Below are 144,179 nucleotides of genomic sequence, written 5' to 3'. Positions count from 1 at the left end.
AATGAGAGGGGAGGCTCTGAAACAAAGAGAAAGATCACGTTACGCAAGTGCACTGTGTAAAATGACGCAAAAGCCAGCGAGTCTAGAATCAATTTAATAAGTGATATGCAACAGGTACACACTTCTTGTGCCTTGAATATAGGGTAAGATGCATGAAGACTAATCAGCTGAATCCTGGTAAGTTGTATCCCACATAATTATCTTGACAACTTGAAGTGCAGATGTGTTGGTTGAAATAACGAGCATCTGTTGTCTGCAACAAACCTGAGCAATTACTCTTCAATGTAAAAATGTGTTTAAAGCAAATTCAGAGCAGTGCAGCAGTTGTAAATTGATTTCTGTTTCTTTTGGTTGCAGTGCTTTCCTGAAGGAGCTGTTACTGTCTGGCTGCACTCATCTGCCAGGAGCAGCACCTCATGCACTCCAAAGACCAGAGGACAAACATGGGCACTAGAGAAGTCCTCCTAAAGCAGGACTGGCAAGCAGGAGAAAATTAAATACAGTTCTTAACCTGCAGTCACAGACAAATGCAGACACAAAAATAAAAATTATGTAAGGCAAAGTATGGTTGGCCTTGCTGCGGGTTTGTTGTTCATCTGCCATAACTGCACAGCGGAACAATTTTTTTAAGGTAGAAAAGAGATGTTGGACAAAGGGACCTGGCTCCTGCAGGTGACAGATGGGGTTTCCTTTCCTTACAGGTGAAGTTAACCAAGTGCTCTGCTGTGTTTCATCCAGTTTGCTCCAGAAGTCTCAAGACATCTTCTAGAGAACCTGCTGCAAAGAGTCCAGACAAAATAAGCAGCATGTGTTATGCAGGACTGCAAATACCAGTCATTCCAAGGAGGGCTGCCCTGGGCACTCAAGGAGCAAACCTGTTGTGAAATGGGATCAGCATCTGAGACCAAGACATGCTGGGCAGTGAAGTTACCATCACAGCTGAACCCTTGTCCCCACAGCAGCACAGGTTGTCCCAGTGTGATTTCCCCTCTGAACCAGAGGAGTTTTTCCCAGTTTGCAAGTAGCAGCAGGTACCTGGACCACAGGCACGGTAGTGCTACTGCACCTTGCCATGCTGTGGGCTGCTTCCCTGCTGAGACTTCCCTGGTGGGACTAAGGCATTCTCCCAAATGACCTCAGTGCTGAAAAGCAATACAGCCTGGCCCAAGTACTTACCTGCAAGGTTTAAAGAGTGCTTTCAACTCTGTCTGGTAAAGCATTATTGCCCAAATGAGCTTTTGAATCAGGAGAGAAAGACGAGCTGCCCCTTTGTCAAGCAGCTGCTGCCAGTGCATGAGGTGCAGGGAAGAACTCCCATGTCCTGCAAAACGAAGTGACAACCTGAAATGTTTGAAGAGAAAAAAGCTGGGAGTTACAGTGAGCTACAGCCTTCTGGAGGTCATGAACTCCAACTCTCAGGAGGTGAGAGATGACTGGAAAGCTGCCATGAGAAACCTGCCTCCCCGGGGATGACCACTGAAATAACCTTTTGTTAAGTTATACGTATAGTTTACACATTCCTGCTTTCAGATGCAAAGTGTCTGCTCCTCAAACATGAGCATCTATAACCTTCCAGGTCCACACACATCTAGGAGGAAAGCTTGATGGTGAAGAAGCTAGATCTGTGGCTGAAGAGGGAGCAAGGTACAGGGGAATAATAAGGTCAAAATAAAGAAATGAGCTTTTCAAATTGTACCTGTGTCCTGCAGGGTTTTGCACTGCCTCAGGAGGGGGAAAGGAGCAGGTTCCCACTTTGCCTCACCTCTTAGGATTCATCAGCAAACTAATCTACAGCAATCTCTGTTCAATTCTGCCACTTTTTGGCCCTAATTCATCCTTTTTATAGCAAAATTTGGCTTTGGTAATTCCTCACAATTCCCAAAACAGTGCAGACAGTCGCTTGGAGGCTTCTAGGGTATAAGGACAGCTGGATACATGGTTTAGAAGTGAAATAGTGATGGACAGTTTCTGGGAGATTGTGAAGAAGAAGTAACAGTCTTCGGGCTGACCACCAAGTGAGTGCAGCCCCATGCTGGCAGTCCATGACTCACTCCCTCAGAGCCTCGAGGGCACAAGTTCTTGGTCAGAGGAGCAAGGGGAAGTCACATCTCTTGCAGCTTTGAGCTGAAAGTGAAGCAGGTTTCCAGGCTTTCTCCTCCATGCTTCCCAGTTAAGGCTAAAGTTGCCCATTTGACACACCTTGGTCTCTGTTCCCTTGAAGCAACCTGTTTTGCCAGACAGTGGCTGGATGCTCAGGCAAAGCTGGCCCTGCTCTGCAAGCTTGATCTCACGTTGAGGTACACCAGCAATTGTTGGAGTGTCTGCTGGCTTCTTACAGATAGATAACTGTTCACATGGCACTGCCTCATCTGTTCTGTTTTCAAACCGTTTCAAGCAATATAAACAGGTACCTAAAACAAATTTCCAAATGTTATTTGAGAAGCTGAGCAGGGGTCTCAGAATGGCAGAGGAGCAGCTCCTGAGCTGGCAATGGGGTGGCCCACAACAAGGCCAAGTGCAAGGTTGAGGCAACCACCGGTATTAATACAGGCTGGGGGATGAACCGATTGAGACCAGCCCTGCAGAGAAGGACTTATGGGTAATGGTGGACAGAAGATTGATCATGAGCCAGCAGCATACACTTGTAGCCCAGAAGGCCAATCATATCTTGGGCTGTATCAAAAGGAGCATGACGTGCAGGTGGAGGGTGGTGATTCTTCTCCTCTACTCCACTTTGGCAAGACCCCACCTGGAGTCCTGCATCCAGCTCTGGAGCTCTCAGTACAGGAAAGACATGGACCTGTTGGAGAGAGTTCAGAGGTGGCCACAAAAATGATCAGAGGGCTGGAACAGCTCTGCTCTGAGGACAGACTGAGAGAGTTGGGGTTGTTCAGGCTGGAGAAAGAAGAGGAAGGGGAAGGGGAAGGGGAAGGGGAAGGGGAAGGGGAAGGGGAAGGGGAAGGGGAAGGGGAAGGGGAAGGCTCCAGAGAGACCTTATTCTGACCTTTCAGTACTTAAAAGGGGCCTATAAGAAAGATGGGAACAGATACTTTAGCAGGTCCTGTTGTGACAGGACAAGGGGTAATGGTTTTAAACTAAAGGAGGGGAGATTCAGGCCAAACATGAGGAAGAAATTTTTTACAATGAGGGTGGTGAAACACTGGCCCAAGTTGCCCAGAGAGGTGGTAGATGCCGCATCCCTGGAGACATTCCAGGCCAGGCTGGACGGGGCTCTGAGCAACCTGATCTAGTTGAAGATGTCCCTGCTCATTGCAGGGGGTTGGACTAGATGACCCTTGAAGGTCCCTTCCAACCCAAACTATTCTATGATCCTGTGGGCTATGGGGAGTTTATTTAGAGAACATAAACAGCAGATATGGATATTTTACTGGTGTGTATCCATACATCATAATTTGTATTATGCAGGTTTCCTAAACAAAACAGTCCTTGGGAGGGAAAGAAGAAATTATTTTCTATACCAAATGCAAGTTTTTCACTTATTTTTGCAAATGGAAAGTAAATACCTTACTACACATCATTTGTTATAAATACATACAGAAATTGAGTTATTTTCTACATCTTCAAAATACCTTTCATTATCATAAAATCCTGCCACCTCATAGCAATTAATCTATTAATTTATAAACAGCCAAAGGGAATGGATTTAGATAATTCCTTGATATATAATTCATGAGCTCCGTGTTGCAGATGCCTTTGAGTCAAATAGTTGAATCGAGCTTCCCCAACCTGACTGAAGAGGTTTTTAGTGAAATGTCATAAAAGCATGTGATGAGTTATTGCCTGTCAACCTTTTGTATTGGCTGGTCCCCTGGCTGGACACCACCACATTGCTTCCAGCTGCTGTAAGTCCTCCTTATTTCCAGCTTTTAACGCAGTACAGTTTCTGCAGGTGCTGATTTTCAATAGCTTGAAGTTAATTACCTTGCCCCAGCTGTGAAGTTTACAAGACCACAAAAAATGTTCTCTCCTTTCTATTTTTTAAGAAAGGGCTGGGGATTTGTAACATTCATTGAATTTGTTGCCCAGCCTCATGCCTAAAGTTTCTTCCAAATTTTCTTTTCAAGACATCCTAAAGGCCCTGACATTTTCTTGCACTCTTAAAAGTATGAAACCTGTCAAGTTTTTATTCTCAAAAGAAGAGAGACAGGAAAGTACAGAGAAAAATCTTTTTCTTCCTACCCTTTCCTCCCATTCCCCCAGGTTCTACCCATCTGCCCCATAGTTTGAAAAACAGATCTAGCTGCAGTGGCAATGGCAGCAGGTAGGAGTAGAGAAGGTGTTTGAGGAGTCTTTGATGTCTCCTGATTCTCATGCCCTTCAATGTGCAGTAGAAGTGAGTGTGCACCCTTTGGTCTCTCCAGTGCAACCAAGGAATGGCTGAGCATTTGCAGGTCTAGCTTATGTCGCTGGCCCCAAGGCTGCAAGACAGGGTAGGGATGCTCTGAGTTACCATATTGTTGGGCTTCATGTGGGCAGAGGAGTTTGGGGGCTTCTCTTGCGGTGGTGATTCTCACCATGAGCCAAAATTTCTCTATCCTTCCTATTTCTGTGAACAGGAAGAGAGAACTAACCCAACTGAGACGTTTCCAACATCACTGGCCAAGACCTTAAAGGGAAGTATTTTTCCACGGAAAAATCCTGACGGCAGTTTCTAATATGTAGCATGCCACAGAATAAAAGGTACACTCCTGGATGGTCTAAAAGGGGCAATAAGGTGAAATTTCCATGTGTAGTGCAAGACATCTCTTGTGGAAATCAAGGCCATGACTGTGGATTGAAGTTGTACTGAAAAGATCTTTAGCTAGTGCATTAGAAACATTTTCCTAACATAATCAACCCCCTTTTCAGTCCTCTGCCAGTTTCTCTCCTACGGAGCCTGAAATTTAGCTCCTACAAAGCAACACAGAGACTCTCCCACACAGCTGCAAACTTTTTTTTTATTTATACTTAGGCTCTATTGTCAGTTGTCATACAGACAAATAGGCACATTTTCTTTTTCCAGGCCAAGGGCACACTACTGGATGTGACACAGGCCAGGTGCGGCCTTTTCACAGAGACACAGATCCAAATTGAATCAAATAGGGTGAGGGAAAAATCACATAAGACACTCCACAACACGCAGGACTTGGTCACTTTTCTTGGATGGAGCAAAGAGGACACCAAGGGGAAGAGAAGTATGTACCTTACCCTTATTAGCTCTGTTTGGCCTGACTAGTGCCATTTAAAGCAATTGCTCTGTATTAGCCCAGAGAAAGTCCATTAAGGTCATCAGGAACTGGTGTTTTCATGGTGTTGTGGATCAGATTCACATTCATTAAGTTTCAGCGGTCACTGCTTACCCTGTCATCCCCAAGCAGTGTTTGCTCTCATCTTTCCCTTAGTCATTGCAAACAAAAGTCAGTAGAAAGGCCCCTGTGGTTACCCATCTTTAAGATGATGTTACATTTCTCTCAGTTCCATTAACAAAATAAAACATCTGGCAGTTTTTTGAACTAATATCACTGTGAATAATGTGAATACATTTTGTCAGCATAATAGGAACAAATTCTGACAATAATTTGGCTTTGATTTGAGGGAGGGATGATGATTGTATCAGTAAAAGTAAATATTTTAATTTTCACGCATACTAAGATTTATCCTGAAGAGTTAAAATGTACTCCGACATAGACACACACACCTGCACACAAAACTTGGCCAACTTAATTTAAGTCGTATTAAAGCATTTTGCCCTTGAGTCTACAAACAGTTCATCCCTGAGGATAATGGTAAGTATTGTGTAGTATACAGAATTAAATGTAAAAATACCTGTATTGACATTACACAAGAACAGGCATAACACTGTAAACAGCTGAGCAAGAAATTAACTCCCCTTGTAGGAGTAGACAAGGGTGTGATTTTCTCTCAGTGCCATATCTGCCTCTTTTTAGGATCCTACACATTTAATTCACTTGGAGCTGTTTCATTCCAGCAGTGGGTGTCACACAACTTGCCACACAGCTGTTGTCAATTAATAATAATGGGATATTATGATAAAACAAATAGCCTATTAGTTCACATCCTGGTTTATTTTCATGCCTCACTCTTGAGAAAACCAACAGGCAGCTGCTCTGTGACTTTAAACTGGTCCCTATTTATTTCCTATGGGATATGCAAGGACACTGAAATGTATTATGCATGCACACCAACACAAAGGAGCCTCGTTCTTCCTTCGAGCATGTGAAAATAATACTTTGGATCTGATGGTTATATAAATAGTAGAAATTATGCAGAAAACAGCCCATGTTCCTTTGGTAATGGCACCTCATTAATTTCGCTGAAACCTCCCTACATTGTAGCAATGAATTCTGCTGTCAGGTTTTGTGTTGGGTTTTTTCTTTGTTTGTTTTTCCTTTTCATGAGAAAATTGTGCCATAGAAGAGCAAGAAGGGAAAGTTTCTGCTGGGCTACAGTGGACAAATTGCCCATCAGATAAAACATCAGTGAGAGAGAAGAAGAGCTGCAATGGATAGTATATACCAAAATTGTGCTTATTAACAGTTGTAGAGAAATAATTACCTTGACGAAAAAAAAATCCAAGAAGTAGTTCCAGAAGTGTTGGAACTCAGTTTACAATGGATTTGTGTCTTGTGGGTAGTTGAAGTGCATGGGGGCTGCAGCATGAACTCACCAAATCAGTAGACATGAAAGAACTCTCTGAGGAAAAAGAAAGAATACAAATTTTGATAAAAGCTGCAATTAGACATGAGTGGGTTTTTATTAGTAGCAGATTCCATATAATCTTGTTAGGAGACAGCCGTTGATAGAGGAGAGGACTCTTCACTCATTGCTGACCATGTGCATTGTGTAGCTGAAAGTCATCCATGAAGCGCACATCACCGAAGGCCTTGAAGACAGTCAGAGCATCGCTTTGGTCTCCACATGAATCATCTGGCAACTAGTATGATTTGAGCAGGAATGTGTTTCCTTCAGTAGGGAAATTATTGGAAACGCAGTGTATTTGAGGCCTTCAGCACTCTGTCAAATCTGGTAGAAACTGAACTGCAAGTTTGAAAGCTACTGAGAAGGGATCTGTGCAGCAATGGAGAATGAGCTTAGTTTTTTTGGAAACCAGGCTAATAAAGAGATACACTTTCATTATTGTCACCTTTCTGGTTCCCAGGGCTAGCTAATAATAGTGTCAGCAAGCTGATGGCCTCTGCCTAAAAGTCTACATGTATTCCTCTCTCTCTGTCTTTGGAGGTCCAGGCCTTTAATACATGTATTTCTTTTCAGCGGACAAACACTACAGAAGTAGCCTTGTACTCTCTAAAATTAAGTACCACGTAACTTTTCACATGGGAAACTGCTCAAACTCTATGAGTATAAGGGGTTGACCAACATCAGGACAAGACATTGTTGGCAGGTACATTGTTAGAGACTGATGTTATTGTGTGTTGACACAGATAATGAAAATGTAGCTTTGTATATGTGGCCAGTGCTAATGTTGCAGCCTGGGAACAGGAGGTCACAGAAGACTCCTTTCTCCTCATGCACGGAGATGGAGCAAGCACCTACTGCTCCAGTGATGCTGAACTCAAACAGCCTTAGCACTCTTCAAAACATAATTCATTCAAAACGTAACTATTTCCATCTTTATTCCCACTTTCAAAAGACTATGAAGAGGCTTCTTCAAAGACTGAGAAGAGACTCTGAGCTATTTTGATTCTTTTTACAAAATATTAGGTAGATAACTAACTGCTAATAAATACTCCAGAAATCCCAAAGATGTGTGAAATTTTGCCCCTTATTGCCCTTTGTGAAGTTCTAAAAAGGTTTTCCTTCTGTTTGCATTTGGAAGGAGGGGAATCGTTATTGTAGAGCCTCCTATATAAACCAGCATTGATTAGTAACTAGAGTGTTTCTAATGCATTTTATTGTGTTCTCTGTACTACTGGATGTAGTAATAGAAGAGCTAATCAGGTTAACTCACCATCATTGCCCTGCTGCGCCTACTGAAGCTTACAGATCTTACTGCCATTTCTCAAGTTTGCAACTTCAGTTAGTTATTGGTGTGTTTCTGACTATTTTTCACAATCCATTGTTAATTTTACCTCATCTAACCTTGTAAATACTGGTGAGGAAACTTTCCAAAGAATTCCAAGTTCCTCTAACTTCTAGCTATGTCCCAGATTTTATCCTATCTGGTTCTCACAACTGAAATTATTGATGAATACTTTAGTATTCATGTATGCCGTTCTTTTCTGTCTTTTGTGGTCTGCAAGCTGCAGCTACACAATAACACCATTTTCTTTCATTCTAGTTTATTCATTTTTTTCATAAAATGTATGTATGTGATATGTTTTCCCAAACACTTCTCAACAAATACAACTGTGCTAAAGAATATTGATACAGGAAATATTTAGTAAAAGTGTAAAAACAGGTATTAAAATATAATCTGAAAAAAAAAAATGAAAACAAAATTTGTGTAGATGATGCAATTGGAATGAGTATGTATGTGGCGTTTCTAAAAATGCCAGTGAGAAGGTTGGAGAAGACTAGGCAAATCCCTGCTAGAAGTGTACTGTTTATTATAGCCAACACACCTGCACAACCAAGTCATCACTTTCAAACTCAGTTAGTCTGACATTTAGAAATACTGAGTATATACAGACTGCTGACTAGAGGCAGGAGTTCTAAGTGACTGTAAAAAATAGTGTTCTCTAAATCCCCAAGTGGGAAAAACATCAATCAATGCCTTTCTTACTAGCTGTTTTAAACTATTCTCCTGTTCATTGTATTGGGTTTACATAGCAAGGTTTTGGTACCAGGCAGGCTGCAGAGGTCGCTCTTTTGAAAAGACACCAAAAGCTGCCCCCATGATGGATAGAGCCAGTTCCATATGGCTCCAAAACTGACCCGACACAAGCCAAAGCTGAGACAATCAGTGATTCTGGTGATGCCTTTGTGATAACATATTTAAGAAAGGATAAAAAAACTCTGTGCAGCAACCTGGGGAGAGGGGTGAGAATATGTGAGAGAAACAGCTATGCAGACACAGAGGTCAGTGCAGAAAGAGGGCAGGAGGTGCTCCAGGTGATGGAGCAGAGATTCCCCTGCAGCCTGTGGTGCAGACCATGATGAGGCCGTCTGTTCCCCTGTAGCCCACGAAGGTCCATAGTGGAGCAAATCTCTACTTGCAGCCCATGGAGGACCCCACACGGAAAGAGGTGGATATGCCCTAAAGGAAGCTGCAGCCTGAGTGCTTGAGAGCTGAGAGCTTGCACTAGAGAAGGCTCCTGGCATGAGCTCTAGCCTGTGGAGAGGAGCCCATGCAGGAGCAGGTTTTATGACAGGACCTTTGAGCCTATGGTGGTCACAGGTGACCCATGCTGGAGCAGTCCATTCCTAAAGGACTGCACCACATGGAAAGGACTCATGGCGGAGAAGCTGGTGAAGGACTTTATCCCATGGGAAGGACCCCACGCTGAAGCCAAGGAAGAGCATCAGTTCATCACAGGTTGCCTCTGCCGCAAACCTCATTCCCAGTCTCCCTGCACCATGCAGGAGGCAGAAGAATGAGGAGTAAAGTTGAGTCAAAGAGGAAGGTGGTGGGAGGGGAAAAGGTGGGTTTAGTTTTATTTTATTTCTCACTATCCTAGTCTGTTACAATTATTTGGCAATAAATTGGATTACTTTCCCCAAGTTGAGTCTGGTTTTGCTCATTACATCAATTGGTAAGTGATCACACACATTCACTTATACAACATTTACTCCTTTTCAGAAGTCCTTCTGTGTTTATTTACTCTGTTAGTCTCCCTATCTTATACACTTTATTTTCTCTGTCTTCTCTTGCAGTTTCCTATGCAAATACATAATCACTCATGTTTTAACTGAGCTCTAGTTACTAAAATAGCTTCATTTTTATTTGCAAGTTGTGTTACTTCATAATTTTATTTCATTTTGCTTGACCTTTCAGTGTCCATATTCAGTCTCTAACAGTGCAACACATTATTCATTCAATTCCTGAGGTACGCATAGTACTTTTGACAAATGTAACAATAGTCTGTCCTCTAACAAGCTTACAGCTGAAATAATAGATGGCAGTAGAAGCCTGAGGTCAGGGTAATCAGGGAATGATACGATTTACACATTATACACTTGAGAATGAATTGACCACAGGATATAGATAGATCATCACATCCTTGATGGCATGTAACCATGCAATCAGGGTCTGATAAAGGCCTCAAGACATCAAAGCAATGAGGCTTTAGAACAATCTTCTTGTTAGAGATGTGGAGACAAAAAAATAAGTCATCCTTAAGCTGGAGCCTGGTGTGTTTCTGAAAAGGACTGCATGATGTTGTTGCCTGCAGCAGGAAAGTGGATTTTTTAAATTTTTTTTTTACTTCTTTCACAATGTTTTTGTATTTGGTTGTTGTGAACAAGGGAGGGAAAGCGTCTTGTTAGAGTGTAGGTGTGCAGAAGGTGAATGTGAAAGCTGTATGCATGAAGGTCATCAGTCAAAGGAACAGCAACTTGTGAATGGATGAAGAAGTGTAAGCATAAGATCTACTGAGAAAGCAGGCTCTGACTAAATGGTTTTCCAGTGGCTTTCCCATCTACTCCTCTGGTAGCTCCTGTCCATGCTCAAGAGGTGAAAGTATTTGGTTTATCATAGAATCATAGAATAGTTTGGGTTGGAAGGAACCTTCAAGGGTCATCTAGTTCAACACCCTGCAATGAGCAGTGACATCTTCAACTAGATCAGGTTGCTCAGAGCCTCATCCAGCCTGGCCTGGAATGTCTCCAGGGATGGGGCATCTACCACCTCTCTGGGCAACTTGGGCCAGTGTCTCACCACCCTCATTGTAAAAAAACTTCTTCCTCATGTTTGGCCTGAATCTCCCCTCCTTTAGTTTAAAACCATTGCCTCTTGTCCTATTGCAACAGGTCCTGCTCAAAAGCCTGTCCCCATCTTTCTTATAGGTCCCTTTTAAATACTGAAAAGCCATAATAAGATCTTCCTGGACCCTTCTTTTCTCCAGGCTGAGCAACCCCAACTCTCTCAGCCTGTCCTCGTAGGAGAGGTGTTCCATCCTCTCTCTCTTATTTCACAAGAGACAGTCATTGTGCGTTAGGTAGTTTTGCTGCTCAGGAGCTGATTGCGGACTGCTGCCAATGTGTCCTGCAGAGATGTCAGCATGTGGCATCAATCTTGCTAACTTGCCAAACTGCATTAAAGTAAACCATAAACTACTTTCCAAAGAAGTAGTTGTTCCAGCTTTGAGTAAGCTAATAAAGGCAGGAAGGAAAAGAAAGGTGGTCTGCTGGGTGAGGAAGAGAAGGCGAGGCGTGGCCAGAAAATGATCTCACAATTGCCTGTGATCTGTTTTTCAAAAATAGTTGCTACTCCATCTGTGGTATATTGCATAATAGATGGCACTGCTGGTAGAGTGGCTACACATTTTAAGAAAAAATTAAAAGATTTATTTGATTATGTGGGGATAAAGCATTTGCATAGGCAAAGCATCATTAAATACCAAGTCCTCTACAGCCCTCAGAAGATTGTTGCAATGCTAAGGTACTGTCTTTTTCCCTTATGTACTGATTGTTTTTGCCTACGCGCGCACGCACGCGCGCACACACACACACACACACACACACACACACATACACACACACACATACACACATCAACCCAAATCAGTCAGCTTTCTGAACTTGCCATTTTTTTCCTGATTTAAAATGGTATTTTCCTACTGGAGAAAATAGTTTTATACCACTCCTGGTAGTTTCCCAAATACTGGTGTCATTCAGGAAGCAATGACAGGGAATGTTTTGTTCACCCTATGTGTTTCTGTCACCAATCATATCTAGAAATTGAATTCTGTTTGAAATGCAGATTTATCTGCTAATGTACTGTTTGCCTAGAAAAACAGATGTCTGAATGAAAAAGACTACTTTAGGGGGAAGCTGGGGTGTGATTGCAGCCTTTAAATTTTTTATTGGATTTCAAGCAGGAAGAATTTTTCTATGATGCTACATGACAGGGAAATCCAAGAGTTCCTGCACAGCACCTGCTTGGTGGCTTCAGAGCCCGAGGTCCAGCAGCCACACTGGCATGCATTCAGGCTTCTTTCTCCCTGGTTTCTGACATGTCTTGGCTATCTCCACTGAACGTTTCATCTTCTGTCACTCTGCAGAAGCCAAGCAACATTGTTTTCTTGGAATTTTTCAAGCACCTCTAGGCACTGTGGCACATAATTATTTCTACAAAAACCTTCTTCAGCTCCTTTATTCATTGCCTACTTCACCCTTCACCCCAAGCCCCCTTTTGCTGCATGGCTCCTGAAAACTTGACACGGCAAAGGCAAAGGCTGTTTCTGCAATTGCTGTCTACCACCCTACCCATGGAAGCTCATCAGCTAATTCTGTTGTCCAGTGTAGGGCAAGGACGGTCTTTGGCCAGTACCCAGCATGGGTGGATCCTGCTCTGTGCCAGCACTCCTGAGCACAACAGTAACACAAACATATTGACAAAACAGCACTTGAAATAGAAATGGGAGTCTGCCACAAATGCTCTTAAGAGCTCCTTCCCCCTCTCTGTTGTTGTGAGGAGTTTGATCTCTCTCCATGCACCACCTTCACCAGATATCTTTTGCAGCACACCCAAAGGGTCAGAGGGCCTGGGTTATTTCAAAGCAAAGCAGCTGCCTTTAAGAGTGTTCCTCTCTGAATGTGTATCATGAATGCGGACACAAAAGTAACATCTTCCCCTTGATTTTCTGGAAGAGTTTTGTTATTGCATTTCACACTGTTTTGACTTGCTCTCTGCTATTTGTTCTTAAGTCTCCTTCTGGAAATAAAGATGTATTGTCCCCCATAAGAGAGCAGAGTGTTTATTCCTCAGCTCTATAGATCTGCTTCACCTTACTCTGTCTCTTTCGGGATAAGCCACCACTAGCAGGGCTGGGGAAACATAGTACATTGAATTTTCTGAAGTTAGGCAGGAGCAAAAAAATCTTTGGTGCAATGGTTCAAGCATGGGGTGTCACATCATTTGTGCCATGGTCTTGCTGAGGGAAAGGAGAAGAATTCAGCAGTCCTCACTGCTGAGGCCTGCAGAGACAGTTCTCCCTCAAATCTGGAGGTGGCATCCATAAGCTCTTCTCCAGAAGATCACTGACGATTGCAGACCTGGTGATCTATGGCATACGGCTCTTAATTCTTGAGGAAAAATACCCAAAAGCCCTTGCATAGAGATATAACACGCCGAAGTCCCTGAAAGGAGGGAGAATGGGGGTAAAATGCAGGATGATAGATGACTGAATGTGACTGCCATTCTGCCAGCAAGAAGCATGGTAAGTGAAAGATTCTCCAGAACAAGAAGCTACACCATTGCCCTGGCCATCAAATATCACTTTGGTGTCGACCAGATTTTTTGGCAGTCAATTCTGTGGGGAGGTTTTGTCCTGTAAACAGTTTCCTCATTGCCCCATTCTGAAATAAAAGCTGAGAGTCTGAGAGAAGTTTTAGGTAATAAAGTGATAACTTCAAAGGACTCTCCAGAAACCATGATCATAGGCACCATCAAACAAAGTTCTTCTTGCCCAGTCTTTTCTGGAGGTCCAGCTTCCCTCCCACCACTCCAGTGAATTTCATTTCTGTCACCTAAAACAAGCAATGCATTATGTCTTCATGTTCACATACAAATAATGGCCCAGAAGGTGCAGGTACTGTAACAGCTTAGATTTGTTTCCAGCACAGCTGTGTTTCAAAAATAATTGCAGTTTCAAATTAAGCCAAACTTTGGTTTTGTCCTGAGTTGAGACTTCAGACCAACTGAAGTTACGTGTAAGCTATTCACAAGGCTGCCTTTGAACTTTCCTATAAGGAAAATGTCTGTTTGTATATAGACATGTGTCACTGTATCTACCTTGATATTAACTGAAATGAAAGACATTTTATGCTTTCTGAATTTAAAAACAATGGAACAAAGAAAGGGTTTATTGACAGCTGCTGTTGGGCAAGAAAAGACCAAAACACATGCTAAAACTAAGGTTTTCTAGCGCTCTTCCAGAGTGTTCAAATCTCTTTTCCCCTAGTACAAATTTGGAATATTAGGAAAACCTGATTCACCCCATTACTCAAGGCAATTAAAGAAGTACTATCAGGTTTTCACACTTGTAAAATTCCTGGCTTTCAGTTACTGAAGCATCTTAAACCACATGTCATTCACTGTAGTTCTAACAATATCTGTAGTTTCCTTGGGAATACTTCGCTCATAAGAAATTAAAATTCATTATCACTAATGAGATATTCTGATTTCAGATTGTCATTTCCTATTCTAAATATAAAAGTAATTACCAGCACATGCGACCCCCCTAAGGGAACAATTTTATCTTCATTCCTGGAAGTAACATCAATACTTTCGTTGTTTCTTGTAAATGAAAAGCTTTTACCATAATGACCCCCAATAGTCAGGTAGAAGCCATTACATAGATACAAAGGAAAGAAATAATTGCATCAGCAATTTAGCAACATTTTCTACTTACAGGAGCAATAAATAAACACAAAAGAGCAGTTGTTTAAGTATTACATACAGTTATAGAATGCAGCTTTTGGTTTTGTTCCCAAACTCATGGGAAAAAAAATACCTAAAATATGCAGTTGAGTCTCTGAATACTGCAGCAAAACCAGGCAGCAAAGAGAAGTTGATGCTACTCGTAAATCCCAATAAATAAAATGTCCTTTCATTTCATCATGACAATATTTCACTTGTAAACTATACAGCTGTTCACAGGAGGCCTTGTAAAATATTACGAGATTCCTTGTAAAATAATAGCAGATTCATAACTGTGCTGGATTTCAGGAATAATTTTGTCAAGTGCAAACCTGACATCTGTGTCCTGCAGCATCTCTCCATTTTCAACATACCTTTTGCAGTAAGCAAACATTTATGTTAGCATCACCATCCCTATTACCATTTGGTCCTGTCATCCCTGTGTGTTCCACATGGCATTTCCCGTGTTTGATATAGATGTCTAAAAAGGGAGTCACACAAGTAAAAAGACATTTATAGGTTCTTCCTCTACCTAGCACTCATTGTTGAGATTATCTAAATGTGGGAATGGCAGGATATGCAGTTCCAGCTAAAGGGCCTTGGACAGATTATACAGAAGTATGTTTTTATGAGTGTAAGAAGTGATAGCCCAGACCAGTGTAAATGATATCTCGGGTCAGAAAACCACCCCCACAGGTACGATGTGTGAATGTTGGGCCTGAGTGTGTGAATGAGTGGGTCGAAATGCTGCCCACAAGCTATGCAGGGGAACGTGACTGAAAACAGTCACAACATGAGTGTGGTGTGTTTAGAATAACATTTTTTTGAAAAAACTGTCAAACTTCTTGGTCCAGCCCTGTATTTGTAAACATATAAATTGAGAACTGTTAATGAAAGAGAGCTCAGATCTGCCTGTCTGTATGAATTGTTCTTGTCGCCGCATCTAAATAATTGCTATATTCTTATACAACCTTTTTCTACTCTGTATTCTGTTGAATATCCCTGTGCATGTCTGTATACTGTAACACACCTCTATATAGCCTCATTTATGGTTTATGAGTTAGATTTTTAGACTAGCAATATTGAATATATTAAGAACAGCGAATGATTACATAAGGATATAAAGAACATTTCTTCATTACTTACTGTTTGTTACTGAGAAACTGTATTCTGTACACACAGTTCTGACAATTTTAATTGGAAAGTTTTTCAGAATAAAGCACCATACTGGATATCCGATTAGATCAATACTTAGACAGAGATTAATTATGTCCCTTTTTCCATTCCCATTTCACACTCCTATGAAAGACATGAGAACTTGGTGTATTATTACACAAATTTTTTCATAAAGAGACAAGCTCATAGCTTTTTTTTTTTTTTTACTCCTATTGAAAAACAACTACTGGTTAGGAGCATTGGCTTCATTTCCACTTTGAAATTCTTTTTGCCTGTGTTTATTTCCAGTCTTATATGAGTATTTAGGTCAGGTAAATGTAGTAAGCTCCTTTCATTAACTTCCTGAAAATGGGTTTTCCTCTCTTCTGATTCTTTTCTCCCTCTTGCCTCCATTCTTACTCCCCTTCAGAAAGGATGTATCATTTACAGCTGTGTGCAGTGTTTTGGGTGGGAAGATACCAGTGGTTCTCAGCAGGTAAGACATCTCCAGCCTCTACTGGAAGTACTGGACCTGATCCAGCCTAAGGCTCCTTCTTGGCCTTCCTACAGTTGCATCTCAACCTGTTCACCCTGCAGCTGCTCAGCATAACAAGGTCTTTTTCCTTCCTCTTTTGTTTTCAGCTGATGAATTCCAGCTTACAGCAGGAATTTTTGCTACTTAGCAACCTTGTAATTTTCACTTTTGTAATTTCATTATTTCTCTCTTATGTCAAGATTTAAGGTCACCCTGTTGTTCCTGTACTGTTCCTAACTCCCAGCTGTTATCATTAAGAGTTCATCAGCATGTTCCTATTTTTTCTGCAAAGCTCTAAGACATTTCTGGGTCCCATATCCAAACCTCAAGGAATTGAGGTCTTCTCTTTCCTCCTATCGATTAGTTCCACTCCACTGCAAGCCTCTTGCCATCTGCTTACCAGTCATTTCCACAGCTATCCTATACTACCTGACACACAAAAGTCCAGACCGATTAATCATTTCCAGTGAGGAAAAGTGTTTTACTGAAGTCCAGGTAGATTGGAGCTATTTCACTTCCCTGGTGTCAAAAATTAATTGACTAATGAGACATGTGTATTATGTTAGGCAGGAACAATCTACTGTCAGGAGATCATAAATCCATGTCATGTTTTATCCTGTTCTCCATCTAGTTCCTTGCTTTAAATTATTCTTTCAGACTTCTGGGATGAATATTACCCAACTTCCTTGTTTCACTGCATTCAGCATCTTGAATTCAAATTTGATAACGGGAATCAGCATGTTTTACCTTCAAGCTCAGAATTATAGGGTTCAGGTGAAGATAAGCTAACTATTATTTGTAAGCTATGTTTTGATTATATACTATGTCAAATTGAGCATCTATACTGCTGAAAAAAATTTTCTTATTTGTTTAAAACTGCATTAGAAAGTCTAAATGAGTGTCATTTTTCTCCAGTTCTAAGTTCAGTCATAAACTTCCTGATTTCCAAATCACCTTTCTTTTTTTTTGTTATTCTACTTCTTTTATTGCTTATCAGTCTGACAAGTGCCTGTCTCTCTATACAGATTGTAAAGAGGCTCTCAGTTGCACAAACACAGCAAGACTTCATTGGCATTGCAGATATCTGAAGTGAGGAAAAACAAAAACTAGCCTGGGAGTCTTTCCATATACACTGTAACTGATTGAAGATTTATGGACTTGACACATAATATAAGGCTCTGAGACCCACGTCATGAAAATCAAATATAGGATGCTAGTGGTCCCATTGGATTTTGATTTTTTTTTTTAGGTAATTAATGAGGAAGATTGTCACTAATCACATCCAGGAAAATTATGACCCACTGTTATTACCATGGTTCTCCATTCTACACCTGACAAGATAGTTTCCTGATTCGTATTGCAATTGGTAACACGTTTTTGACTTCAAGAAATACTCAAATACTAATGCACTCAAATGCATTCACACAATCAAGCACAGAGACAAACACTGAAAAAAATAAGTCAAAGAGGTGTGTGAAATAATTGTGCAGCAGACACTACAGTAGAACATTTGCTTTAGTAAAACTAGTAGGAAAAGCCTTCTCATGGCTATCCTTACTAGCATCTCTATAATCACCTGAAGTGTTTAGCTTTGCACATATTTCTGGTGTAGAATTAGAGAATTTGACCTAGACACTAGGTTTAAGAGAACCAAGACAGACAAAGGAAGAAGCTGGAGGTTTTCAAGCAGGATGTTACCAGGGTTACAGGAATTTGCTTATGCAATGCTCTCCACCACAATTGAACCATCGCAGGTTGTTTCCTGGGCCCACACACTGCAATAAGTGCATACGCACAGGTTTTGAGAGTGTCATTTCTAGATGACAGGAAACACAAAGTGCTGTTGTTAACATTGGTTTCAGCTCATTTTGTTCCTTATTCCATACTAAATCAAATATTCTAGGTAAAAAAAATTTAAAAAAATAAAAATATTTTTAATAAATAAATAAATAAATAAATAAATAAATAAATAAATAAATAAATAAATAAATAAATAAAATGAGGTGACCTTGGTTTCAGGAAATTAATTGGGTTGTCAAGATGTTTTGGTACTGTTCCCAGAACGGCATTATTTGAGTAGTCTCTTAGTATTCCATAATAGACTTCACGGTAGTGCTGAAGAGTTTCAGAAGAGCAAACCCACATTTTGAGTCTGTATTGACGCATATTTCACCTTATTAGCATCTAACAAAAACATTTGTTATAAACCAGTATGTTGTAAAACCCCCTCAGAGAAAGCCAAATATTAAGACTTGAAATGTGTAAACCAGGAGCTTCCCTGGCCCCTGGCCCTGCCTGGGCAATGCCACAGGTCCCTGTCCTTGTGGTATCCCTCACCAGCTGGGCATCCTGGTCATCATTGTGTTCCCAGTCCTGCCTGGCCCTGCCTCCTGCATGAACCTCAAACCCATATCACATGTCTCTGCTGCTGCCAGCTGGACTCTGGACCTGACTGACTACCACACTTCATCTGGCACTCTTGGTGGATCCTGCCACTTTCACCAAGCTGTCCCTGCTGAAACCCTGTGGGACAGTGCCTCATTGGAGAGGGCAAACTAAACCCCAGCTCCAAAGGCAGCAGAGCTAACAACTCGGTACAAAGAAAGCACAAACCCTGGGGGAACTGTGATGAGAATGAGCCTTCCCCGCACTTTGGTGGTGCTAGACCGTTCTGACTTTCCAGGCTGAGGATCAGTCCAAGCAGGCACAGCCTGGCTGAAGCCTGCCTACACTTCTGCTACAGCTCTTATTTTAGACTATCCTCTGTGCAAGAAGTCTATGGTAGCATATCCAGTAGTTAGCTTTGCATGCCAGTAGAGAATTTTCTTCTACCTAGGAAGGTACCCTTTCCAGATTACAGCCACCATATCATAGCAGCTATCAACCACACTTTCCAAGGCCCCAGGAGAAGACAGCAGTATGTGAAGCTCGATTTCATCTCAGAAACATCCAGGTCTCTGAATGCTGATTGCTACAGATTCTTACCACACCACAGGGTGTTAATCTCAGCTTCCATGAGGGCTCTGTAAAGCGCTCCTTCCTTTCCTTCTCAGATCGTGCCACTTTTTATAGTCCTTGCTTTATTTCTCATGGCTAGTCACTAATTATCCCATTGATTGATCCAGAAGACTGTGAGGACAGGTTGCTTTTGATATCAAACAACTTAAAAAAAATCTTCAGTAAGGAGTGTTGGAGATGTGGTTTGTCTGAGGCCCATGTGGGTAGAGCCAAAAGACCTGTTAGACCAATAAGTTGAGACCAGAATGATCTCATGGGCTACATTTTCATTAATAAAATGCACACCAGTAAAGGGTTAACATTACTTGAGCATGTCTTACTTGGGTTTTTGTGAGAACACTTAGTGCACTTCCCAGCACATCCCAGCTTTGAAGTATTCTGCTGTCACACAGAGTGGGGACAGGAACGGGTTCAGCCTGCTAGTGGGCAGTCTGCCATCATGAGCATATTAGGTGTTACACAAACATAATACCAACAGTCCCCACGTCGTTCAGGCATGTGTGCATAAATAAAATGCAGAGCCTTCAGAACAGAGGCATTACACCCTGCCTTGCATCACAGTGCACAGCACAGCCTGGCTGCCTTTTGCGCAACCTGGCCCCAGAGCATCTTAATTCCTGACTCCACAAGCAACTCCTAGCACTCTGCTGCAGAGGACATAAGATCTGTGCTCTCCCCTCCTGTCCCTAAAGGCTGGTTCCCAGCCCTGCCTTAGAGAGGAGCAGCATTCCCGTGGGGCTTAAAGGAGAGTCTCTGAATCCCTGGAGGAGGAGATGAGGGAAAAGGTTATGCTGGAGTGAAGAGCTGGGGCAAGAAAAGATAACTCAGTTGTATAACCTTGAATAGCAATATTCACTGTGGAGACACATCCCAGGCTTATCACCTCTCCTTTGTTCCTGTTCCAGCCGAGCACTCAATGTACCAATTCTCTCCTAATCAGCATCACCCTTTGTGCACCACACAGAAAGTTTTCCATTTTCTAGATACAGCAAAATAACATCTTGATTGAATTTCCTCCCCAGAGAGAGGCAGAGGGAGAAAGACCTTCTTCCATCTGTGCCCCTACACTAAGAGCCCCTTAGTGCAGCATTACTTACAGTACTCAGAAACAAATTTAGCTCACTGCCTCCAGAACTGAAAAACAGGGCAATCAAGAATAGAATTAAATCTGTGCTGTTGCTGCTTTAAAACACCCTTGACTGATATCTCTTAAACCCAGCATTAGAACGGAGGCATGTCCAGGCAGTGAAGGACTTGAGATGCAGTGTGACAAGGTTACAAAACTTAGACTCCCCCATCTCATTTGTTCTAAAGTTTATCTCCGTAGTCTACAACTCAGTAAGTAACTGTAAACATGCACTGCAGTTAGTTCAGCTTTTTAAAGTGAGAGCCTAGAACTGTGTGAGCCTCAGCACTGGTAGTACCATGGCTAAAATACCCTAATTGGATAGGGGTAGTATATACCTGCAAGAAAATAGATATATCTTTGCAAGCTGTTCCCACTGGGAGTCTTGGAAATCGTGCAACGTGGTTATTTAAACATTTGGCTTAGCTGCTGCAAAGAGGTAGCATTCAGATATAAAAAGACAATATCAGTTTGTGGGAACTTTATTCCACAGCTTAATGGTCCTTGGGGCAGCATAAGTGAAGCTGTGCACAAACAAAAAAAAAAAAAAAAGGCGCGGCAAGTAGGCAGTGATCCTGGCAAATGGTGTAGTCATTTATTCTAATTAACTGAATTAAATTACAGGAGTCAGACAAACTGTCTTTCTACAACCAGCCAACAAAATCAATACCAAGGATTAGTCATAACAAATTTCGTAGTGTTGCCTGTTTTGAAGGTGGCTGGAAATTTCCTATTAGATGATCCACTTTTGAACTAATTATTCCTTGCAAAACTTCATGTCTGGACTGAAATTTTCCATATGCAATATCTAATTTTGACTGATCCTTCTGGAAAATTTTAGCAAGAAGAGTCCAACCATTTCTGAGAATTAAAATAATGAATAGGATATTGCTTGACCTTGTTACTTTCCCAGACTTTTCTGTCCACCTTCTTGACCTTGGCTTTGGAGGAGGAATTCAAAATGCAGTAGAAAGTGGAAGCTGGCGTGTAGAACTGGATTTGTGCCTCCCCATGGGGTCTAGCCAAGCTCAGGTGAGCTGCACAGTCCTCAGACACTCCACAGATGTGCTGAAGAGTTTGATAGCTATGACGGCCATAGGTCCAGCCCTCCGTGAGGCCACTGCGCCCATCTCCCTCACTGACACAACCCAGAGGACTAGTCAACATACAGAGTGGTGGGAAACTCCCCTGAAGAGCTACTCTCAGCTAGTCTAGTTCTACCTGCGACAAGCAAAGAATTTCTACTTAATTCTACCTTTGATGGCACCCAAGCAACCAGGAATCAGTCCCACTTTGAATAAGGAAGGATGCAAATCGAAATAACAGGAAAGGAAAAGACTGGTCAGGTACAGCGGAGTCAGATCTAGGCTTGGAACAGGAAGAAAAGAGTGATGTGGTAAGAGAAGCAAAAGGACCACATTGAGACAAGCATCCAGGTGATGGTCCAGTTTCATACTCTGTGGAGGCCCTGGCACATATCAACATCCTCTTCAAGGTGGTTTCCGTGGGGAGGAAGATCCCTGGATGCAAGCCAGACAGAAACTTTTTGTAGTTCAAGATGTGTGAGGTCTGACTCCGTGTGATGAGAAAAGCCAGGACAAGGGGAGGAAGGAGGACTGAAAGGAAGCAGAGGCCATAACCTCTTCAGAAGGGATAGGCAAGGAAGGAGAGGTGGTGGGGTAACCCTGTATGTTAGGGAATACTTTGATTGTCTAGAGCTTAATGGTGGTGATGATAGGGTAGAGTGTTTATGGGCAAGAATTAGGTGAAAGCCCAACAAGGAAGATATCATGGTAAGAGTCTCTTACAGGCCACCCAACCAGGATGTAGAGGCACACAAAACATTCTATAAGCAGCTGGAAGAAGTCTCCTGATGGCTAGCTCTTGCTCTCGTTGGGGACTTCAACCTATCAGATGTCTTCTTGAAACACAATACAACAGAGAGGAAACAGTCTAGGAGGCTCCTGGAGTGTATGGAAGACAACTTCCTGACACAGCTGGTGAGTGAGCCAACTAGGGAAGGTGCTCTGATGGACCTGGCTTTGGTGAACAGAGGAGGACTTGTGGGGGATCATAGAATCATAGAATGTCCTGAGTTGGAAGGGACTCACAAGGATCACGGAATACAACTCCCTACATAGGACAGCCCCACAGTTCACACTGTGTGTCTGAGGGCATTGTCCAGTCTCATCTTGAACACTGCCAGGCTTGGGGCCATGACACCTCCCTGGGGAGCCTGTTCCAGTGCTCCACCACCCTCTGGGGGAAGAACCTTTTCCTAATGCTAAGCCTAAGCCTCCCCTGGCACATCTTCCTGCCGTTCCCTCGTGTTCTGTCGTTGGTCACTAAAGAGAAGAGTCTGGTGCCTGTCCCTCCTTCTCCCCTCGTGAGGAAGCGGTAGACTGCAATGAGGTCTCCTCTTAGTTTCCTCTTCTCCAAGCTCAACAAACCAAGTGACTTTAGCTGCTCCTCATGAGACTTCCTCTTCAAACCCTTTATGAACTTCATAACCCACTTCTGGACACTCTTTTTTATCCTGTGGTGCCGAGAACTGCACACAGTGCTCCAGGTGAGGCTGCACCAGTGCAGAGGAGAGTGGGACAATCACCTCCTTGTGAAGGTGGAGGCCATCTTGGGCATAGCAATCACAAAATGATAGAGCTTTAAATTCTTGGAGAAGTAAGGAGGGGGATCAGCAGAACTGCTACTTTGGACTTCCGAAGGGCAGACTTTGGCCTGTTTAGGAGACTGGTTGACAGAGTCCCTTGGGAGGCAGCTCTGAAGGGCATCGGAGTCCAGCAAGGCTGGACGTTCTTCAAGAAGGAAATCTTAGAGGTGCAGGAACAGACTTGTCCCCATATGCTGAAGGATGAGATGACGGGGAAGAACATCGGCCTGGATGAACAGAGAGGTTTGCCTGGAACTCAGGAAAAAAAGGAGAACTTCTAATCTTTGGAATAAGAGGCAGGCAACTCAGGAGGATTACGAGCATGTTGTGAGGTTATGCAGGGAGAAAATCAGAAGGACCAAGGTCCAACTAGAACTTAATCCAGCTACTGTAGTAAAAGACAATAAAAAGTGTTTCTATAAATACATTAACAACAAAAGGAGGCCTAAGGAGACTCTCCATCCCTTATTGGATGCAGAAGAAAATATAGTGACAAAGGCTGAGGAAAAGGCTCAGGTGTTACATGCCTTTTTTGCCTCAGTCTTTAATAGTAAGACCAGTTGTTCTTTGAGTATCCAGCCCCCTGAGCCAGAAGACAGGAATAGGAAGTAGAATGAAGCTCAAACAATCCAAGGGGAAATGGTCAGTGACCTGCTACACCACTTACACCCACAAGTCTATAGGGCTGGATGGGATCCATCCAAGGATACTGAGAGAGCTGGCAGAAGTGATCACTAAGCTACTTTTGATTATTTATCAGCAGTCCTGGCTTACCAGGGAGATCCCAGTTGACTGGAAGTTGGAAAACGTGATGCCTATCCACAAGAAGGGCCAGAATGAGGATCCATGGAACTACAGGACTGTCAGTCTGACCTCGGTGCCGGGCAAGGTTATGGAACAGATCATCTTGAGTGCCATCACGTGGCGCTTACAGGACAACCAGGTGATCAGGCCCAGTCAGAATGGGTTTATGAAAGGCAGGTCCTGCTTTACTGTCCTGATCTCCTTCTACAACAGGCAACCGGCTTAGTGGGTGTGAGAAAGGCTGTGGATGTTGCCTACCTAGAATTTAGTAAAGCCTTTGACGCTGTACCCCACAGCATTCTCCTGGAGAAACTGGTTGCTCACAGCTTTGAAGGGCATACTCTTTGCTAGGTAAAAAACTGGCTGGATGGCCGGGCTCAATGAGTTGTGGTGAACAGAGTCAAATCCAGTCAAATCAAGTTGGCAGCCAGCCACAAGGGCTCAGTATTGGGGCCAGTTCTGTTCAACATCTTTATTAATGATCTGGATGAGGGGATAGAGTGCACCTTCAGTAAGTTTGCAGATGACACCAAGTTCAGTGGGAGTGTTGATCTGCTAGAGGGTAGGAAGGCCATACAGGACCTACTGGATCAATGGGCTGAGGCCAATTGTATGAGGTTCAACAAGACCAAATGCCAGGTCCTGCACTTGAGTCACGACAACCTCAGGCAGCATTACAGGCTTGAAGAAGTGTGTCTGGAAAGTTGCCTGGAGGAAAAGGATGTGGAGGTGTTTACTGACAGCCATGTGAACATGAGCCAGCAGTGTGGCCAGGTCATCGAAAAGGCCAACAGCATCCTGGCTGGTGTCAGGAATAGTATGGCCAGCAGGGCTGGGGAAGTGATCGTTCCACTGTATTCAGTGCTGGTGAGGCCCCACCTTGAATCATGGTGTTTGGTTTTGGGCCCCTCACTACATGAAAGACACTGAGGTGCTGGAGAGAGTTCAGAGAAGGGCAACGAAGCTGGTGAGGGATCTGGAGCACAAGTCTGATGAGGAGCAGCTGAGGGAACTGGGGCTGTTCAGCCTGGAGAAAAGGAGGCTGAGGGGAGACCTTATCGGTCTCTGCAACTACCTGAAAGGAGGTTGTAGCATGGAGGAGGCTGGTCTCTTCTCTCCTAAGTAGTAAGTGATAGGACAAGAAGAAATGGCCTCAAGTTGCACAGGGGAGGTTTAGATTGGATTTAGAAAAAATTTCTTCACAGGAAGCGTTGTCAGGCATTAGAACAGGCTGCCCAGTGAAGTAGTTGAGCCACCATCCATGGAGGTGTTTAAAAGATATGTAGGTGTGATGCTTAAAGACATGGCTTAGTAGTGGACTTGGCAGTGCTAGGTTATCAGTTGGACTCAATGATCCTAAAGGTCTTTTCCAACCTAAATGATTCTATGATTCTATATGGCATGTCACCAGGCAAGAGAGAATACTTCTGCGAGTGAGAGAAAAAAGATGAATATTTCTTACAAAATCAAAGCTCTAATGATTAAATATTAAAAATACAGTAAGGCAAAATTAACCCATTAATCTTTGTTAATGTTCTTGATCTTCTAGCAGGTGTGCTGTCTATTCCTGGTCCACAAGACAAAAGTTAACCAAGCATTATCCAGCCACAAAACAGAACCATCAATAACTCTGTCACCAGGATGCCTAAGGGAATTCTCTCCTAACCAGTTTAAGTCCCTATGAGCTTGGGAGTAGCTGTCAAGGAAGACTTTGATGATCTGTTTTAATCATCTTTTCAGGCCACTGAGGAAGTAATAAAACTGAACATTTTATTAACTGATTTTCCGTGGGTTTGGGCTTGGGTTTTTTTTCATTTCTTATCTGAGAAATTCAACCTCCAAAAACTTTCTACTCACTTACGTGGGTTAGGGCTTCAGAGACTAGTCTAACTGTGGTCAGATGTGCTCTGCAGAAATGACTGTCTAGCCATACATTATCTTTTCCCTGCTGGAGTTGAACACTACTCCATTCAAATCAGGAGAACCGATTGTTTGAGTTCTTAATCGGTCCTGTGCCAGCTGTTGGCTTGATTTAATATTCACTGAAAGACAGTTTAACTTACCCTGGCTTACTTTGCCCTGAGGTGAAAGAAGAGACCTCAGGTTTCCTCCACCTGGGGGAGCAATCACCTCTGAAATCATCACAGGTATTCCAGCAAGAATCATCTGCCTCCAACCTAAACTTATGCTGCGCACATGCTTAGCACAAAGTTTATGTCCCAGAGCATCTGTTTGCTGCCACAATTTAGCCCATGTAATGCTGGAAAAAAAAAAAAAGAGAGAGAGAGAGAAAAGTCAGGACAACCCAGATGCTGCTGTATTTTTAGCAGCTGACAAACATTTGGCTTGGAGATGTTGGCATGGGGTGGCATATAAACACCTATAGATGAGTAAAGTAATCTCCACTCTTAATTCATATTAGGGTTTCCTTTAGCATCTATCTGTCATGGGAGAAGGCTAGCCTGTTCCCTGTATCTCTTCTTCGGTGAATCTGAATTTTGAAAATGCATGAAGAAAGACAAAGCCAATTCAAATACGCATTAGGTCATGCTTTTTAAAAAAATGACATAAATTTGCATGGTTTTGACAAAAAAAAAAAAAAAAGAAAGAAAAGGCCAGAAATGGGGAAAGCATCTGTATGTGGTACACAAGTGGGCAAATCTCTCTCCGATTTTCATCACAAAACAATTTGGCTTCAGTATTCTTAACAAGCAGGTGTTGTTGCACAATACTGAATCAGACGTGGAGTTGTAACTGATGAGAAGATAAGCCAGCAGTCCAACCAGGCATTACATTTCTATTATTTTGCTTCATCAGACAGAGCCACCAATGTGACAGGTATCTGTCTATACCACTCATGTGGAGACAGGGAGGGTGGTCATGTAAGTATGACACCATCTGCCTTCAGTTTTCTTATCTTCAGTGGTGGGAAAGGAGCTACGAAGCAACTGAAAACACTCTTAGAATTCCAACTCTTTCTTTATCAAATAAGTTGAAAACCCGAAATCTTGTTTCATTCTATGCTAGCTATCAAGTATCCAGATTTTTTTCAGGGCAGCTTTTGAACTGATGCATATTTTGTGGGAAAACCATGGTACAAGGACCATTCCCCAGCCACCTTTAGAAAGCTGGTTCCAGCCACAGCAAAGGACTAATCTCATTTAAGGCAAGTATAAGGAGAAGGAAACAAGAACAGAAACCAACTTTCTTGTCTTCTTCTCAAGTCACAGCATTTAATGGTGTCAGCAGTGTAGTGCTCAAGTCTGGTTGGGAACTCCCACATAAGTTGTTCCATGGAGAAGAAGAAAACTTAGGAGGTAAAAGCCTGAGTAGGCATCACACCTGGGATCCTCTTCCCTTGGCAGGCATGGATTCAGAGAATGTGTAGGCCTCCCTACGGAAACTACAGCAAGAAGTTTTAAGTATTAATAACTCCTCTTCCCCTGATTTGTTAGATAATTGATGCCAATTTTTATTTGGGACATTGTTATACTACTTTAATAATAGAAAATAATCATTGATAGCAATTACCTATTGCAGAGATGACAGGAAGAAAAGAAATGACAAAATTCTGGCTATGGTGCAGCCTGTTACCTTGATACCTTCTGGCGCTCGAATTCTCCTCAGCCTTCACTTCTTATTTTAGCTGTTGCAACTTATCTCTGTGTGGCCTTCTATGGTTCCTTCTCCCTTGCATCCAAAAGGCATATATTAAAACTCAGAACTGTGGCTTTTTTCCCCATGAACAATTGCCAAAAAAAGGGAAATACAACAAAGAGCCCATTTTTTCATGTTAGTACATAACCTTACCCTCTGGTCTCTTATACTTCTAGCCCCAAACTTCCATTCCTACAAGGATCAAATAGACAATATTCTTGTTTACATACAATGTGTCTTCCTGGTTTCATTCCAACATGCATTTATTGTCATCCTTGTGGAAATGAAACATGCAGCTGTTCATAACAACAAGAACATGTCATTTTAACAGAGAAATAGCTCAGGGGGCTGAAATTTCTCTCTTCGCTCCAGTCCTAGACTCCTCCTTGCATCCTTGGGATGAGAACACAAACAATTTGGCTATTCGAAGGACACTACAACCTTCTCTTTTTGAACCTCAGATTGTTAAACTGCTTCCCATTTGGTGCCTTAAGAAGTCCTTCTTTGCAGCTGTCTTGATGATGACTCTCTCTGTAGGATGGGTTTGCTGGCAACAAGACAAACCTGTGCTCTTCACCATCCCTGGAAGCCAGCAAACAAAATCAGCGCAAGTATTTGGATATTTAGGCAGCACACTCTCTCTAACGCTGAACCCTGTGAATGACTGGGAAGTTAAAATGCCGGAGCTCTCATAGCCTCACACCTACGGCATCATGAACTGTGTCACTTTGATAAGCTACTTTAGTGCTTCTGTGTCTCTCACAGCCGAAGCCAGCCTTGATCTAAAGACTCAGCAACTGCTTTGGTGACACTCGTGCCTAGATTTTCATAGCATGTGAAACTCTTTGAAATATCTGGTTTCATTTACATTGAAGTGGAGATTTGGCCTCATAAGGGGTGTATCACAGTGAGACTAGAGAAAGTCTAATGAAGTCCATGCTGGGATATTTCATTATCTTGCAGGCAATAAGGCCATCAAAACAAAGCCATTCATTATCTTTCCTATTAGGGAAGAAAACAAGTGATCTATATCATTTAGATTATCTCATTGTCCTCCCTAGTAAAAAATGATAGCAGCATAACGAACACTAAAGAAAGCTATATGTATATTATTCACTTATTTGTTTCCACAGTAAGAAAGCAGTGCCTTCAAAGTAAGAATAAGCTTGAGGGTTCAGCTGCATAAAAATTATCTATTTTACAGCTCATTGCACTGTTAAGTAACATTACAGTGTAATTTGGGCTTTGGCATATAGTTTTACATAGGGTAGACTGGCACTTGCAGATTTTTTATAATGTCCTATTCTCCCAAATAAGTTACATATAACCAAATTTAATATTTGGATTTTTAAATCTGCACTAAATGGAAATTACTATGAGCATACATGACAGCAGACAGCTTCTGGACTCCAATTCTGAAAACATAATTGTGATATATTAAACACTTCAGAATTGCTTGTCTCTGTTGTCTATCTTGTTAAAACAAATTATAAGGTCTTTATGGTAAGAGCTCTGTCACATCAAGATGCCATAAGGCTATGATGGTAATAAGAGATTTGGGATGTTAAAAAATACAATAATAATAATTTTTTTTCTGGTTTCGTAAGAAAAAGATACTTCTATAGCTGCACCATTTTCTCCTCATCTCTTCCTCAATCTGTCAGGAGCTTCCCACAACTTCTGTGAAATTTTCAATCAAGTGCAACAAAGAAACAGGGGTGTCAGAAATGTTAAGTTCCTCCAAGCTTTGTGGAAACAGGATAGAAATAACTAGGTAAAAGGGAGTTATTACTGTCAAAAGCACCAGGGAACTGGGCTAGTGCATCAGCTCAGTGCAGGCTGGGCCGACCTGTGCTGCTGCCAAGGCAAGTCATAGCCAGAGATGATCTGGTCTGGAGTCACAGGCAACTGCCGTGGGGCTTAACCCCTCACTTCTGGTGGTAACGAGAATGCTCTGGCATGGGCTTACGCAGGGCACACCTCACTCCAAAATATAATACACATCTTCCACAGCTGTCTAGAAAACTTGTTCTTACTGAAAGAAAAATTATATGTATGTAACTTTTAATCTTGCTTCATTCTTCCATATAAACATCTGATTAGATAACACTGTATTGTGCTAATAAGCCATACTAGCTTATAGGGACTTGCTTTTTCAGGTGACCCTCTAAAACGGCCTGGCTGTGTCCAAGGGAGTGCCTGTAGCCAACCATCAGATCCTGACGTGCAAAATGCATTGGGTCTGAGACAGATAGCTCTCAGCTTTCTAAGCTTAAAATGGAGGATACAGGGGGATCTTTACCATGGCAGAATCCCCAGGGGTTGTATATGGAAGACACTCAGCATAGGCACTGTATCTAATGATGATTACACTAGAAGTAGATCAAGACAACTTCAGAGTAGGTTTATCCAGTATTTGGATTCAACAAGGACAGGATTTTACATCTAGGAAACGCCTTTTCACAGTTTCCATGGCATTTTTATTTCAATTAAGCCAGAATGAGATTCTAGTCTCCTTGGCTGGAGGAAGTAATCTGAAGCCAAAATACATTGCTTAGAGGCAGCAACTGAAATCAGAGGGAAATTCTGACAAATGTGTCATTGTGATATTGCCCATCTCTAGATGACTAAAGAAAACAGCACCTAAAAGAGAAGCAGCATTTATTTTAGTTTCAGACTGGAATCTCCTACAAATAAATGGAAAAGAAAAAAAAAAACCAAACAAAACCACTGGTAGTAAAGATAGTCAGACTGTGCGATAGCAAGAATGTTCCAGGTTCCCCTTAATAAGGAATTTCCCTACAAATAATATTACTAGCATGAATAGTTTTCAAAACGATCACTTGTAGTAAGATTTTTATTTTTAATTTAGTAGAATAAATTAAAACTAGGAAGAAAATAGTGACATTTCATTTCATGAGAGAAGGAGAAAGTCTGGATTATGTTCTGGAATTGGATTCTTAATAAACAAACCCATTATTGAATAGCTATTTATTCGGGCAACTAAAATGGTTATCCTGTGGTAGCGCTTCAGTTCTGTATTATTAAATAGATAGAATAAACAGATAGAAGGTCATTCTCCAAAGCTGAACTTTCATTTTCAGATTCACCATAACGCACAAATCTTTAATTGTAGGTCAGCAGTAGAAGATCCTTTGTGGTAATTTAGCTTTAAAGCAATTAAGTTCTTAATGCCAATAAATTTTCCCTACCGTTTTCAGCTTAGCTGACAGGAGAGGGCCAAATGTTGCCTTTGGGCACATTGATGTAAGTTACACAGACAGATGAATGAACTTCATTTGGTATTCGAAGTTATAAATTCTGATTTGAATCCAGAATAGCTATATCTGGCTCTGAAGCTGTTATCTAAAATGTATCTAAGCTTAGGTCATTAAGTATGAAAATATAACCCTTTATCAATCTTTTTCATCTCACGAAATGCATACAGAGTACTTTTCATCCACAATGCTTTCCAAAGTACATTCATCTAGGTAAACTGAGGCACACACTAACAAACTTATTCACCTAAGGTCGTGCTGTGAGGAATAAAATCCCAACTCTCAGTCCTCACTTGTGCACTCTAGTAAGAAGGCGCTTTCTCCAGATCGTAAACTAGGTATGATATATATGATCATATATCTATCTGACAAACTACAATACAGGACAGAGATACTAAAGCTACATTTAAAAAAGATATCTCAGAAACTGCATAGTCATGGCGATAAGGAGCAGTACATAGAGTGATATTGGGAATGAATTACCAGCTTCACAGATACTTTGGTCAAAAAAGCAACATTGTCTTCGCTGTAGATTGCAGGTTTAAAGTAATAAAACTAAGAAGATATGGGGTCTGTCTGAGAAACACAGAATAAAGCATACTAGACATCCAGTTGCTGATTCATCAAAGAGGACTTCAAACTCTTTTTAGAGGGAATTACAGATAAAAGGCTCTGGGTAAGAGAAATTAGAAACAGCATATAAATAAGTCAGCCGTCAGGCTGAGCTGGTCAAAAATCTTCAATGAGGAGTAAGAGAGCAGAAAAAGAACAGCAAGAATATTTTACCAGAAGTAATGTTTATTTGCCCAAACACAAAGGCTTCTCCCTTTAAAATTCTCCTCAGGACTCTCACACAGTGGTGCTGAGAGCTGAGATATGTGAAGTGCATGACATGAGATAAAAGAAGAAGAAGATGGCATAACAGGCTACGTTACAATGTAATCTTTTGGGAAGTAAAGACCCTCTGAGTCAAATATTTGAAAACTCTATGGGGAAGAAGAGAAAGGAAAATAATGTTTTCTCTAATATTGGGATATTTTAATGTTCACAACAGGTAGCGCAGGAGACTATATAGAGTGTCCTTCTTTGTTGGGTTGTGAGTCAAAAGACAAGGAAGAGCACAGCAAGTCTCAGGATGAAAAAAGCACCATAGTGCTGGACTTCACGTCACTGGTGCAGTTCTGAAAATCCAACCCAGGCAACAGCAAAACCAACTCAGTTTTATTACCAGACAAAAATCCCAGGACTACTTTAACACACTTCTCAATTTAACAAGCAATCGTGTCTTCGTTCCCAGGGAACTCAGAGTTGCATTACCCCAAGGAAAAAGTAGATCATTACATGTATAATGTCATCCCTAATTCACTCATCTATGCCAGCAGCAAACCTCCCAATTCATGCCTCTCACGAGCCCTGATTCTCCTCTACTCACAATACTGTGGTGCTTTCTAACTTCACAGAGTGAGGAGATCTTTGTGTCTTCAATTTAGAAAGAAACAACTGTTGGTCAGACACCTTTCTTAAAGCTTATGGGAACCTGAAAGGAGATGCTCCCAAGAGTGGTATCCTTGTAAGCCTGTATACACAAGTCTGGCAATAATAATGATGTCGCCAGTAAGAGTACGCAGAAACAACTCTAAACTGGAAATCTGCTTTATGCTCAACTATAAACTAGCTCTGACCAATCTTTGTAAAATATGTCACATTATGCTTCCAAGACTGAACACGGGGAAAGTCAATTAGACAGCCACAAGCCTTAGAAGTTAATGTTTTGACTGTTCAAAATTTTGGATGCCTATTCAATTTCTCAAACCTCGAGACAACCAAGGCATATTATTAGGCAGGTATGTTAACAGGAGTTCAAGCTTTTCCAGGTAGTGCTGGCATTGGAACTATGCTGAGAACAGTTTTCTTTTATATTTACAAGCTTCCTTCCATCCCTTTTGGAATAAACTAAATTAAAATCCTGGGTAGGACGGATGAATGAGTAGCACGTCCAGCAGAGGAAAAGACAATGAGCATTCCCCAGTCTGAGGCTGGCAAAAGCAGAAGCAGAACTTGGCACAGTCTCTTATGAACCAGCAAGGATAATAACAAAGCAGAAATGCAGCAAGTTCCAGCCATTAAAGAGACAAAAAGAGGTGCTGTCACTTCTTCCTGCTGAATCTGCACCACCCCAGAGAGTAGGGTTCAAGAGCTATTTGGCAAAAAGGAGAAAGCAAGAGGGGCTCTTTAACCTATGATTTAGCAAATGGGGGTCCTGTGCACTGGCTCCTGTGCCAACTACCGTTTCTGTCTTTTGTTCAGTAACTATTTAAAATACATACACAGTCTAAAGACCTGTGCTCAGGTGCTCCCCCTGCCTCCCTCCCTCCCAAAAAACCTCCTGTTGCTTCACCTACAGAATCACATACTTGCTGTTTCTCCAACACAGGACTCATGCATTTTTTTGCAGGCTGCCCTAGCGTTGTTAGGAACATGGGCACTGAGAACTGGTTCGAACTTTGTTGAGTGGGCAACCCCCAAAGAAGAGGGGGCCTGACTGCCTTGGAAACTCAGGAGGAACTTGGCCACATCTTCTGCTTGCCAGGGGAGCACTCTAGAAAAGGGGTTACTATTTTTCAGGGGAAGGAGGCACGCCACGTGATAACACACAATAGCAGACGCTGATGCCACATCATCCACGGAGCTGGGTGCAGCGAGGGCATTCAGAGAACACTTACCTGAGCACCCACACTGGGGAGACACTGGTAGAGGATCATGGCTAGGCTTAGGCAAGAAGGGATTGCTAAATTCAAGGCCTTGACTAACATAGAGATGGTTTGAGGCCCACAGAAAGAATGAATGTTGCATTCTGGTGAAGCTTAGTCTACCCAGGGTTGAGTCTGCTGACCTAATCCTCCAAAACAAGGGAACCAGTTAAATGTAGCTGATTAGAAATGATGAGCCAATTGTAGTGACTAATCCCCATTTCAGCACCTACACATCAGGTGGAGGATCATCTGACCAAATACAGATATCTGAGCCATTTGGGCCAGGCTCTTCTTTAAGGTTCAGGACAAGAATAAAGCAATATCCGCAGGTGATTCATCTGATCTGCTATGGATGACTGCAAATCACCGGGTTTATTTTCTGTGGATTATAAAAGGTTCTGCAGTGAGTAGCTCACACGTAGGCATCGACATTTAGGTAAACCAATACTGTACAGGTGCTTAGATGAGCATGGTTGATATATTTTAATGCAAAGACTGTGGTGCTGCATTGTGCATTATGTCCCACCTCTCAAGTAGGACGCTTACCAAGCTCAAAGAAGGCCAGACCAGGCCATTCAGGGTGACTCAAGCACTGTGCTATCTGGTTTCTGGTCTCACATGGGAATACAGTCCCAGCAACTCAGAGCAGGAGGTCTGTGTGGAAGTTTGAGGAAGTTTAAAAAATTTAAAAAAAAAAAAATATGGCTGAAAGGAAGGTGAACACAACACTCATATAGAACAGGAGTCTTTTTCAGTGTTGCAGCCACTCTCAATGGTTTGAGAGCCTTCTACTGCCACACACTCATTAGATGAGCATTGGAGGCACCCACAGCAGTGTGCCTCCCCAGGTGTGTTCAGAACTGAATCACGCCAGCATTTGGAGTGGATCCTCAGTTTTATTTCTTCTGAAAGGAACTGAGGTGTTGTGCACAACAACTGCTGTGGAAAAACAGTCACAGATAATAAATGGAGAGGGTTTGCTTCAAAACTGCACTATTTCTCGAAATTTCTAATTTAGATTTAGACAATGAGGAACTTGTTACAAAGGCAGCAAAGGTGATATTCAAACTAAAAGACACCTGAGGTCATAGCTTTATTTCTCAGATTGACTCTGTGAAATCAGGAATTTATTGAAGCTGTTATTGGGTGAGATTATGTTCTGCAGAAGCTCAGAGCAGACTATCCTAACCCTTTAAATATATGGAGTTTTGGATTATGCTTTAATCCAAGACTTGAGTCAGTTCTTAGGTTATCCAAAGTATGCTACTGTTAACTTGACAGCTTCCAACTGTTGAGTTTCTTAAATTATTAATAGAGAGGCCATAGAGGTAGAAGAGATAGACTTGCCTTTCCAGGAGCATTCCTGAAACACAGAATGTTGCCTACACTTCAGGCAAAGCTGGTTTTCTAGGCTCTGCTCCAAATCTGTGAGAGCATGTTACCAGGAGTCCAATAAGGCAACCAATTCCCTCAACTGAACTAAGATGTTACGAGTAGAGAAAATATTTCATATAAAAACAAAGCATCAAAGTGTAAAGATTAAAGTACACAGTTTTTACAAGATGAAAGACAGTTTAGCAGACATTATTCTAGGAGCAAGTCAGCTAGGTCAGACCAGGATTAAGACCCTGCAATCCTTGAGGAATTTTAAAGAGTAATGAACCAAACAGTACTGAAGGTGACTCACTTGTATACAAATAACAAACAACAGATCTGGTCCACTTCTGAAATTGCTATTCAGAATGAACTTCCAAGTAAGGCAACACAGACATTTTCTTTGGATATTTAATAGGTCCTTATGTAAATATTCTAAGTCATTTTAGGGGAATTACCCAAATATGAACCTCCTACATAGTAGAAAACACATAGATTCTTGTCATGTCATTATTTTAGTTGAGTTCTTAATTCATTTCACCCTGATAGGACACGGTGGTTAGCGACTCAAATACAGTTGAATACCTGAAAAATCTAGATGGTGCTGAGAACATGATCTGAGACACTAAGTTCGTCACCATTAAAATATAAAGGCTGCTAATTTGGCAAATGAGTCAAATCTTTGAACAAAGCACTGACCATGTCAACAGTGAGGACAGGAAGAACTGGTAAGAAGAGGAGTTTGGAAGTTACCACAAAGCTAACAGCTACCAATTCCCTGTGCTAGCAGGGAAAAATGAAGCTCTGTGGGATGAAATGCTGAGGCACAGAAATATGTCACAACTCTCACGCAGATGCCCAAGTGAGGGAGCTTCCTCCTGCTTGTGCACAAGGATGAGGTATTACTCCCAGGTACAGAAAGGATTATAGTCTGTTTGCTTCCCTGTCATGTTGCAGTGAGTGAGTTTCCCCAGGATGCTGGAGGAGGCCACAAGGTCTCCTGAGGGTAATGTTATTCTGATTCCCTCCTTGATCCACCTGGCTTCCTTTCTCAGCAAATTTTAGACACCTCACGTATGCAAACAGCAAAGCTGGGGGAAATGAGCTTCAGCCAGTCCCATGTAGGTTTCCACAGTCCCTGCTCATTTCTGTGCTGGTCTGGCTTCGCTGCCAGCTGCAGCCAAGCTGACTCAGCTGTCCTGTATGCTGTAATTACACTCCTTACTGTCACCAAGACACACACAAAGTTCAGGGAGAACCTTTCATTTGCATTGCTATGGTAACTGTACCATTGCTCCCACAAGGAGGTTAGCTCAGGTTGGTAAGTCATTTGTTGCTCTTACACTTGATCCTCCCTTAACCTCCTTTACACCCTTTTGGGCAGCGGTCATTGACCCTTGTGGTCATTGCCAATCTGCCTTTTCTTTCCTGGAAACTTCCTTTATTTTAGGGCTGCAATCCCCGCTTACATTGGTTCTTGCAGAGAAATCAGCCTCTACTTCCAAGCTGTTGCTCAAAACCTCCAGTGTCTTCCTGGCAAGCTAGAGCTTAGATGCCTGCAGAGGAATTCAGGAGAATGACACCCGATTCCCACAAATCCCAGGTGGCAGGAAGCTTTTGGTATCACACTATAATCACCCTGTTCTAGTGTTCACCCACCTGCACCATAAAAGAAGTTGTCTCTTATCATTAGGTAGAACTTCTCATGTTTCAGTTCCTGCCCATTGCCTCTTCTGTCACTGGGTACCACTGAAAAGAGTATGGCTCAGTCTTCTTTATTTCGCATCTGGTATTTACAAACATTGGTAGGATCCCCCTTCAGTCACCTCTTCTCCAGACTAAACAATGCCAGCTATCTCAGGCTCCATCATATGATGGATGCTCCATGGTCCTTCACTGGATTCACTCCCATACGTTGATGCGAGTTTAGCTGTATGGAAGCAATTTCAGCCACTGCAGTTGGACTGAAAAGAGACTACTGTCCCTGCCCTAATTTACTATTGCGGATACAGCCCTTGAGCCTAAGCAACAGTCAACTGTTTCCATCCAACACAGGATGGAAAATACAGATTTCAGATCTTGCTGTGCTCTAAGCATATACTAAAGAGTTTTAACCTGTGGTACTGACCTAGACAGTTTAGTACATTTGATTACCCGTTACACAGTTCACACGTCCCAAGGAGCAATAACAGATCCAAGTCTATCAAGACATGATAACACAATGCCCTCAGAATAAACATATTGCTCTTTCTACATCACTTTTATTACATGCCCCATTTTGGAATGAAAAGACCAAACCAAACTGCTTTAATTCATCGTTATCCCTTACAAGAATCAAAATTCTATTATTCACACGCAAATAAAAAACATAAAAGCAATCTCGCTGTTAAAACTTGGTGTGTATTTCTGTATTAGCAGGCTGTCCTTCTTGTCCTGCCACAGCACTAATAAAATACTGCTATCTGCTGGACTGCTCTTTAGGTGGAAACATAAACATGTAAATGAATGCATTTCCACTGAAGGTCCTTACTGCAACAGGATGAAAGGTCTGAAATAATACCAAAGCACACTTCACAAACATTCTGCTTCAGAAGGGTAAGAGTCAATCTTCAAGTTTTGCCCTCTGTCCATGCTTAGGAATTATTTCTTCAGACTTTGGACTGTGTGTGCCAGGTGTAGCTATTTTGTATCATCCTCTCTCTTTAGTGAGAGAAGCCTAGCTGTAGGTTGCTTGTGACAATTATGCTTCATTTCACAGACTGGTTGAGGTTGGAAGAGACCTCTGTAGCTCATCTGATCCACTCTGCTCAAGCAGGGACACCTAGAGCTAGCTCTCCACCACCATGTCCAGACAGCTTTTGAACACCTCCAAGGATAGAGACTCCACAACCTTCCTGAGCAACCTGTGCAAGGGCTCAGTCACTGTCACAGTGCAAAAGTGTTTCCTGATGTTCAGAGGGAATCTCCTGTGTTTCCGTTCATGCCCATTGCCTTTGGTCCTGTTACTGGGCACCACTGGGAAGAGCCTGGGCCTGTCCTCTTTGCACCCTCCCTTCAGGTATTTATACACATGGATAAGATCTCCCCTCTCTTCCCTTCCCCCTGAGCCTTCTCTTCTCTAAGCTGAACAGCCTGAGCTCTGGCAGGCAGGTGTTCAGCCATCCCTAGGAAATCAGGGTTTCACCATGTGCAACAGTGACGTCGGAAGACAAATGCCATGACCCTGAACAAGCCCCCCCCCATCCCCCGCCTACTTCTCTGCTTGGCTTATTATTGCTGAGCACAATGCCATATGGTATGGAATATCCCTTAGGTCAGTTCGGGCCAGTTGTCCTGTCTTTGTCCTCTCCCAGCTTCTTGTGCACCCCCAGATCACTCACTGGTGGGTTGGTGTGAGAAGCAGAAAAGGCCTTGATGCTGTGTAAGAACTAAAACATCCCCGTGTTATCAACACTGTTTGCATTATAAATCCAAAACATAGCCCCATACTGGCTGATATGAAGAAAATTACCTCTATCCCAGCCAAAACCAGTACACTCTCAGCCTCCCCTCACAGGAGGGATGCTGCAGTCCTTTACTCATCTTAGTGGCCCTTCACTGGACTCCCTCTAGTGTTTGTCTTGTACTGGGCAGCCCAGAACTGGACCCAGTACTCCAGGTGTGGCCTCACCAGGACTGAACAGAGGGCAAGGACCCCCTCCCTCCACCTGCTGGCAACACTCCTAATGCAGCACAGGATTTGCCTCATTTGCCTTCTTCGATTTTGGAAATGGCACGTTGCTGCTTCTGTCAGCTCAAGTGACTGATGGATCACTCATGACAGTGACGTGCTTACCTCTAGGACACCACTTTGTGTAGCACAGTTGGCAGGAATAGAATTGGTAAGGGTGCTGGGAGGTGAAGGTGCTGTTTCTGGCTTTGCTCCAGGTTGTATGTCTTTTTGTCCCCTCATTTTTTTTTATAAATCACAGCATCTCACAGACAATACAACTGCAATGGGACTAAATGAAAAAGTTCCCTCCTTAACACCACAGTTTACAATTGGTACCGTGATTTTTAACACAGTAGCTAAAAGCTTCTGAATAACACAATTTAATATATTTGAAAATACATTTGCACATGGCATACAATCTTCAGAAATGCTTCGCTTTCACAAACCAGTGGCCAGTGCCTCTCATTGGGGAAGACATACAGTGACACCAATTCTGCCAATACCTGCTGTTTCTCAGGCACACATTTGCAAACCACTTCAGAAAAACACTGCCACAAGAACACATTTCGTATTTCATTACTATTAAAGTTTCATTTGGTGAAGAGATAAATTGACTGTGTAACCTGAGATTTTCTAAAGCAATGCAAAGCTCTCAAACTTACTGTTTTACAAAGCTGTAATAAGGGACATGGTGCTTTTTATTTTTGTACAGATGTCTACCTTTTGATGAATTAAAAAAGTCTCTTTACCCCAAACCAAAACGAAACATGAAACTCAAAATTCAGAAGTTTTCTTTATAGGAAAGGGTGTCCCTGGCATTTGGAGCCCATCAGTTACATTGCTGAGGTCCCGCTTCTATGACAGGTCTAATGATGCCACATTGCTAATGGGATCAAGCCTTAAACATGGTGCATCACCTCTTGCTTTCCCCTTCTGTCTCAGCGATTCCAGCTGCAGTCCTGGTTCTGAAGGGCTGCCCACAATTGTCATGCAGTGATTTGTCACTTGTGATTTCTAGATTAAAATAAGCTGTTCTATCCCATTGGGGAATGAGCGCCATGACCATGGAGTGGTCACTGGATGAGGGAAAACAAGGGTGAACCTTAGTTTACGTCTATACTCATTTATTGAAATTTAGTGTTGCACGGCTGGAGCATAGATAATGCTCCAGGTTTGTGACTGGTTCTTCCAAAACTTTCATACAAGTGCTCAAATTATATTTTAACAAATGAGTGTATTTACTTTCTCTCTTACAAAATACGAATACAAAACTGCCTTCTAATATCACTTCTGTAATTTTGTAGGTCAGAATTATGTTCGGTATTATCAGCCTTTCAGGAGAAATAGAGTAAATAAACTTGAACTTTTGTAAAGTTAAATCACTTACAAGAACAAAGTGAAAAGATGTGTAACCAACATCAATCGTTATAATCACAAAGAGCTGAAATACAGCAACAACTTCTCCTTTGTACATATTGAACAGTAAAAGAGTAAAAAAAAAAAAAACATATATATATATATATATACAACAAGCTTAAAATGGAAACAAACTTGAAAAATTTCTCTACCGCTCATGGATAAGACAACTTTCCCTTAATTTTTTTAGTGCATTCCCTCTCATTCAAAAGAACCAATGCATTGTATCTTCCTGTTCTAAGGCAAACTGAAAACAATCAAATCTTTCTTTAAATCAAGAACAGTCATGAACTAGTGAATTAGTACATATTCACCTGAGATCATTCTGAAACACAGGATAGGATCAATAATGATTAACAGCTAAGGTGCACAACCATTTTGCCATTTTTAAAGAGAAACAGCATTTATACAGAACAGTTTTTGCTACAGGACAGTAAAACTGCCATCTGTAAAGAGAATTTTTGGAAACAGTATAGGAGGAGGAGACTATGAGGACCATAAGCAGCTTGCTCTTCTATTTTCTCGCATTCAGTAGCGTCCTGTTCCCAACTCTCTGGAAGAAAAAAAAAAAAAAAAAATGCAGGTGAAAGGGAAGGGAAATAAGCAGGAAAAAAAAATTAATTATTAAAAATATTCCTTGTATTTCTTCCCTAACTCTGTTTATTTCATGCTTATGTCAGCTTATATCAAATCCATTGACTGACTGCAAAGAAGTCCTGAGGTAAATACTACAAGTAGATTCATTTCATCTAGGTCAAACAGCATAAAGCAAAACCACAAAGCTAAATATAGTCTACATCTGTACCCAACTGTGATTAACGGGTGGAATTAACTCTAAGATAAAGATAAAAATAAACAATCCAATGTTTCTATCCTTCTTTTATATCTGGAATTAGTTACTTAATCTTTTCTAGAGTAATTCTGTTGAACACAATTAGCATCCACTAGTGACATGTTCAAACAAAATCAGCTTCACTACTAATAACGACTTAAAAGCATCACAAAAGTACATTCATCCAAGCATCGAAAAAGTCACAACTGGAACGGTAAACAGGGAATTACCGTTCACAAGTAACATTGAGGAAAGCAAGATCAAAGCTAACGGGGCTGTCCTGTACCTTGTGTCAATCTCAAGAAACAGAGCCATAGTGATGTCTGGAGGTGGAAAAGAGACAGGCAAAAGTAAAAAGGAGCATTTCGCTTATTTTTTGGTCATTCTAGACTTGCATCAGTACTGTAGCTGCATGCACCAAGTCATGAAATCATTTAATATTCTGTTCTCCACTCTCATGACTTGGGGATGCATTATTATCTGTAACATGAGGTACATGAGAGGGGAAAAGAAAAACTGAAAAAGACAGAAGAAACCCGTGGTGCAGCTACAGACCAAACTCCAATTTCTAGCATCTCACAGCAGTATTTTAATCATGAGACCATCAGGCTGAAATGCAGCCTTAACCAACTCTTTGGCACAGCTGCTTAGTGACTACAACATGTGAGGGGAATAAAATGAGAGGGGAAAGTTGTGTCCTGCTTACAGAAGAGCTCAGAAGTACTGAAAAGCAAGAATGTACACTAGCATCAGGGTACCATACCAGCCACAACTCTGATGAATCTGTGTACGGAAAATTAAGGCTAAGATTCAAGGCCAGACCCTTGGGAGGTCAGGCGGCCCACAGGAAATATGATCTCCAAACTTAACGGAAACCTATGGCTACCGTGTTTATAGATGAAAAATAACCACCTCAACGTCACTTTGGCACAGCCTATAGTAAACAAAGCTACGATTTTATAAAAATTGGTTTTATATGTCATTTTGCAGATTAAATCTAAGTATTTATCTCAGTCTTTGTTGTATCAATGCATCAAATTCAATTGCAGGTGAATATCAGGGCAAAAAAAAAGTCACGTCAACATGGTGTACTCAAAGTCATCCAAACTTGCTAACTGAAGTAACAAAAAAAGAAAACTTAACTTTTAAATGTATTTTCATTGTACCTTCAAATACTAACACAATTTGATTTTGTACAGCATCCTACATACAAGCTGTACCCAAAACACTTTGCAGACTTTAATAACTCAATTGCAGAATTAAGCAGCAGAAGAGGAAAATAATTAAGTGCTGCAGGCAAGAAAGAAAACATAAGCTCTCAGACAGGATTTGAAACAAAACGGAGAATCAAGATAACTTTGTCTCCCGTTTTAAGTCTAGAAGAAAGGATGTCATAAAGCACTATCAAAATGATCCAGTTTACCTCAACAGCATCATCCACTTCTGTGACCTCATACAATCATTTCAGCTTGTTTCTGAGCTAGGAAACTCTTTCTCTGGAGAGCTGTCATCACTGAGGTCACTGTAGCTGTCACTGTTAAAAGCAATTACATAGTCAGAAGAATTTAAAACAAAAATTTTATTTCAGACCCTCCAACCCAGGTGACGCACAGGAAAAACACTTTCCTCAAATGCAACCCATTTCCAGAAAACTACTTTAAGCTCACACTCCACTTTGGTTTGGAGTCTGAGAACTGATGAGAAAAAAGATTCTACCATATAAACAGTATGTTCATTTTCTTTTTGCTTAAATCCTGTACATTCATTCTTTAGTTTGCTGGTGCTGTAGGCCTGCAACCATGATTAACAACAAGGAGAATAACAGGTATTCAGAGCAAGACTAAAACTAATTTCTCCTTTAAGATAAAGAAAATTATTGTTTTGACCAAGAAAAAGATAATTTTAACTTTATTTACTCAGAATGCTTTAGTTAATACTTAAATTACAATTCTTTCTCTTCCAGTCAGAACATAAATCATTTTCATTGCACCTGACAGTTTTTCCTGAAGTTTTATGCCCTTCTGCTGGTTCCTGAGAGAAGCAGATTGGTTTTCACAGAACAAACTGCCATGCAAGCGATCATTCTATAAGTGATCAGAACAAGAAGACAGTGAAGGACAGGAATCACCACAGCAACTGAGAGAAGGGAGTGCTCACAAACCACATTCTCAGTCACCTGTGATGTCTATCAGTCTCCAGGTTTATCTTAAGTGCACAAACTGCACTACTTCAGAAGAACCTCCAGCTCAACTCCCACCTACCATGATTCTCTTCTATGGTTTGTTTTCCAGGTACTTGAATTTCCCAAGATCAGAAGCCCAAAAATAGGAGGCCAGGGAACCAACAAGCACATTTGAGCAGCAATCATTCTGCTTAGTTCTGTGAGACTTCAGAGAGTAGGTTATGGTTAACACAGCACAGGTAGGAATCTTATTTGTGTGGATAGACCAGTGTCAGCCTTGGGTACCAGCTCTACCTCAGCCACTGCACACCTGTCTTGTCACATCTCACTCATCACATACACCTTCATCCTCCAGCCAACAGGACCTCAGCCACATCACACTCCCCACCTCTGGGCATGATCTCCTGCTGAGACATCAAGCACATGGCCAGCCCATGGCCCACCTAGACAGAGCCTTATCAGCTGAGCCGCAGTGACCGCCGGCTGTGCAATGTTTGAAGGGGAACGATGCAATCCCACAGCTGGCGATCTTTGATCTCAACTGCAGTGTGGAACAGAGAACAAACTGCATTCAGCTAAACTGGTGCTTGTTACTGAGCATTGCTTGGTAGACTGAATTTCACCTTCACTTCTTTGCAAAAAAAAAAAAAATCAAAGATTACATAAAAACACAGCCATTTTAACAATTTTAACAGAGTGGGAATGGCAGGAAGAGTGGCACCAACAGCCATCTCAATTAATTTCTGCCTCTATCTACCTGTTAGGAAAGCCACCCACAGTTACAGCAAACCACTGTACCAAATTCTGTACAAGACAGCATAGGTATCCCAACTGTTCTATGTTCCGACATTAAGACTTTGCCTACAGCATTCTGCTCTTTCTTCATATGATAGACATGTTGATATGGTTCCTATAAAGAGTGTATCATATCAGGCTAGTGAGAAATTGTCAATTTGATCATTTCACCAGCTGGCAAACAATTACACAGTTCAAGTGAGGAAAGTGTTGTTAACAGTATGATCAAGCATGCCAGATGCACACAGACAAAGACAACATCACCGACATTGTACTTACTTCTTTCTGAAAGTACCCACGGAAACATGGAATAAAAATTCAGTATTATTAAAACAGTTTTGCATTTTCACATCATAGCAAAATAGTAAAAAATGCCCAAGAACAGAGGGTAAACTGTGATTGCAGAGAGCTGCGTAATCTCATGATAGCTCTGGTTTAACTCCAAAGTCTTCAGAGAACATTTTTTTGTTATCTGCAGTCACAGCCCAAAAATATAGGTCAGAGTTCTATATGCAACACAGTATGTGAGACAGACGCTTAAGTCAAAATGCTCTGAGCCTAACAAGGTGAGTGGAGAACTGCCCAGCTTCATCTCTTGCAGACAGTTTGGTGCTGGTCCCCACCCAGCACCCTCATCATCTTTCCTCCCCCACCCAGTTACATGGGGTTTACGGGCATTCGCCCATAGAAGCAGTCGCATGATGCTGGATGTTCCTGCCATGTCACTGACTTACCACTCCAACTGAGGGTCACTTAGCCAGTCTCTGGTCCAGACACTAAAACACTTATAAGGCCGATGACCATTTTGTTCCTGCTCCCACACTGTCCAATTTAGTACAAGGTTTGACTCCACATTTCAGAGAAGGGCTCTTGTCATCATATTCTTGACTTTTGCAGTAGCACATCATGGTCTCCCTTACCTCACATATGTTCTGTTTGGTGTAAGTCAGTGTTACATCTAACAGGCAGGTCACAGTGGTAAGAAAGGTAGAGGAAAATACCCAGGTAAGGATCAGCCCTTGGGCTTCAGAATCAGGTAACTATCAGTCTCACAGTTCCAGCTGCTTGAATGGCATTTTTTCTAAGCACCCCCAGAATCTGTGGTGTCATGTTAACAAGAGCAACTTGAGCTCTGAGGAAACCTGAACTTCTTCAAGAGTTAAGCTGTCAGTGGACTTGAAAGCAAACAGGGACTCATGAATCTTGACATATCTGCACTTGGGTGCTATAGCTTCAAACCAGTTCTGATGTCCAGTTTGTAAGATTTAATGTGATACAAACTGTGCAATCTGAAGAAAAACTCCAGGTGGTATTAACCACAAATGAACCATCACCTCTCTTAAGGAATAAATGTGTATTTCCTTACAAATTACAGAGTTGCTACACAGATATTAAACATGAAAACCAAATGGATATTTTGTGCTCACAGCTGATAATATTATGTAATCTTATTTAAATGTGCTGGGTATGAAAGTGGTGGTGGGAGGAAATCAAATAATCCTGGCTTTTCCTTTATGAAATTCCTTTTCACATTGAGCTCTCAACTGAAAAAATGTGATTCAGCAATTTTTCTCATTTTGTGTACAAATTAATTAGTAATTCTCTTGGGCAGGAACCCGACAATTACTTCATCTTGTTTGTAACTATTCTCACACAGTGGACTCCAGCAAAAAGGAGCCAGTGAGCAGATCTAAGGCCACCACAGCAGTTCTATTCTCTTTTTTTTTTTCCACGGGATCTGGAGCATAAAGATGTGGCCAAGAGAAAAACAGAACAAAACTCAGAGTATGCAGCATTACTGCATCTAGTCAGTCAATTCAGCTTTCAAGGTGAAGGATTGGTCACTTTGATCCTTGTACCTAATCTACCTGTAATTAATGGAAATACATTCACTGCAAAGTGCAATATCAACCAGTACCTAGCTGATATTTCACTTTGCAGTGAACTGCAACATGGTTCCCAGCCGGAGCAAGAAAAACATCCTCTGCTGAGAAATTCCATTAGAGGGTTTTGTTCTGTTTTGAAGTTCACTCATCCTCAGATCCCTGCCTTCTCAAGACACAAGTAATAAAAAGAGCTTCCCCCTGCATGTGTTCCATTATTACCGAATTCACGCCTGTTTCAGATCTCTCTGTTCTACTGACAGAGGTATCATCACAGCTCTGCTGTGCATCAGTCTAAAGCACAGAAGGAAGCAAGATAAGATTGCCTATCCGTGTGGCATGGAAGACAGCAGATAGCTGGGACCACACAGCATGAAGTTGGAACACATCAGCTCAGTGAAAAACATCAGCTGCAAACCCACTAAAATTAAGACTCAAAGTCAATTTTAAACATGTATTTCTCAAACAGCTGCTCAAAAGTACCAAACTGCCTGCTTTCAGTGTTTTTATTAAGAAACACAGGCAACTGCAAAACGGGTACTCCTTGAATGGTCTGTCTGTTTCATTTGGAAAATCCAGATCAACATTCTTTAAAACAAAGTACTTGCCACACTTTGAGAGGGGCTTTTTTTCATCCTTTTTTAATGTATAATTGACAAAAAAAAATCATTTTCCAGAAACGTAAGCAATTTAAACAATTGTTACAGTAATGTGTTTTTCTGCTAAGGCAGGAGCCAAGCTAAGTGTACTTCTTCCTCAATGCAAATTGAAGATAAGTTAGTTATTAATTTATTTAGTACAGGCTGTGGCTGTTTAAAACAAACAATTGTTATAAGTTTCAAAAACCTAGCAAAAATAAACCTCTCAATTATTTATTCGCCCCCCCCCCCCCCCAAAAGTGGAATCATTAACACTATCACAGTCATTAAAACATTATATAAAATAAATGCATATTGGATTGTGCAATGGTTATAGCAGTCACCCATATTTCTCAGTGCGTATTTTTATAATCATTGTATGATCATAAATCATTTATTATGATCACCATCACTCTATGATCGTATGCTTCCATGAAACCTGATTTCATTAAAGAATCCCTCATAACTAAGACTCAGCAGTTCCAACCTGGCAGACATCTGCAGTCACATAACTGGACCTAGGATAACAGGTTTATTGATACCAAGCATTAACCAAAAAAAAAAAAAAAAATCACAACCAAGATGCTAGAATATATCTGGGCTATATAAAAACTCTTAGCTGAGTATCGTGCACTGGATTCAGTTCATACAGCTTTAGACACCATCTGAGATACAACAGTTCTTACAGTCATTGGAGAGAAACAGGCACTTGTAGGGTGCTTCTGACCCACTCAACCACTACAATCTATTTGGCTCCTTTAAAGTGCATATTCACTTAGTAACTACAGAAAAAGACTTGGGCTGACTAGCTCAAAGTCTCTACACTGTAAACACCTAACATTGAAATAACAAAGTAACTAACATAACTAACCATTACTATGTTCATCACTAAGTATCACTATGGTTGAGATTTACTTTAAAACTTTTTCTGTTGTTTTTGGTAAGAGATCTGAGGGCACCAACAGGTCTTAGCTGCCCTGACCATCCTCACCTGGGGCCTCCACCCATGGGCCTAGGAACGTCAGCCCCAAGCCCTGGCCTGAGCTATGTCACAGGCATACCTGTACCTATCTCTGTAGTTCCGTAGTCACTTTTTGACTGGACTTTAGATTCACCTCAGACCTGACTCAACACTTTACACTTCTGCACTGGACTGTCTGTAGGACATGGTGACCATCACTGGAGCCAGTCCACTTGCCTTCTTTGGTGACTGTGGCACTGATTCCTGCTGGTGAGGACACTTACCCCTACCAGTACAGCCACTACCCCTGGCTCCTGGATTGTCTTCTTTTGTGGAGCAGCCCCTCTCTTGCTGCTCTCTCGGCAGTCTTCAAGCCACAAGATTTCTTTCACATTCCTCTGAAATGTCTGAATTTGGCCAATGGCAAAAATAGGATGCTGTCCCAGATATATTATTGGCTGGGGATAAGGTCCCATCAGAGATAGCCCTGCCCATACCTCCTTTGTCCCTCATACACCACAACATGTCACACAGGCTTTTTCCTGATCTTTTATAGGTGCTTGCCCAAACCTCCCTACACAGCTGGTTTGGGAGGCAGCTGGACATGTTAGTGCAGTGAGCACCATATGGGCAAGCCTTCTGAAGATTTTTGGTTTTGTTTATGCACCACTCCTTCTGTCCTCTGGCCACTTTTGCTGTTTGTCTCTGAACGCAACTCATAAGTCATCTTTTATTCATAACCTGCCCAGAATTTAACAGATTACTCTGTGACTAGATGGCATTGCTTTGTTGCCTTCCATTGGCATATTCACCAATGACTTGCAAAAATCTCCTTTGGTGGCAGCCCTAGTTGCCCACACTTTCTCCCCTATGAACATTTCTCACTTCCTGCATTTCTTCCCATCTACTGGACATTTGCATTTAAATTATTTATCTTTAGCCTGTAACTCTCTTCCTCCAAAGAAACACATAATTTCAGTATTTTCTTGCAGACCATTAATAACAATGTTGGTTGAGGAGAAAGAAGAAACAAAGCCTGCTGATTCTAAACTTGCTATGGGAAAAGAAAAACAAATGAACAAAACAAAAACAAACAAGCAAACAAAAACTCACAAATCACCAGCAACATGGCTTTATTGTACATCAGTGGTTTTGCAATCCCTATGACACTGTTCCCAAAGATAGGCCAGTTTTTAATACTTTTTCCAAGCGTAATTCTGTATGGCTCAGTAAAAGCCAACATTACATCTGAAGTTCCACTCTTCATCCACTAGTTTTCCATTAAAACCTTTTCGTTTCTCTAAAAAGCAGCATATTTGTAGGTTTTGTATTCTTTCTAACTACCTCCTGTGGTTCTAGTGCTCTCTGTCCTTTAAAATGAAATGCGTAAACTGGCAGCCTCTCACCTCCTTATGAAATGGTGGCTTCAGTACTTCCAGGGGAAAATTTGGAAAAGGTCATGATTTAAAAGCATTCATGCAGAACTGAAGTGCATGGCTTTATTGGATGGTTACGCACTCGTGCCATGAAACACGAGAGGCTGAAACCACAAATGCAGCTTAGGTGCCCAACTACCAGTTCAGGTAACTACATAATTACTTATTACTGAGTTACTCCAACCTTTTTTCTCAGCTCTTGACTGTCTCTGTACACACTAAAGCTCCTGGGAACTGAGTTTACCCCAGAGGACGCAGTCCAGTTTCAAACTAGGTATGCTCATGCCTATGCGTAAGCATTGTCAGACTGTCTACCAGACTAGGCCTCACAAAAATTTATGAGAAGGTTTATTTGCTTTTAATTATTTAGAACACTCTCCCGGGAGGTGTGATGCATCTTTAAATTTACTGTTTTCTTTGCTTAGAAGCTAGCACTTCCGTCCAGGTGTCAGATATTCTAAAATAACATCCATATTCTGAGGCTGTTAAATGGTCTGGGGTAATGATTTCATGTTAGGAATCTGATTCTGAAAGATGTATTTCCTTTTGTCTCAGGACTTCATCATTAATTCTCTTTTTAGTGTTTTTAATAGTCTAATTTAGGTAATCTGCTCAACTTGCTGGTCTCCACAAATTCTCTTTCAGGTTGCAGTGTGACAACAATTCATGCAGGCAGTGCCAGATGAGGTGTGCAGAAAATCAGTCTTGCTATGACATGCCTTAGCTTTGCTGTTCCATGAAATCACCAGCATTCTGGGATTTAAAGGTTTAAACTGGAAATCCTTTCCACTCAGCAGGTGGATATATTAATATGAGTGGGTATGCTGTAATTAGCACTGAATTTCCCTCCTGAACATTCTTCCCTGCAAAATGCTCCTTTTTAGGCTCAAAATGTTTTTCTATTCCAATGCTCTTTCTCAAGACAGAGAGGTTTGCTTGATTGCTGTAAGTGGTAAAATTTCTATTTTTATATATAAAGCTTTGGGGTAGGAATTTTTGTATTTGCTAACTGTTTAAGTGTTGGTTGGAGTTTACTGAATGAAGATGAAGAAAAAGAGCTGGTTATACTTTTTTATTGATTATATATTTATTCAATTAAATATAAGCGCAGCTCATTCACTAACTGCTGAAACTTAAAGTCAAGGTTAGAAAATATATTTGCTGTAACACTAAGGGATTTCAATTTAAATTGGCAGGACACATGCAGATCACTCATTTAAAAAAAGTAATTTTTCTGTATCTCAGAGGCACTAACAGGTATAGATATAGGAGAAAGCAGAAGGAGGAAGGATATTTGGGCCTGGAAAACACGATGAACTGTGAGGCACAAAGTGCTCCCACAGGGAAGAGATTGAAGACCATTGTGCTTGAAGACTCCCCTCCTGCTTAGCGTCACAAAATTTGACCTCTGTAATGCACTGCATGAATTTTAAAAGGTGGATAATGTTATGACCACTAATAACACTGACAGGCTAAGGTAACAGGAATATACCAATCAAGCTGTATTTTGTAGATCAGAAAGAAATTCTCTCTGTATGTACATTACTGCAAAATTGGCCAGGCTGAGCAAAGACAGAGTGCATTTCTGAAAGACAGCTGATAACCATAAGGAGCAGGGTAGCAAATAGATTGATCTTGTCTGGCTTGGCCATTTTCCTTCACTACTGAAACCTCAATAAAATTTCTAATTCTCACTTCAGAAAAGGAAAAAGGACCTCATTTTAAGAATAGAAAGCAACACTAAAAAAAAAAGAAAACACACACACACAAACAAAACAAACAAAGAAACCCAACCAACCAAAAATGTGGAAAAAAAAAAAAAAACAACTAATAAATTTGGCGCTTTCTTTAGAGAAAAAATGTAAGACAGAGAGACAGGGATGAGTCTGTTCTACTATTATTCAGTTATTCCAGGGGTTTTTTTGTTTGTTTTGTTTGGGTTTTGTTTTGTTTGTTGTTATTGGACCCTAGGCTGCTCTCTGATTTCTTTATTATTGTTATTGTCATGAAATTGTAACTCTTATTAATATCATTCAAATAAAAAAGAATGAGTTAACACTGGCTAAAAACTATAACTACATTCAACAACCCAAAAACTATGTGTCCAAGGCAACTGGAACAAAGGATTTTACTTTGGCTGAACCATACAGTTTTGATCTAGATCCAAACCCTTCCATAAGTCTCAAGGTACCTGTTCTGGTTTTGTTAAAAAACAAGTTTATTTTTCAGTGAATTTTGCCTGTCAGCTAAAGCCTTCATATTAGCCGCATTTTCCTGGAGCATCAGATACATGTTTTGGTAAACCTAGCAACGGAATGCAAACTTATTGATAAGCACGGATGGACATGTCACGAGAGGGGCAACGAGAAACCGGTGACCAAGAGACTGACCAACGGTGTATAACATTCCATTCACGTGAATACTTCATATAAAAGTGGGAGATCACGAGGATCTCATCCCTTTTTTTTTTTTTTTCCCTTTTCCTTTTTCCTCATGGCTGACATTAGGAGAGGCCCTTGCTGGTTGTCCCTGCGAACTGAGGCCTAGTGAGAGACTGAATCCAGCTCCGGTTGGCTACAGAGTCTAATCCAGGACTTTGGGTGCTGGCTCTGCAGTTGCTGAGACTTTCAAGATTGGTTTTGTATATTTTGTATTATTTTCTCTATTCTTATTAGTAGCATTAGTAAAACATCTTTAATTTTTCCAACTGTCTTCTCTCTGTCCTTCTTTTCCTCCTGATCGCCTGTCCTGAGTGGGAAGGGGGGAGAGGGAGGGGCAAAAGGGGGAAGTGGCGGGGAGAGGAGGTTAACAATACGTCTGCCAGGGTTTGATTGTCACCCCGCAATCTTAACCCTCAGCAGTACCTCAACTGTTTTGCTTCAGGCCTGTCTCTGCTAGATGGTATTAACTATTTAGCGACTGTAAAATAAAATCAGTATTTTCTTTTTTGTTACTATCATAATTCAAATGCAACTAGGTTAGAATTTCACTCTATTGCTTGATCTTCTAGCAAATCCCTTTCTCTGTGAAATTACTGTTAATGAAAGTTAATATGGGAGGCCATTAACTTCACATAAATTTACTACTGGTTTTTCACTTCATTCTGGTTATAATGTATGGATCTGGCTTTAGCCCCAAGAGCCTCTGAAAAGGAGGAAATCAGGAACTGTGCTTACTGTTTACAGAAGATACTTTTACACCAGGGTTTATGTTAGGCATGCACAGGAACAAGTAAATCCATACATGAAGGATTCCTTTTCCTCTTCTGGACTTCTGAATAGAAGGATGGGATAGTCCCTCCAAAAATGTGATTCTCAAACTGCAAGCAAGTAAGGAAGAAAGATTACCTTGGAGACAACTTACATCCCCGTTGCAGGTATGCATTGAGTGTCCCAGTTGCCGCTAGCAACAGTCCAAGGTATGGAGGTGAAGGTTTCATAGGTCTTGAGGAAAACTCTGGGTGGAACTGAACTCCCACAAAATATGGGTGATCTACAAGACAGATGTCAACAAAAAAAAAAAATCAGATGTACGAAGAAAATAGTAGAACAATGGTTATGAAAGAAAGTTTATTGAAGATTTCACACAGGAGTTCAGAAATCAGATTAGGATGTGTGAATTTAAGGGTGAGGCAGTAGGAATCTTAACTTTTTCAGCAAAAAGCAACTGACAACAGAGGTAGAAGGTCAGTAAGGCAAATTAAGGAAAAATCATCCTGTGATTCAACCTTAACATGCACAATGATGTAATTAAAAGCTGAATAATAAACCTGTACTGACATGTAAGGGAGGTGGGAGGGGGAAACAATCACTATCATGTTATTTTCATAGTATTTTGGTTCCAAATATATATTTATGCATGTATATTCAGACCATGTACCCACATATATCTGAAAGAAAAAGAAAACAGTTCCTAAAAGACCAAGCATTACCATATAGCAGCTATTTATACACTAAGAGATAGATTATGAAAGCAACACACAAAAAACAGGGGAAAACAAGCTTCAAATAATTAGGCCTGGAAGGGATCTCCTCAGACATTAGGTCCAGTCTTCTGTTATTAAATGCAGCTACATGGTGCAGCCTCACACACAAAGGGTCAAGGTTCTGTCGTAACAGCCCTCAGGTTTTTTTTCTCCCACTAGAAAGTTCTTTAATACTCTGTTGTTTTGCTTAGAAACCTTTTCCTAATGCACAGGCCATCTTTTTACAGCCACCTTATACCCAATTCTTACGGTGCTTTACTTTCTGCTGTTTGCCCTGTGTGATTAAGGATGGCAGTATCACCATCAGCCATGCTGCTTCACCTCCACTTAAATTTCCAGCTCACTATTTCCCAATCAAAAAGCCTCTTCACTGCTGCTTCTGCTTCCCTTCTGTCTTCTTCAAAAAGATACGGAAGGAACAATCTTTTCGTACTCTTCCATGCTGTGCACTTGTTCCTTCTTCGAAGAGTGTTTTAAAGGAGCTAACATTAACCATTTCTAGGGCCAGAACACTGGACAAAACTAACCGCAGATCTCTTCCGGTTCAAAACTTTCCAAAACAATCCCAAACATTCAAGAAATTTTTCTGCAGTACAGGATAAATGATAACAAGAAAGCTAAGGTTTTCTTCTATGAAGATAAACTGTATAATCTAGTATACTGCTCTTCTCTCTGCTGGTATGTCTTAAAGATAACCTGGATCCTAATGTTATTCCAGAAATTCTTTCTCTCTAGCATGCAATTTAGTTCTTTAAAGCTGTAAAATAAGACAGTGACAAAGCATCAAATATTTCCTATGAGGATATTTTGCTTAAAAGTTTTGCCTAGGCTATTTATTGTACTGTTATTTCTGTGCTTCTGCTCCAACCTGCCCTCCTCCCTGTGATGATTGTTTTTCTTTAGTAATCAGAGTCTCCTTGCAGCCCATTGTAAAGTAATTCCAGGTTTTACTGCTGCTTTTATTCTTTTCACAGTAACATGCAATTTAAAAATCCTGCCAGATTTATTTCGTGGTGCTTTCCATAGGAGTTGTTTCATGCAGGGCAGACAAAATAGCCTCCCAATACCAGTGTGCGTAGCAGGGGTAACCTATCAGGGACAAACTAAGCAAAGAACACCATGACAATTAGTAGTTTATGAATTCACAGGTACCTTTTGATCTCACATTAATCTCTACGGTGTGGTTGCTTGACGTTCAATATAGATACCTACTTATAAACACTAGTTCAAATTTACAGCACTGTTCTTCAACATACCACAGAGAATATAATGAATTCTCAGGAGCATTATGTCACAAATATCACTCCGTAGGATGATAATATAGTCTTACAATATAAATTTCTGTTTCTATGCATGGAGTTTATGTTAACTAATGAAAATTAGGAGCCACATAAGAAAAAAAAAGTCTTGTAAGTTGGTCTGCATCTTCAGGTGCCTGACACTCATCTAGCCCACAGTGACTTACTTAACAGCAAGGAGTTAATGAAAGAATCAACCAAAATCAAAGGGATTGTTTCTAAAAGCTGTTCTGCATAGCATTCAAAAACGTAGCGTAGCTCCTTTTTGTTTCAGAATCTTTTAGAAAAGACATCAAGTGTTACTTGGTAAAGCAGTCCAAATCTACCAGATTTCCACAGTATCAAACGCTTATCTATCTGAATCATTTCTGTGAAAGAAAGGAGCTTGCTTTTTATTTGTTTTTCGTACTTTTTTGCTGCAATTCTAAACAGAGGGTAACTGAAGGAGACACAAACTGATTGGAGGGCACCTTGGGAGGTCTCTGGTCCCACCTCCCGCTCAAAGCAGGGTCAAGTTCAAAATTAAATTAGGTTGCTGACAGCTTTATCTAGTCAAGTTTTGAAGGTCTCTATCTACAAGGATAGAGATTTCACAGCTTCTGTAGGTAATATATTCCAGTGATGTTTTATACTTTGGCTACATTGCATATATACATATTTCATATACTTGAGCAAAATTAACATCTATGTGTTACTGGGACCTGGCTAAGAACATCTAAGGGTGGTTATGGAGTAGGCCAATGCCATCGTGAAGCTGGTTGTTATCTTTAAAAGGCGAAGGCGATCATGAGAGGTCCCTGATGACTGGAAAAAGGCAGTGACCATGTTCTTCTTCAAGAAAGACAAAAAGAAGGATCCAAGGAACTACAGTACAGTCAGCCTAACTTCAGTTTGTGGTAAGGTTATGAAACGAATCCTCCTCCAAGGCATTTCCAGACACATGAAGGACTGGAAGAATATTAGGCACAACAAGCTTGGGAAAAATCAGTCTTTGGATGCAGAGAGAGCAGTAGCCTTCCTTAATCCTGACTTTAGCAAGGCTTTTGATATAGTTTCCTATCATCCAAGTTGGTAGCTATGGATTGTAGACAGACTACAAAGTGTGTAAAAAAAAAAAAAAAAAAATGGTTGGACTACTGGGTTCAATGAGCAGTGGTGAGCGGTTTGAGGTCCAACCAATAGCACACTTGGAGACACTCAAAACTGGACTGATATGGCTCTCAACAACCTAATCTATATTTAAAGGTAGCCCTGTGTGGAAGCAGAGAGTAAGACTAGATGACCTCCCAAATCACTCTATGATACTACATAGGCAAATGCCACTGAGCTAGAATTATGACATTTTCGGAAAAGAAGCATGTCTCTCCCTGATAATCAAATACACACACAATCCCTGAGAAGTGTAAGACTTCTCTTAACATCCTCTAAATCTTACCTATCGTAATACACATGTGGAGTCAGCAGTACCACGAACATGATCTTGGCTGTTACGACAGCTAAATATTGTGCCTACACATCATGTAACAACTTATCATTTACATGGTTTTCATAGATACAGAAAGTACTACAGGGAAGTAAGACACTCACTCTCCAGTTCAATAACTTCCATTCTGTTCCCTTCTGTATCATGGCCAACAAATTTCAAACCTTTCTCTTCAAAGCAGTGAGTCAATTCTGGGTTCACCTGAAATATTGAAAGTAATAATAATTGTAGTTCTATTTATTTTTTTATATAAGAAACAGTAGCAGCTAATTGTAATGTTTTTAGTACACATAGAAGAATGAAAAGAATTGAGAAAAGAGTTGAGAACTTTTGCTTTCTTGTTTTAACAGCTCTCTGGTATAAATTTGTAAAAGAGCACACATTTAGTAAGAGATGAATCAGTAACTTTAAAACTTATGAATCACTAATTTTAAAACTTACAACATAACATTCAAAAGATTAAAGCCAGGGTCCTTTCTGCTTGCTGTCCTCCTGATTCTGAGCAGCTTGCATGCCTTGTTTTTCAAATGACCCACTACAGCAGGCATAAAGGCTGACCTCTTTGAACACTGCATTTCAGTGGTTATGACACAAGCATGGTTCAGCTCCTCCTTCAAAATGAGGAGCTCTGCAGTGAGATGTTTCATTTCCTTGGTAATGTTCTAACCACTCAGTTAATATTCAAATTCCGAGCACCTTTACCACCATCACATCCTCCTCTCAGCTTTTTAAGGAAACTTAACATTGCCTGTATCAGTTTTTAGCGGTCACATCTTCTAGCTCAGGCCTCTCTGGAGATACTGATAGTCAGGTTGCTTCTGAACTATCTCAGAGATAACTCCAGGAGTGCAGCTCTTTCCTGTCTCCTTGAGTGACAGTATTTTGAATGTACACAGGCACCCTTGCACAGATGTTGTCAAACAGAGAAGTGGACCTATACAAGGGGCCAACAGATTTGGATGGTAGGAAGCAAGCGATCTGAATTAACCTCCGAGTGGCAGATGTCTGAAGCCTGCCCACATTTAGATTGTGAAAGAATGTGCAGTACCTGAACATAATCGAAGCCTTTAAATAAGCCAAATCAGCCAAGGAGCAATTCCTTTAAAGATTATAAACCTTTATCTTTCAAATACTTCACAGGAAGTCAAGTTGGGTAATTTCTGACATCATTCTCCAAGATCATCTTGCTAAGACACTGCACTGTCTCTACCACAGGAACAGTACACTGCATTGAACACTTGCAAGAACATATCTGTGATATTGTGTCTAGTTTCAGGCCTTTTGGCAGAAGAAAGAGATTGACAAAATATTGCAAGCTCATAGGAGGTAGAACCAGGATGCTTAGGGGTGTGGACCACGGTGCAACATCAGAGGAGAGGCTGAATGAGCTGCATTTGTTCAGCCTGGAGAAGGAACATGGTTGATCTCATTGCTGACTTTGTCTAATGGGATGGTATAAAGAAGATTGAGCCAGACTCTGCTCAGAGATGCTCAGCACAAGACTGAGAGATAATAGACAAACTGCACAAGGAAATCACCTATTAGATGTAAGGGAAATAAGGGTTCACAAAGAAGTGATTAAGCATTGGAACAAATTGCCAAAAGATGTTGTGGAACTTCTCTCTTCAGAGAGATTCAAAACAAGATGAGACAAACCCCTGAGTATCCTGATCTAATTTTGAAGTTGGTTCAGCTCCAAAGAGGGAGTTGGACGAGAAGACTTACAGAGGTTTGTTTCAATCTAAATTATACTATCTAACCATTACTAAATTTTGGGTTATGTTTAAATAAGAAATCTCCCACTGGTTTTGAGGAAAATAGTACCTACCAAGAGAAGTACAATTTGCTTAAGCTTTAACTTTTGAGCACAAAGTACATTAGCAGTTCTTACCTCATATCGATGTCTGTGTCGCTCCTCTACAAACATCTCATCACCATAAAGTTTCCCTGAATATACCAAAAAAAAAAAAAAAAAGAAATTAATGTTAAAGTGTTCCTGTAATCATTATTACACCTATTTCTTGCAATTTAAACCAAAAAAAAAAAAAAACCAAAACAAAACATGTAAAACATAACAGGACACTATTCATCTCACTCCAGCTTTCTGTTCTTCTGAGTGATGACTAGTTTCTTTTAATTTACTGTTACCTGAGTTTATTCAGGATTCATATTCAACAATCTTTGACCAGAAATAGCTTAGGTAGAGTCTGAAAGCCACACTTAAACTAATTTAAATTGTAAAGTCCAAAGTAAAATAAAAAATTGTCTAAGTAAACAAGCAACATAAAGCCCTTCAGAGTTTTACAACAGTTGTAGGCAAAAGGTGCAGTGAAGGAAGCCTTCTAGTAGCATCTGTTCCATTTTAATGGATTATGCATGGCAGCTGACATAATGCCGTCAATGGCAAACAGAGAATATTGTTTTTCTCTGTTTTCCTGATCTTATTACCTAAATGACTCTTGCAGTCCTCTGAGCCTAATCTGGAACACTCTACATTCCAGAGCAACAAGGACCAAGTTAGAGGGATGCAGTAAACCAGAACCTGATCATATCTCTCACAGTCATGCTGTGTCAAGCTTTGCTCTCGATTTCTCCTAGTGCCGTTAGGATTATTGTCTCACTTAGGGGTTGGCACAAGAACTAGACTGTCAAGAAGATCTCAAAAAATTGTAGAGTGACAGTACTGCAATTTTACAAAAAGTGGTATATGTGTGAATTTTAAGGAACCACCTTTTCAAAACCATTGTTTTAATTCAAGTTGTAAAACAACTCATAATACTGGTCAAGAGTCACAACACATGTCCATTTTTCTTAACTTTTCCAATAAGTGTTTAGGTCACAAAACAACTTGTGCATTGTGATATGCATATCTATGTCACACCTAGGCAAAATATCACCCAGGTCAGTCAGATCACTGACACAGACATTCTCTAGTAAGGCATATTTTTCATCAAATGTGCATTTGTATTACCCTTTGGTCTCCTGCTGAAGTAGCTGTTATTTTAAAAAGCTCAGAAGGATACATTCCATAAGTTCAACATAGCTAAACACAGTAATAGCTCAGATCAATGCCAGCAGCAGGGCAATATAAGAAATATGCCTGTATTTATCAATGGACAAGAAAGTACTTTTAATACGTTTTCAGTATCACTTGTATTACTACTGTATAATAGGTTGATTAATAGGAGAAAAACATTACTTCAATTTCAAAATACACATAGATCAAATTATACCACTTGTTCTATATTCTGGTTGTTTTTATTTTGCCTTTTGAAGCATCTTGTTACATTAAATCATTTTCCTTTCCTACAAAAATAATTTGCTTTCCCAAAACCAGACTCTGTCCAGGGCTGGGCTGGGCCTCAGGCAGTGCATGATCAGAGACTGGTGTTTAGCAGGTCCTGGCTATAATTAGGATACAAACTAGCAGGCATTGTCAAGACAAGGTGAGGACAAAGGCAGCGAGGCCAGATGACGTGTCAGGTCAAGGTGCACTGGCAGCTTTAGGGAATGACAAGTAATGTTTAGCTCTGGCAAGAGCATAGATCCATAGAATAGTTCAGGTTGGAAGGGACCTTCAAAGGTCTTCTAGTCCAATAGCGTAATGGGTAGGAGTTTGGGTTGGTTCTACTAAAAATCTTCAGGGGTAGAACAAGAACCCCTGGTTCACCAGCTCATGAAGAAAATAGAAATCAAATGCTCTGATCTTCCCAAGAAAATAATGAATCAAACTACCATAAAGTGCATTTCAGTTATCTCAACAGTCTCTCATTGTTCGTTTAAATCACTGGACCCTAACTGATCTTTTCACTGGGACTTCCAGATGTCTCTTGTTTCTTTCTTACATTCTGATCCTGGGTAAATGAATATAGGAACAGGATCACAGTGAATGAGCTGGGGGAAGCTGTGACCCAACCACTTGCTTGAGGTTATAGTCCTTTAACAAAATGTGCCCAGGCATTTTTGCTTTGCCATGTTACAAAGTTCCTACCCAAATAGCAAATGGTAAGAGCAGAAATGTAGCTCACTTAAAACAGAATTTTCTGTTTTGAAAACAGTTCTCCTCCTCCCAAGTCTCATTGTTCCACCCATATCTCCAGGATTGTGTTCTGGCATGTCAATAACCTGTAGAGAAAAATCGACACCGTTTCATCTAACAAAGAAAAAAGCTTCAACAATTGCATAACAGCCTGCATAAATTTATAAATGGTAACATTATTTTTTTTTTTTTTACTCCATGAATCCCCAATTATGACTTATTTTGGTTTTCCTAATGCTTTTTTCTCAGTATTGGAACTGTAATAGCCTGAGGATATTAACTAACTGGTGCAAAACATTTTCAGTTAATGGCAAAATCAACAAAAGCAATTTCTCAATTCCTTGATTTAATTTTTGGGTGGGAAAAAACCTTTCTTTTTTTAAAAAAATACCAAAATGTTAGCAATAGGATAATTCCGCCAAATGTTATTCTTAGTGCTATAAGAGTACACAGACTTCTAAAAACTGATAAATTCACAGACAAACAAATCCACCAAGTGATAAAGACACCACCTCTGAAAAAGTGAGTCCCCCAACCACACAGTGATAAGAAGCTGAAAGATTATCCTGGGTAAATATTGCTGAACACTAGGCCTATTCTTAAACTCTTCATTATACACAATGCCCTTTCTTATGCCAAGAGGCAGAAACAGTTGTTTTATCAAGACAGCAGAAATCTTCTCTTTGGGAAGTGGGGAGGAGGGCATAGAGCAGCAGAGTAAAGAGAAAAGTGGGCATTTGTAACAAGACTATAATTTAATGTTGTAAAGACAGAGTACCACAAGAGGTGACTCCAACATGCCTGTGCTGTTTCAGATTATATATGTAACTAATCTATCACAAGGAGAAAATAAAAAACTTCCCCCCAATTCACCTTTACTAATGGGTTTATCTGATTGCCCAAGACTCCATAAAATACTTGGTTGTCTTGTGTGAAGAATATGCTATTTAACATAAGATTTAAAGAAGAGGATATACAAATACTGCTTTTGAGGACTGAAGTGGACAGGTCAAATGGCTCAAATTATATCCAGGACAGTGGGATTCAGGAGATGTGATGAACAATGGCTTAGTGGAAGGAGTGCTACAGTTTTGCTCAGTTCGAAAAATCGTGCTGAGTCTCACAATCATGTTTAGAGGAAATCTGTCTCAGAGAGGTGAAACAGTTCAAAATTGTAGAAACACTTGAGCAGAAACTATGACCTACGTACTTGTATTTACATATACAGAGTCAGTGAGGAACATAATTGACAAAGAAAGGTTCTAAAAATACAAATATTCACACATATAAGTAATCTGGAATTGGATTTTTATTAACCTAAATTTGCCCTCTGAGGGTAATGAAAACAATTTCTGATGATACACTTCATAAACTGAAGTTATTCAATTTAGAAAGGATGGTGGAAAGTGCTTAGCCTTTGGCCTTGAGCCAATGCATTTCAGCTATGCAATTATCTCTGTATAACCTTATACCTTTCAAATGTTATTTATAAGCTGTATACTCATTATAAAATGTCATGAGTAGAAGATGTGAGCAAACCAGTGGGATATTACAAATCCCCTAATTACCTCCCAAATCATGAGGGTGAGGACTATGCAGCATATTCGGCTAAAAAAAACCCACAAAGTAAAAACAAACAAACAAACAAAAAACAAACACAAACAAACACACACACATTCACTGAATCCTTGATACTTTAAAAAATATTAGATTGTCTGTTTTTACTTTATTTCCTTCCATTTACTTTCAATTTTTCCTAAAGTAGTGGCCACAAAAAAGACACAGGACATCACAAGCAGTTAGAATGTGCACAGGAAGCTCTGTATATGCCAAACACTCTGACCCTCTGAAATCAAACACAAGTTTTTCATTAAGTGTTATTTGCTTGTCTACACCCACACTACAAATAACCTCTTGTGCTCCAGTCTCTTGTCAAATGGAGATGAAGTGGTCACAAGCAGCTATCAAGTACTTGAAGGACAGGCTTCTCTTCCATTTACAAAAACATCACTTTAATGGCTGTTTAATCAATATTTGCCCTTTACAAGAAAAACAAGGAGGGGTTTTTTTGTTTGAGTATTATTAAGTTTGAAGGCTAAAGTCAGGATTAGACATTCCTTCATTCTCAAAAATGTATCAAGTGCCTAAATACTGTCCCCTAACCTCACCTTTAAATTTTTCTTCCTAAAAATTTGGGGCAGGATGTTTTGGTTTAACTTTGTTAACCAAATTGTGGTAATACACAGGTGTTTGAGGGTTCTCCCCCCACCTCAGAAAAAAATTAGATTTCATTATTTACACCTTTCAGTATTTGCTGCACTAAGATATTCTATCAAACATTTTGAGCATAATGCCATAAATAGAAAAAAGTGTGTGGATATGAGTGGGATAGTAACTTCTTGAAGGACATCACTCAGCTCTTAAACTTCTCCATTAAAACACTGACTCCAAATGAAGTGAACCAGTCTATGCAGTCCATAGCAGATTTCATTAATTTACTGTGCCTAAATGTCTTCTCCAGGAATACAAAAAAACCTCAGTTAGCAAATATATGGTCTCCTGTTCATTAAACAGAGCATATCAATTCAAACAGGTTATAGCCCCACTCTCAGCTCTTCCTTCTTTCAGCAGGCACAAAACACAGGATGCTCATGAGTCCCACTAAAGCTCTAGATAACAGCCAGGAAGAAAGACAGACTGGGAAAGCAGAGATTCATCTGCTCTGCTGAGGGCTTCTGCCACCCTTTGAGTCAGAACCTGACATGGGGCTGCAAGCCCAACAAAAATTCCACTAGAGAAATGGTCTTGTAGGGAAGACTCAGGCATTTTTTCACCAATTAATCTTTGTCTTCAAAAAGGTCTATTTTCCTTGTCTCAACAGTTACATCAGTGTGGTCAGGGGCACATATTTGGAGGAGGATCCAACCCTTAAAACTTTCACTAATGTCTGCTAAGTCTTAATTAAGGTGTCTTTTGAGAAACATTGCGTGACGCAACTGTTCAATCTCATTTCCATCTGTGGCAGACTTTCTGCCAATATGACAGCTGTACTGAGTTTCAACATCAAGAGGTTTACTCTGTGTGCTCATATTTTGTTATTGGTATGTGCATTAAAACCAGCTCTCCATCTTCCCCATGATTTTTAGGTTTATGATAGTAAGAAAATAGACAAGGCTTCAAATATTATTTTTTTGTAGTTAGGTGAGGAAAGAAGCTACTTATGAAGCAATACCTCAGAGATACTTTCACTCTGGATCTTTCTTTTTGATATGCTCTGTGGTTCTGATCAGCTTCAGCAACTATCACGGCACAACCCTCAACGTTTATCTGTTACGTGAGTTTCTCTGCAGAAAAGTCTGTGCTAGATCATCTCAAAAGTAAAGTGGCACTGCTGCCCAAGGACTGTAATAACCATCAGAAAAGCAACTCATATTATAGAAATTTTTGCCATATTTCACAGAATTTATTTGATCAAAGACAAACCTTCAAGTGGTAGTTATTTTTAATAATTGTGGCACTGAATAGATTCTTCAAAGCGTTCATGCTTCCTGCCTTAGAATAAATCAGCTCTTACTACGCATTAGTTCTTTGAGAACAGCACAGAACAACAGGCACCACAAGCAACAAAAAAGCATCAGTAGGGAGGGTTCAAGAAGAGATAAGGCATTAATTAGGTCTTTCTTACCCACGTCTCTAAAAATTGCCAACACAACGGGGATTTTACAGATATCATGTATCACACACCAGACAGCTAACACAAAATAAATAATCACTCTGATATAGCACAAAGCACATTCTAGATATAAAACAGTCTGATTAGTATTAAATCATGCTGTTGATGAATGACTTTAACTACCCGTGAAGTGCAATTTTCTTCCAGAAATCTACTGCTTGGGTCGTTTCACTGTTGTTAGGAAACATATAAAACCTAATGAGAAAACCTCTCAAGCCCGGACACTCAACACAGAGCAACCAAGGCCCCGAAAACCCAACACCTATCATTTTAGTAATCACCTCAGGATCATTAAGTTTTGTCTTTGTTTTGCTTCACATCCTGCAATGCCATTTTAAGAAATACATCTAACCTTGATTATCTGAGCGGTAGGGATTCTGTGTTTTGTTTGGTGTTTTGGGGTCTCAGGGTGGGGGCTGAGAGGAGGGAAGAGGGCATTACTTGATTGATTGAACAATTAATTGGTAAGTTAGCTTTGGAAGCAGGTTTTTAGGTTCTTTGCCTTTTTACTCTGCCCTTGTCTGGTGAGCGAATGATTTGTCACTGCTGAAAGAAATTGGTATACATGCAAGTGCTGATCAAAGCATTAGGAGAAGCCCCAACCCTAAAGATTAATCGAACACTGAAAAGAGGCTCTGAGACACTCAGCACTCAAGAGATGTGCAGAGGGAAAGCTGACAGGAGCGGGGAATACAGTGACAGGTACCGGTGAATATGAATCCCTGATGAACACAGCTATTAAAAAAAAAAAAAAAAAAAAAATCAACAGAAACTGACAAGAACCTAGGCCAAATGAGAGGAACCATTTATTTTATTGACTCTTGCATCATTCCTCTACAGGACTAGTCAGTACTTGCTAGATTCAATCTGATCTGTTTAAATCACAAGTTTATCAGTAAACAGACAAAGCCACCTACAAATGGGATATTTATACTAAAATTTTAGAAACAGTACAAACATTGTAAAGAAAAAATTGACAGATACAACACTAACTGTGGTACAGACAGCTTCCAGCTTGGCAAGTAAACCAAAAAGACTTTTTTCCCATTATTAAAAATCAGAGATTTTAAATTCTCATTACTGGTGCAGTAATCACACATCTGCCAGAATCCCTTACTCCACTGGCCCCCACAGATATCCTAGTTTCAAGCAAATCCCATCACTGCCCACCTATCTAAAGCACTCAGCCCTCTAGGATGGAACTAGTTTCCATAAAGCCACTTGCAGATCTCAGACTATTCAGCTCTCCCTTATTCTGACTGAAGTAACGTTTGTTTTCAAAAAGATGACCACCACCACGTATAACATCAAAGCAGAAATCATCAATAGCTGATACATGCAGCTACATAGTGATATGAGTAACCAGCTAGAAAAATCTTGTCCTCTACTTTCCTCACTAAACTACACCACAGTATTCAAATATATGAGGAAAAAATTTCTACAATGATGGCGGTCAGACACTGGCCCAGGTTGCTCAGAGAGGTGGAGGATGCCCCAAATCCGGGAGACATTCCAGGCCAGGCTGGACAGGGCTCTGAGCAACCTGATGTAGTTGAAGATGTCCCTGCTCATTGCAGGGCGTTGGACTAGATGACCTTTGAAGGTCCCTTCCAACCCACACTATTCCATGATCCTATTCTATGATTCCAATAAATAACAGCTTAAATTTCTTGAACTCTTAAAATCCCATAGCATGTTATTGTTAACCATTTTCCAGTGTGGGTAATCCTCTTTTCCAGAGATTCGTTGTTTCATATTTTAGAGTTAAGTAATTGCCCTAGAGCATTTATTTAATTAAAGCCTAAAAACGCTCTAAGAAGGATTCTGGCTGAATAAGCAGAAATCCTGGTACAGAATGTTTTGTAACATTTTCTTCAGGAAAAAGTCATAAAGGGTGTAACTTCTTTTTCAAACAGTGCTTAATCACTCATAAGTATAGTGCAATGAACTGAGAAAGTTAATGAAGATGTTGATATGCAAAGTCCATATAGATATTGCTTAACAGCATTTTAGAACTCATTCTAGTTATTCCAACCACATGTCCCAGAATCAGCTTAAAGGTTTAATCAAGTGCAAATTTTCAGACAGTTAGTATTGGCAAAAGGAACAGGTCTGGCTATAAAAATACACTGGAATTGCCAGTCACGCTATGCCAGGAAGGGCAGGATTTGCCACAGACTTGAGTAACTAAAAGAAAGTGGAAGAGTATTCTCGGGGTTTGGACTATGCCAGCTTGCATTACAATTAATGACTAAATACTCATTAATTTAATTTCAGAAAGATCAGCACATCTGTAGCGAAGAGAAAACCTTCCCTTCCTACAATATATGTCTATTAAAAATATCACAACTCTGTCACTGCCTTTGAGGGGGACTTCTCTAACTAAAATTTCTACTAGGTGAAATTTTGCCCTTACCAAATTCACTTTAATCCACATGACATGTATCAGAAGGAGGAAGGCATGAATGCAGTCTATGTGTCTGAGCGTTCTAAAGCAGAGGGAAGAACCTAGAGAGGGAGATAGAGCCTGGCACTCTCTTCATCAAACAGCCCAGATGAGATAGGGATAATCAAACACCTACAGCCTGAGATTGCTTAATCAGTAGTATGCCTGATGGTGTCTGACTCAGAGAATTTTTATATCTTACAGGCAACTGCCATGGAAGACTCGGCCACAGACAAGCCCTACTAGCTAAACTATGCAAAGTGGCCAAGGAGATGCGAGGTTGACCTTAGTAAAGACAAAGGACAGCACTTGTTTTACCCTCGAAACTGTCTACCATGTTCTGCACCTCCTCTACCCTGAGTTACCACACACGAGCAGACATCCATTCCACTTATTTCTCATTCATTAACAAGATAGCGTTAGTTAAGATCACTTCATTATCAGTTATTTCTGCCTTCAGCAATCAAACCAGAGGAGAATTGCTTACTTCAAGGAAAGTAAGCAGGAAAATTGCTTACTTCAAAGTGCTCACTAACTCCAGACCTTCACTAAGGAGAATTTTTGGTATCAGCTTCCAGGCAATGTTCAGTACCATGACCTGCACTGTCCCAGTATTTATTGAAGAAACTATGTTCATCTGCCATAAAAATCAATATCCTCAAAGGGAACATGAGGAGAACTAGCAACTGTTTGCCATCCCATTTCCTAACATAATGAGACCACTTCCAGACTTGCAATTAAGTAAGACTGCCTAGATTCCACCCACTGATTCTTCTCACAGAATGGTGTCACCAATCATCCTGATACCCTGTCCGTGTTCCAGATCTGCCCAGTGGTGATTTGGTACTTGATGATCAGGGATGCAGAAACTGAGTCATTTATTTTAGAAAGGAAGTGAGTGGGCAGCAAGTAGAAAATTACAGATTGCCCTATTTTAATTTTTATTCTAGTTGGAAGGTACTTTTGTTGTGGTATTAAACTTCCCAGCTAACTTCAGAGCTGAGAAACACCTGGAAAGGTCCTGGATCAGTTGAAAGATTTCTTTTGACTACAAATGCTAATCAGAACAGCAAGCCAGAGTCATTTGTTTCTACTTATTTTTTGGAAGCCCTCCTCCTTTTTCAGGCCTGCCAAGACAGGTGCAGAAGCACATTTGCCACAAACTTATTGAAATGGTATGTTCACACGGTAGAATATAACAGTTGTTGCAATGGAAATACAATACATCTGTGTACTATTTCTTTTATATGTTGGTAAGGATGGTAAAGCATCCTTTGAAAAGCATAGCTATTTGAATAGAAAAACAATTAAGGTAACAGTAAATACTGTACTTTGATATTGAAAAAGAGACTTGAAGTTTTCAAGAGATCTACACCCAGAAGAAAGAAAGAAGTGCAAATGCTATCTAGAGCTTGAAATCTATGTCAGTTATAACAACACAAACCTAAACATAACTGGGTTTTTTTGTCATTTAACTTCTGTTTTAAGAGAAAGAGCTTTATTCTGTGATTCAGCCTGATAGATCATCTTTACATAACCTGAGGACACATGCTTGACTGATATTAACAACTTCATGCAATTTAAGATGATTTCACCAACTACCTTCTGTTAGTGTGTTTGATTAATATAAGATTAAACTGAAGTTTTAAACCAAAGCAGAAAAATATAATATCACATTGTTTGATACTGCCACAAGAAAATGCCATATTTTGAATATGAAATAAATGAATGAAACAGAAATAAAGGATTCTAGCTCCATAAGGATTTCTGTGCTACAGATATACAGGAGGCAGCCCAGTACCACTCCTTCCAGTTGGGATATGATGCTTCATATTATGCCCAAAGATCAGTGGAAAACCATGAGCTTTAATGATTTCAAAACGGACACCAGAATTTAAAACCTGACATTTCTGCATCAAGAAGAGAATTCTCTATTAGCTGAGCTAAATCAAGATCTCTGATATGTGAGCATTTTATGAACATCAGCTGAAGAGAAGAAACAAAGAACACACTCAGAAAAATATGCGTATTTTTTAACTCTTAATTTCTAAGAGAAAAAAAACAATGTATGATCCAAGACCTGAAATAAAGGCAAAGCAGTGAAAAAGTATCTTGAAATGTTTTAAAAGCACTGCTGTGCAAACATGTTATACTTCTACAAGGTATTTTGCAGGTTGCATATCTATGCAAAAAAATCCCACCAAAGTTGTAAACAATTGCAGACAGTTGTGAAAGTAAATGTTGCTCTACTCCCAGTGCCAAAATCCTGTGCCAATCTAATTCTTTAACAAGCAGCTCAGCTGAGTCCACTTTGCAAAACCATACAAAACAACCAGCTCATGCCAATCACTGTAACCTTTAATTGAAGCAATTTGTCTGATGAGCAAGTCTATTTTGTTTTGAATTCTTATTTTACATTGAAGCTGTAACTCTGTAGAAATGAAGACAGATGTAGATAGCGAAGAAATGTAGATAACGATGGTTAGAGTAGTTCTCATACTAATTTACAGTATAGACATGCTTCTTGCTTCCTCTTCTTTTTGTTTTCATTTTTGCATTTTGAAATGGCATCTCACAAAGGATCACAACCAGGAACAACACTGTGCAAGGTAAAGTAACTGTTTTTGGAAGGCAAGCAGACCACTTCTACTGTTTAAATAGAGATACATATCTACGATGTAGATATCTTGTAATATTTTATACACATTTTTACATTGTACTCCTTCTCTCTTCCTCTTTGGAAGATCCTGGTTTGGTTCAACTCCTGTTTAAATGTCATGCCAGTTCACTCACTTCTGCTACCCAGTAACACTCGGTTCCCCATAACAAAAGCATACAAAATGAAAGTATGTGTAGAACTGAAGTTGGCCACCCCATAACTTAGTGGTCCTCCTACTTAATTTACTCATTTGAGACATTCAAGTAACAATAATGTTATGGACTAAAAGCAGAACAGACACACAGTAACAGGGAATTTCTAGGCAGAAAGCCTCTGGCACAGTCACTATAATTTTAACTACTACTACTTGTCCTCCATGGCATGCTCAAGATCATAAAAGTACCTTGGTCTATCTCATTTTTCATGTCTGTAACTTTTCCTAAACGACAGAGAACAATCTGAATGCTGGATACCTCATTAGTCATATTGAATGGACACCTAGTCCCTGGAAAGTTCTCCAGCAACAGGTAATGGGATTTTTGTTCCCATGAAGTGAACAGCAGTAGTGGAAATTACTTCTGAGTCGTTATCCTCCCTTTCACACACACATCATAACATTTCTCATTCCAGCTGGGGAACTGGAAGAACTAAAACAACTGCTGGATATCATACAATAGTAATCAAAGCACTGACATTTAATTCAAGGATTTCCTAAGAATACTGTAAACTGTAATAGAGAAAAAAAAAAAAAAAGGAAGAGAGCATAGGGAGATAGTTACAACGATACAACTTAACCACTTTAACCAGTTAGATTATCTTGCAAAAAAGTATCTTGGCATCTTCAATACTGTCTATTCAACAGCAGTACACATCTCATCAGCTTCAGAAAATCAAAAGCAATTATATGTATTAATATCATAGCAGAGATTAATTACCTCTGCCAGCCATTTCAGGGATGCTTTGAGTCACATGCTCTACATTAAATGTAATAATTTCCTGATATTTCCCTTCAAGAAAGCTTCAGCTGGCCAAAGATCATCTTGCCTGGCAGAATCTTAATTTTGGTGGAAGATTTATGACCTACAATCCAAATATTTTTTTTATTTCAAGCAGAAAATACGTCTTCCTTCAAGCAGGATCCTTCCTATCTTGCTTTGTCCATTCTGCCTCCTTCAAAAACCTGATAAATGTCACTATCCAGATCTTAATTTAATTCATCACTCCTTGTGATCCTCCCCTTAGCACATCAACTCTATCCCCTTCAACATAAACAACACAAATTCTTTGTAATTTGCTTTCCTTAATTGTGTTTATATAAGTATCTGGGGTCAAGTACAGATTGCATTTAAGAGGACAAGTGGCTTGACCAATTGCACCTACATCAACAGGCCTCAAACGCTAACCACCTTCTCCCCCAACAAGACATCAGTGAGCATCACTAGGATGCCTGGATTCAACAACAAGGTCTAGAGTTAACATGACAGTGCAGACATACCCGTGCAGTTCTTGCTTGCCAACAGGTCATAAAACCAGAAATGCAAATCTACATATTCATTTTTAGAGATTAATATGGTACATACTTTTAAAATGTAATCAGATAGGAGGAGGCAGGTGCAAGGAAGTAAGAAGAGAGAAGCAGAGGGGATGTGTGCATGCATATGGAGAACCACTAGCAAGATGGCTGGAGAGGATGAGAAATGGATCTTCAGATCATTTCTCATTTAGCAACAAGATGGTGAAATCCTACAGGAAATATTTTGCAAATAATGTTTCTAAGAAAGTAACATCTATAGAATAATGTCACCTTTATAATACCACAAATCAAGTAGGCATTCAATTAGTATGACATCAGATGAACACACCCAGTATAATTCAGACATCCTCTGTGAAAAGTGTGGGTGGCCAGGTACAGATCAATTCGACAGATAATGCAGTGATCCACTCAAATGCTACAAATGTTTACCAAGCAACCAGCAAAAGATATTGCCACACAGTAAAAGTTCTAGTCTGTCATCAACCAGCACAGTGTCACATCACATGCAATTACCACAGCAACTAGCTCTTGTACAAAGCAACACAGAACAGCTACAACCTCACCAAGTAATCGGTTATTTAATGGCACTCCCACAAAAATCATTTTTATCCTTCACCTGCACCTCTAACAGTTTATGGCTCCAATGGCAGAATGAAGAGTCACAGAGTGTGAGAAACAATTTTTAGTCTAAAAGGACAGGCCTACAGGGAATCACTGTCAAATCTACTGCAAAAGGAGTTCTGTTGTTCAGTGCCTATCTGCACAGTATGAACTAACTTATCACCACATGCAAGTCAAGGATGGGAGACAAATAAATAAAGAATTAAGAAAACAGGAAAGCTCATTTAATAAAAAAGTCTTCCTTTTGGGGGAACCTTTGTGTTATTCTTCTACCTTGCCTCCAAGAGGTAATTTGATGGAGGGGGAGAGTATTTATTAAAAATAAAACTTTGGCTGATAGTTTTTCTTTATTCTTAATTAAAATTACATAGTTCAGAATATAATGACCAGACCATTCACATCTCATTAAATCCACCCTCCAGTACAACTATGCAACTAATCTAAATTCCTTGGGGTTTTGTTTTTTGGTTTTTTTTCCCATGTGCTCTTAGGCACAGATTCATTTCCAGTTCTCACTCCTGGATATCTGCAAGGCTGTTCAGGAAATGGTGGAAATTCTCAGGGGCTGCACAGACCTTTCCTTTGCAGGTATCAAGCCACTATACAAAGGTAAGTGTGTTTCATTAACTCCATTCAGTATGACAAAAACAAGGCAGATGAAGTGATTTGTTCAACCTAGCAGAACCAAGATTCCTGTGACACCTCATCTTGTTCCTACACTTCAGAAACAAGGCAGCCAAGGACAGAGAAACTCACACATTCCCAGGTAAGCTTTTAACAAGGCCAGTGTCTTAACGTAACTTGGGTGTTCATCTAGGTAGCAGAAACTTCTATGGAAATGGCATTCACAATGCTGAAGGTGACTTCATGTAGTTTTCCACATATGAACTGTGGTATACAGGTAATCTATTTTATGTTTCCTAATTTATTTATTTTTAATACGCAATTTCTGCAAGCTTCTTTGTGTAGGTGTTTTTTTGGGACTAGAGGAGTGGGAGGAGGTGTTTTGGAGGTGTTATATTCAGCAATATAATCATGGTATTAAGGGATCTGGACAACCCCCTTCCACATCTACTTTACTTCGTTGATCACTATTATGTTTTTAACTTGCCAAACAGGATAACTGTGAGGAACTAGTTTACCACAGTGCTTCGAAGTTAGTCCATGTGCGTGGGAATCACGTCACGTAACTCTGGCTGCGTAGTTTTCAGATGGAAAATTTCAGCGAGCCACTTGAGTGCTTATCTTCGTAGGGAACGGAGCACATCCAGAGGCTGATACATTCCAGCCAGAGAATCATGCCAAAATACATGGCAGCCATAAATCCGTGTCTAAGCCAGGAGTAGGCATTGCTGTTCTGCCCTAACACATACACCTGCTTGCACAAGATGGTTTTGTGAATGGCCCTTCCACATCCAGACTTTGTCAACACTACATATACCAACCCTGGAGCACTCATCATTCATACTGAAGTGATACACTATACAAATATATTATAGCAGTACCAAGACAGACTTGGGCATATACCCCTCCATAAAATAAATATTCTCTGCTTGTTAAATCAGACACTGAAAGATACGCACCTACATCCACTTCATCCAGAAAATTGTTTTGTACATAGCATAAATTTTCCTATTTGATTTCCAATTAGTTACACATAATTCATTATGTAAGTACCATAAAGGTCAAAGACTTTCTGAAAATGCAACATGCAATTCTATCTAGAAAAAATCCTCCTTATGAAGAATATCTTAAGAAATAAAAAAGTGGGAGATTATTAGCAGCAAGAAGGTATCCTTCACAAAAACTATGTCCAAATGAAGATAAAGACACACAAATACTTTTAAGTTGAATATATAAATACCAAATCATTATTCCCCACGAAAAGGTTAGAGAAGCAACTTGTAAAAGGTATCAATAACTAAGAGTAAGTTATCTTTCATTCATTTTCATTTAAGGAAAAAAAAATCTGCCATTGTAAATCTAATCAATTATCAGGATTAAAAAAATAAAACTCATATTCAAAGAAGCTATGGCCATGGCATTAAAAAAATAGCATTTTGCTTCTGTGCACTGTCAAGGAGTTTGCAAGACATTCCCAAGCTAAAAAACCTTCTTCATGGGATACTCTGATGTGCCCATCTCAAATTGAAGTGTTAAAAGAAGTGGTTACAAAACAAATAGACAAAACAGTAAAAAATCACTGGAAACTGACGGTACTAAATTTTGAAGCAACTGGATGATGCAATAGCTGATCTAGTAACTGTGGTGAACAACCTCTCATCAGCCTTGTCACCCGAAGACTCCAAGTGGCAAATGCTTCAGAAGAGACGTAGAAATCTCTAGTCTGAGACACCTGATGTCTGCGCCAGGCAACCTGGCAGAACCTTTAACAAAATGCAGAAGTAGGTGGCACCTGGGTAGCTATAACAGGTTCGGATACTGCCAACAAAGATTTGGTAAAGGGAGGTTGTCTGTCCGTCACCTAGCTATTGAAGCTCTTCAGAGGAAATGTACATGGATAAGGGAGATTTGGTTGATAATTAAAGTCCACTTTGATTTCTAACAGATGTTAGAAAGGCATCTAAGTCATCAAAGACTCATAAAAACTAAGGAGCTATGGGATTAACACACACAAAATACAGCTAAAACAAAGTACAAGGGTAAAAGACAATGCAATTTTTCACAGCGGAGGAAAGTGACGAGTTGAACAAGGCTCCAGGAATAGTACATTCAACTTACTTGATAAAAAGTAAAAAAAGAATTAACAGTAGGTGACAGCCTGCTGATCACACCTAATTTACTGATGGTAATAGAAATGAGACCTTACTACAAAGGATCACAAATGGACCTTCTGAAAATCAGCGATCAAAGATTAAAATGTCAGGTGAAATTCAGCAAAATCAAACATAAAGACATGCACAGAGGATAAAACAAGCTTAATTTCACACCACAGTTACAGGTTTTGAGCTGATCACAGCCCCTTAGGAACAGGACCTTGAGACGACAACAGACAGTTCTATGAAGATGTCAGTTCAACATGCAGTAACAGTCAAAAACTATTCAACATTATTAGCCATTACGAAAGGAACAAAAAGCACAAGAGAGGAGATTATTCTAATGCTTCTTACATCTGTGCTGGCCACAGTTTTTACTGTGCAGTTTAGGTCTTCAGCTCTTCTCTGTCTTGAAAACATCTGAGCTATAAGTTGTAGGAAATGAGAAATACACTGAGGAAGCATCACTGTACACCTGCTCTGCTATATTTTTTCCACAAATAGTTACTCATAGATGCCAATGGAAACAGGTGATGGGTCAAATGGGCCTTTGGTCTAGATGGAGCTGTGGTCTGACCCTGTGTGCTTTTCTTAAGTAAAGGCGATACCATAAAATGCACTGGAGAACATCAAACACACTGCCTACCTGTGAGACAACCATAGGTGTGTTCACTTCACTAATCCATTTCATCAGTTCAATCTGGGTTCTAAGAGGAAAACAGAGTTCTTTCCTATTAATTCATTATCCTGAATAAAAGTCCTCCCAGTGCTACTTGTCACTCAAGCTTCAGGTATTGCTGAGTTTGCAAGGACGTGGTAGAATGAAGGAGGAATTAAATAAATTCACTGATGAAAGAATTTTTAGGAACATTTCCAGTTGTTTGCTTAAGTACTGGCTCTCAAATCCCCCCAAGAGATAGAGACAATTAAATGTGTTTTGTCACTTAAGTTCCAGTTCAGAAAACACAGATGAAAAGCAGTTAAGTTGGGTGAGGAGGTGCTAATGCAAATATATTCACCACATAATGTTGCCATTGACACTGAATTTAAAAAACAGTAATTTATTTGGCGTTACAGAATTCACAGTTTCTGCATACCATCACTTAAAATTTCACATTCACAGTGAGAGAAACAGCAAGACAACACAAACCTTGAAAAAAACTCTCATTATCCCTACTTAAAATGGATTATTTTGAGAATGTTTAGAATATTTTTCTGACACAAGACAAAAAAAGTTTTGCACAAAGTCAAGCTGTGCAAGAAAGTAATGGCTGCCGATTTGTTGTTTGCAGACACAGCATGCCTGCTGTGATTTGTCAAAACTTATTTTTCAGTTTAAAGATTGAGCAATACAGAAGCTTTGGCATTTTTGCCAGGCTCTTGGGCAACTGTTGAGCTTCCTTCTCATCAGTGAAGACCAATGTTAGCAGTTTCATGGCAAGTTATGTCTCTGATCCCTATGTAGGCTCTCTGTAATTAGCCAAGACAAATGATAAACCAAATGGAAGCCATCACTAATTAAATCTACATTACCTTTTAGCTGCAATGCAATAATCACCAAATGTTTTAATACATATATTTTCTTTATTTTCAAATGCATAATTCCAGATTCTTCATAGCTAGGTACTAGTGCTTTTTAATCCTAGGATGTGATGGATAATAGAAGATGAGTGTGCAGAGGTGATGGGAAAAATCAACTTTAGTCATGTCTTGGAGGAAAACCAATGTTTCTCCTTTTTTTGATGCTTTGGCAGTTCTGACACTCAAAGGCCACATAGCATGCACAGCTGTCTTGGTGTTACACAGGTCTACACCAAATTGATGCTAGGCTTAAGGTCGAGCTCCACATGGCACCTGGTACACATCCTTATTAGCTAAAGACACTTAAAAACTTTCTTATAAAATCCTCTCCACTTTTGGTTCCAAATCATAAGAAACTTGTTAAAGCTGTAATTTGTTACAGCTTAGCTGTGAACCTCTGTGTAATACAGCAAAGAAAAAAAAAACAAAGAGCAAAGCTTTTCTGTGTTAAAGGTAAGACTAGTCACTAACCTAAAATAAATGAAACTGGCTCTAAGGTTGAATCTTAAATTTAACTTAATTCATAGTTGGGTTCCTCACTAGCAAAAGTGAGAAATGACTTGTGACTGACGTGGATAATTTGTTAATTTTGGTTTGTAAGAAAATGCAAATCTACTTCTTTGAAGTTCTGTTTTACAGTTGTTTAGAAACTGTTCATTTGATGCATTGTGTAAACTGAGAATTTCCAAACTACTACCGCTGTTACTCATTGACTTTCTTATAATTTGGCTTTGATTTAGTAATCACATTAGGTAATTAGAAAATCTAAAATTAAGGTAGGTACACAAGTACTATCCTTTCATGACTACAGTTTTTGTTAAGTAGCAATAGGTTCCTTAGTTTCAATAGGCCACAATCACATATAAAATATATAGACAACTGATTGCTCTATACTGTTAGTTAGACAACAGCTACTCTTCTCAAAAGCTTGATTAGTTCCCTCTGATTTAATCTTTGGTTTTCCCTCATGTCCCAGGGTAACTCCTGATCTGGTCAAAAAAAGGGGCGGGTGGATGGGAGAGACTTCTCTAGCAGCTTTTTCTTGCCATTGTCCCAAATTCTCATATCAGAGAGAAGTGAAATAGTAATGCATGGTGATTTACTTAAAGAACATTTTGACAGTCTTCCTTTGGAAATAATTTAGTAAGTATCTATTATATCTACAAATGAGCACAAAGTGCTAACGGATGAGAGATTTATACGCCAAAGGTAAAGCCGTTACTTCGTAACATCATTTTTGTTACATTTCACATTGATAATAAAACGTATCCCAGAATACCACTAATAATCTGGTTTTACATGGCACAGCACACTTGCAGACATCTGAGAATTAGCAACCAGTGCATATAAGCACTTCTTCGAATCAAATAGAGCTCCAAGGTTCCTACCACTATCCTATTTATTCCTCTGCCTCCACATTTTGTGCTGCTGAGTCCAACCAGGCCAGCAAGGCTGATCGGGTTCTTATAGAGTGCTGAAGGCAGAGAAGTTGAACAGAGAGATTCAGCTGATGCTACCAAAGAAGCCTTGCAAAATGACCTACATTTCTTTCTCTCTGAGAGCACCTCTCATGGTTGCTGCTGTTTTCCCCAAACACACCCGTTCCTGGAGGAAAGCAGGTTGTTATTTCCCAGCACAACCACCTTTACTCAGTATTGTGGCACTGTATCAATAATTCCATTCTATTTCAGCAGTGAGGCCAGCACAGCTGCAGCAGGTTCACAGTGACCTAGAGTGTCATTGCAGCACAATTCTGACAAAAAGACCTCTGTGCCCCATTTCTAGGGCCTTGAGCATTGCAACTGTGCTGACAGCCCACTGTCCCTACCCTGTATACAAAGACATCCACACAAGAGTGCACAGAGGCACAAGTGGTCAAAAATTCAGAATCCTCATCCTCCCAGCTCCTACTATTTAACATAAAAGGCAAAATTGTTTTAGACATAGAAGCCAGAACTCAGGATTCCCTATTTTCCCCACATGCACACAAAGAAAACCAAGAGTATCCTATCACATCACTATACCATCTCAAGCTGTATGCTTTCTTTAAAAAAACATGATATCAGGCCCCTTATCTATCAAATCATGTTAAATAAATTGTAAGAATACATCATGGATTAGATCCTTCCAGGATTGAGAAAATCAGATATGACATTTCTGACTCACTAGTAGGACTGTGCTGGATTAAGACATTGACAGACAGTAGTCCTAGACTTGCACGAAAACAGATTATAGGTATTTCTAGGCAAGCAGAAAGCTGGGGAAAGGAGTTTCTTTCTAGTATTCTCACACTTTGGGAATTAGGCATCTCGGTGCCAAGTAATTCCTACACTATGTGGTTTATTAGGTGCACCTCTAGACCTCTTTTGAACAGTCCATCAGGTTTGCATTGCTGAGCAACAACGCTTTGAAAATAAAGCACAAAACTTGGCATCATTTTCAGGATGAAAAAAGGTTCCTAGATACAGATGAGACATAGAGAGAGTCCAGGCATCTCCAAGGTCAGAGGACAGCTAAGACTTAATCTCATCGGTGAAATAACAAACTTGCTACTGCCCCTTGTACAGCATTACTTTACTTATACTTACTTTGCCCTTTTTTTCAGCTGTGGCAGTAACAACCTTATTGCACTGTTGCATGAGCCAAAGTTCAGAAAGTGGGAGGACAAAACCTCTTCTTGAAACACATTCTCCACCAAAACTGTCTCATGTAACATAGAATATCTACATAACAGGGAGCTTCAGTGATATACCAGTTTGCCTGCCAGATGTGTACATATGACAGCCAAAGCTGACACATATAGCTACAATGAATAACACATCACTAATTTAAACCTGCCTACAAACAATGCATCATATTAAATCATTCAACCCTGTAGCAGTCGCGCCCAGTCCTGTTTAGGGAGACACCTTCAATGTCTCATTAGGTATATGTCATATTATAACAAGGGAGGGTCTGGAAGAAACTGTTGTCAGGATAACCCATATAGTTGAGGTTTATTTTGTGAGATGAGACAACCCTTTTAAATGTCACCACTGGAGGTTTTAAAAACAATGGCAATTTTTACACAAGAAGTGCATCACCTGTGACACATAAAGGATTTTATAACACATCCTCAACTTCCATCTAACAGTTCCGTACCTCAAAGCAACGCCAGGTTCCCCACAATGGCTGTAGTGGAGTTCACTGAACCTCTTCCCCATAATTATTTTCTCTTTTTCAGAAAATTTAACTGCTCCTTCTGTCTCAGTCTGTCCTCTGCCTCCTCCTAGCCTGACAGTAAGAACCCATGGTAATGGCAACACTGAGAAGCTCTATCACAACTCCCTATTTGCACTACAGCTAGTTCCCATATCTGCCAACATACACCTTGAAAAAGGTCCCCTGTAGTAGACTGACTATCAGCATCCCAACTTTAAAGCCTTTTCCTTTTTGCAGATGGTGCAAGAATGTCTGAAGATGACTGCAGCTGCAGGCCTCACCTGCAACTCGCCAAGCCACGACAAAGCCCTTGTAAGCCAAAACGTAGACACATCATGGTAGAGACCGGCATTCGCATCTCCACAGCTTTCATTACTTGTTAAGGTGTAGAGTACAATTATTTCAAAAAAGGTATTCCTACAGATTTATTATTGTATATGTCCCATATTTAACTTCATATGCAGCACGTGGATTGGTATTTTACAACAGGCATAGATATATGTACATTCCTTATACTAACATTGGTCCTACACAAATACTGCTCTGCTGTTTTACTCAATAAGAAACCAAACTTAATTGACACCTGTGCAAGATTTCTTTGCAAACCAGACATGGAATCATATGTTCCAGAGAGTCCCTAATCCAGTCCAATTTATTTAAATTGTCCCATCATCTTTCTCTATTTCCACTCCAGAAAGTAACCAAAGTTAAGAAAGGGCTTTGATTTAGTGACTGATGTCTGGAAGCGAGAGATGGTGCACAAGCAGTATACAAGTAGATGTAAGTGAATACTAAACACAAAAACACCTCCTGTTATTTCTTTCCAAACACACAACATCCACAAATATATGTTCTCAATTATAGTCAGCTTCACCTTGACAGCAGACATTTCTGCTTTGCAGTCAGGCTGTAACATAAGTCTCACAGAGATTCCTCAACTAGCTTCAAAGTAGTTGGGCTGACACTCAAGTAACAGCGGTGCTGCTACAATAAATTATACTGAAGAAGGTGGAAAAATACTGGAGGGTTAGGGTGTTAACCCATCAGCAGAGGATTAAACAGGATGATTGAGATAGTTGCTGCCCTCAGGTGACAGCCCCACCCCCGTGGAAGGTGCCTTGTCCCTTCCAACAGTGCTAGTGAATGGCATAAAAATCCACTAGTAGACCAACCCAATTTATAATCCAGCATGTTAAGGTAAACAAGGAGCACAGATTCATATATCATTCAGCCATCAGTGGTGGCAGGAAGGATGCAACAAGGGCAAAAGCCATAGCACCTGAGTTACCATCCCACTTAACCCATTATTAAATGTGCATGAAGACCGTGTGACTATGATGCCATAAGCTTCACCACTCCTATCACTGACAGTGGTGCCCACACTTCAGTCATCCCTGCAGCTTGTATTCTCTTATTCTCCAATGTGACTGGAATTGCTTGCTCCAAATATACCAGCAAACCAGTTTACTAGTGTAATACTTAGCAAGAGCCAATTTTGAGTGAATTTTGAATCTGCAGACACCATTACTGAAAGAAAATGGCACACCATCATCACAGGGACACATGTGTGATGTGCACCCCTAAACAGACTTACAACACGCTATCAACTTAGTTCTTTTTTTACTAATAGCTTTGTATCTAAGGTACAATTAAAATGTCAATTCCAAAAGGATATGGTGCTTATTAACATGATTTCTCTAGCCCGGGACAAAACCAATTGAATTGTGTTACAAACTGCAAGAATAATATATAGTCATACATTCAACAAAAAGCAGCAAAACACTGTAAACAAACCTGGACTGCTGCCTCTACACTGGCAGTCAACTTGCACACACATCAAATCTTGATGCCAAGTGCTGTTCTTTAGTATAGATAAATGCTGTTATCTGCTAGTCACGCATCATCTAGTAGTGGCAATATTAATATATTATCTTCCCATTCTTCTGTTCAAATTCTTGGTCACCAGTCAGAGCTCCTTACCCCTGGATTTCATTCTGCCATTGCTGGATCGTGCTGTATGAACTGTACCTATTTCAGAATAGCACTTGTCTTACAAAGGGGTCTTCTGGCAAGGACAGTGTACTGGGGCCTGTCAAACTGTGTTGTTCTGCTGATTCTGATAGAGTTCAGAGATGCCACATAAAATTATTGGAGGAGGGCACTGCAGTCTAAATGACAGAGAAGAGAGCAAAGAGTTGGGTGATCAAACTACACATCCCAACTCTGTCACTCTCATTCTGATAGCCTCTAACAGATTATAGTACCTTCTGAAAAAAGCGGATCTGAGGAGATTGGATTCACCCCCAGATTTGGCACACAACTCTTCCACAACTCTTGATCAGGTCGTTTAAATTTACAGACATTGATCTCTCACTTCATGGGAAGATGTTTCAGTAAAACTGGTTATGCTATTTGGTAATTAGGTGGTGTTCTTTAATGAACCCTTAACAAATTAACAAGGCTGATGTGCTGAATTCCTTGAGCTGTGATCCCTCGAAATGCTATTCTGCTTCCATACTACTAAGCTTCTTACTACTACATCTTCAAGACAGGGAGGTGCTTTGGTACAAGTAAAGACAAGTCATCTGAATACTTAAAAAAAAAAAAAGTTTGCAAATACTGTATTGTCAACAATACACATCAGGGACACCAGCTTCCTGACACTGCTTCCAAAAGGGATAAAGCAGTACACATGGTGAGGCTACCACTGGCACGAGCTGTAGGCAAGGAGAGTTAGCAGATAGAGAGCAGAAGCCTTAGCAGATCACCTGCTCATGCATTACTAGTAAGATTCCACCATCTAGCAAAGATGGAAAACAGGATGGAAAGAGAAAGAGACAGATGTTTGGTTTTCATTTTGTTTGCAGAAAGAAGACAAAGAGAATAGGATTTAGGATTATCTTATTGTCATGAGTGACCATAGAGTTCATGCCACAGTTTGGTGTATGAAACACACCCAAACCCATCCAATGCATTCTAGATCAGAACTCTCAGACTTTTTTATACTGCTACCACCATCCACCATAGCAGCAAGAGGTTCTGCAAGTGAAAGCAGCAGCAGTTCCTGACATCCTGTTGAGCCAAAAAGCAAACATAGGAGAAAGTGCGTTTCCAGCTTCAGTTCTCATTTGGATTGGATGGACCGGGGGATGGCTGACCCCAGATCTCTGACCCTCAAGCTATTGCCAAGCTTTTGTGCTGAATTTGAAATCAGTGTATTTGTCCTCCCTACAACAAGCTTGAAATAGTGTCAAGAAATTTGGCAAGGTCTTCCACTGTCAAAGACCTGTAGCCTACCACCTCCCTGCAAAATGACATACGGGTTCTCCTCATCAATCAAGTGCTTCAGGTACTATTTAAATCTGCAACACCATGAGTACTGAGTGGTGAAAAAGCTGTACGGATTTGGACATAACATCTCAAGCGGGATGGGAACCAACTGGCAAAAGTCAAGAAAGCATGAGCAGATCCAAGCAGCAGTACTCCCAAAGGAAGACAAAAGTAGTAAGGATTTTTGAACCAAAAAGGAGGACAGGGGATTTCTCTGATATGTTAAAGGCAGTTTTAAAAAGGAAGACAATAGGTCTCTTCTCCCTGTCTGTGGAGACAGGAGAAGAGAAGGGTGTAAGTGCAGCAGGGCATGTGGACATTTGTAATACTGACTAACAGTAAGATAACAAACCACAAGGAATGGACCAGATAAATAGGTTGTGATGTCCCCATTATTTAAAGCACTTAAGAATACATTAAGCAGACATCCAACATAAATACCAGTGGTCCCATTCTAGGGCAAAAGGAAGAACAAATTATATGATCTCTGGAGGACTCTTCTAATATTCTTGGACACTTTGGGAAATTAGTATAAACACCTGCAAGCAGGCTGCTAATGCAAGGTGTATATCTACATGATCTATCTAGCAAAGCTTGCCTAGTCTTCTCAGGAAACCTTCTCATTACCAGTCATGGAACCCTAGACCCACACATCTGCAGTTCCAAAAACCCCCCTTCCAACCTATCCATCTCCTACACACCCACAAAGCTCTTGGCTCACAATTACAAGTGAAGCAATGATGATTGATTCTCAGTAAGTGATACACAGGGTAAAAGATCTAGTAAGTGAGCCTAGAGATAAGCTCCAAAAACTGATAGCAGTAGACATGAGACAGATTAGAAACCACATGCAGAAACCACAGCCAGAGCCAGTAGCTCAGCAGTTGCAAAGCCAGAAGTGCTGGATTATGAAGCATCAACCACGGACTGAATATCACTCAAAAATACACCATAGATCATCAATGGAACATGAGTTCAGAACCATCAGAACATTATACTCCCAAGAAAGAACCATTGTTTAGAACCTTAGATTCATCCCATTTAGAATTCATCAGTATTTTTCTATTTACATCATGGAGTCTTTTGATTCTTAATAGTAGTACTAAACTTTTATCCCAGTGGAAATTCATCATTCCCTACGCTAAGGAAAAGCACAAAATTTGAAGAACTGGCTTTAGCATTGGTGTTTATCAACTCACACAAAGGGCAAGTAGCTTCATCATATTTTATTTATTGGTATCTTTTTAATACAAACTTATATTTACATTTTCCAAAAGTCTATTAAAGTAACAAAGATTATACATATTTCCATAAGAGCCTGCTTCAGGCTTCTGTGGCCGTGGTACACCTTGAAAGGTGACACACAAAAATTTAGAAGAGAAAACCTCTCCAGGATGGCCTATAAAGATGACCAAGTAAACCTACATCACCTGCAATGGTGGATGCTGATGCATTTCAGAGACTAAAAAAAAAAAAAAAGTATTACTCATTTCTACGGTCAAAGTATCCTATTTCTTGGACAATTGAAAACACAGTAAAATTAGTGCAGTGACTCAATGACAAATGCTGGTTTCATAATTAGGGTGGGGCACACAAGCAACTATAAAGGTTGCCCCACTCTGAGACTGTCACTTCTGCTGGATACATCTGAAAGCTCTGGATTTTGAGTCAGGTAAGCATAACCTAAACATATTGGGTGTTTCAAATCTTTCAACCTAACTTTTTTTTTGTAAAGGGGGGTGGGGGGAAGCCAGGAAGAACTGATCCAGTTTTACTGGAGAAAAACCAAAAAAAGAAAACTCTTTTCATCTAGGCTAAGTATTAAGCATTTCACATGGTCAGCAAACTAAGGAACAAGGTGTCTGATGTATTTCAAAATACTCATGCACAGGATTCTTACTCTCTGCTTTGTTTGCAGGTCTTCTCCAAGAAAACATCTGAGAAACATGGAACATTTACTGAATGACAACCTTCTGAAGTACTTCACTGAGTATGCCTTAAAGGAGGGTAATACCACTGCACTGTCCATTGCTGGGCTGAAAAGTCTCCTTCAGAACCAATTTGCACAGTACCTGAAGGTGAGTTGCTCTCTGCTTAAGTTCCTTGTGCTTCCTCAGAAATGGACAGGAAAAGGCAATAAGCCACTGGTGCTGCAAGGTAGGTTATTGTGTCCAAATGGCTTCACTGACTCCATAAGTAATCCTTAGATATGGGTCAGCTTATAAAACTGCATTCACATTAATGAACAGTAGCTCCAAACAGATATCTGAGTAGGGAGTGGGTAACAAAGTCCAATGAAACAAAATGCAAAAATCTAATAAACTGTCCAATATTTTGAGAACAGTAATTCATTTTAGTAATTTCATTAACATAAGGTATCTAATTAAAACAAAAAAAAAAAGGCACAGCAACAAGAAAATATTTTTTTCATTTAAATTATAAACCTCAACTGGTTTTGTATTATTTAATTAGCTTGCTCAGGGATGTTGGCAGAATACTCACTGCATCAGGGTGTTACATGCACTCTTACCAGACTCGACAATTAAAAGGAGCTAATAACCTCAACTACGTTTAATTCATTAGCAAGAAGTTTTCAACAGCAAACGCAGTATTCCTAGCAAAGAGAAGAAAAGGAGAGGGGAAAGAGACTCTCAGGTCTTGGTTCAAAGCCTAAAGAAAGTAGCAACCCATTTTCCAGCAGCGTGTGCAAGGCCCAAATGAGTATCTAATAAAGTAGAAGATGGTATGCATATTAGTTTTTATTGGTGACTATGTATGCACTGTAGCTGTTGCACCTGCTCCGTTTCCTAAATTCTAAATTTACACACAAGACCAAAGCAAACTGTCTGTGTAATATTTGATACTTCTTAAATTGTTATTGTACCTTTTTTAATATTTTTGGCAGGTGATGCAAGGCATTGTATTTCTCGTTTAACCAGTAAAACTGGTGAACACAACACTCCCATAACACCTTCAAGTAACAGCAACTGTTACTGACTGCATCACTTCTTGGCAATATTCCTCATAGAAAAAGAGTTGTGGAAATCTAGTTATTTCATTCTTCTTTTTTTCCATTTTTAAATACAGGATTCATTCTCACTTGATAATGTAGTTAAATTGTTGGACAAAGATAAGGACGGAAAGGTCAGCTTTGATGAGTTTGTGACAATTATCAAAAAGATAACCGGTACAGAAGCATAAGGCATCTGCAAGAATCAATATCACTGCTTTGAAGAAGAGGAGCCTGGTGTTTGCGAATATCATACATGAACCTAAACCCACAGATTTGTTACGATTTTAAAATGTATAGAATAAAGATCTGACATATAACTAAGTATGCCTCGTACTGTGTTTCCTGCACATTCACTGGCTGCACTTTCCAGCTAAGCTGCCTCACAGTTAGTTCGGAACTACCTTTTCTGTTTCACACTACATTCGAGAACATGTCACTTAACAAACCCTGCTTTGACTGAGCTCTCTTTTTGACCTGTAGCACAATTCAAACAGTTTCTAAAACACACAAAAGGAGAGACGTATCTTTCCATTTGAAGACTGTTCCCTTGCATATCCTATCCAATTCTCCTCTAACTTCAGATTTGTCATTCACATAAGGTGACATTTACATGGTATAAAGAGTTCCAATTTTATAAACTAAAGTATGTATTTTCGGTAACAATGTAACAATGCTAAATACAATGACTGTAACATTACATGTTCATTTTAGATTATATTTACTCATCTATGTACTTTTCTTGTTATTACTTGTAAATGGGAATACATAAGCATATATAGGAACTGAGAGGTTGGTGTTGCAATTAAAACACCTATTACATTTATTTGGTGCCATTTTAACCTTTTTATTGCATGATTCCCTGCGACGTATAACTTTTCACACACATAATTCATGGGCATTATTATTTACTTCAAGAGGAAATTAGTGGAAAATAAGAGAAATTAGAAGGATGGAAATTTTGGTGACAAGAAATTCAGGGGATTGGGCACTAATCCTACTAGAGAACTCAGAATTTTGGACTGATTTTAACACCAACATCACCCATTATGCTCATAAATCAGTTAGATCTCAGGGATTATTACGGACTTAAAGATTCAACTGCAAAAGCTACCAAGTGATTTCAAGATCCCACATTACACTGAACCCTATCCCTGAATTTCCTCTCCATGTAATGAGGAATAAAGTACTCAACATCAATGACGCATAAATAGAAGCCTCAAAAATTATGAAGTTTAAACAGAATATGAATATTCCTACAGGTTCCTAGGACATTCTTTTATACAAATCCTTCAGCTGTTATAATGTGTTATTTTTCTTGGAAGAAAATAAAATCATAATATTTGTTATTTTTTTCTGGTTTAGGGAAGAAAGAAAAAACCCTAAATTAACACGCTTTGATGTCGAAACTAAATATCCACAACACGTATTTCCTTACTAAGCTACATTAGCTACTTTTACAAGCATAAATAAAATCACATAATTTTAAGAGGTGCTTTTGCATGAGTGGGACATAGATTCCTTTTCAGCTTCTTAGAAAATCTTTGTAATTTTTGACTCCATTCAAGTTGCTGACATCCCGAATAGGAAAAGTGGGCATCAAGAAACAATCATGTTATAAGAGTGTCACCTACCGGCAAAATATATTTCTGCACAATTTCTTCATAGAAAATGCACCTTTAATTTTACTCAGTGCAAAATCTGAAGCTTCACGATCCTACACAAGATGCAATAGGTAATGAAAAACAAGGGTCACAATTAAAATTATTTTTGAATTTAAAAAACACCACATTAGAATTATTCTGGATTTTTTTTTTCTTCCAGGGTAGTAGTAGATGTAGTTGCAATCAATTGACAAACAACATTATTAAAAGGTTCATCCAAAAAAAAAAATCAAAGTTTAACAGTAAAGGAATATGAGGGATATGGAAAAAAAAAACAAATAACTCTTCTGCCATCCATTGAATCCAGTTCATTAGCAGTTCACAGACTATACAGTTTCCCTTTAAACAAGATAATTTTAAAACTTTCATTTGCAACAGAAAACTCATACTAAGCACCACTCCCAAGCAAAGGCATTACTCTTCTGAACAGCTGCCTTCCTACAAAGAACAATAACAATTTACCTATCATTATTACCCAAAAGGCTAGAAAGTGAAGCAGAAAGTTTAGGAATATATAATAAGAACATGACCTACCAATAATCTACTGAGAGGAGATCAAGAACTCGATGGACTGCGATCACTGCTCATGTACCTCCCTCATTTTCCCTACTGAAATCAAACCTGTGTTAAAGGGGAATTTAAGCCAAAATCTTAAGCTGGTGTTTTGATAGTGTAAATGGTATGGTCTGGTGAATACAGATAACTGCCATACCAGAGGTCTTTTTTTTTGTTCTTCAAAGTACACATTTTTAATTTAAGCCTAAATGAAAATATCTAACAGCAACTTCAAATCTCTCAAACACAGCTTACAAATCACAGCTTATTAATATTTCCAAATTCTAGATCTCATTTCCTTTAAGTTTTCATCGCATACATATTCAGCTTTAGGAATTATTTTTTCCCTATAGAATTTTAAAAACATAATTTTGCCTATGTTACATTATTAAGGCATTAACTTCTATTTTTTGTACACAGAGACTACTATTTTTTCCAAGGTATTTGAAATCTTAACTCTACAGTACTTGCAGTCATTTACACACCAATATAATTGATATTGATATTCCCCAAAACAAGCAACACAGGGCTTCCCTCCTATGTAAAGTTACTCGTGGGTGCTTTTGCAGAACCGAGGTGGAGCAACATGGTTGTAATGATACTCAGTAGAAACAGATTAACAGCTAAAATGAAACAGACACTAGGTCTGGCAGGCAACTCTCTACGTTGACAGGTTCAGTTGTGCATCATAATTGTTCGAAACAGAACAAGTCGCAATTGCCTCATCACATAAAAACTTTTTATGATGCTCAGAACTTTTTACTAATGCAGACAATGCTCTTCTATAGTACAATAACTTGTGTTATTTTAATTGAGAGACAGTCTCCAGTAGTATCATTTCTCAGTATTTCAGCCACCTGCTTCTCCTTTGGAAGTCTGAGTTAAATCATTACTTGACAATCTCAGCTTTTATTTCTAATAACAAGGTTCAAATTTACATATATGTGGATCAAAGGAAAACAAAGTCGACCAAGATATTTTATATGTACTTCAGAAGAAATTATCAGCTTTGATGAATATAGTTTGAGTATTTGAATGCTTAGCAAAATAAGAAGGGATATAAGCAGCTGCATATTTTTGGCTGCTTCAGAGTTTCTCAGCCAAACTACATATTTGAACTTTTGTCTTTTTTCCTTTTTCTTAAAAAAAATAAAAGGAAACAGAACTACTGCCTGACCAGTGCCTTTCTTCCTCCTCTTCAGTTTTGAAAGCAGCAGGAATCCAAAGAAAAGTACACTGCTTTTGTCTTAAGAGCACTCAGTTGAACCACACAGTGGCATCACAAGATCCTATCAGTGCTGACACAGTTTTTCCAATTATCATTGTAGAACAATGCAATATCTACACCAGTTCAGTAGTTCACAGGCTTCACTAATCTCCTTCTCTTCCAATTGTTTTTATTGATTAGCTACATTTGTTACTATATCAAATATGTAAGCAGTTTTTAGCACAAGAGGGACTCTGCTAAAACAGATTATTTAGCAGTTCTGATTATTGATGGGTTTCCCCCTTGGAATGATTTATATCTGTTTCTTGTGCATGACAATAACATACACTATGCATATCCCCATAGGAGCCTGTTTCAGGCTTCTGTGGTCGTGGCACACCTTGAAAGGTGACACACAAAAATTTAGAAGAGAAAACCTCTCCAGGATGGCCTATAAAGACGACCAAGTAAACCTACATCACCTGCAATGGTGGATGCTGATGCATTTCAGAGACAAAAAAAAAAAAAAAAGAGTATTACTCATTTCTACGGTCAAAGTATCCATTTCTTGGACAATTGAAAACACAGTAAAATTAGTGCAGTGACTCAATGACAAATGCTGGTTTCATAATTAGGGTGGAGCACACGAGCAACTATAAAGGTTGCCCCACTCTGAGACTGTCACTTCTGCTGGATACATCTGAAAGCTCTGGATTTTGAGTCAGGTAAGCATAACCTAAACATATTGGGTGTTTCAAATCTTTCAACGTAACTTTAATGATTTTATTGTTCATGGGGAAAAAAACCTCTCTTTCCCTCTAGGTTAAATAGTAATCATTTCACATGGTCAGTAAAAGAAGGAACAAGGTGTTAGATGTATTTCAAAATACTCATGCACAGGATTCTTACTCTCTGCTTTGTTTGCAGTTCTTCTCCAAGAAAACATCTGAGAAACATGGAAAACTTAGAGAAAGACAACCTTCTGAAGTATTTTACTGAGTACGCTTCAAAGGAGGGTAGCACCACTGAACTGTCCATTGCTGGGCTGAAAAGTCTCCTTCAGAACCAATTTGCACAGTACCTGAAGGTGAGTTGTTCTCTGCTTATATTCCCTGTGCTTCCTCAGAAATGGACAGGAAAAGGCAATAAGCCACTGGTGCTAGAAGGCAGGTTACTGTGCTCAAATGGCTTCACTGACTCCATAAGTAATCCTTAGACAAGGGTCAGCTTATAAAGTTGCATTCACATTAATGAACAGTAGCTCCAAACAGATATCTGAGTAGGGAGTGGATTACAAAGCCCTACAAAACAAAATGCAAAAATCTAAGAAGCTGTTCTGTGTGAGTTTTTTTACGTAAGCCACATTTCATCTGGAATATTGTATGTGTCTTACTACATATTTTTTGTTTCAGTCTACATAATAAATCCTGTATCTAGAAAATATATGTAGAAAAATCTATAAAACAAGTAAAACGACAGGATAAATTGAAAAGTAAGAGACATGGGACAATTTCTATCTAGATTAAATTGTCATGATCATGAAATAAAAGTCTGCCATACCAGAAAGACGCCAAGCAAAGAAAGGTGATGCCACCATGCTAGAGAGAGAAATAACCGTTTCCTGTACCTGGAAATACCTAGATTCTGATTTTATATATATTCTCTGACAGACCTCTCCTGAACTGGACTAGGACTCCATTTAGATTCTTCTGCTAGATAAATCCTTAAAGTCTGTGTTTTAGATAGCTGACAAAAGCAATTTTTGCTAAAGGTCTAAAAGAAGTTGGACCTCAACAGAAAAACACAGTATTTTGAGAATGACAGTAATCCATTTCAGTCATTTCATTAACATGAAGCGCCTAATTTAAAAAAAAAAAAAAAAAAAGCCCAAACAACCCCACACTAATAAAACAGAAAGGCTTTTTTCCTGTTAAAAAAATAAAGTCAAAAATTAATTACCAAAAATTAATAGGAAATGTTACTGCAAATTCAGAAATATAATGCTTTTTATTAGCTGTAGACTGTTTAGCACCATTTTCACAGAATCGCAGAATATTAGGGATTGGTGGAAATTTATGTGTTCAGAAAAAGCAATACTGATGTTTTCTGTCTGCATTCCAGACATTTGCAAGCATCTACTGTGTTTGAAGAAATATATGGCACCACAAAAATCAACATAAAAGTAGGACAGAACATTACAAAACATACAAAGTAGGAAGAAAAGGAAAAATTTTAAAAATTTAAATTATAAATTTTAACTCGTTCTATATTGTTTAACTAGCTTGATCAGGGATGTTAGCAGAATACTCACTGCATCAGGGTGTTACATGCACTCTTACCAGACTCGACAATTAAAAGGAGCTAATAACGTCAACTACGTTTAATTCATTAGCAAGAAGTTTTCAACAGCAAACATAGTATTTCTAGTAAAGAGAGGAAAAGGAGAGGGGAAAGAGACTCTCAGGTCTTGGTTCAAAGCCTTATGAAAATAGCAACGCATGTTCCAGCAGCATGTGCAGGGCCCAAATGAGTATCTAATAAAGTAGAGGTTGGTATGCATATTAATTTTTATTGGTGATTCTGAATATGCTGTAGCTATTACACCTGCTCCGTTTTGTAAACTCCAAATTCACCCACAAGACCAAAGCAAACTGTCTGTGTAATATTTGGTACTTCTCAAACAGTTATCGTATCTTTGTTAACATTTTTGGCAGGCAACAGCAGACACTGTATCAGTTTAACCAGTAAAACTGGTGAACACAACACTCCCATAACACCTTCAAGTAACAGCAACTGTTACTGACTGCATCACTTCTTGGCAATATTCCTCATAGGAAAAGAGTTGTGGAAATCTAGTTATTTCATTCTTTTCCTTTTTTTGTTTTTTTCCCCATAAAAACAGGATTCATCCTCAGTTGATACTGTAATTAAATCATTGGACGAAGATAAGGACAGAAATATCAGCTTTGATGAGTTTGTGACAGTTGTCAAAAAGATAACTGGTACAGAAGCATAAGGCATCTGCAAGAATCAGTATCACTGCTTTGAAGAAGAGGAGCCTGGTGTTTGTGAACATCACACATGAACCTAAACGCACAGATGTGTTATGATTTCAAAACATACAGAATAAAGATCTGACATATAACTAAGTATGTCTCGTACTGTGTTTCCTGCACATTCACTGGCTGCACTTTCCAGCTAAGCTGCCTCACAGTTATTTTGGAACTACCTGTTTCATGCTACATTTGAGAACGTGTCACTTAACAAACCCTGCTTTGACTGAGCTCTCTTTTTGACCTGTAGCACAATTCAAATCAAACAGTTTCTAAAACACACAAAAGGAAAGACGTATCTTTCCATTTGAAGACTGTTCCCTTGCATATCCTATCCAATTCTCCTCTAACTTCAGATTTGTCATTCACATAAGGTGACATTTACATGGTATAAAGAGTTCCAATTTTTAAAACCAAATTTTTTATTTTCAGTAACGATGCTGTGTGATGACTGTAACATTACATGTTCATTTTAAATTATATTTACATAACTATGTACTTTCTTTTGTTATTACCTGTAAATGGGAATACATAAGCATATGTAGGAATAGAACAGTTGCTGCTGCAATTAATACATCTTTTACATTTATTTGGTGCATTTTCAACATTTCTCTTGCATGATTCCTTGTGACACATGTATTTTCGCACATGTAGTTCATGTGTATTATTACTTACTTCAAGATGAAATTGATTTACATCTGTGTCCTGCCCAGAACTGAGATTTCAAAGATCAGATTAAGATGCTGAAATATGACTGATAATAATCAATTTCAGAACCTTAATATAGCTCAGAACAAAAGAATATCCGTTATATGCATACTGCTTTAATTGTAAACATTGTATTAATCTTCTGTGACACATACATTCCCTTCATTATTTTCCTAATTTTATGTCCACATAATTTTCTCTTTAATATATATTTCTTACTTGCCCTTGAATGCAAACTACACTCACTCAGTTAATTACTTGTGTCATAAAATTTTGTCCTAGATATATTGTACTAATACACACTACAATTTCTACAACAGAAGACACTGCTGGTGGAGCTATAGCAGACAAGCATCCATGTTCACGATTTCAGCGAAGTGTGGAGCCCTATCCTGGAGCCATCTGCTGTGAACAACCTTTAGAATAATGGAGAGAAACCCTCAGTTCCAAAGGGTGACTCACCCCCTCCTGATGATCTGACTGCATCCTGAAAAGGTACCCGAGGTGACTAGCTGAAATGCAGTCATGAGAAGATAAATAAAACTGGCACTAAAAAGCTCTAAAAACAAAGATGCCCCAGAATCAGTCTCCTGTACTATCCCTCTTGCTTCCCAAAAAATTTACAGTAAGCTTTCAACATTATCCACATTTTACAACAGATTGCTGTTATGAAACTGACCCCTCCAGAGAAGCAGTATGTCTTCACATACATTCAAGAAGGGTGAAGGAAGAGACCTCTTATGATGGCAAACCCAGAAATTTGATGCCAAATGCAAAGTTCACCTGAGGGCACTTCCAAATTCCACCAAGTTTTAACAGCAAGTCTCACACTGCAACTCTGAAGGTCTCTAATTTACCTTCAAAAGTTCAAACTAGATTAGCTCTCTGATGCATATCAACAACCTTTACAAACAGATCAAATGTTTTAAAAACATCCTATTTGCATGTTTCAGACTAAAGCAGATGTGGAAAAAATCTATTTTACTTATGAATCCCAACAAAACTGTCTTGAAAGAAATTGATACAGAAACAGTAGGTTACTATGAGCAACCCACTTCCTCCTCCTTCGTTTGCTTAAAAGCCCTCTCTTACTGATAGTTTTTAAGTTGTACTATTATGACAATGTGATATCATACTCTCCTGAACTAGAAGATACCTGGAAGAACCCCACTCTAAAATTTGACCACTGGCATGTGATACAGAGAACCCTGTCATATTTACAGCATTTAAATTTTTCTCAAAAGGAGGGCTGTGAGATGCATGGGAGAGGAATGGTGGAGTGGTTATTTACACTGGTTATATAAAGGAAAGACAAGAATTTTTTGACAGTTTTCCATATAATCCTTGTCCTTTTACACATATTTGTGTTTTGACAATAGCTTTGTGCTACACTTTCCAGTTTCCCTCTATATTTTATCCTCTATTAAAGCCAACCTAATTATTATTGTCTACTTCCAGCATCAGTCTACAGCCAAGGAAATTATTAGAAAAATTACCAAAATAAAGCTAAGACCAACCACAGAGGCAAGCAGGTGAAGGCAAGAGTCTATTAAAAGAAAATCCCTTTTTAAACAATACCAACACCTCTTCATGTCATGTCATGTAAAAACATATAGACCTTAACTGACACAGAGGTAACTCCCTTTTTAACAAAAAATGCATGTTCATAAAACATGCAGGGAAAAAAAAAATCAGTACTTACAACAGGGTTTTTTGTATCTGGGTCAAATTCGGTAGAATTTGCATCTGTAAAAGAAGTTCAAAACAAACATGGTACATTTCCATTATTCTACATGCACTACAAATTCATAACAGTTCTGCAGCTTTTTAGAGCTCGCCTGCATTTAAGCTACAATCTTGTATGCTGAAACACATACTGCACCACTTCTGAAACAACCACAGGAAGCACATGACCTCAATCACACACACTTAATCTCCTGCTTCCCAAAACCTTTTCCTCTCTGCTCTTAGTGGTAGAAGAGCTAAATTTCTTCATACTATAACTGCAACAGCTATGGTTCAGCTACTTCAGCTAATGAAAGCAAGTGAGAAAAGCACTTCTCACTTTTTTCTCCTCACCACCTGCACACTCCAGAAAGAGATGCAGAGGTGAACTGTAAGAACGTTTTCTCCTATGCTCCCTAGATCAAGAGGCAGCTTTCAAGCAAACTGCATCTTGTACAGAAGGTAGCACAGAGTGCCTAGCTGAAGATGATCATGTTGCAAGAACAAAGTACCTAATGATCACAGGATCTATATAATAGTTACAAAAACAGATATACATTTCACATACAAAATAAAATTTCTTCTAAGCAAATCATATCAACACCAGCATATTGAGCTTACCTTTCCAATTCAAACAGTTTCTTGCAAATTCCACAACTGCTAATTGCATTCCCAGGCAAACTCCTAGAAGGGAAGACAAAAGCCCCAGAATTTAACAGCACAAAGAGCAGGACTGACAAAGTATTTGCTTCTCTGTCTTAAACTTGACTGCTTAGAAATCTTGGTACTCAGTGTACATACATAGACTTATCAAAAACTAAAACAAAAATGGCTGCTCAGTGTAAAACTCCCTCTTTGAACCTCGTACACTGTAAATACACGTGACATTATGTGCTTTAAGCCCTTTCATTTTTTTTTTCCCTCCCATCTATTTTACCAGTAAGAAAATAAAGACAAACAGAAGCTGAAAGGCTGTGTATATTCAGATTCAAATTTTGCTTTGGCAACTAGTCAATGTCATCACTTATAAAATCGTAAGAAATGCAGAGCAGAAACTAAAGCTTCAGAGGCACTTAAACAGCACTTAACTTACAGACCAGATGCCATCTTTAGACTTTACCACTATAAAACACACCAGTAAATCAATTAAAAAAATCTAATATAGCAAATATGTTCAAAGACACCTATGTTTTTCTGCACTCTGATTCATATCTATAATGATGCTGATTTAATTACATTGAGAAGCAAAGACTCTCCATGTAAAATGTGAATTTAGTGAATAAAACCTTCAGAGTAGAGATAGCCTTTTTTTTCCTTCCTTATACAACAGAGGTAGTACATGACTGATGCAGTACATGACTATGACCCTTGGCACTTTTTACAAGGCAAATAATCACAATAGCACATGTACGTCCCTAGGACAGGATCCTTCCCTAGTGCGAGTTTGTCATTTCGGGGTTTTTTTTAATCAAATCAATTGGTTTGCTATACACCTCCAAAACACAGTAATTTCTGATTTTTATGACCTTACCAAGAAAAGGTTTTTTCTTTGTTCTTGCCCAGGAGATAGCTTGGAGTTTGCCTTCTGTTCCCCGAATTCCAAACCCTCCTGGGACCAGAATCCCACTGTAATGACAGTCATATATAAAGCAACCAACACGTAGAATTAAGTCAGCAAAGGAAGTCCGTACAAATTGAAGAATGACTTTCGAGGTTACAACAAAGCAAACACAATGCATGAATGGCATGTTTTGTAGGACCATTCAAAATAGACAGAATTTAACTCTACATTTGGAGATTTGTCTCATTTACCCACCCCAGTTCTCATCTGACCAACCTCATCCTTCACAGTGAAATTCCAACTATTTAAATGCATATTGCTGAAATAAACCAGCTACATATTCACTATTCTAGGATCTTAGCACCAAAACTTCATGTCTGCTAAGCAATACTGAAGAAATGAAGGCATTTTGACAACAAACAACATCCCTTTACAAATACAAATTGAAATCCCAGCAATGATTCTTAACAGACATTTGCAGAGTGTCACCAGCATTTACTAAGCTTTTATCTAACTACTTTTCACTATGATGCATGTTGACAAAGAAAAATATGACAACCGAAGTCTAGCTATCAAAAAAACACCACCAGCAACAACAAAACACAACATCCACCCCAACCAAACAAGTGCAACTCGTCTAAAGAGATTAAAGCAAGGTAGGGGATATAGGTTGATACTATAATTTGCTGTGTCTGAAGTTTGTCATTAACCATGCACATCTATACCCTTATGTAAGTAACGCAAGTTTGGATGCACTAAGAAATCATTTACTGAAGCATTTTTCATCACATGAAACAGACATCATGGTCTGCATTTGGGATACAGAACACCCCATATCACTTACTCTGCTTTGCACAGTTTGTGCCATGCCTGGTGATATTTCACCGAGTTCTCCGCTTCTGTAGAACGTTCAAGCTCTGTTGAATCTATGTACTAATAAAGGAAAATATGCAATAAAACAGTAATTTATTCCACAGAAAGAGCAGCATACACTATACAACCAATTTTTTAATATCATTAAGACAAATTTCTTAGAGTTTCAAGTGAATTTCCCAACAAACCTGTAACAACTTCACTGAAGACTCAGTATTTGCTGTAGTTGCAGTAATCCATACCCCTTTCTCTGCACAGGGCTCCAAAGCTCTGCTTGTCCCCAGTCCTCATTTTGCAGCTCTCCAGGTAGGCAGACTTGGTAGAATGCCCATATCTACATAGCCAAGTTTTCTTCCTATGGAAATCAGGGCACCAATCAAGGCGTGGTGCTGACCTTACCCTGACATCCAAACGAGATGTGGCCAAGATGTTCACTTTCTTAGATTTTGGGTGCCATAGTTTATCTAATATTATCACAGACTGGATAAACCTGTGTTGTTTAGCTTGTGCGAAAGGCATTCCTGGGGATTGATGTGAAATCATCAACTGTACAGAGGGAGGCAGATTCAGTATCTATGTTCTAGCAGAAATATTGCATTATAATAGAATCTCTACTGCCATCAATAAACATCGCTCCTGAGGTACCACTAGAGCAAACTAGTGACGCAGCTGTGTACTGCACTGGGGAAGCAAAAGATCAGAGTTTGATTCTTGTTTTTGTCAGTCTTTTTCTCAGAATAACATAATTAATAGCATCCTCCTGTAGAGTCCATTCCCCATAAAAACAAGATTGTCTGAAATGACAGAACACGTTTGTGTGCAGGGAAATGCAAACAACCAGAAGACTGCTGAAAGTTTTCCAGATAAGATTGCCTCCTGGCAAACATTTCCTGTTTTTTCCCCACTCTAGAGGGCATAAAGAAGACAACAGAACAATATCTGTGAATGTTGTTATTCTACACTAGTAGGATACTATAGGGTAAACTAAAAGGACACTTTATCATACTGAGAGGTTGGGAAGAGAAACTAATTACAGTTGAAGTTAATTGTGGTTTCCTTGCCAAACACACTGAGCAAGCATATTTATCACTTTGAGTAGCATCAACATTTCATCATTCAGATACGTAGACACTAGGTCATGAGCTGGATGCCACATACAGTGCTAAGCAGTTCCTTCAGAACACAGGATTATACAGAGAGCTTCTGGACAGAAACACTAAAAAGGAGGTTAGCACAGGCAAGTAAGTACAGGAGAAGCCCTTGCCTGTTAACATCTCAGCACCACACCAGAGATCCAGCAATCATCAATTCACAAGCTTGTTAATGCCAAATTTAAGGCTAGCTGCACACAAAGCTAACCATGCACTTGCAGACTTGGCACCTTTCACTTTTTTTTTGCTAAAAGCAAAGTTATTTTACACTCCATAAAAATTTCCCACTATGTAGCCACCAGTATAAAAGACTATTTAGAGTAATAGAATCATAGAGGTCGGAAAGGGCCTTGGGAGGCTCCTTGCCCAACATCCTTCTCAAAGCAGGTTAAACTAGAGGAGGATGCTCAGGGCCATTTCCAGTCAGGATCTGAAAATCTCCAGGGATTCAATCTGGCTGTTTCCACTTACTTGTTTTTCATGCACACAGAAACAACTTTTTGGAGTATTTGTTCCATACTCTTCCCAGGGAATGAGGTGAGGCTGAACCTCTTTTTTTGCCTTTTTTAAAGATTAGTGCATCATTTGCCCTTTTGTAGTCATCAAAAACTTCCCCCAATTGCCATGATCCTTCAAAACCGATGGAAAAGTGGCCTCACGATGACATCAGATGGCTCCCTCAGCACTCAGATGCATTTTGTCTGGTCCCATGGACTTGTGTATGTCTAACTGGTTCAAGTACTTCCCAACTATATGTCTACGTGTATCGTGGAAGAAAACTTATTGCGGAGGAAAGCTTATCTATTTGCTACAAGCAAATTTTTTTTCTTCCATTATACCACCTCCCCTTTCCCTTCAAATGAAAGGAGACAGCTTAAGCCTTAAAACATCAGCAATTTCTTCCCTAAGCTGAGTTTCTGGTGGTTTTGTTTTATATTTTCTATTATGTCTACCAATTGGCTTCTTAGTCACATAAACACGTAAAGTTTACTTGAATTTTGCTTAGTCCTTAGATTTTCAGATATACTTTTTAGCAGTGAACACTATGTATAAGTTCCTTAGTATGTAGAAAAAATATTTCCTCTTACTAAACATCAAGTTATTTTGTTTTCTTGAGTAGTTTCCTAGATGTTTTACATGATAGGTAGCAACCAGTTCTTTGTCTCTATACTATTCAACATCCAGCATACCTTACCTAGAAGGACACTCAGATACACAGTTTCTGTTGTGTTTTTTTTTTTTTTTTCCTTTTTGCTGAATAGGAAGGGCCTCTTGGTGCTGCCCAGAGAATAAATCAACCCACTTCACTACGTTCTCAAGCAAACTGAAATTTGCTACCAGGCTTCTGATATGAGATACTCCTTTAGTACTCAGTGTTCATGGTTTAGGGAACTTTCTGTCTTCTCCCAAAAGACATTGGAAATATCACTGGCTATTTGGTCTGGCTGAGATGAAGTTAATTTTGCCCACAGCAGTCCCCATAGTGCTGTGCTTTGTTTTGGTAGCTAGCAAGGTGTTGTTAACACACCAGCGTTTTGGCTCCTGCTGGGCAGTGCTCTCACAGCACCAAACCTGTCTCTCCAACATTTCCCCCTCACACCCAATAGGCTGGGGGTGGGCATCACCTTGGGAGGGGACAAAGCCAGGACAGCTGACCCAAACTGACCAAAGGGATATTCCATACCATATGCCATCTAATTAGCAATAAAAGTTAAGAAAAAAAGGGGGAGGAAGAACAGGGCATTCGTTATTATGACATTTGTCTTCTGGAGCAACTGGTACCCATACTGAGGCCCTGCTTCCTGGGAAGTGGCTGGACCTCACCTGCTGATATGAAGTAGAAAATAAATGTTTTGTTTTCCTTTGCTTCCACACAGAGCCTTTCGTTTTGATTTATTAAACTGCCTTTATCTTGATCCATGAGTTCTTTTCCATCTTATTTTTTCCCTGCCCTGTCCTGCTGACAAGGGAAGTAATAGGGATGCTTGAGGGGGATTTAGCATCCAACCACGGACAACCTACTACAGTCTTCTTTGGTATCCAACCTAGGGCATGACGAATTCAATATAAAGATAGCGATTTGGAGAGCTAATGGGTAAAACATGGACTGAGCATTGCTAGAAAGCAAAGAGCAGAATGATTGTGGGGAATTTCTGTTGTTGAAATTGTGATGAAGGGACAAGGAGTGGATTGCATGTAAATCGTCCACTTTCTACTCTAATATCTTCTATTTTTTTCATATCAGCAGTTACCCAAGTGCATAAACATACAAATTTGCTTTGATCAGAGAGAGGTAGAGACCAAAACCTACTGAGTGCAGTATAGCCTGCAAATGCCCGCTTTGATCAATTTATCTTATTTAATTAATCACTCTAAAGCAGCACGTTGTGCTGATACTTTGCAACTAGTTATTTCTCTTTCGCTACTGCAAGTTGACAAAATGTCCCCTGTACCCTTTAAGTGAAAATAATACACACTCCCACATTGCTTCTCTGCCTTAGACTTGCCATTCCTGGCAACAAAACCCAGCAATGGAAACTGATAGTTCCACCTGTGAGAAAGCTGGTAACAGTTTTTCCCTGTGCAGATCAACTTCCTATTCTCATCAACATGAGACAAATTACGTCCCTAGATAGTCCTATATTTGAGGAACTACTGTCTTAGAGAAACTAAGCTTATGGGCCAATTTTGATATCATTAGAATCCTGCTGAAAATAAATTGGATCGCTCTCAGAATATTAACTGAAATGAAGAGCAACAGCTTCTGGCAGTGGATTTTAACGATAAACTCTTTCTAATTTACCTGTTTTCTCCTCTCTTTAAGCTAATCTCATTAACATGATAAGTAGTCTCATGAGAACAAGTGAAACCTGCCTTTGACAGTAAATATAAATTTGCAGGTAAAGTATGCTTTTTCATCAGATCCAATTTAGGTAATTTTGCAGCATTCCTTTCAAAAACGTTTCATTCCAAATAAAGTAATTAAATCCGTAAACACTTATTTGAAAACATGAGGTGCTAGGCCAGTCTGTATTCATCTGCATGATTCATTTTCTAACTTCCACATGAATTAAAACTGCCTTACATGATGGGAACTAGAAAAGTATATTCAAAGTATTCCTGAAAGCAAAATCCAGATATTTCCTCACCATTAAATCCAGTTTGTGATTAATTGCCAGCGCAGAGTGTTCCAGAGCCTTGAAGACAGATGCATAGCAATCACTTAGTTTGGTGTACTTGCCAACGAGAGCTATGGAACACACCTTCAGCAACCTTTCGTATCTGACAAAAACAAGTTTCTCAGTTATTACACCAATTTTCATACAGAAAACATTTTAACAGTGTTTGCTTTTTCCTTAACTTTACAAAACATCTTCTAAAACTCAAAACTGACAATATTTTTAAACCCAGACTATTCGCAGGTGTTAATCAGCAGTATGTTACTGAGCCCACTCCAGTTTGGTGATTTCACAGCAGCTGAAAACCCAACTTGAATTAAAACACTTCTAGAAAAAGCAGCAGAAGATAGAATACCTGTCAGCCATTTTCTTCCATTTCATCAAAAGATCACTTGGTTGGTCATCAATAGGTAAATTTAACCTCTGTTTAAAGTACTTAATGATGCCTTGCTCTTCCAACAGGATTGGTACTCGGTAAGTGGAAGAAACATCATGGATAAATATTACCTAACAAGAAAAAAGCATAACATAAAAGGCTTATCTAAATATTTTTCATAGGAAACATACATTCTATTTTTTGTACACAAGAAAAAAGTTACCCAAAAGGTAAAAGCATGTTTCATCACACAAAAATAGCTTGTCAAGCCTATCAACACATCAGTTTTAATGGAAACTTCTGGCCCCAAAAGCAGTAATGTTTGCTAATATTTTTTTCTGCCTCTCTTATACACTTGAAGAATATTAACTGGGAAAGAAAGAACACATATGGGACCTAACAAAACAGACCCAATTAGGTTGTGATAAAGGTTATGTAGTTAATTAATGAGTATAGACAATTCAAGGACCATTTAGTTAAGGACACATGTATAAACCATGTCCAAACTGCTGGCAGTTAAGTTCATTGCACTTGGCTTACACGAGACTGCAGAGTTCAGACTCCTGAGCAGAAGTGTTCTCTTCCCTGATACACAGGAGAAGTAACGGATACTCAGTTATCCTTGAGTTACTTCTGTTCATCACATAAGTATGTACACATGCATTCGGTGCCATGTCTCTTTATGTGCTCATTCAACAGCAAAAAGAATAGGGTAACCACAGCCCTCCAACAATAGGAATATGGCTTTTCCAACTGTTATTCCAAACTTGGTAGCTACCAACCTAAGGATATTGACATTAAAAATCACTAGCCGCTCTAGGTTACAGCCATGCTGACTACGGAGACTGTTATAATCCTAAAACAAGCTGAAGACACTGCTCTTGTTTTGGTGGTACGTACATTGAAGCAAGGAGAGGGGACTCACTTGATAAAAGCAAACTAAAAAAAAAAAAAATCCACTTAGAAGAAGTCTGTGGACAAAATAGCATGTGGTCTTTATGGACTAGTTATGGTAGTCCTCGAAACCATTTCCAGGCAAGCAAAAGACAAGAAAATCAGGAGTAGTCAGTATGGATTTACAACCAGGAGGTATACTTGAACGACATGATAAATTACTACGATGAAGTGACTGGCCTGGTAGATGAGAGAAGAGCAGTGGATATTGTCTACCTGGACTTCAGGAAGGTTTTTAACACAGTCTCCTTTAAGATCTTTACAGATGACCTGTTCATGTATGGGCAGGATGAGCAGACAGTGAAGAAAACTGGCAGTATGGCCAGGGCCAGAGGGTGGTCAGCAGCAGCACTAAGTCTAGTTGAAAGCCATTAACCAGCAGTGTACCCCAGGTGTCAGTACTGGGTCCAGTCCTGTTCAACATCTTCATTAATGATCTGGATGATGGGGCAGAGCATACCTTCAGCAAATTTTCAGATGACACCAACATGGCTGGAGTGGCTGATACTGTGGCTGTGCTGCCATCCTGCCAACAGGCAGGAGAAATGGGCTGACAGGAACCTCAAGAAGTTTAACAAGGGGAAGTGCAAAGTCCTGCACATGGGTAGGAGCAACCCCAGGCACCAGTAGATGCTGGGGACCACCCAGCAGGAAAGCAGCTTGGCAGAAAAGGACCTGTGTGTCCTGGTGGACACGAAGTTGAACATGAGCCAACCAACAGTATCCTGGACTGCACTATGAGGATGTTACCAGCAGGCTGAGAGATGTGATTTTTCCCCTCTATCCAGCACTGATGAGGTCACACCTAGAGCCCTTGGTCCAGCTCTGTGCTCGCCAGTACAAGAGAGACATAGACATACTGGGAAGAGTCCATGAACTACAGAGGTCCACAAAGGTGTTTAACCAACTGGAACATTTCTCCTATGAGGAACGACTGAGAGAGCAGGGACTGTTCAGCTTGGAAAAGAAAAGGATTTGGGGGTAGAGATGGAAAAATCTCATCAATGTATAGAAATACCTGAGAGAAACATACCAAGATGGTGCCAGGCCCTCTTCAGTGGTGTCCAGTAACGGGACAAGATCAATGAGCACAAACTGAAACACAGGAGGTTCCCTCTAAGCACCAGGAAACATTTTTTCACTGTGAGGGTGACCAGGCACTGACACAGGCTGCCCAAGAAGGTTGTAGAGTCACCATCCTTAGAGATATTCAAAAGTTGCCTAAATAATGGTCCATAGCAACCGGCTCTAAGTGGTCCTGCTTCAGCAGGGGAGTTGGCCCAGATAACCTCCCTTCCAACCTCAATTATTCTGTGATCCTATAACAGAAAATAAATGGGAAATGTGGACTGAAAAGATTGATCCTCTTGAGATGACTGTAAAGCATTGTTTTAGAGACAAAATAAACTGTAGCTTCCTCTCTACTGGCATTGCATATAGTTCCAGGAATGAGACTGGTGAGGCATCTAATCCTTCATTCACAAGAAATCTAGGATCATTCTAGGGAATATATAGACAAGTGGCCAGTGTTTTCTGAAATTCAGAAGTGGTTCATTAATTTTAAGACACACAGAAGACTTCAGAATGGCTTTGCAGAATTCTGATTATTCATGAAAAGGGGAAATAAAAAAAAAAAATAAGGTTGCAAGACAGTATGGCACCCAGCAGCATCCCAGTTCAGTCCACTGGGTCTAACTGGTAAGGGCTCATATTTATTACATGATGTAGTGCTCTGGACAGACATTTGAGGCAGCCAGAACAGCACAGAAAGAGTGCAGCACTCCGCCTAGGATCATATACTCAACTTCTCATGAAACCTGTGACTGAGCTGCTATCCTAAAAGACTGAACTTTGGAAAAAGTGCCATGAAGACAGTTCCCTCCCTGCCAGGATGCTCTTAGGGAGGTTCAGTTCCACACAGGGCTCTTGGTCCAGTTAGACTGGCGTAATAACTGTAGATGGGGTCTGGGTATGTAGATGCTTATGTGACAGAAAAGCACACGCACCATTTTCATCTGATTGAACTTCCATTTGTCTCTCTCTGGCTGGAGAGGAACCACAAAGGCATTTCTGAAGGATTTTCCACAAGCTCACTCAAGAGTGCTGTCTTCCACAGATAGTAAGATGGAAACAAGGGGGAGAAGTAATGGCCACATTGCTCTCTATGTCCTCATCTGGAATCTTACTATAAAAAGATTTTTCTTACACACCTGTAGAAAGGTCAGTCAACACTGATAAATATTTGAAACACAACATAACTGTTGATATTTATTATCCCTTTAATACCATCCATTACACTGAACAATAAAATGCTTTCACTTGCAAAAAATATTAAAGAGCATTTCATTTATCAAAATTAGTATTTGAATAGCAATTAATCACAGAAACTATTAAGGTCAAAATCACACGTGAATTATAACACATCCGTAACTACACAGTAAATGTTCTAAGCATATTAAATGGCATGAAAAGTCTATTACATATTATCACAGTAAGAGTGTTCACGTGGCTTTGATGATCTATGGGCATAAGCAAAACCCCTGGCCTTAACCACACGTCGTTCACCCATCATTATAAGCACCTGAGATGATTTATGGACAATAACCAATCATAAATTTAAACTGCACACTTATCAAAACTATCTATAGCAATTAACTATGCACTCAAAATCTATTCCTTTTATTAACTTTTTGCATAACATGCACTTAAACTGTTAACGGCTGTTTGACATAAAATTGGACATATAAACTCCCAATAATTTTCAAGCGTTATAGTGTACATGACAGCAAGATAAAAAATGTAAAAAAAATTACATATTAATGAAACAGTCTCAAGATGAAAACAGAAATGAACAGAAATATTTGGAAGCTTTTACATGTTTAAACAATAACAAATAAAATATTAAAGTACTAACCTGCTCAGGCTCCACATGGCAAAACATGGAAATCTTCTCCTTTACTGCCATTTCTATAGGTTTTGCACTTCTGCAGACAATCTGTCATAATAGAAGGAATAATCTTAAATATTTACTGGATAAACCAATAGAAGATCCTCAATACCGTTCATGAAGAAATGAACAGCATAGCACAAACAAATGTGCTTTTTTTCCACTCCCCTCTTTTGAAGTTGTATCATAGTTCACAAATACCTGCTAGCATGGCAGAGGTAAATCGGTCACCTGTCTATATTGACCCCCTTTTATTAATCTTTCTTTGGCATTCTCTGTAATACTGCTTCCTTGTGTTCTCCTTTCTTACAGCTACTATTGTAATAATCTTTACCTAACATCTAGGAGTTCTATAAATGTGAATAATATGATGAATCAAAAGAAATAATATGATCTTACCAGCTAAATTTGATCAAAACTACTTAGCTTATATGCATGTTTTCTACTATTTCAGTACTTCAGCACCTTTTAATAATTCTTGATTTGGACACCATGATAAAAAGGAAGCTGAAGATGAAAAAACTGTTTCATAATCTTATGAGTTTTTTCCTGGTACAATTATTCTATTATTTTGTTGATATGTGTACAACTCAAGAAGTTTAGAAAACATTGATAATTTTTACCAAAAAGGAAAATAAGCATGTGCTTTGGTGTTTGTTGTAAGAAATTTTTTTTGTATTATGTAACTTCAGGCTACTAGCCCAAAATGCAGAGCTGCTTTAGCAATGTGCCTGTTGATTATTAAGTCGGCTACCTTAATTTATTTTGAATCCTGAAAGTATAACAGAAAGTAGAATGAACTTGTTAAACGATTTAATTCATTATTTCCCCCATCTTTCTAGCAAATGCAACTACTTAATGCATTAAGCCCTTTCTTGTTCAGGAACTTGTAGATGACATGTGCTCACCTTCCTAGAACGCAGCTTAGCTACACTGATTTTGATGAAGATTAATTAACTTCCCCTATCCCTGCAAGAAATTCTAGAAACGGAAAAACAGTGCCAAGTATAAGGGGGAAATTAAGTGTACATTCTAATAAACAAAACAATTTGTACATTCTACTCGATTAAGCAAAACATACTTAAAAACTAGGTAGTCTGAAGGCATAATTCATAAACCTTAACAGTATGAGCACATGACTAAATCCATTTAGAAACCTATTATCGATCTTGCTGAGACAAATTTAAAGTTGATGAAGTCACAGAAATTCAAAATGTCAGAATCAGCATGAAAATACGAAACTACAGTAACAGTGGAAGAGGTACATCTCAAAGAAACATAATACAAAGATGAGGAACAACTTAGTTGAATAGGGCAGCACTGATCAAAATATAAGCAGTTTTCAAAATGCTGTAAGAGAGTCCATTACAACTGCAGATATAGCATATTCATGAAGTGTTTGGAACACCCCATGGGGAACAGAAAGGCTCCTGTACGTACATAGCGGAGATTGGCCCAGCACACCACCTTGGGGAAGTCTGTGAGCAGACAGTGAGGCAGCAGGTATTAACAAGTACAGCCAAGCTTAGCTCAGGCAGCCTGGCAGCTCAGCTTATGAAGGAAGCCACCCAGACTGCTCTTTAGGAGCTTCCCCATGTGCTCTTGGCCTTGGGCCCCTGCCCAGGAAAGCAACCACACAGTTTACAGATTTTCTTGAAGCAGCGCCCAAGCAAATTTATAACAGCACCAAGAGGCTCTGCTCAGAGTGTAATCTCTCTATGCTTTAGTGGTCAACAACAGTGGCTAAAAAAAAAAAACATATATATATATATATGTATATATATATACACATATATATATAAAAATAAAAAGTACTGCACTTCTGGCAGTCCCAGGCAAGAACTCAAGATGTGAGAAGGTGACTAGATTAGTCTGTTTTCCTTTTATTCCACACACACTTACCAGGCTTTAAAAAATTAATTTGGAAAAAAAACAAAACAAAACAAAAAACATGTCAGGCACCAGCAATTATCTTATGGGCCTTCAAAAATCATGCAACTTTCCATATGCAATTACTACTTCAAGAGGGATTTTGACATTTAGGCCCTGAAGCTTGGGATATAGAACGGTATTGCATTAATGAAAGTCTTTCCCTCCACAAGCTGATTACAGTTTCCAGGTCACAAGAATGTGAAGCTACCTAACACATCCTTCACATATTCTATTTATAAAGCCATTTGTTTTGTAGTTATAAACATGTTTTTTATAACTGTAAAATGCAAAAGTTAAAAAAAAAAAAAAAAGACAGAAGCACAACACAAGATTTAGTTGCGTGAGTATCCTTTTAAGAATAATCTTTTCCTTTTTGAGGATACAAATATTACACAGAAGCAGTGACTATTCTGACTATTCTTTCATTTCTAGGAAGTTTTTTCTCCCAGTGGACTTTATGGGAGTGGAAACTGCTCAACAACTTCCAGAACCAACTATGGAAAATATTCTTTGACTTAACAAGCAGCTTCACGCAAAAGGGCAAAATTGTCTTTTTCTGCTCCTGAAGCAGACTAGAAACAGAGCGTGTCTTCAGCTCAGGAAAATATTAAGCATAAATTTGAACTGTGGTTGTACTGGCATTTGAAGTTGTGCTGCCCTGGCTTCAGCGCTATCAACACTTGACTAAGCAGGTTAACATCTCCAATGGCAGACAGGTATCACAACAGGGAGTTACAACAATCTATGTATTTCTCCTCTCTGGTCCCAAGGAGAAGTGCCAGGAAGACAAACACTGCATCCACATAATATGCACATACTCATTAATAGAGCACTGGGGAGAAAGAATGGAAGGAGTTGAGCATTTGTCATCATTTACCAACTGGCATGAGGTGAAACTTGCTGGCTTTAGCTTCAATATACTATGCAATGCAAGTCCAACACAAGAAAGAAATTGAGGAATCTTACTTTGAAGATTCATCCACATGTTTTATATTTCCAAACAGGAATATTTTTAAAGGCTGTACTTCAATGGGAGGATTGTTTCTTCTTGATCATGCATAAAAAGAAACTTGTGAGAGAATGTTAGAAGTCAGGAGCATTCTTCCCACAAAGCGAACTGAGACTTGAGATTATTTTTAGCAGTGCAGAAGGATTTTTCTGCTAAGATACCTTCAGAAGAAGAACACAGCTACAGTCCCAAGATATTGCAAGGAGTTAGTTGAATTAACTAAATTTAAGAGTAAATTTCAGTAATTTGATTTCCTGTGGCTTTAGTGAAGTAGTGCAGCGTACATGTTGCATATCTCAGAGGTGGACCTGGCAGTGCTAGGTTAACAATTAGACTCTATGATTTTAAAGGTCTTTTCCAACCAAAATGATTCTATGATCTTCAAAAATTCTTGTCTCTCATGAGACAACTAAGGCTTATACTTCAAACACAGGATATGCAAGGACACTGCCAGATGATCTATAAATAAAAAGCTGTATTTATTGACTCACCAAATCTGGAGACAAGCCTAGACCCCTCAGTGCTCGAACACTGTTCTGTGTTGGTTTTGTCTTCTGTTCACCAGTGGCATTAGGCTGGAAAGACATATTTTGAAAGCTCAAATAGCAACTAAAATCTACTAACAGAGCAGTTACAGGTTAAAAGAGAAGAGTCATTGCAGGTAATAATATTTGCAGGAAGTAAGCATATGCAGTCACAATATGCCAGAAACAGAAATGTCACCACAGTATTACTGATATAAGAAATTCTGTGAAGAAACCACATAACCCTAATTTAGGTCAGGTTTATTCTGAGGTTTTGTTGGTTGGTTGTTTTTTTTTTGTTTTCTTTTCTTATCAAGGAAAAGTTTCAATGTAATTGATTCAGGTAGGAGAAGAATAATATTCCAAAAGTTGGATTCTCCTAATAAATGGAGAGTGTCCAACATAGCACAAAGCCTTCAGTGACGTGCTTGAAATAATCAGCTGTAATAAACAATTCTGTTCTCATCTACAGAGAATCAATCTCACTGATTGCTGATCAATAGCTCTAATCCATAGCTGCAGTGCTTTAAGATTCTCTTTTTATCTATACAAGGTGCACAAGGTGCAACCATACCATAATTACCAATCTTTGCTTCCCAAAATCCTCCTCAATCAATAATTACTTCTTAAAATAATAAGAAAATCTATTTGTAGAGTAAAATATAGAGTCTGAATGGAAAAATACATTTAGCCCTGTACAAAAAGTTGTTATTGACTGGAGGCCCATTGTACCTCGAGCAGTCAGAGATCCACACCAGAGTTCCCCTGAGGAGGCCCAGGCCTGTGCTGCACAACCCCCTTGGCAGCAGGACAAGCTCGGCCACAGGCAGTTTCCATTCATCACCCACCATTACACCCGCTGCGCGGCCCTGCATGTCATCTAAACATACAGTAAGAAGTTCTTACATAAACATCCTTTCTGTTTGATAGTGAAAACGATACAGTTGCTTCCTTCTAAGGAAATTATCTATTAGCTCAAGTGATCGGAAGGGGGGACTCTTCTATGGATGCAGTCTCCCCTTCATGCTGCATGGCAGGGCCGTTCAATGCTACACCACATGGGCTTCCCACCACCTAAAGGGACGTAAGATGATTTATACTGTTCCTCTAGTGTTAGCTCTAATAGAACTTTAGAGAGTGTGAGAGTCTGAACCTTAGAGAGTCTGAGTGCCTTTCTTACTGGTTTCATAAGGTACCAGCACCTTCCAGAGCAAAACACAAGTATATTTAGCCTTCTTGCTAAATTGGTGTTGATTTTTTTTTTGTTAACTTACAACATTAAAACAGATTCTCACATCAGTAATTATCAAAGCCTTCATTTACCCCAGTGTGGCTGGGTTTCATATCCCTGCCTCTAAAACTCTCCAGTATGAAAGGGTTAATTAGGGAAGTAAACAAATATGGAGCCAAATACAGAGTAAAATATATTTTATTAATTTTAATAACTTACCTGTGGCACTAGACTAACATGGATATTACAGAAATTCTCTCTTCTTGCTTTGAACTGAAACTGTCTAAATGCTTCAACAAATGGCATTCCTTCAATGTCTCCAATGGTTCCACCCAGCTGAAAAAGAAAGTTTGGATCTGTCAGAGTGGCAGAAAGCAAAAATAAAAGAAAAAAAAATGTCTACCTCCTACATATTCAACAATTTTTCTGAAATTAGAGTCTTCAAAAAATTGACAATGTAAATTTGCAGGCATACTCTGCAAAGTATCATTATCTGTTCTGCACCTTTTCCTGCGGAGAGCATATGACAATTTTCAGTTTTGTTATGCTCAGTTTACACCATAGACATAAGCTTCTCATGGGAAGATGCGTGGTATTACTGAATAATACACACTTTCACACGATTTTCACTGTCTTCAAAGTGGTGAGCAAGTAATCAATAGTTAAGCTGATGTGAAGGCTTTTGTACAGAAAACGTTGTCTGTCTGATTAATGAACAGTTGCAATCAACAAGATACAGACATTTAGCAATACTATTATAGCTTTCCAATGTCAATAAATGCCATATGGACAATACGAAATAGCAATTTACATTATAAAACTTTAAATATTTATTACCAAACCAAAGCCCAAGAATAAGTCCATGACCAAACTTACGAATAAAGACAGGAATCAGTTATCTTTCAAAGACACAAAGAGTTGTAGTAGATTAAGCACTGAATCAAGCAGTGTTTAGCACACAAGTATTGTGAAATAGTGGTATTTCAGAACGATCTTTCTATGCCACCAAGTGGTTTCTGACAGAACTGCATATTTTTGTTCACCCAGTACCAAAATACTTCTGACATCTACATTTGTATGTGACAACCATTTCCAGCTTAACTCCTACATAACATTACAATGACCCTTAAAAACATTTTTCTTCATCAGGCTGCAGCTTCAGCAAAAAACAAAAATAAAACAAACACACAAAAAACCCATACCCTCACATGGAGGAAAGAGAAAATTAAGCTTGAAGTTTAAAGACTGACAAGATCATCACTTATTAATGGTCTTGTGCAGCATCTGTATTTATTGTTCTTACATTTGTTTTACTGAAGTGTTTCACTCTCACCATGCACATCATAAAAAAGATACCTAGCTATACAAATAAGTATATTTTAATGAAGACAGATTTTTCTGCATGAGAAATACTGAGCAATTCTGTGGCCTGGGTCACAAAGATTTTCACACTATTGATTGTAGTGGTCACTTCTGGTATTAAATCTATGACATATTTTTCTGCCAAATTCTCAGGTATAACCTTTTCCTGTATTTTCCACTGTAATAGTAATACAGGCAATCACTGACTGCCTTTCTTCCAGCTGCCTCAATACCCTACTAAGGATGGGTAAAACTCATTATTTCGATTTCACAGACATCAGCAGGTTAAGTGACTAACAAAGTTACCTCCAGAGATTTTAAAAATAACACCAGAAAATGGGAAACTAACTTATACAGTGTTTAAATACATTCCCGTAGACAGTACCACAAGCAACAAGGTGGACATTTGAAGCCATATGGAAAGCTACAATGTTACAGGTTCCCCTACTGACCATAGAAGATATCAGATGTTACACAAGTTTTCTCAATAAAATTAACAATACATTGTTTCAGTCAAATGCCTGTATCTTGAAATAGGTACCTTACATTAAAATATTGGCTGCTTTAATTTTATAAATTAATAAACTAATTTTATAAATTAATAAACTAATTTTATAAATTAATAAACTCTTAAGCAGTTTGGTTTCAGCAGTGTTCTAGAAGGGATTTAGTAAAGTAAATAGAAGCTGTAGGGATAAGACCACTCCTATCATCTTCAGAACAAATCAAAGAATATAAAATGTGTCATTGCATTGCTGCTCTCCATAAAACTTCAGCCTGACCTTTTTACAGTAAGTGGCAAAGAGAAAGCAAGCTAGTTCTTTGTGTTCACTGTGGATATGTATCCTAAAAGGTTCCATACTTGCCTCGATTACACAAATTTGTGGCTCTTTTCTGTCATCATCCACCGGAACTTTTGCCTGATTCATTACCCATTCCTGAACTGCATCAGTGATGTGCGGAACCACTACAAGACAAAGCAAAAGAAGCAAGGCAGGCATATCTTACTTTAGGCCCACATACCAGGTTTTGCATGCAAAAGGGGGGAAATTAACACAAAAATCAAAAGGAAACTATTAGCTCCTTTTTCTGTTCCTCCTTCCTTAAACCCAGAAGCCCAAGATTACAGGAATATGCCCATATGTCTTGAGAAGGAGAAAGGAGCTGCTTTTTGATCATTCTTTTGTGAAGACTGAACAGACTAGTATCCCACAGAATTAAAAATATCACCTTGAACAGTTTTTCCCAGGTAATCACCATGTCTTTCTTTATTAATAACATGCTGATATATCTTCCCAGTGGTGATGTTGTTATCTTTATAAAGATTGATGTCCAAAAATCTCTCATAATTTCCCAAATCTAAGTCAACTTCTCCACCATCATTCAATACAAAAACTTCACCTAAAAAGAAAAGGAATTTTTTTCAAAATAGCATAGGAAAGTTTAGAAGGAAAACCTTAATAGACAGGAAAGTAACCAAATAATCAGAAATTAAGCACAGAGGAAGAATACCACAAACATCATAAAATTGAAGATTTTTTTTTTTAAGTGACATACCACAATGATATATACCACAATTATCAATAAAGCACATGATGCAAATCAATCTGCATTGTTATTCTGTGTGACTTAATATCAGAGTTATTACTTTTACATTGAATTTCTGCCCCTCAATCCCAAATAGTTTTGCAAATGAGTTATATTGCCAAAATATTTAAGTGACTTAAAATATTTAGCAAGTATTTTAACAGCATGCTACAATCCTTGATTGGAAGAAAGCAATCTCTAGGAATCGTGAATCAACAACAAATAAAATATTAATTTACACACAGCAGACAAAAACCATGCTTTTATAAGCATGAACCATTATGCATGTTCAAAGTGCTTCACTATAAATTTTTGTTGGTTGTATCTATATTAACGATTAAGGCTTGAGTCAGAGGTAAAGTCATGATGAACATAAATGCTTCTTCAAATGTGATCACTATTTCTCATTCAGTTCTTTCATCTTCTATATATTTGGTTCATTATGTCCACAGCAAGGTTTATTTCTGACTCTGAAAAATCTGATGAAGATATCCTTCAGGCTCAGGCTTTTCTTAGACCTCTAGAGAGTCTCTAAATTCTGAACCTAGTGAACTTCTGAAGGAACTGAAGTTCCTAGATCCTAAGATAAGGCACTTTCAAAAAACCATAAAACATTTTGCCATGACCCAATGATTCAATGGCTAAACAAATTATGGGAGCAGTGCACAAGGAGTCAAAAAAAAAAAAAAAAAAGAAGAAAAAAGCAACCCCCCTGAAGGCATAGAATGGACTACAGAAATATATATCTCACCAATATACAACACTCCCCTTCAGTGAACAGTTTCAAGAACACCACATTGTGTATAACAGTGGAAGATCCTGTGAGGCACCAAGTACCTCCTCTGCATTACTAAATTATCATTTAAGCCAACAGACACAGAGTGGAACCAACATTTCTCACAAGCAGGTCTTTGAAGAATAAAAAATCATATTATTAAAAATACTCTTTAGCTAACTGGAAATCACCAAATTAAAATCCTTTGACTCGATCACATTTCTGCCAAAACATTAACAAGAGGCTTGTCATTCTGGGTTGTATGCATTTCTGTTTACTACCCAGCAAGTCAGTGTTTTTTCACAAAAAAAAAAAAAATCACATTGGAATTACATGCCATAGTGTCCCCTCTGCCGTGTACCTGATCCAGGGGAGGAATACATCCTCCCAATCTCAAGTGATTGCAGGAGTCTTACTGTCAAAGCTAAAGGCAGAACTTCCCCAGTCAACTGCCTAAGTAGCACCAGATGCACTTCTGAATGTGCAGGACTACTGGATTAGTCAAAATTGGCTTTTTGAGAGAGGTCTGGTGTGCTGTTTTCTTCTTCCACTTAAAAAGTGGTCTTTGCTTCAGTTCAGGAGATTAAGACATTTATTTCCAGTTCCAAAAATTTCAGTCTAGACTAAAACAAACAGACAAAATCCAACAAATAAAAATAATTAGAAATGTCTAGTGGCTGAATGTACTTTGGAACACTGAAAACCACTATTTTCAGTAAATGTACGAGTAGCACGACCGACAGCTGAAGGAACATTCAAAATTATAAATGCACATCAGACTGTCTTGTAGCTCATCAGCAATGTAGTCAATACAACCAACGCAGTTTAAAGACCTAACCAACCAAAGTAAGAAACTACTTACCCAGATAACAGCATTCACAAATAACCCTTGAAGACTTAAATTTCAAAACAGTTTCATAGTACTGTTCTTTTTTTCTTTTTTTTTTTTTCAAATCAAGTTTAATTGAAGATAGCATTGACTGAGCAAGGGCTACAGCTAGGATTTTCCTGAAGTGGTACTTTATAGGAACGAAGCATCTGCTCACAGAAGTATCTTCACCAAACAAGCTTCCCTCTTTACTTGAAGCAGACAAAGCCTTTGAGAACACTAAGGAACAAATTTGCATTGCGAAATAGATTATAAAATGACTAATAACTACCATACTATTGTTTTATTGTTAAAAAAACACACCACACGAACAAAAAAACCCACCACATTATTGTGAATACAAATACTTGTGCAAAAGTGAACAGCAATGCCCTTCATACCATGTTCATATGGTGAAAAGGTTCCAGCATCTATGTTTATGTAAGGATCAATTTTGATTGCAGTGACACGTAGACCACATGATTTCAGTATGGTGCCAATGCTGCTTGCAATGATCCCTTTGCCAATGCCTGAGATTACACCACCAGTTACCAGGATGTACTTCATCGGAAAATCAGCACAAGAGCACTGATCTTGAGCTGGAAACCTAAAATGACAAAGACATACATCTGATGAATGCAAATTTATGCCAGGAAAGAATGCAGCCTCAGTATGCAAAGAATGTAAGCTGAAATTAACTTCAGAAATGGACAACAAAAATCACTATTTTGGAATCTGGGAGTACAGTTCATCTCTCCCAGCTTATACACTGATAAGTAAGCTGAGTGCCTAAGTCTGCTCCACAGTTAGATGCAAAACAGATACCATTTTAACACACTGCCCTGTGGAGTGGCCAAAGAGGCACAGGTCATCCGACCTATTACTCTCCTGTGATGGGAAAAGCCAGCTAACTTTCAGAATCACAAGTCAGGCAAGATGAATCTCACTACGGATTCTTTCTAAATTGAAGAAGTTTACCATTTCACACGTGTTTTTACAAGTCATCTCAAATATTGTTTATTGCTACATCAGCCACACTTACATTCTCCAGCTAGTAGCTTTACCTTCAAAAATAGTGACTGTGGTTTCAAATATTTATTAAAATCAGAATGTTATACCACCCACTCAATTTTTCAGCAGCTTTTGTTTCTCCAACTCAGACTATATAAAGTATTCCACAGAGTCTTACAATAACCAATAGATCAATATGAGACCAGGAAAGAAAAACTAAACCAAGATGTCCGTATTCATACTACAGTACATTACTGATCAAGAGCCTGGAGTCCTTTCTTCACATGCTTACCTATTCTCCCCCTCCAAGTAATTCCCGTGAGAGGAAAAAAAAGAAAAGAAAAAAAAAAAACACCACAAACAAACAGAAAAACAGAAAATTAACCATGAACATCTCCAGACTATGATGCAGAGTAAGAGTTGATGCTGTTCTATAAAGCAACATTGTATCTGTTTAAAGTTTCAGATTTATAGAAACATCTGATGTTCTGACACACTTTAGCATCATGAATTGAGAACAACAACCCTAGATAGTGCAGCTCTGAGAACTACTGCACGTGACCTTCAACATGGCCAACTTCTCAGGGTCTCTGCTTCCTTGTCTAGAACACAAAATAAGTGGGTTTTTTTTTTAGAAGAAAGAACTGCAACTATGAGTACTCACAAACACTGTATCCTGAAGACATAAACATGAAAATGAAATGCATATTATGGTGCTGAAGCCTTTATCAGATATAGAATCATATTTCACAGTGCTCTACAATATTACTACCATAATCAACAATGGCTATTCAGATACAGAAGCCTCCTCTCTTGAAAAAGTCATTCTTTATAGTAAGGTTAGATAATTAAAACTGAATAGATGCTAATGTATTGAAGCCACCTTGCACCGTGCAAGAGTATGAATGGTAAGGGATCCAGAACTACTAAAGCAGATGATAAGGAGATGCTCTCACCTCCTACATTTTCTGACAACTACTACCCTAATTAAAAATTCTTCATTGCCCTTCTTGTTGCTATAATCTGCTGTTCTCACTGACTGCTGTTGATGCTGTCCCTGCAATTCTCCCACTTCACCTGGCTTTCACACAAGCCTAGATTTTTGCCACCATTTCTCCACCCCATCTGAAATAGGATGATGTTGTGCGTATCTCACCCATTACTGCATTCGCATTACATTCAGGTAGCTGTGGAGGCTAATGACTGCAATAATTTTTGAACAATGACAGAGTGGCTCACCACATAGCAAAAATTCTAGGATCAAGAAAATCTTTCCTTAGTTAGGTGTACCTAATTCACTCAAAACAATGTATAACATCACATGATCTAACAGCGCTCAGAATAAATCAAAGCAGTATGGTTCTTCAACTGCTGGTAGTAAACAGTAGCCAGTGGACTAACACTGTAGCTCTTCCTCTTTCTATACTGAAGTAATATAAATAAGGCCTGGATCTATTCAGGAAGCAGAGCTCAAGAATGTAAAAATACTTGTTATCAATGCTCTGATGATTGATAACAAGAATAAACAAACAATTTTTTCCTTGTCAACATAAACAAAAGGAAGAACACAACCATCAAAAGTATATCGGGAGAAAATGATCATAAACATGTAACTATTTTAATAGCATAAATATTAAGATTTGGAGCCTATGTCTGCTGTTTCAGACTCTCCCTCCATAAATCAGCTAATGGAGTTGTAAACATTAACATTTCAGAATCATCTAAGCCATTCTCAAAGCTACTTCCAGGAAAAATAAGCGGGGATAGGGAGAAATTAATCCAACAGGTATAAACCTTGAACGTGTGTCACTTCAAAACTCTTAAACTCTGTCACCTTGCTTACAGGAATCAAAATGAAAAGTTTGCTGTGATTTTAGCAAGAACAGCAACTTCCCAGCAGCTTAAAGAAACAGAATGTCTACTTGCGACAGCAACAAAGAACTCCAGGTGTTTTGCGGAGTCTCTTGTAAAAGGAAAAGGAACTAGAGTTAGGGGAGGAGAAGCAAAAAGAGCATACTGGAAGCAAACAATTTGCTGGGAACTGGAAATCAGCACAAGCATGGGGGGAAAGACGAATTACTCTGTTTAGTCTTACCAACAGGACCTTGCTTTCTTTAGCACGGATTTGGGAGCGCTCCGCGCCAGAAGAGCTGCACTACAGTAAGTCAGCGGCAGCCGAGCCGGGCTTTCCTTGTCCTGTCCTGTCCTGTCCCGTCCCGTCCCAGCGGCCGTTACCTCAGCGGGGCAGCGGGCGGCTCCGCCGCGGCCCAGGTGCGGGGCGGGAAGGGCCGTCAGCGGGCGGCCGCTCCGCGGAGGCCGGGCGGGACGGCGGGGCAGGGAAGGTGCGCGGAGACAAGGGTGTGGAAGGAAGGGGGGGCTGCCCCCTCCCGAGCGACCGCCAAGCCGCCGGACTGCGACTTACCGCCCCGCGCCGCCTTTTTCTCTGGAAGGGCTGATACTACAACCCGCAGCCCGACGTGGTGCGCCCGGTAACGGCCACAGGGACACCGCCGGGGGCTGCCAAACTGAAGCGGACCCTCGCGGGGGCGGGGAGAAGGAGGCGGCAGCGGCGGCGGCACCTCCACCTCCCCGAGGAAGGCGAAGCCCCGCGGCAGCGCCCCTCAGCGCCGGTAAGAACTCCGCGCTACAAGCCCAACCCGTTGCTTTCCCGTCACGATAATCGCTCCGCGCTGGCGGCCGCGGGGCGGGGGAAGGAAGAGGAGGAGCCGCCCGCCGGGCGCTCCCGCGCAGGCAGCGAGGCCGAGTGGAGCACGCGCCCGGCAGCGGCCCCTCGCGACAGGTGCCCCGCGGCGGCCTCGTGCAACCCTCTGCCCACCTCGCGTGCCGGCTCCGCGGCCCCACCTACTCTCCACACCCCCCTGGCAGCGGCGCCAGAGGGAGGCTAGAGCACCGCCCTTCCCCGCCACGGGCGGAAGTGGCGTACACGGAAGAAGCGGGCAGGCAGGGTTTCCGCATACAGCTGGTCGTCCCTTGGTGTTGTCTGTGCCCGTTAACGGCCAGGTGCGGCCGCCGCTGCTCCTGCGCCATGTTGCGCGGCCTGGGCAGCTGGTTGGGGCTGGAGCGGGCAGGCGAGGAGAAGCTGCTTTCAGCTGAGGAGAAGAGCAGCTCCGCGGAGGAGGAGGAGGAGGCGGCGGCGGGCGCGGAGCCGGCCGTGCCGAGCTCGGAGCAGGTGGAGGTGCAGGCGGACTCGGAGGCACTCCTCAGCCAGGCTAAGGGACTCGGCAGTGAGTGTCTTGCCCTCGCACGCCGGTGCTGGTGGGGAGAGCGGGGCGGAGGCCGCCCGGCAACGGCAGCCTCGGGGCACACCCGCACCCCACCGGAAAGTGCCCCTTAAGCTGCCTCCGCGGCCGAGGTGCCACAACGGGGAGATGTGAGGCTCCTACGCCGCCCACACACATCCGTGTTTGGGGGCTTTACGTGAATGGAAAACAAAAATAAAAGGATGCCTTCGCTTGTTCGAGGGGTGTGTCGTGGCCAGCCGTCTTCAAGCAGGGAGTGCTGCTATGGGTCTGTCTAAAAAAAAAAAATCTTAGCAGGAATATTCTCTTTGTGCGGTGAGAGTATGGTAGCAAGTGGAGACCTGAATATAGACCAGTTTAATGCGTTTTTAGGGGCTGGAGAAGTTACCAGTGCTTATCATTGGTACATAAAGTTCTAGTTGAACTAAACAGTTATAGCTTCTATGGTGAGTTAAGTGTATTTATTTTCAGGTCAACAAATATAAAGGAAAAATAACCTTTCATCTAGATAGCTACAACACTAATGTAGCTTGCACAATGATGCAAATACGGAATCCAAATTTGAGGTTACCAGAGTATTCTTTTAAAGAAACAAAACAGCTCTGAGGCATATCTTTCCAGATATAAATGGTAATTCAGCTCAGTTAAGCTAGTATGGAAAATTATCTCAGTGAAGAAGAGTTAAAATAAAAAAGGGTAGGGAAGAATGACTTTTATGTTTTCACATATCTTTGATTTTAATCTCTTTTAAGTGTTTGTTAACTGCAGTCCATGGTATGCATCACTACTCACTCTGGAGTTTTTTTGATGCAGCTTGTCCAGTCTCTTCCACAGTTCTAAAACAATCCTATGCAGTTGCTAAAGCTGAAAATTTGGAAATGACCTAACTCTCTAATTTCATCTTCATTTTTCTGCATTTCTGAGGTTCTTTTTACATAGCTGTTACTGACAATGAGAAATATTTGATTAAATTCTGTGCACTGTTAAAGTATGATGCCTCACTGGAGATTAAAAAAATATTAAAAACTTGGATGTTTAAAATATGAACGAAGTAAAGGGTGGCAGATGTTCCTTTCAGTTATCATCTTTTTCAGAATTGTTACTAAATGAGCAGTATTTCTTTTTCTGTTCTGTTGACACTGGGAGAAAAGTGATGTATACATACAGAATAATGAACTTCATGAATTGGTGTGGGATTTCTGTGATTTTTTTTTTTCCCCCATAGGAAAATAGTGGGGTTTGATTATTTTGTTGAACTAAACTGTAATGAGGCAAGACTGTAATTTGCTATAGATAAGATTTCTGTTTTATTATAGTAGATTCTTAGATAAAATTAATCCAAAGTACAGCTCCATACACTTTACTAAAGTGTTTACTTACTGGTGCTCTGAAACACTAGATCAATATCATCTGAAAGTTTAGCTTGAGATGGTTCTTGACTGTGCTTTGCCTTGGGCTGAGCTGCAGCAGATTTTCTGTGTAGTTTGGTCAAATACTTGTCTGGCTGTTGTAAATTGATCCTAATTTGGTAGTCACTCTGACTCTTCAGGAGGGAAAGAAGTCTGAATTTTCAGGGGAAAAATAAGTACTGACTGTTAGAGATACAGTTGGCTCTGGAAGTGATAATTTGGTGTAGTGATTCATTGTTTGTGGTGGAAAGGCTTTTTTTGTAAAGTTTGGTTGTCACTGTTTTAACATGCGATTCTTCTAGAAACATCTGCATGACTAACAACTAGGGTAGCTGTGTGGAAAGACTCCCCTAGCATATAAAGAATTTTGCTTGTTAAACTGAAGCCTTGCATACATTATTTTTTGCTCATTATCTCATCATTACGAAGATTAGGAGAGTTTGTCAATGTGAACTAATAATAGAAATATTGCTAGATATGTATTCTTAGTACAGGCATAGATTTATAGGAGGGAGGGAAAGTTTCTTCACCATTTTAAAGTGGAAGTGTCGCTTTTCCATCACTGGTTCTATTTTTCTAGGGCTAAATACCACCTCTTACTGAGGTTTTATATGTACCTTGGTTCAGAAGAATATTTGTGCTTAATGGAAACAAAAAGCATTTTGTTCTTCAGACTGGTTTCAGGACTGGTAAAAACCACTTTGTTCAACAATACCTGAACGGGAAAAATTTGGCACCTTTTGCACCTTAAACAATTGTATATGAGAAGGTTTCCAGGGATACGTAAAATGACCAATAAAAGCTGGCACAGTAAGGTTATCTTACATTTTGAACCTATAAGGAAACTGGGATTTTTGTGGCGTCTTGAGAAGGAGGTCGTGTTTTTTCTTTGTTTGAGACAAAAGCACTGTTGTGTTGTTTTGTTTTGTTTTCAAATCCCCTGTATAAAAGTCAAAGCTGATTTTTCTGGAATAACTAAAATATTCTTACCATTCCATGTGCTTTGCATTCTTACTAGTGCCTCAAATATGTCTTTGGTAGGTACTATGCAATTTAGATTCACCATTACTACTTCTAACCCTGGAATTAGAGTTGGAATAGTTCAGCATAACCTAATTGGAAGGGACCTACAATGACCATCTAGCCCAACTGCCTGACCACTTTGGGGCTTATGAAGAGCCTGTTGTTAAGGGCCTTGTCCAAATGCCTCTGAAACACTGACAGGCTTGGGGCATTGACCACCTCTCTAGGAAGCCTGTGCCTGTGTTTGACCACCCTCTCAGTAAAGAAATGTTTGATAATGTCAAGTCTGAGCCTTCACTAACTGATGAAGCTTTGAGCCATTCTCGTGAGTTCCCCTGGATCCCAGGGAGAAGAGCTCAGCACCTCCCTCTCCACATCCCCTCAGCTTCCTCCAAAGTAGAGAAGCCCAAAGTCCTCAGCCGCTCCTCACAGGACGTTCCTTCCAGCCCTTTCACCAGCTTTGTTGCCCTCCTCTAGGTGCATTCAAACACCTTCACAACCTTCTTAAATGGTGGGGCCCAGAACTGCACATGGTGCTCAAGGTGAGGCTGCACCAGCACTGAATACAGGGGGACAATCACCTCTTTTGACTGGCTGATGATGCTGTTTGATGCACCCCAAGGTGTGTTTTTCCCTCTTGGCTGCCAGGGCTCTCTGCTGACATTAAACTGCTGCCAACCAGGACCCCTCGTCCCTTTCTGAAGGGTGGAGCCACTCCTGATCCATTTATACTTGCACCTGGCATTGTGCTGTTTCTGGTGCATAATCCAGCATTTGTCCTTGTTAAATTTCATACCATTGATGATTGCCCAGTGCTCTAGTCTACCTAGATCCCTCTGCAATTATGATATTATTGTATTTACTATGGCACTTATTGACATTTTGTCATTGTACCTACTGTAACTGTGGTATTGCAGTCATAATACAATTGTTCAAATGTAATATAGTGCTTGTGACATGTCATTATCTGAGAAGTAAGCAATACCAATGTTGGTTTAAGATCCTTTGTCAACAAACTGATATTTAATGTTGTTTGATATTTCAGAAGGTTAGTGATATACATCTTACTGCTTGCCAGTTAGTTCTCCTTAATTAAAAACAAACAATACAAAGCAACTGTCCATGCTACATATTATAGTTCTTTCCCTGCCACATTTATTCACTTCTAATATAAAAAAAATGCTAGTTAGTCTTTGAAAATATTTGGTACTGCTGTTCTGACTCAGAATGTGTTCAGAAAAATAAGCAAACAGGGCCACACTGTTCCTCATGGAGCTAAAAAGAGAATGGCAATGCAAAACAGACAAGGGCAAACATCAAGTGCAAACTTCTATCTTAAGACCTTCGAAGAAATCTCAAGCGTTACTAGCCTAAAGTTTTTCATGTGTTTGCTGCCTTCATGAGACTTTATTGTGCATGTTGATTTTATTTAAAAAATAGAATTATGCTTAATACTGTTGCTAAAGTTATTTTATTGCTTAATGTCTTCGAAATAATCAAATTAGGAAAGACACATTGCTTCAAAAAATTAATTGGAAAGCAATATTTCAAGGACGACTAGGAATATTTGATTTAGTAAACAATGTTCATGTATAAAAGTTTGATTTACAGAAAGTTATGATCAAACATATAGTTTGGTCACTAAAGAACATGAGCTACAAAAGAATAAATAGTATTTTAGGAGTTATTTGTAGGACAGAAGCTAGGTTAAATGAATTTGAAAGAAGATTTCAAGTAGGTATCCGAATGTCTAAAGAGAATGAAAATCTAGTTAGAAAACTGGATGTAAAGATGGCTTTTTCAACACTTTCTCTTCTGTGAAAGGTTACCTCTTCAATTTTGCTACTGCTGCTACAAAAAAGATATCTGAATCTGTTGCTGAAACAGCACATACGATAAAGAAGTCTGTAGAAGAAGGAAAAATCGACAGCATCATTGATAAGGTATTTTGTTTCTAGATACCCGATCTGGAAGATTTGCTTGTTTACTATTGTACTAATGTGTAGCAAATCTGGCGTGTGATTTCTTTAAGCTGGGTTTAGGAATTGCATATTTCAAGAGCAGATATCTCCTGTCATGATAAGTGATGAGACTGAAATGGTTTTTCATTGATAAATGTACCAAAAAATGGTTACTTTGCTTTACTCAGTACTGCACCAGTGTTACGTTCTTTCAGGATGTAGATACACTGGAGAAAGACCAGAAGAAAATAAGAAAAATGCTGATATAGAAGGAAAGGCTGGAAGAGTTAGTAGAGACAGGCAGTTAGGGGATATCAGAGGGATGTGTGGGTTGTAGGTTTTTTTCCCCCAGTTTATTTAGTTGGAAAGATAAATGCCATAGTCTGCATCTTAAATGCATGTCTGAAGTAAGATTCAGAATGAGGATATTGTGTATGAAGACCCTAGACTTATACAGGTATGGTTGCATAAAACCCAGTGAGTTAATGAAACAGTTTACTATGGTCCTGTTCTTTCACCCAACTCTGCCACTTTTTTCTTGCCCTCCCTGGCTGCCAGCTCCAGTTGCTTAACTTCTGCCAGCAAGTGTTCTTTGAGTAATTTAAGTCATTAACTTGGTAGAAAGAGAGAAGAGGAAAAATGTTTTTTTAAAAGCAGCAATAAGTGCTATGTAGTGGTTGTGAGTTTTTAGCAATGGGTAGCTTGGAAGAAAAGGGAAACTGGCCAAACCTAACTCAACTGTAGTGGGACTGTGCATCCAGGAGTGTCAGACTTGGGAGATTCAGCCAGAGCTGCCCTCCTACTCCTGTCTCTCAAACACCCCTTCAGGTTGAACTAGATAATTTCTCTTTTGTTTTTGTTGTTTTGTTAAATACAGTGAAATTCAACTTCTTAATATAATTAGCTTTCATGTTGTCTTTCAAATTAATCATCAAGTGACACTTCTAAATTTCTGGTATCACATTTTTGTCTCCAGTTTTCATGGACTTTTTAGTTACAATCGTCTATATATGATGACAGTTATTTCCTGCTACAGTATACTAGAGTAGTGTAATTTTGATCCACATCAAAATTAAGTAACAATGTTGTTTGGTAGTTTAATACACAAATAACAATTAGGCATATTTTGTGCCTAAAATAAAATTTTCTTTTTTTCTGTGGATGCCTTGGAGTAAAATTAATTCCTTGTTTTGACTAATAAGTTTACATAGGGGAGAAAGAGAATATAGCTGTATCATCATAAAGCTTTTGTCTTACACTATATCAATTATTCCATGAATACCAAAAAGTCATGTAACTTACAACTAGGAGGAACCACAATGGTTGATTTGTATAACAGGCACTACAGTAGTTCTCTCACTGATGTTAATCCTAAACTGAATTGTGGGGTTGTTGAAGGAAAAAAAAAATAGAGGAATTTATCTGAATTTAGCTTGAAGACTTGCATGCTTTTTGGCAACTTGTTAAACCATAGACCTCACTGCTTAAAATTTGTACTTAGCAAGTGGTTTAATTTTTCATTTCTAGGTTCATGGGTTTTTGCCACTGCTTTCAAATACAGAACAACATTTGCATTGTTACTTTTAGATTATGCCATACTGACTTCTGAGACCATTCTCCTTTTTTTAATTCCAAATTAATATGGGATATTTCTGAACATTCTTTAATGAAAATTTGTCAACAACATAAATGGAGAAATTATTTTATTTCAGCTAAGTAGACATTCTGAAAATAATACTTAAGAATTTTACAAGTCTGACTTATTGCAAAGGATATGTTTCTTAGGTAACACTTGAAACTTATTGTATCTTTAAGTGTTTAATGCTTTAAAAATATCTTAAAATAGGTCTAAACAGTTAGTCTATGTATCTGTATTTGATATGGTAAGGCAGTAAGTGTATATGCATAGTTATGCTGATGTTCAAATTATCAGCTAAGATTTTCCTTTTATTTTGTCCCTTGAGCTTGATAAAACTATAAACTTGAAAGTCTACACAGTAGTTTAAACTATTTAAACTTTTTGAAGGCAAAATCAAATGTTTTAGTAAGGGGGAATGTATGATTTACATGAAACACCTTTAATTTAATTAACTTACAAAAAGGGCCACCAGGGATATAAGAATATGATACTACAGTGTATATGAAAGCAATTTTAGGGTGAATGTGAAACAAGAGAAGTGATTTTTTTTTTTTCTTTTATTGTGGTTTCCTGATTTTTTTTTAGACAATTATTGGAGATTTTCAGAAAGAACAGAAAAAATTTGTCCAAGAGCAGCAAACAAAAAAATCAGGTGATGTATGCTTTTTTCATAATGCCTAACATTACATAAGCTAAAACTTGCTGGAAGCTGCATAGTTGAGCTATATCTAAACCTAATCTTTCAAAACTCTGTTTAATGAAATACACTGTGGTGGAACTTAACATATGTTGTGGAACAGAAAGATGATGTTTTTAAATGAGGCTAGTGTCACATTATCTAGTTAGTTTAGATTTGCTTTTTTAACCATATTCAGCTTTATGAAATAAACTCAAATATCACTGTACTAGCAAAGCTGATTTCTTATTGTTTTGAATCTTAAGCCTTTATTGAAGACAGGTGTGTTGATGACCTTTCTTTTGAGTTTCAGCATTAATGTCACATTTTCGTAATGAAATGAAAAACATGGGTGTTTGCACTGTAGTATTAACTAGTTTTGCTGTAGGAGTTACTCTGTTTACATTAAAGGCACAATTGCTCTTTTGCCTTTCTGTAAGTCATCTGCTTTATAGTTATCTGTGATCTAAATCCTTTGAGTTATCCACCTATGAGCTGTTGACATCCGTGGATCTATTTGAGACTTAAAATAAGCACAATTTTTTTCTGTGTTGCCTTTCATCATTGGCTTTTATCTCTTTTAATGTGTTACCTGAATCCAGTAATTTGACACTTTGAATAATTAAGGCTCTATTGTTAATCTTGAAAATGAGCTGGTCTTAAACAGATAGTGATAAAATTTTTCATACTCTCTGTAGTTAGCATGTTAGTCTGTGTTTTTGCTTGTTGTTTTTTTTCTTGCAAGACTGCTTATGTGATCCCGTTGTCTGTATTTCAATATTTTTGTTTCTGTTAGTAAACTTTGTCATCTGTTAATATATTTCTACAAGTTTCATGAAAATAGGTAGGTAGATTGCCAAAAGGAGGAGTAACAGATGGCCTAACTGCAAGCATTAGCATCAGATGTGAATCCATGTGGGTGAAAGATCTTGCTGATATCAGGTGCATAGGCAAATAAGCATTGTTAGTTTTAGGTGCACAAGAATTATTTGTTAACTGTTACAGATGCATCATAATGTCTCTGTAGGCTGAATTTGGATTGACAGTGAAGAGATTAGTAGATTTCTATACATCTACAATAGTTTATCTTGCTATATGTACAGCCTACAGAACTGTTGTGCAAGTATCTGTGTAAATACAAATAGTCTGAACTCGAGTATGCTTATTCATTGTTTAGCATGCTGTAATTTATAACAAATTTATAACTTGTTTTTCTCCATTGTTATAGAATTGGTGTCTTCTGGGTATTATAAAATTAATACAATAGTAAATTATTTTTAAAACTTAAACATGTAAACTTTATCTAAATTAGAGTGAGTATAGAAATTTCTGTTCACAGGCAGCTTAACCAGTTACACAGCACTACTTCAAGAGTCACCAAGTTCTGACTTGACAAACTTCAAAGAAATTCCCACAGTTTTAGTTTTACAATAATCAGCAACTATTTAATTTCATATTTTTGTACCTCTGATAAGCAAAGATCCGTTCCTAGAGCTTCTCTCTTATGCCATGAGCTTAGTTTGGGAATAAAGAACAATGAATTGCCTTACTGATGTAAGTCTTCTTGGTTTTGTCCCATTATGTGTTACTTTCTGTAAGGTAGTTGGTTGTTTTGTTTGGTTGGTTGTTGTTTGTTTTTTTTAAAAAAAAAAAAGGTAGTAATACACATGCAATTCTTTTCCTCCTTTCCAAAACAGAAGCAGCAGTGCCTCCCTGGGTAGACAGCAATGAAGAAGAGACAATTCAACAACAAATACTGGCCTTATCAGCAGTGAGTGTTTAAAATCCTTTAAGATTTGAAATTTTTCTATTGGAGAGGTTAAAACTTTTTTTTTTCAAACTAAATTTGTCTGGCATCATTAAATTATATATTTTCGATATACTTTTAATGTGTCTGTTCCTACACTGATCATGTGCAAGAGTAGATAGTTTCAGTATCAATTTGAATCAAAGTAGATCCTCATTTTAATTTTGATCTGAAATCTGATATCCTTTTTCTGATATCAGTTAATGACCATAAATATGTTCTTCAAAGGATAAACGAAATTTTCTGCGGGATCCTCCAGCAGGTGTGCAGTTTAATTTTGACTTTGATCAAATGTACCCTGTTGCAATGGTGATGTTACAAGAAGATGAACTCCTCAATAGGATGAGGTTTGATCTTGTTCCCAAACAGTAAGTAATATCTGCTGGTAACTGGATGGTTGTACTTTTAATGTGTCTCTAAATATTTGTAAATGACGCCTTTTTCTGTTACCGTCCTTCAGTTTTTTTATGTGCTTCCTCTGTATGTATTTTTATATGCTGATTTCAAATGCATGGAATATTACATGTGCATTGCAGTTTAGCAATTGGAGGAAAGAACATAAGTAAATCTGTTAGAAATTCAGAGCTAATAAGGAACTATTTACTTAAGTATGGGAGCAGCCTTAAATTTTTCCATGTCCAGTGTGCTAAATTAATTGAAAATCTTTTTTCCAAACAAACGTAAATGCAGCAACAAACATGTTCAGATCTATTGGTGTAACTGACACCCCAAAAAGTTATTAGAGATAGTCAGAGGCTCCATGGAAAAATGGTAAAAGCATCCACAAAACAGCAGCAATGCAAGCAAGAAAAACCGGTTTGAATAGGCAATAGCAAAAGCTCTGTGTTGTGACTGCCTTCCTTCTAGTGGACTTAACTAGAAGATCTGTAAGGTCTTTGTCCCAGAAGTTATGGCCCATTCCAGTACAGCTTCTTGATCCCAGCTTTATTCCAGTGCTGTTTTTCTTCCTTGCCCAGCCCCAGACTCTGTTCTTTAAGCTTATTTCCTAGGTCAACGTTCTTGTTAAGTAGGAGTTCCCAACATTAGTTTCCTGTCTGAGGATAGAAACAGGAGAGAAAACATCTCTTTGTGCACTTTTGTATTTTAAATCTCCTCCTTTTATATGCCTTCCCAGCTCCTTATTTCATTTACCCTCTTCCCTGCTGTTCTTTGCTGTCAGTACTAAAGCTCTGCCCATATTTTCATCTGATACTCTGTCTTCAGCCTCTGGCCATGCTGTGCTTGCCTATCCCACTCCATTGCTTAGTAGTATTTTTTTTCTGTTCCTAGTCACAGTAGTCACTGTTTGCCTGGACGGGCAGGAAGGTAACTTCCCTCCCTCTATTTCTTGACCTACACACATTCCTTCCCATGGGCCGTGCCATTTCTGGCTTCTCTTCCCTCTGGGTTAAAGTTGGGTCATCTTTTGCTCACTGGAGGATTATCAGAGGGAAATGTTACTTAAGACATGGGATGGTCTCCCTCGTAAAATAAATGGTCATTTCTGAGATGGCAGTTTCTAGTTACTGAAGATTTTGCAGACATGCTGAAAGATGTGAAGATAGCGAAGTAGGACTGCTGCAAACTAGGAGTGGCTTCTGCCTGTATCACAGAATGTTAGGGATTAGAAGGGACCTCAAAAGATGATCTAGTCCAATCCCCTTGCTGGAGCAGGAACACCTAGATGAGGTTACACAGGAATGTGTCCAGGTGGGTTTTGATTGTCTCCAGAATATGAGATAAAGTTCAAATATGTAGATCAAATATGTTCTAGCTCCACCTAAGGTCTACGGAAGATGTAGATTGATACAGTTTGACAATAACAGAATGTTGGGTTTAGAGAGCAGGTGAAGAGAACAGTTATTTGGCTTGTTGGTTTTGTTTACATAATGTGGCAAGAGAGATGGATATGCACAATATTGTTCCGAAATATGTATTGCTGCATGCTGTTAAGCTTTTTCTAAAGAAATAACATTGCTGTTGTTGTTGTTATTATGTGTTCAGGTCCATTGTAACTATCTTGTAAGAGATCAAGAAGTTCTACAATTATGGACTGTTTTAAACTGTGTTAATATCATAAATTTCTAAGTTTTTACTTAGAGGACAGCTATGTTTACTCTATCCCTCTGCATATTTAATTTTATTTCATTGCTAGATAGCAAAAGGAGCCATATCTCTAAATGTAGTAATGAAAATCTGTTTGTTCATTCTAGCATAAAGGAGGAGGTATTCTGGAGAAATTATTTCTACAGGGTATCCCTAATTAAACAGTCTGCACAACTCACCGCACTTGCAGCTCAACAGCAAGCAGTAGGAAAAGAAGAGAACAAAGCCAGAGAAGAGGATAGTCAACTGAAAGGTATGGAAAGGATTTGTTTTAGCACAGCTCATTAAGTTAGTATCATCCATACTGACTGTATACATCAGGTGACATTGAATTTTTATCCTGGATTTCCTATGAAATTAGAGTTTCTCTCTTCATACTTGGTCTGTTTGTCCATGTGGGGGAAGAGGGGACTCCTAGTGCTTTTAAGCAGTTTTCCAATTCCAGCCAACTTTGTCAGAAGAGTTTTCCTAAGTAACAAAAAGCTTTTGTCTTTACCTTTCAATACAGACTATATTCAGGCTCATTTCCTACTGTCATGTCACTTATACACTTGCACCATATCCAGCACCTATTTTGTCATTTTCTATGAGGATATAGTGTTTACTGTTACCCATATTCTCTGTGAAGTCTGTTTACTGTCAGCATGTTTCCCCTTTCCCCTGAGCTTCTTACTGGATTTCTGTTTCTGCATATCTTGGCTTCAGTAAACCAATTTCAGAAATAAAGCAAGCTGACAGTGTTGTGGCTGATTGGCAAGTCAAATAGAAGTTATTCTGCCATTAATTACAGTGCTGAAGGTTTCCTTTATGCAAGCTAAATGGGTAGTTAGATGGGCAGTCTTAAACTGTAAGGTCCTAGGGCAGCATAATCTTTTTTTTTTTTTTGACAGTACAATACTCATATTTGCTAAGCTATGGCTGTTTTAATTGAAGTGTTTCAGCTCTACAGAGAGGGATGGCAACTGACCCTATTGAACAACAAAACTCTTGTCTTTGAGTCATCCAAACCCTTGGAAATTGCCAGTCAAAGAGAAAGTTGCTGGATAATACTGAAGAGTTATTCTAGTAAAGTTACCATTGTGACTGAAAACAAAACATATCTCCTTTAACAAAAAATCAGAAAAATTCAGAAGACAGTATAGGATATGCAGATAGATTTACTGTCCTAATGACCAAACACTCTGTAATGGCAAAGATACATTTACCAAACCGTAGTAAATACAAGTTTTGTTTGATTTGAAAATCACATAGGTTTGGGAAACTCTGAATCATCTGTGTTATTTTATATTTAAATAACCTTTTGAAGGTTGGATTCCCTAATTGGAGGTTAAGCTGGAAGTAATTGCCTGTTGGTAACTCTTTGTAATGTTCAGAGGTTCTTCTTCAGGTTGACTGGTGTCTATAAAATAGAATTAATTGTCTTCCGTTTTCATCTCTGTCTCCTCCTTACTTGCTGTTTTCATGAAGTTAAATTAGTGCAGTTCATGTGAAGGAAAAAAGAGGGTGCAAATGGAAGACATTCCATGTTCTAGAGAGACTATATGAGATCTATAACAAAATGCCAAGTTCTAGTCCTTCTCCAGGCATTAGTAACTATTTCCTTGGGAATGAAGTTACATCATTGGCAGAGTGCACATAGGCAACGGAGGAGATGGTGCCAGACCAGTAGATATAGAAGGCAGGAAGATGTGCCAGAGAAGGTTTAGGTTGGGCATTAGGAAAAGCTTCTTCCCCCAGAGGGTGGTGGAGCACTGGAACAGGCTCCCCAGGGAGGTGTCACGGCCCCACGCCTGACAGTGTTCAAGAAGAGACTGGACAATGCCCTCAGACACATGGTGTGAACTGTGGGGTTGTCATATGCAAGGACATGAGTTGGACTCCATGATCCTTGTGGGTCCCTTCCAACTCAGGACATTCTAAGATAATGTGGGTGTCAAGAGGATGGACCAGACTCTTATCATTGGTACCCAACAACAGGATAAGGAGCAACAGGCACGAACTGAAGCAGAAGACATTACATCTGAATAAGAGAAAATTCTTTACTTTGAGGGTGCCAGAGCCCTGGAACAGGCTGCCCAGAGAGGCTGTGGAGTCTCCTTCTCTGGAGACATTGAAGACCTGCCTGGACACATTCCTGTGCAATGTGCTCCAGGTGAACCTGCTTTAGCAGGTGGGTTGGACTGGATGATCTCCAGAAGTCCCTTCTAACCCCAACCAGTCTGATTCTGTGATAACCTCAGCTCTGATGGAAAAAAACCCTGCAATTATGCTGGACACCAGGTTAAATATGAGCTAGTAATGTGCTCTCATTGCAAAGAAAGCAAACTGTGTCCTGGGCTGCATTACAGGGAGTGTGGACAGAACAGTGCTAGTGGTGTGTTAATCACCTCAGACTGGTGCATGGCGCAGTGCAGAGCTGCTGTGCTGCTTCTGCATGAGAGCAGCAGATGGAGCTGGAGGCACCTCTCCTGCGTGGTACTTCGGGCACTTAGAGCTGAGCAGGGCAAAGGTAGCACCATGTTCTACAGTTGTCCTGAGCAGGGAGGGCTGAAGCCTTTCTGGCTGTGGTGTTGGGAGCAGTACCAGATCCTCTGAAGACTGGGAAGGGGAAGGAAGAGAAAGGATGGAACAGAGCAGTGGGCATTGACTAGGGGAGATGTATAGGCAGTGACAGCTGCCAATTAGGAAATAATTTTAATTAGAGCTGATCTTAATTTTTTAAATTAAATCTGAAAAGATTCCCCCTTCAGAAATTGCTGAGTAAGCAGGAAGGGTCCACCTGGGTGCACTGCAGTAAGCTGAGCTGCAGGCTCAGAGCTGCTTTGCATGTTTACACAAAGAGAACTGCTAAGCAAGCACTCCATCACCACCACAACCTGCCCAGTGTGGTAATTGTTCTTGCAGCCATCTGCTCTTTATTCTGACTGCTCTCCTCTGCTAGTTGCATGAGGAAGAGGAAAGCTGGAGTGTTCTTTTACCTGCCAAGAAAAAAATGTCTGTCCTTGCTTGTAAGCAATCGTTGTCTCCTAGTATCATGCTACTAAATAGAGAGTGCACTGTGAGTTTTCTTAGGAAATTGGGAACAGCTTCTAGGGCTATGTTTTTCAGGTACTTTCTTTGGCTCCGTGAAAGGAGGTAGGGCAGCGGAGCACTCTTCTTGTGCACGTTTAGGGCTGTGCATATAGACGTGGTCTGGTATACCTAAGAGCTGACTGGTGCCCATGTCAGTAGTAGTACCCCACTGGGGAGTCTGGGAGCTTCCACAATAGGCAGTAACTGGATTTCATGAACGAGTCTACACCTTTGTAACTTCAAAGATCTTGTGACATGTGGTGCAGTCTGTGTTTTATAGAAGACGTTATTTCAGAATCTCAAGTGTTCTTATTTATGTAGTTCTTTGGATCGTTTTGAGGGCAGAGGGGTCCCTGTGATTTAACTTTGGAGTCATAACGAGGAAATGGTTTGCTAAATATGCCTTAATTAAGCATAGAAAATTGCTTCTCTTCTGTTTCATTGTTGCAAATGGTTCACCTGTGGCTGAATTCAGCCTTTAACCATTAGGATTCCTTAAAACTTCAAATGCAGTATTCCTTTGTACATTTAATAGCTATGCAGATTAAATTAAATCTTTTTATTTTTAAATGTAATCTACCTTTTTTTTTTTTCCTTCTCAATAGAAACAGTACGGCCAAAAACACCACCTGTTACAATAAAGCCTCAAATAAAATCTCAAGAGGTAAAAATGCTGTTATGTTTTATCTGGTATTTAGGATGTGAAACTGTTACTTAATATGTAATTATTCATATTTTTGAGTCAGTTGTGCTATGGAATCATGATAATATCTGACAGTCCTAACCTGCTGCTGTTCTGCTGTGATGCTAATTTTTAGTACATTCACTTTAAACTCATTTTCAGTAGAAAACAACAACAGTTTACCTGAAGAATACTTTCATTAGTATTCTGCACATTATAATAAAATGTTTTTACTCTGAAGTGTGACATTTCCAAAATGGTTGGAGTAGGTTTGCATTGTATTTGGACACAAGGAATACCTTCACAAAAATATATTCATGTGCCATGTTCTGTCCAACTCTTCAGCAGTTGTCAGGCTAAAGTATAGGAAATCTAAATTATGTGTTTCAATAGCAACATTATTTTATTGCAATGGCAAGAAGAGTTTTGCTTGATACTGCAAAAACTTTTAACCTAGACACATAATGACCCTTTAATGACCCTTGTTCATTTCTGGATTGTAGTATCAGTGCCAGAGAACACTCATGGCAGAAGCAGAGCTGTGCATTCATTTGCCAATAACATGCAGTGGACTAAATTAAGCTGGAAAGATTTCCAAAGCACAGTCCTCTCTTATTTGTGTGTGGAAAACAGTTACTGAACTGGGGTCAAAATTTAATATTAGTCTTATGTACTGTTCTAAACTACTTATGAGTTTATTATTGTTTCTGAAGATAACAAAAACAGAATTAAAGTTGTTAAGAGAACATAAAAAAGGAGCCTAGGATGAAAAGCAAATCATTTTCAGTATAACTATCTAGTGTTTTTGTTTGTACAAAAATAGTCTTAAAGAAAAATAGTTGTCAGAGTAATGCCTTTTTTCTTTTTTTTTTGTTCTGACTCTATCTTAAAGGCAGTCAGTCATGGGAGTGGAAGTATGTATTGGTGACAAATTTTTCCTCTCTTTGGATAACCTTGTACAAAACTATCTTACTGCAGGATGAAGAAGAGATTTCCACAAGTCCAGGTGTATCAGAATTTGTGAGTGATGCTTTCGATGCCTGTAATCTGAATCAGGAAGACCTAAGAAAAGAAATGGAACAACTGGTGCTAGATAAAAAGAGAGAAGAGAGTGCAGTAGTAGAAGGTGAAGCTATTGTTACTGTCTGCGTCTTAAATACAGTAATTCTAAAATAAGCTGATTTAAAAAGAAAAAAAAACATAATTCAATTTAGGAAAGTAGATTCATGACCATTTTTTGAAGTGTATGAAGTGCCCTGCAATGAAATATTGTGGAAATTAATGATAATTCTTACCACATTCGAACCACACCTGATATAGAATGTTAGCTGTGAGGAGCTTAAATCCAAAGAACCTAACAATTTTTAGGTGGCTCTTTCATAAAAGTGACAGTGGTGTACTTTTTTCTGTCTACCTCCTCCTTTCACTTCTCTTTCATAGGTCTTTATGTGTATGAATTTTCCTTTCTTTAATTGACATGCTTGTAGGTAAAGTACAGTATTTGGAAGTCAGGCTGTGTTTTCTCCTTGTGCCACCAGCTAAAAAGGCAACATTTGCACCAGACTCTGAGCTTGCAGACGCCTCTGCTGTAAAAGATTACATGCATTTGAAACAGTTAAAATTCAATAAATAGCTTTGAGAATGATGGGAAGAAATAAACTGAGGCTTAAAATAATTCAGAAGAACTAATATCAGTGTAAAAAGCATAAAAACAGTCCACCGTGATTTGAATCTGGCCACATGCAATTAACTGTTTAATATGAAGACACTTGTATATGTAGATACTTATTATAATACAATTTTCAGAATTCATCTTACAGTGTGTTTTGGATGTTACTGAATCCTTGTTTTCTGAAATTGTGATTTTTTTTTTTTTCTCTTTGTTTGTTTGTTGTTGTTTTTTGGGGGTTTTTTGTGTGTGTGTGTTTTGTTTTTTTTTTCCTCCCAATACATAGCCAAGCTTGAGGAATTCCTAAAAGCAATACAAGTTCCTTTCATCTAGCTTTTTGGTGGAAATGTTTCAATAAGTCATTAATATGTAATTCGTTCAACAAAATTTCAGCTGGCCTTACTGACTTGGACTCTGGAATTACGTACCTTTGTATCTAGGCTGAAGTACTAAGCAACATGTAACACATCAAACGCCCATCTCCTCCCTTGTACTCTTGCGTAGGATAGGTAGAGCTAATTAAAACAGAGATTAACACAGGAATGCCTTCTGACTCATTTTTTGCCCTGAAGTATGAAATATGATTACCTTTAACCCTGATTAAATGAGCATGCCTAGCTACAAATGTCAGTGAGGAAAATACCTGCTTCTTTTTTTTAATTATCCATAGTATTTAATCTTGGTTTTTGTTTGTTTGTTTTTATAGAAGTATATTCAACAAACGTATGACCTTAATTCATTTTTTTTTCCAGAGACTTATAAGTGCAAAGGGAGATTCAGTTCATAGTAGACTGAAAGACTGTAGGAAATGGACTTGCAAAGGGATGCTTGCTATGACTAAGCTTTATATTTGCTTTTTATATCTTTATTATAAGTACGCACAGAGGAATATAGACTTGTATGTTAACTAATTTCTATCTGTGGTCAGTAAGATGATGAAATTTCTGATCTTGAAGTCCCCTTAGTTTTTAAGGAGAATTGGCCATAAAGTTCAGGGAATATAAGAGAGATTCAGTGCAAACTCATCTAGTTTTATATAAATAAGCAACATTCTGTATTATTAATTTAATTCTTACATGTCATTTATCTGTTGTAGAAGAAACTGCTGATTGGGAAAAGGAATTGCAACAAGAGCTTCAAGAGTATGAGGTGGTGACGGAATCAGAAAAACGCGATGAAAACTGGGACAAAGAAATAGAAGAAATGCTGCAAGAAGAAAATTAAGCATTTTCACAAAATCACTATAACCCTAAGCTTTTTCAGAGAACTGACATGGATTTCTGCTTTCATATTTTGCTTACAAAAGATCTTCAAAAGACATAAATGAATTGAAATTTTTTATAATTCCATATCGGGATAAAACCAGTGTTTCTGTTCTTTATATGAGCAGTTTCTGAACTTCTGCATTCTTCAAAAGAAAAAAAAAAAAAGGAAGAAAAAAAAGACAAGCACTGCAGATTATATGTCGTAATTAAAAGTGATAATATTATTACATGAAGCAACAGTTTAGTTTGAGGCATTTTTAGTTGGTTAAGAAGAGATTTGTTCATCTACAGCCTTCTGTTTGGAATGTAAAGATGGATGTTGCAGGTAACTTAGTCCTTGAAAATAACTCTCTCATCACAGTTGCACTCTGATCCTTGTATAATCTGTAAATGTGTACTATTTTAAGGTACTTGTAGCTAGTAGCTTTCATGTGTATTTAACTTAATGTATGTAGCCAAAGAATTTATAGAAAACCCCACCAAATAACTTCCGATACTTTGTTAAAAAAAATACTAATTCAGACTCCAAAAGAAGTACTGATTAATTATTGATCAGATGGGATTAACTGACAAACGTTTAAGCATTTAGATAAGAACATTTATTAACTGCTTGAATTAAACTGTTGGTTTTTGTTAAATGATCATATTAAGGTATTGCCTTTTCGCCCAGAGAGAAATGGTTTAATGCGTTCTTTCTTCAGAAGACTATTACGTTTCCATTTAATTTTGCTGAGAGGGAGCAAATTAAATGTTTAAGTGCTGAAACATTTATGTAAAAACTTTGGCTGGTTTGGACATCTTTATTAAATACTGTAAATATGTGTAAAATTGGCTCATTTATTTAGGAGGAGGGCAGAATGAGTGGCAAACATATTTCAGACTTATACAGATTTCAAAATATACTTTGTCACTGCACTTAAGACATAGAATTTAAATAAAAAATAGTTTTCTTTAAAAGATTGTTTTATTCTTAGGTATCTGGATGTTTCCTGTAGTTTTGCTATTAAGTCAGTATCTTCATATAAATGAAAATTTGATGTTCTATTTGTCATGTATTTCATAAACTTCTGTGACAAAACATTCTTGAAATACCAAATATGAAGGAAAATGAGTAAAATGAAGTAGGTAGGAGCCATTAAGCACAATTGAATTATAGGCATATTATATACAGTAAGCTCTGTCTAAATGACATAATTTTGCAGAAAACTTTTGTAAAGAGACTGTAATTATTCAGCCAATACTCATCCCGTGGGAACTGAAAAGAGCTACGTAGTTTTTAACTGCTGTTAACACTAAGAAAGGACTATTTAAAATTGTCTCTATTAGCAACTTGGACAGAAAGCCCTCCTGTATTTCTCATAATGGAAAATGAATTGTTTTAAGCCTGCATACAGTTGACTTCCCAAATTAGTTTCTTCATTACCATACACTTTCTCAACTACAAGTCATCTTAACCACAATGGGTATTTTTCTAGTGTTTTTCACTTTTAGTTAACAGATGCAAGTCCTGTCATGTTAAATAAGAGGTACTTTAGGAGCTTTTTATATCTAGAATTAATTAAAGGCCACAAAAGTTAAATCTGTTACATTCATAAAACTCAGACTATTCAAAGTTTAGTGTTTACTCTTGACAAATACAACTCCTCACAGATTTAAGCTGAAGAAATTAGGGTCTGTCTGCTTTACAGTTTGACATGACACCTTCTAAAAAGATGGGTGGCTCTATTCTGATAGTGGCAAATCTTCCCTGGATGACTTGAAGCTTGAAGTCACTGCTCCAGATATCTGCTTTATTAAAAACCATTCCTCATGTTTTCAGGTGAATGACAGGTTTATTTGCATGGGGCTTGTGCCATGTAAGCATAGTCTATATAGTGGCTATAGACATGAAACTCCATCCTTCATAGAAGATGGTTCCTACATATAAAACCTGAATTTTCCAAGTCTCATGAAAAACCTGCTATTTAAATTTGCATTTTAAAAGGCACTAATGTAGCAAGGCTCAATCTGACTGAGCTCTGATCTTTAAAGTCTTGTATCAAAAATCATCTTAATATTTCCAAAGCTGCATATCTGGTTTTAATGTGGAAAGCTGAAATAAGTGGTGTGTAGTCTTGCACAGTTTTCAGGACTGGCCTATGGCTTTCATTTAGGTGCTACAAATGTCTAGCAGCTCATATTGTGTGTAGTAAGAGGGAAAGTGTCTATGTTCCACTTGTCACACAAGACAAACATAGATAGACCTCTTCATGTCCGTTATGGATTTTGAAGGTCTTTATAGCCCAAATGTCTCTTAATATACTTCATAAGCAGGTATGCTGACATTTTCTTAACATCATTCCAAGCAGTGGCATAGTGCAGATGCTAAAATCCAGCAAAACAACAACAGCACAAAAACAAGGACAAAAGTAAAAGAAATCAAGAATGGATCTAAGAATTACCTACCTGTGGCAATGTAACAGAAAATGTCATTGTTTAAAACATTAAGAAAAAGCAAACAAACAAACGAACAAAATTGCCAATGAATTTCATTAGAAGAAACTAAACTTGCAAATTTTAAAACTAACCTGGAGAAACAGGGAAAAGATTGCCCAGGATCCATTTGGGTTAACTGAGAACAGTGATACTGCTTTCTTCTGAGTTATCTTCTCTCGTTATCCTGTCCACTGAAGTATCCTGTTCAACTCCTGGTTTACTAGTCCAGTTGCTATTAATATGCAGATGGGATTTTTTGACTCAGTAACTTGATTGGAGCATGTAGAGGAAAGATTGAAAAATCTTGGAATAAACCAAATGTAGTGAAATGTTCCCCTACATTTTTATTCAATCATGTACAGCTGTTCTCTAAATGAAGTTAAACAAAACTTTCGGTTTCCTGAATTTTTTCAGAGAACTTTGAATTTCTTCAGTTGGGTCATAAAACTGTGGGTTTTTTCCTTGCTGTTTGGTTGTCTTGGTGTTTGTTTAGTGTGGTTACGTATGTGATGCCGAAACATGGGATATCAATTTTAACCTCATGCGTTAAAAGGATCACCTTATGTACAGGAGCCTATCACCTGACCATGAGTTGCATCCTTGAACTCTTGGCCACTCAAATATTGCTGACTTTTACTTTGCAAGAGCTATTGCACAAAAGGGAACAAAATGTGTCTGGTTACAAATGGGTGCACTGTGGAGCAGCAGCAGCTGCATTGGGCCCTTGGTCCTTGTGCTGTCTCCAGAGTCCAGTTGTACAATTACAGTGTCAAGAGCGACACTGATGCTGATCTGGGTTTCAATTTAGCAGAATCTTAAAAGTCAGATGTATTGTCTGGCCTGATACTATGTGTCTCAGTCAGTGCTGAATGATACATCTATAGCAACAACAGTACAGTAGCTTAGCCCTAAATAATGTTATGCATGAGTAGATTTTTGTTTCAAACTACCCATTTTCAATTATTTTTTCCCTTTGTTTTAAACATTAGGGGGTTGGGTTTTTTTTAGATCAGTGTTCCAAATTTTTTAAATGAAATGGCGAGTAACAGTGAGTGAATTTCTTGCTATATTTTCTTTGTATTATTTTGAAGTTAATTATTTAAGAAAACAACAATCCCTACTAAAACAACAGAAGACATGCATAACTTCATTTGCTTCTCAGTATAGCCCAGTACTGGCTCTATATATATATACACCTAGGAAGACCATGCATGTATCTATAAATGCAAACCCACATCTATTCGTGTGTCTAAATATATTCAAAAAATCACAATGTACTTTTCAGCTGTTATTTTAACAAGATACCATTGAGAGAGGAGGAGCAACCAAAATAATTATCATTACTTTGTCACTCTATCATTTCTAATGAGACAGCGCTCTGCAGAAATTATCTTGAAGAATGAGTCGCTTGCTTCATTTCATGAAAGCCTGGTTTTCATTATGGCACAGATTAGGAACATTTGCTAATTCAGGGATTCATGAAGCTATGAAAAACCTCTCCAGATACACTTGGGAGGTATCCATAATCCAAAACTACACGGGCAGAAAGGTTATTTTACCTCAGTGTGATCCTGACAAAATAGGGAAAGATGGAAGAAAAATGCAGTTAGTTAAGGGTTATATATAAAATTAGAAGAACAACGATTTGATGCCTGCTTTGCTACATTGTGCTCTAAAGAAAACCATAGTTATTGGGGGGTTATTATGGGATTTTTTTAATTGTATGCATGCACAAAACCTAAATTCTGTAGCTGCTTTAATTTATTTGTTCTCTTAAGATACCGTATCCATACTCAAATGTGAAGGTTTCAGGGCCAGATTAAGCTACTGTTTCTCTGCATTTCCTGTCTTTCCTGAGGAGAAATGAGCCAAATTTACCTCACAGTCAAATAATGGCCTATGAATAGATTGATTACACCCAGATTCTTGTCCCACTTACTTCAGAAACGTTTTAATGCTGACCATGTGCCCTTTTGTGACTTTGATGTCTGCAATTTAGACATCAAACACGTTTGCTTTTGCTGCATCATCACCACATTGCATCCTGTGTCGTGTGTAATGAGACTTTCAAGCCTATCATGTGTTGGGTGGATGAAAAGTGCTGCTGTAAGAGCATTACTGGGGTGGAGAGGAGCCTCCACAGACATTTAATGCAGATGCAGAAATTAAAATCTCTCTCAGTGGGATGTGGTGTCAAAGAATTAGTGGGCATGTGAATGAAAGAGCTGAAACCACTGCCTAAGCAGTGCCAGTTTATACCGGCACATGGGACCTATCAGGTGGAGGAATGTTGTATCAGACACACTTTGGGTCTCTCTGGCTATGGATATACCAGTCAACTGATGTGTCTGAGCATGTGTTGAAAACTGAATGCCTATAAACAGTTAGAAAGACCCCTAAAAATGTTTGCCCTGAGCCAACTAGCAATGTCTCCATCCACTCCTGGCCACTGAGTTATTCCCCATGGAGCTGGCAAACCTAGCTTCAGAGGCCAAGCACCAAGGGGTGTGATAGGGAATGGTCTCCAGCCCCTGGGTCTGGGTGCCAAAGGACAATCACGGAATTACAGAATCACAGAATGGTTAGGACTGGGAGGGACCTCTGGAGATCATCCAGTCTAACCCACCTGCTAAAGCAGGTTCACCAGAGCAGATCACACAGGAATGTGTCCAGGTGGGTCTTGAATGTCTCCAGAGAAGGAGACCCCACAACCTCTCTGGGCAGCCTCTTCCAGTGCTTTGCTCCAAGTAAAGAAGTTTCTCCTCATATTTAGATGGAACCTCCTGTGCTTCAGTCTGTGCCCGTTTGCTCCTCATCCTTTCACTGGGCACCACTGAAAAGAGTCTGGTCCCATCCTCTTGACATCCTGGAGATATTTATAAGCATTGATGAGTTTCCCTCTCAGCCTTCTCTTCTCCAGGCTGAACAGACCCTCTCTTCATAGGAAAGGTGCTCTAAGCCCTTAATCATGTTCATAGCCCGCTGCTGGACTCCCTCCAGCAATTCCTTGTCCTTCTTGAACTGTAGAGCACAGAACTGGACACAGGACTCCAGATACAGCCTCACCAGGGTAGAGTAGAGGGGGAGGAGAACCTCCCTTGACCTGGTGGTCACTGTCTTCTTAATGCAACCCAGCAGGTATACCTCATGACCACAAGCATAGCTTCTGGCTGGGCTGTCCTGCCTCCATTCCTGGCTGGTGTCTACAAGGACACAAGCAGAGCCAGGTTCATCAGATCCCCAGACTGACCATCTGCCTCATCATGCTGACCTAAGGCTCGCCTTCAGACCCTGGTGGCTGGCATCCGAATTCTCTTTCAAAGTATGTTTGCACAAACCTGAAACTGGCTATCGTTCTTATTGATAAAAATGTCCAATTCCTTTTTTAATCTAATTCATTATTTAATTCATATTGTGGGGTAAGTAATTTCTTAATGTGTGAGAGGGAAAAAGCTTTTAGTTGTCTCTAAATATGCCACTTTGTAATTTAACTCTGTGTGACACAGGGGAATGGAAGATCCTGACTTCAACTTCTTTTCATCATGTCTCACACTTTCCTGAGCCAAATGAGCAATATCAGACTTTTCACCCTTGTCATACAAGAGTTTCTTCATAAGCCCAGTGATTTTTGACAGCTTTCTTTAAAGCTCATTCATCTTCAGAGTTTGTCTTCAGTGAGGGAGTTGTGACGTGCAACAAGTACACAGGAGTACACACTAGCCAGTTGACACATGCTGGTTTCATTTTTCTGTATTACTACTCATCCCATTCCTTGTGTACTCTGACTTCTTGGAGTTCTTTTATTTTCAGTTGTATGTTCAGCCAGTACATGTTTGCAATATTGTTCCCATTGGGCCCCAGGCAATTTCCCTAGTAGACATCATTTAATTTTAGGATCCTGTGAAGTAGAAGAATTGTGATTTGGGTTGTTTCATTTGGTTGGTTTGTATTTTTCCACTTCCCTCCTGCCTTCACTTTTGGTTTTGAGTGGTCATCCTGTGAAAACTAACACTGGAAGAATTACAGTTCCTACTCAGCTTAGTGGTGCGGCTGATATGCCTGAGGGATGGGATGCCATCCAGAGAGATATGGGAAAGCTTGAGAAGTGGGCCCATGTGAACCTCATGAGGTTCAACAACGTCAAGTGCAAGGTCCTGCACCTGGGGCAGGGCAACTCCTGGTATCAATACAGGCTGGGGGATGAAGGGATTGAGAGCAGCCCTGCGGAGAAGGACTTGGGGGTGCTGGTGGATGAAAAGCTGGACATGAGACAGCAATGTGCACTTGCAGCCCAGAAGGCCAATCATATCTTAGGCAGCATCAAAAGGAGTGTGACCAGAAGGTCGAGGGAGGTGATTCTGTCCCTCTACTCCACTCTGGCAAGACCCCACCTGGAGTCCTGCATCCAGCTCTGGAGTCCTCAGCACAGGAAAGACCTGTTGGAGAGGGGCCAGAGGAGGCCACAAAGATGATCAGAGGGCTGGAACAGCTCTGCTGTGAGAACAGGCTGAGAGAGTTGGGGTTGTTCAGTCTGGAGAAGAGAAGGCTCCAGGGAGACCTTATTGTGACCTTCCAGTACTTAAAAGGGGCCTTTAAGAAAGATGAGGACAGACTTTTTAGCAGGGCCTGTTGTGATAGGAGAAGGGCTAATGGTTTTAAATTAAAGGAGGGGAGATTCAGGCTAAACATGAGGAAGAATTTTTTTACAATGAGGGTGGTAAAGGTGGTAAAGGGCTCTGAGCAACCTGATCTAGTTGAAGATGTCCCTGCTCATTGCAGGGGGTTGGACTGGATCACCTTTGGAGGTCCCTTCCAACCCAAACTATTCTATGATTCTATGGGTACCACAGGGAAAGAGTTCCAATAAAAATTCTGGTAGTCCAGACCTTCTTGAAAATTTCGTTGAAAGCAATCATGGTAGTAATCACGTCGAAAAGAACAAAATTAATTTTGGTGCTGAATTCCAATAGTTTCCTGTTTTGCATGTTGTAACAATGCTGTAAGAAAAGAAATACTATTGTTATTTCATAGTTTCTCAATTGCCATTGTTTAGAGTTTTAAAAATCCCATTCTAGTTGTCACCCTACTGATGTGTTTAAAAAAATGAAGCAACTTATTTTTCACCAAGTTCCCTGGGAGTCCCCACCCCCATGGAGGCACTGAAGTACTTGAGAGAGGTGTCAAACTGACTGCTTATATGTGCAAGGTTCATGAAGTTAGACTACTCTTAAGTCTTGTAATAACTAAGTAATTTGGATGTAGTCCATAAAAATCGATTACCCTGAAAATTTATAAAAATATGATTACCAAAGATTTTTATCAATGGGTGCTTGGTTATAGCAATAATAACAACAACAACAACAACAGCAACAACAACTAATTTTCCTAAAATTTCAGCTTCCTGCCTGTCAAAATATGATACCACTATTTCTGGTGCCCAATAACTGAGCGGCTTCTTGGAAACTATCATTTTTGGTCATTTGTCTACTGCTAGTATATAGTCTGTGACTGTTCCTCCCTGACATGAGCAGTCTCTAACAGGGTCATTAAGAAGGGACGACTGCAGATATGTTCTCATCCTCCTGTCAGTACCTGTAGTTACTTGCAGGAGTGGAATACGAATTTCCAGTACTGTTGATACTTTGCTGGTAAGTGCAAAACAGTTCACAAAAACACATAAAGAGACTTGGGGAGAGAACTACAAATGTAATTGCAAATACTAAAAGCAGTTGTTTTGTTCAATTTCACATTTGTGTTCTCCAGAGGGCACTAGCACAGTAAGCAATCAGCATCAGCTAGTCTCAAAAAACCCCTAATCTTCTGTAAAAACTCACTTACTAGGAAGCAGAATGTTTCTTTGCAAAATGATTATAATTGATCTGTATCACTGTATCATCAGAAAACAAACAAACAAAAACACAAAACCAAACAAAACCCCTGTCAGTTCAACTGTGAAAATAATTACTGCTGGAAATACATTCTCTAACATCTGGTAGTTTTTGAAGAAAACTTTGTCCCCCTTGACGGAACAGCCTCCTGCCTGCTTCTGCTGCAAAGCGCACACAAACCTCTCTGGCAGCCGAAGGCCAACACATGACTTATGAAGTTTATTACAGTAAAGGCTCACAGCCAGCAAGAACTCTGTGGTTCTTTATTCCATTGTCTCTCAAAGTAGCTCATATTTGTGGCTAATCTTCACTCTATTTCAAAAAGCGCCTATTGGGGGGGGGGGGGGAGGGAGGCGGGGGGGAGCAACAGGAATTTTTTTTTGCTACATATATATACTTTTGAATAATGGTTGGGAGAAATTAACAGTACTCTTAAAGCCCTATTTAAGGATTGCACGAGCCACTTTAGGATCAACCAGAGCATATTTGCATGGATCTCTTGCTAGTCTCAA

At 39.3% G+C, this 144,179-nt stretch overlaps 2 protein-coding genes and 1 long non-coding RNA gene across 10 annotated transcripts; 2 read left to right on the top strand and 1 right to left on the bottom strand.

Moving 5' to 3' along the window:
- Positions 1 to 39,007: 39,007 nt before the first annotated feature.
- On the bottom strand, positions 39,008 to 117,642 carry CTPS2 (CTP synthase 2). Of its 7 annotated transcripts, none has more exons than XM_065857524.2 (19): positions 117,572 to 117,642; positions 114,126 to 114,331; positions 111,725 to 111,895; positions 111,361 to 111,461; positions 109,352 to 109,468; positions 107,869 to 107,952; positions 104,404 to 104,484; positions 100,515 to 100,666; positions 100,130 to 100,262; positions 95,801 to 95,889; positions 94,927 to 95,021; positions 94,017 to 94,079; positions 93,373 to 93,416; positions 59,581 to 59,677; positions 57,444 to 57,499; positions 55,657 to 55,753; positions 52,134 to 52,278; positions 42,315 to 42,425; positions 39,008 to 40,612 (listed from the first exon to the last, which is right to left on the bottom strand). In XM_065857524.2, exons 2-18 carry the CDS (start codon positions 114,289 to 114,291, stop codon positions 42,356 to 42,358), a joined length of 1,761 nt encoding a protein of 586 aa, XP_065713596.1. In that variant the 5' UTR covers positions 114,292 to 114,331; positions 117,572 to 117,642; the 3' UTR covers positions 39,008 to 40,612; positions 42,315 to 42,355. The 7 variants fall into 7 exon arrangements, 6 of the variants coding, with proteins under 6 accessions (XP_065713596.1, XP_065713606.1, XP_065713614.1 ...); XM_065857534.2 differs by lacking the exon at positions 117,572 to 117,642 and adding an exon at positions 117,158 to 117,562; XM_065857542.2 differs by lacking the exon at positions 117,572 to 117,642 and adding an exon at positions 116,831 to 117,147.
- Positions 83,065 to 85,171, top strand: LOC139827022 (uncharacterized). The gene is made up of 3 exons (XR_011737200.1): positions 83,065 to 83,145; positions 83,392 to 83,551; positions 84,561 to 85,171. It is a non-coding gene; the product is annotated as an uncharacterized lncRNA (long non-coding RNA).
- A 14-nt stretch (positions 117,643 to 117,656) lies between the features above and the next one.
- Positions 117,657 to 136,261, top strand: SYAP1 (synapse associated protein 1). 2 transcript variants are annotated; one of them, XM_065857563.2, is made up of 9 exons: positions 117,657 to 117,980; positions 122,252 to 122,370; positions 124,613 to 124,679; positions 126,401 to 126,474; positions 126,739 to 126,878; positions 128,724 to 128,869; positions 132,294 to 132,352; positions 133,349 to 133,496; positions 135,136 to 136,261. In XM_065857563.2, exons 1-9 carry the CDS (start codon positions 117,782 to 117,784, stop codon positions 135,261 to 135,263), a joined length of 1,080 nt encoding a protein of 359 aa, XP_065713635.1. In that variant the 5' UTR covers positions 117,657 to 117,781; the 3' UTR covers positions 135,264 to 136,261. The 2 variants fall into 2 exon arrangements, with proteins under 2 accessions (XP_065713635.1, XP_071668848.1); XM_071812747.1 differs by lacking the exons at positions 122,252 to 122,370; positions 124,613 to 124,679.
- Positions 136,262 to 144,179: the final 7,918 nt, after the last annotated feature.

The sequence above is a fragment of the Patagioenas fasciata genome, chromosome 1 (assembly GCF_037038585.1).
Source record: "Patagioenas fasciata isolate bPatFas1 chromosome 1, bPatFas1.hap1, whole genome shotgun sequence".
Taxonomy (NCBI): domain Eukaryota; kingdom Metazoa; phylum Chordata; class Aves; order Columbiformes; family Columbidae; genus Patagioenas; species Patagioenas fasciata.
Note: the sequence above shows the minus strand (reverse complement) of the source record. Positions and strands in the feature narration are given on the sequence as shown.

Coding starts and splice junctions, on each gene's coding strand:
- CTPS2 (XM_065857524.2), bottom strand. CDS start 114,291: ATGAAGTACATCCTGGTAACTGGTGGTGTAATCTCAGGCATTGGCAAA. Junction 94,080..94,926: donor AAAGAAAAAACCTTTTCTTG/GTAAGGTCATAA, acceptor CTTCCCTTCTAG/GAGTTTGCCTGGGAATGCAA. Junction 93,417..94,016: donor AAACTGTTTGAATTGGAAAG/GTAAGCTCAATA, acceptor CTTCTTTTACAG/ATGCAAATTCTACCGAATTT.
- SYAP1 (XM_065857563.2), top strand. CDS start 117,782: ATGTTGCGCGGCCTGGGCAGCTGGTTGGGGCTGGAGCGGGCAGGCGAG. Junction 117,981..122,251: donor CCAGGCTAAGGGACTCGGCA/GTGAGTGTCTTG, acceptor CTTCTGTGAAAG/GTTACCTCTTCAATTTTGCT. Junction 133,497..135,135: donor AGAGAGTGCAGTAGTAGAAG/GTGAAGCTATTG, acceptor TATCTGTTGTAG/AAGAAACTGCTGATTGGGAA.